This window comes from Sciurus vulgaris (genome assembly GCF_902686455.1).
Source record: "Sciurus vulgaris genome assembly, chromosome: 5".
NCBI classification, from domain to species: Eukaryota; Metazoa; Chordata; class Mammalia; order Rodentia; family Sciuridae; genus Sciurus; species Sciurus vulgaris.
The window spans coordinates 20066508-20210686 of NC_136465.1; the positions used below are offsets into that span (position 1 = coordinate 20066508).

Sequence of the window (144179 nt, forward strand, 5' to 3'; positions counted from 1 at the left end):
AAGTCTATAATCCCAGGAACTCTGAAGGCTGAGGCAAAAAGATCACAAGTTCAAGGACAGCCTCAGCAACTTAGTGAGATTTCCCCACCCCATCTCAAGAGAAAAAAAAAATTTTAAAGGACAGGGGATGTAGCTCAGTAGTAGAGACACCTGGATTCAATCCCCTGTACCACACACAAAAAAGAGGGAGAGAGAAAAAAAGAAAGAATTCCAACACAAGAGTTTATTAGCAGTTTTATATATATATAATGATTGCAATAAATGATAATTGTTGCTTAGGAGTCTGTTGGGCTTATTATGAAAATTCCCGAGTCTGTTTTTAACAAAATATGCCCATAAAAAAAGTTAAAAGTAGGGGTGGAAAGAATAGACCTAAATGTGTTTCACTTATTATTTTTTAGAGAGATATATTACTAAGTGGAATTTCTGTTCAGTCAAATGATTCATTGTATCTAACTTTTTCCTCTTTTTAAAAATACGTAAAGATCACCAATCTCCCTTTTAATGTACTATAATAAAGAAAGGTTTTTTTGATACTATTCGGTCAAACACTTTAGGTCAGTAGTGTGGATAAGAACCATCAAAGGTAGAGGTGATCTGAATGCTCCACATATGTTGTTGCCACCTCTGTTATTTTTGTATGTAACATCGTTGAGAGTCTCTTCCATCCATAACCATGTTATTTTTTCAGATTTGCCAGACATATGAGGGTTAGGAAGACACCCATACTTTTAAAAGTGTGTGTCTTTTTTAGAATTATGGGTTCTTATGAAAATATATGTTTTGGCTCAGATATCAGCTTGATGCAGCATTTATGAGCACTAATGTTTTTTTAGCCAGCACATGTGCCCAAGAAGATCCTGGGAAAATTGTTTAGTATTAAATTAAATGCTTGACCACACTCGATATTCTAATTTTATGCATTTGATATCTCCAACATGTCTAATTCACCATTTCCTCTAAGCAGGAATAAATCCAATTTGGGTTACAAAATATTTAAAACTAATAAATTTTTATTTACTATGATTCTATCACCTACAAATTTGGATGTTAACTTTACCTTAGTGCTACTGTGGGACCCCAAAATGACAGCAAATAATTAAGGTAGTCTTAAACTAAAAGTAGGGAAGGAAAACTAAAAAGCATTGAATTGGTCTAGACCTAGAAGTGGTCAAAATGGAATTAAGAATCAAAAGAAAAATGCATACCTAGCCATCCTCACCTGTAACCCCAGCAACTCAGGAGACTGAGGCAGGAGGACTGCAAGTTCAAGACCAGCCTCAGTACTTAGCAAGACTCTGTCTCAAAAATAAAAAATAACTGGGCCTGTGGTCCCAACAATATGGAAGGTTGAGACAGGAGGATATCAAGTTCAAAACCAGTCTCAGCAATTTAGCCAGACCCTTAGTAACTCAGTGAGACCCTGTCTCTAAATAAAATATAAAAAGGGCAGGGATATGGCTCAGTGACTGCACGCCCAAGTTCAATCCCTAGTACCAAAAACTGTTTTTAAATATCTGCTAAAGCTAGTTACTGAGGAAGCGAAAGCAGGAGCCTTATAAATTCAAGGCCAGCCTAGGCAACGTAACAAGACCATGTTCCAAAAATTCTTAAAAAGTTTAAAACGAGGTGGGGTTGGTGCTAGGGATGTAAGTAGTGGGTAGAGCACTTGCCTGCAACATGCTGGATTCAGTCCCCTGAAGAGGGGGAAAAAAACCCACTTCTGATTCCCATACTCAATGAAACTGAGTATGAGTTCAAAAGTTCTAAGCTCTAGTGAAGACATCAACAGGAAAAAGACAAGTCTCTCCATCCAAGGAGTTTTTATTTCTGCAGGATTCCACATGTCCTAAAGAAGCTGTCTGAACAGGAGGAATGTATTATGGCCCACAAGGGAGGCATTAAGTACTACAGTGGTGAAAAGGCTATGATAACAGAGGAAATTTTTTGAATCCCCAGAACAAAATTAAAATCACTTTCAATCAGCAGGAATTAGGAAATGCTTATAGAGGAAACCTAATGAATTTATTAGAAAATGTCATTAATTGGATAAAGATTGATGAATAAATATTAAATCAACAAGACAGGATGTTGCATATATGTAATCAAGATTGAGGCCAACTTCAGCAATCTAGCAAGACCCTGTCTCAAAATAAAGAGGACTCAGGATGTAGCTCAGTAGTAAAACACCCCTGAGTTCAATTCCTAGTACCACAAAAATAAATAAATAATAAATAGATAATGAAATTCAAGAATGGAATTATGGCCAGTCCTAAAACTGAACACAATGGGTTCCCAACTTGGTGAGTACAAGCCAAAAAGCACAACTAGTTGATAAAAGTGGAGATTTCTTACCTGAAGCAGGTTAGAAGAGCACTGGGCTATTTCCAAAGCAATGCTTTCTCCAAGGAATGGAAATGGGGTATTTATTCATATTGACCTAGGAAAGCACTTCAGAGGCAGCACACTTCTAAGCATTAAGGTTATAGTTTAAAAAGGAAAGATGGCAGAAGCATTTCTCAGTTCATGCTCAGTTCAAATTCATAGAGTGGGCTTTCAAAAAGGTTAAGACGGCAGACAGAACACTTCTGGGCATGCTCAGTTCAAAACAATCTGAGTCAAAGTTTACTTTAGGTCACCCAAAGAATGAATCATAGTGATTTGGTGACCTTGGCTGGTCTTCCACAAATTGTTCCGAAGACTCTTAGCCAAAACAAACAAAAAAGACAACTCTAAAGGTACCAACTTCCCAGATTGACTAAGGATCTCTCCCTCCTTTATATCCCTAGTACCAAGCCTAGAACACAGTAGTAGTTTAAGGTACTCGATGAATATTTGCTGAATTTATGACCCACCTCCACTTTGTGAGGCACTGGAGATTGAACCCAGGGCCTCATATGTGTAAACCATATGCTCTGCCATTGAGCTGCATCCCCTTTCCTGTTGAACTGATCTGGAATGACTGAATTAAACACTGAAGAATGAGCTGAAACTCAAGGAAAATTAGGACAGACAGCAGCTCTTTCCAAAGAAAAAATACACAGCAAGCATGCACCAAACAAGAACAGAATAAAAATGAGAGCAAAGAATAGCCTAACTTGGATAAGGTATAATGTTCATAGAAAAGATTATATTTGAAAGTTTAGTGATTTTGTCCTGGGGGCATAGCTCAGTGGTTGGGTACTTGTCTAACAAGGCCCCCAGCACTGGGGGGAAAGAAAGTTTAATGATTCAATTTGAGACACACCAGCTTCAGTAGAGTGGTGAAAGCTGGTCAAGATCAAGGAGATGTCCTGGGAAAAGGTGATGAGGGAGTAGAACAATCAGGGTGGACTCTTATTTCAGACATCTGGCAAATGGAGGCTGAACACCAATGGGAAGAGAGAGAATTTTGAGTTAAACAAAATACTTTTGTAGGGAAGGGGAGAGATACAATGAAGAAAGGTCAAACAGGAAAGTGGGAAGGAAGATGAGAACTAGGAAAGGATCTCCTAGGACAAAGGAGAGCACAAGACTGAGGCCCAGGACGGAACAGACAGGCTTCACATTGACTTTGCTATTAGATATTTAAGTCATTTAATTTTCTGAGTTTGTTCTCTCATCTGTAAAGTGGATATAAAACTTGTAAAATTAGAATGTGTAAATAATATCACTTTGTTAAATACCTGACATAGACAGTATATCACTGTAAAATAAGTTTTATTAAATTGTATATGTATATATACATACAGACATACACACACATATATATATTCACAGAATATATGTATGATTAGAATTGTATTGGTTTCCTAGGGCTGCTGTAACAAAATGTCACAAACTGAGTAGCTTCATAGTAATTTATTCTTTCACAGTTCAAGAGGTCAGAGGTCTAAAATCAAGGTGTCAGTAGGATTGATTCCTTCTGTAGATTTAGGAGGTGGATCTGTTCTGTGCCTCCCCTAACTTCTGGTAGTTGTTGCCAATCCTTGGCTTTTATTCCTTTGTTTGCAGCAGCATAATTCTAATTTCTACCTCTGTGCCCTGGCATTGTATAGCCCTGTGTGTCTCCTCTTTTTCTAAGGAAATCTGTCATACTGGATTTAGGATCCAACCTACTCCAGCTCAGTTTTGACTAATCACATCTGCAAAGACCCTATTTCTAAATATGGGTCACATTTTTAAGTTTTTAAGTTCTAGATTGAAATGAATTTTGAAAGGACACTATTCAACCTAATATAAGAAAAATATTGCTAATATCCCTATTTTGCTTTTTGTTTCTTTGTTTTTGACTTTTTTGTACCAGGGATCGAACCCAAGGGTACTTTACCATTGGACTATGTCTTCAGTCCTTTTTAACTTTTCATTTTGAGACAGGGTTTCACTAAATTGCTTAGGCTGGCTTTGAACTTGCCATCCTTCTGCCTCAGCCTCCTGAGTCATTGAGATTAGACATGTACCACCATGTCTGGCTTTCATCCCTATTTTTATAATAGCTTCAACAGATTACTTTAAAAAATAGGAACCAAAACTTAGGCCTTAGAAGGGAAAATGAGAGTTGAGAGCTCAGGTCATAGAATTTGAATGCCAGCTATTCCTCTTTCCTACTTGTCAGTTTTCTCATCTGGTGAACAGGTGATTACTGCTTCCGAGCGTTTGGGGGTGGATTATATGATATATGAAACACACTTAGCATGGTACCTGGCCCAGAGGCAGCGTTGGGCTTGCTCGATGCAGGTTGACCTGTGGTGGAAATGTGGAAGTTGAGGATACTGTTCCAAACAGGAGAGTCATCGTTTTCATATGGTTGCAGACTGAACTGTACCATTTGCAGAGCCAGCTGCATTGCTCTGACTTAACACTTTCCTGCCAAGATTTCTTCACACCTGGTTGTTCAATGCTAAGATGAATGATTTACCACCATTGTTGACTCACATTCCACAGAAACACTGGATCACTTGCCATTGTCCCTCAATGTTTGTCTTTCAGTTTGTCCATCAACTCTATAGTCATTTTACTACTACACTTTAAAAAGTAATATTTTTAAACATCATCATCTTTGAATGAATAATTTTAAATATACAAGAAAATGTCTAAAGTTTCATAAGTTTAATATATTATCTCACTAAACCTTTATAACTCTTTCAGTAGAAAACTGAGTATTTTGCTGGTGTAGGGGAACACATGTGGAATCCCAACAACTCAGGAGGCTGAGGCAAGAAGATCCCAAGTTTGAGGTCAGCCTGGGCAACTCAGCAACTCAGCAAGAGACAAAACAAAAAAGGTATGGTGATGTAGCTCAGTGGTTAAGCATCCCTGGGTTCAATTCAAAGGAATGAAGGAAAGAAGGAAGGAAGAGAAAAGAAAACCATGTATTTTACCTCAGTTTTTTAAAGTGAGGAAATGTATATTCTGTTTGGTCACATAACTTAAATAAAACACTGTTCTATCTTTTTTTTTGGTAAGGAGGATGGAACCCAGGGGTGCTTAACCACTGAGCCACATTGCCAGCGATTTTTTGCTTTTTTTTTTTTAATTTTGAGACAGGATATTGCTAAGTTGCTGAGGGTCTTGCTAAGTTATTGAGGCTGGCTTTGAACTTGCAATCTTCCTGCCTCAGGCATACGCCACTGCACCTGGTACAACACTGTTCTATCTCTAGTGGTAGAGATGTGGGATAACTGTATCTTCTATAGCACTTACATATTTTAGCCATATTCTAGGAATTCGTTATTGATAACCTGGTAATGAAATAGAAAAACTGTAAGCAATATTTGCTATTGGTGGTAAGTTATTGCCTTATTTATAAAAAAGACTAGCTACTACACCTTTGAATAGAGTTAAACTTGACCTGACATATAGATTGCTAAAATCTATGTCTCCTATTAGTTTGCTTGAATTAACACTCAACTCTATTAGCTTGTTATTTCAGTGTGCTGTACTAAAAAGGTTAGGGGACTTAAAAATCTGAACAAACTCTTTGCCATTCATAAAGCCCTTTTGGATCATGTGTTCTAACTCTTGTATTCAATTGATTTTATGGAGAATGTACAAATACAGCAAAGTAGTACCCTTTAACACTGTTTCTAGTCCCCAAACAAGCAAAAATTCTCAAGATTTTAAGACAGTGATTTTAAGACTTTCTTTATGCTATTACTTGTTATAAACTGCATGCATAACTAGGAAGACAGGGAATTTTATAAGTCAATTTATAAAATTAAGACAAATTGCATTAATTTCAAAACTTAAGAAGTCTAAGCTTGTGTACCAACTACCTGAATCTAAAGAAGCCAAAAAACAACAAAATTCTTGGCAGTTCATTCCAAGTTACATATGCTTTAGATTTAGTATTTTGGGTCTACTTGTACTTCAGAGTGTATCTACACCATCCTTTTGGTTTACTTTATAATAAGCACAGTAATTTCCATCTATAACAGCTATATATTACATATAAGGAAACACTTAAAATAAAAAGAGGTCTTGGTGCATGTGCACAAAAGACAAGACTAAACTGCTTTTGTTTCTTCTGAAGTTCACTGGGAGATGAACTAGAAAGTACATTTCTAATTTCTGTGACATGATGTTAGCCTGGTATTTCACCACATATAAGTTTATAACAGAGCCCAGATTTTATGAGTTTGTGGCTTGACCAAATTTCCTTTTTAAAAATCTTGAACATTTGCAGATGAAAATAATTCCTGTTACTTTTTAAATTGCACTTTAGAAAATAAAAATATAAACACTTTGCAGATTTCAGAACATTCTAAACCCCAGAACTCTTTAATGATACAAACCCACATAAATTAAGCAATTTGGAGATTTAATATAAATAGTCACCCCTTTGTAGTAGGTTTGTTAAAGATAAAGCATTTCAGCACATGTTCTGCACAAAGCATTTGGGAGTCTTAAGTTTGAGCTTCAGAATTCCTTCTGAAAAGGACAAAAGAGAGACTTCCTGTCATTTCCATTGGTTTCTGCATGTGGGACCAATATGGGCAATGCAAAGTTTAAACAGATGCAAATGGTGAGGGGAGGAGGCAGTGTCATGCCTTGTTTTACATATTTCTCCATACCCAGACTGAATTTAAGTCACTCTCCTCACAGCTTCCAGAGTAGACTTCCCACTGAAGTTACTGCATGCTTGAATGGTCTATTTCACCAATATTTGCTTATGGAAATAAAGGGGAGTGACGGGGGTGGGGGGGCGGGGAGGAGGAGAGGAGTGGAGGAGGGGTTTGAGGCTGAGGGAGCCTCTGACCACAGCACAGCGCACCAGTAACCTTGTCTGATGTGATCATTAACCTTTCTGGAAAATGCAGCTGGCAGTCCTCTGAGGTTTGTCATTAGAATGTGAGGAGAGCCACACAGATATTGCACAGGCTATTTACAGATTGTTTGGTTTACTTTAAGAGCTATTGCTCCACTTGCGTGCAGCAGGAAAATGAGATTTCAACAATTTTTTTGTGTGTTTTTAATTTTTATGATGAGTCTTCACCTTATCCATGGACAAAGACCAGGTAGGACTTTGATACATTTGTATGGAGTAACTTGTTTTTATGCCTGTTTATGTCTCTGGATCTGAGTGCAATTGTGTTTATATTGAAAGTCACTTTGATGTGTTCACAATAATACTTGAGGTGAATGTGTAGGATTTCTGAAGTAATGCTATCCTGTTGGTGATAGGATAGATCTGAATATTTGAAAAAGCAACTGTATTTTAAAGTGGTAAATATTTTACCACTATTTTTCTATATGCAAAGAAAATCTAAATCTAAGCTATTGTAGATAGGTTGTTCTTATAAATAAAAAGAAATGCAAATGTTGGTCTAGTCATTATAGAGGTTAATAAATCTACAATTTTTAAGTAAAATTCAAATTTCAGAGCGGTTTTACCTAAAGAGCTGTTGCTGGCTGAGGAGAGCAATGTTAACCGAGTGAACAACATGTAAAAATCATAATATGGCAAAATGCAGATGAAATCATAAAACTAGTCAATAGTTGCAATTTCTTTTTTTTTTTTTTTTTTTTTGCAGTGCTGGGGATTGAACCCAGGACCTTGTGCTTGCAAGGCAAGCACTCTACCAACTGAGCTATCTCTCCAGCCCAATAGTTGCAATTTCTAATTATATAATTAGGTATGTCACCTAAAAGAAAGCGCAGTTTGTGCTTATAGAGCCAAAAATATGCATGATCAAGATACAATATTAATTTATCTGACATCTTTTCCAAGAGTATCAATTGTGTCGTATTTAACCAACAGAATTCGGTAGACAAAATTATTCCAATGCATTTTTACTTCAAAACCAAATACCTAAGGTTTTAAAGTACTAGTAGGTAAAAAATTTAAGTTTTCTAACATACAAAAACTACAAACTCAAGCTTTAATAGAAAGGTGATCATACTTACACCCAAATATATTTACTTGATATACACTTCTTCAGTTAGAACAGAAACAGTACAATACTCGTTAATTCACTTTTAGTTAATTAGAAGTTTGATCGTGTGAGGTTATTTTAAAAGATGTCCCAGGTTGTCCTTTTACATTAGTAAGAAAAAAATCCAAGTCAGCAACTTAGAAAGCAGCCTGATTCTTTCTTATTACCTACAGCAATTGCTATTCAAACCATTTCTTTTTTTCCAAAATACCAAACACTGTGGGCAATGTTCTTATAAAATATTGTGATTACCTTCCTACATAAAATAAAAGATAGAGCATATAGGAAGAAATCATATATGAAAGGAGGAGGATATTTTAAGATCTTGCTATTAACACTGTTAGGAATCTACTTTGTGTATATGCATCACATTATTTATATCATAATCACCTATAAACAAATAGCAAATAACCTTAGAATAGTTGGACTGAATATATAATTTTACATTCTACAGATTATAGAAGTTGATTTTTAAAAAAGGTTCCTAATGTTTCTTTTTCCTTCCTTTAGCTAATCTGGCCCTGAGAAGAAAACTGCACAGACATAACTGTCTTCAAAGAAGATGTATGCCACTCCATTCCCGAGTCCCCTTCCCCTGAGGTATTTGTGATAGAAAATTGTTTCACTACATTTAGTTAGCAATTTAAAAAAATGCATATTTGTATTTTGTGATTACAACATGATGATGTAAAAGTTTCGGGAATGTGTACTAATGAATGGAAGAGTGAAATAATATGATGTTTGGGAATTACTTTTATAGTTAAAGAAGAAGATAGGCTAGAGTAAAAAAAAAAATCCTGATTCTGTTGAACCTGAGTGATAGTTAATACTGTTCAGTATGATTGAGAATCTTCATAATTTAAAAAATCAGACATCAGGAGAATTTAATTATAAATAATAACTTTCTGGGTTTTGAAAAACACATTTTCCACTTAGAACATTTGAACATATTTACCCAATAACACTATAACAATACAGTATAGCCGCAACACTTCCAAGATTCATATATAAAATGAGCTTAATATTAATGGCAAGGCAGTTTTCCAGCCTCACTAACTGTAGTGGTCTTGATGGTTGCATCTTTAAGAATAAATTCTGAGTGAACTTTGCTCCTCCTTTTTTGTTTTATACTCACTAAAAGGCCAATGATTTTACCACCACCACTTTAGTAATATTACTGGCATCAATTTTCAAACACTGCCCAAGTTTAAGTCACTTCACACTAAAAACTAATTTGACATTCTATTGTAATTATTTTAAGCTCCTTGGATCATTTATCTTCCTAAAGAAAATACCATAGAAATATCCCACAGCTGGTTAACATACATAGGCATTTGCTAAATTAGCTTATTCAACTGGTCTGTAGACTCTACCGTTTATGGCTCTATTCATTCAGTGCAAAGAATAGTTGCTATGTCTATTGTGTAATATGTGCTTTTCAAACCTAGCAGAAGCCTTGTAGTAGTAAATTAAATGAAGTAATAAGCGTTTACCAGAGGACTGAGACAAAAAGCCAAGTTATCTATGCCTTATCTGCAACAAATTACTCTTTACTATCAAAAAATGAAAAGAAGGTTTGGTGGAAGCATCCAGAAAGATACAGTAGGGGGTTGCTGAGAAGCCAATTCAGAGTGATAGAAATATGCTTTAAAAGGATTAATATGTTAAAATACCCTTTGGTGTATGTGTCAGTGTTTCCAACAGAGCTTTTCAGTCTCACCTATACAGGCTTACAAGGAGTGAAGAAGTTCCAGGTTTTCCCAGCACTCCTCCGTAAATAACAAAGAGGAAAGGAGGCATTTCACAATTGCAAGAGAATTCCTGTATATACAGAGAAAGATGCCTTGCAAAATACAAACACAAGTCCTTAGTTAGCCACAGATTATTTTGGCTTTCACCGTACACAACCTACCATAAAAATTGAGCTACAAGTAAACAAGATAAGAGTAGTGAAATTTGAATTGTTAACGGAAATTTTGACTTGCAAACCACAGGGAAATTTAAATACAAGCTATGTAAACCATTTAATAATAACAATCCTTCACAAAAGTTAGCTGATAGTTTTGTAGAACTGCTCAAGTTACACATCCATTTTTAGTGTTTAGGCTAGTCCTAGATCCAGCTACAGTTCTTTGAAGACTGTAAAAGTCACCTGTTCGAATCCAGTGATTATTTTAAGAGTCAGTCAATGTAAGAGAAACATTAAGATAATTTTTCAAGGTCTTGTTCAATCAGTACTAACAAGTACTACCTTCAGATCTGACAACACACTTCTCACTGTCCTAAATACTAACTCACTTTCTATGTCTTGCAACAAAGCCACTCTGGCAAGTAGGTAAAGATACTATGAACCTAAGTAGTAAACTCTAAAGCAAAACCCTTCCTTTATTTTCTCCCTGTTTTCTACATTTTGCAGATAAAATCACATGTGGTTGATTCAGCTAGGGTTACGTCAGACTGTAAAAAGATAAACAATTGACTTTGGAAGTTCTCCAGATTAACCCACTAGAGTGATTTAGACCTTTAGCTCATTTAATCAGAGACCTATTATTTTTACTCTGTTTTGCCTGCTTCTAGAGTCCTAGTGATCCTTAGCATGATTTCCTACCTTGTATAACTGAGTCAATTAAATAGGAGAACTACGCTGCATACAGTGCATTTTCTTGATATTTGTTCTCCATGGAAATTTTTTAGCATTACCTTCAGCTCTGAGTGAGGAGAGCAATAGAAGGGATGTCAAGAAATGCAAGTTCACAGATTAATGAGGGAGTTACAGAATGGGAAATAAAGTAGGAACTTAAAATTCAAGTGTCTTCCCTCTGCCAACTGTAACATCTCAGTACATCAATGCCTTTATTTATAGATATGCACTCTAGATAACCACGTACCCTATTGATACTACTCTCTATTCAGCATTTTTTTTTTTTTTTTTTTTTTTTGTGAGGAGGGTATAAGGGCTTGAACCAGGGGCACTTTACCATTGAGCTATACTCTCAGTTATTTTTATTTTTTATTTTGAGACAGGGTCTCACTAAGTTGCTTAGGGTCTCGCTAAATTGCTGAGGCTACATCAAACTTACAATCCTCCTGCCTCAACCTCCAGTCTCTGGGATTAAAGGTGTGTAGTATAATGCACAGCCTGTTTCACTTTTTAATAACAATTACAATGTATGTTCATGGTATAAAGTGTATTTCTAACAGTATGAAAGAATATAAAGTCACAAGCCCTACGCTATAGTTTATTTTCACTTCCTAGGGGTAATGGCTTTGAAAAGATATGTGGTAAAGTGACTTTTAATACACTATTTTAAATTACTTTTTCTCATACCTTGTTTTCCATTCAAAATGTGTCTCTAGTTCTCTATTTTGTATCTTATTCTTAGCTCCTTGATCAAACCTCTGCTCTGCATTCCAACTCTTTCTGTAGTTGTCCTGTTGTCTTGGCATTTCTCACTCCATTCTATCTGCTGGACTTCCTGAAGCCCAATTCTGCTGCAGCATAGAATTTCCACTTTAGTGGAACACTTCGTCTCCAACATTAGCAGGGTTCTCAGGAACAACTCTTCTACTCATTTTTTCTTTAAAAACCTCTGATATTCAACTAACTACATTTCGAGCTTCAGTCACCTCTTTTCCCTTACTTTTTTGTTTTTTGTTTGGTTTTGTTTGTTTTGCAGTGCTAGGGCAGGGCTCAAACAATCCAAGGCCCCACATATGCTAGGCAAGTACTGTTATACACCAAACTACACCCCCAGCTAGCTTCCTTACCACTTCCTCTTCCAATTCACAACAGGAGACAGCTCCTCTTCATGGAGAAAAGGAAGATTATGAAGCATCTGTGACCCCATAGTGCTCTCTAGTGTCCAGCCCATGATCTTCTCACAGGCAAATTTCTTGAAATAGAGGCTGTTTCCTTTCTTCCCATTTTCAATACACACAGCTTTCCATTTCACCTTGGGAAAATTCCTATAGACTTCCCTCTAAACACAGTTCAGTCCTGATCTGTTACCTCACTATAGATGAACAGTGGAATGGATTTTCCTTGGCTTCCATGACACCATGCTTCCTTTGGTTTTTTCCCTGGAACAAATGACTATTCTTTTTAGGACCCATATAGGGTTCCTCCCTGGAATCATGTTAGCTGCCCTATAGGCACCTGGGGCCCAAGTCTACAGTGTATGTGCAAATCTCTTCTGTGGCTTCTCTGAGAACATTTTTTTTTTTAATATTTTTAAAAATTTGTTTTAGTTGTAGGTGAACACATACCTTTATTTTATTTTTATGTGGTGCTGAGGATCAAACCCAGGGCCTCATGCATGTTAGGCAAGTGCTCTACCGCTAAGCCACAATCCCAGCCCCTGAAACTTTTTTTTACATCTGTTTTCTGTTCTGTTATCATACTCAGGAAGACTTTCCATGATAACTCTTTTTATGAAATGGCAATACCTTGCCTTACCCAAGATACCCCATTCCCTTGGTTTGTTTTCTCCATAATACCCACTGTCATCTGACACATTTAATATATATTTACTTTGTTATTAGGTTTAGTATTTGCTTCTCTTCATTACAAGGTAAGTTTCATGAGAACAGGGACTTCCGTTTGGTCCCAGCTGTGTGCCCATTGACTATATTAAATTCTCCAGAAATATTTGATGAATGAGACTGAGGGTCTAGCTCAGTGGTAGAGCATTTGCCTAGCACGTGTGAAGCCCTGAGTTTGATCCCCAGTACACCCCTGTACTACGCACACAAATATTTAATGAACAAACTAATTTATACATAGAAGTGAACTTTTCAATTCCTCTTGCTCAGGTATTTCTACTATATTCTCGAAACCTGTAGAAAAATTATAAAGCTACCATGTACTAAATGTTCTTTATATTTGAGGCACTGTGCTATGAAACATAAATGTTTCTATCACATTCAATGTAGATCTCTGAGCACAGTGATCTGTTATTCACTGCTAGTTGGCTTCCCAGTGTCATTTCTACCTTGTAATAGTTCTGAATCTATTCCCTTTTTCATCTCTACTAGATACTATCTTAGTGCCTATCTATCCAGTATGACTTTAACATCTTAACTGCTTACTCCAGTCTCTGATTATTTGGTTTTGGAAGATTTTTTGTTTCTGGGTTGTTTTTTTTTTTTTTTCTTTACCATCTGATCTTTCTAAACTAAATCCTCTGTCCTATATTCCCAGTGACTCAGAAGAATGAGGCAAGAGGATTCCAAGTTTAGGTCAATTTGGGCAACTTAGAATGACCCTGTCTCCAAATAAAATGAAAAGGGTTGGGGTATAGCTCAGTGGTAGAGTACCCCTGGGTTCAATCCCCAGTACTTCAAAATAAGTCAATAAAATACACTGTGAATCCAATCTTGTCACATCTCGATGAATATTGTTAACTCCCTCCATAGGCTTTTAGGACAATGAGAACTCACATAATTTGGCAAACATAACTTACAAAATGTACCTCTCCAGCCTCATCTGTCGCCTCTTTCTTTTCTCCTCTCCTTTATCAGAGAGGACAAAAACTAAGACTGTTTATATCATCTGGATTCAAGTTCTGACCACAGCTCATTCTGGTGATCACTGGCAATTCACTTATCTTTTCTGTCTCCCTCTCCTCCCCAATCTGCAGAATAGAACTAGTTATAACAATAACGGGGCTGGGGAGATAGCTCAGTCGGTAGAGTGCTTGCCTTGTAAGCACAAGGCCCTGGGTTCGATCCCCAACACCACAAAAAAACAATAACGTGTGTTAACAATGACAATATGTGGGCACCTAATGAGTGCTAAATAAATAGTACCTAGAGTTCTTATTATTGTTACTCTATAATCAATCCATTCTCCAGCTCTTGCTGTTTGTCAAGCTACACTTCTGCCTACTCTTTTCTTCACTGTCATTCATCCTACAGAAAAAGTTCCTTGATTTTGATACCCTGCCAATTGTATTAAATGCCTTTTTGCTTTCAGAGCATTATTTGCATACTTTGTCAAAGTGCTTGATTCACTACATTATAATGTGTTAACTGTACTCCACCCCTGACTTCCCTACTTCTCCCTCTGTACTTTATAAATTTCTTGAAGGCAGAGGGTGGGTTTTGTTTTTGTATCTGCAGTCCAAAAGAGTACCTAGAACACAGTAGACATTCCATAAAATATTCCCAAAAGGAATAAAATAAGGCCAGGTACAATGGAGCCTACCTGTAGTGCCAGCTATTAGCGAGTCTGAAGCGGGAGGTCAATTTGGGCAACATAGTGACCATGTCTTTAAAAGAGGAATAAAATGAATTTTTTTCTTATTATCTTAGCATTTAAGACTTGCTGTTATCAAACCTGAATACACATTTTCAGTTTTACTTTCTAATATCACCTGCCAAGCCACACTGATTTCCTATCTCTGTTCTGGAGACCCCTTTTTTGTTTGTATTTTGTTTTTGTTTTTCCAACATTTTACCACATGTTGGTAAAATGAATCCCCTCCCTTATTTTATCAAGTCCAGACTCTTCCCCTCCCCCAGGTTCTCTCAAATCCCATTTTCTTCGTGAGGACTACCTGACGTCAATTAAAATAATCTTCATTCTCCCAATGATTAGCTTATGAGATTTGTTGTTGTCCTGAGCTACATCCCTAGCCCTGTATTATTTTTATTTTTGAGTCTGGGTCTCCCCAAGTTGCCCAGACTGGTCTCAAAGTTGCAGTTCTCCTGCCTCAATCTCCTGGGTCCTTGGGATTGCAGGCTCATCTCAAGCCTTGTTTGCTTGTTTGTTGATGTTGTTGTATTTTTGAGACTGGCAGGTTCTTATTAAACTGCTCAAATTGGCCTTAAACTTGCAATCCTCCTGCCTCAGCCTCCCAAGTCACTGGTGTTATAGGATGTATCACCACATCTGGCAAAACACAAAATGCAAAGTATTAACGAACATTGTTCAGATCGCTATTGGAGCAAATAAAGATTATAAAGTGAAATATAATGTAAAATGATAATTTCTTTAATAGCTTAAATTCGGACTTTTAAAGAAACAGGAGCTATATTTATACCTAAAGGTAAGAATATATAAATGTGCTTTCAGCACTGAAAAACAAGTAAATTTTTAGGACTTTCTTGTCTCTTAAAAAATAAGCTTAAAATAAGCATGGGTAAGGTGGTTTACTGGATGATACATATAATTATGATGTGTTTTCTCTTGTCTTCCAGATATAGAACTCTATAGCTGATTTCACTAGGTCTACCAGAAGAGGAGGATGAAGGAGAGATCTCAACCACCCAAAAGAACTTCATTATGGCAATAGGGGGATTGGTCGGACTTAATCATACTAAAAGGAGTTGTACCAGAATGGGATTTTAGTTCACAGGACTGCCTTCTTCCTGGTTATTCATTTGCCTACTTAACAAAAAATCACTCATCTTTTTCTGCAATTATTCCTAATTGATTAAAAAGAAAAACCTCTTTTAATGTCTTAGAACTCTATATAGGTAAAAAAAGGCAAGAATTTAAAACTTTTTTCATATTTCTATAATTCTCCAAAGTATTTGCTTTATATATGTTTGAGTAATTTTTACAATAAATGCTAAATCTAAAATCAATTGCATTGACTGGCTTTGCAGAACAGAAAGAAAATTATTGATTCATTAATTATTTATATTCAGAAACTAAGAAACTATAAGTTGCTACCATATTATATACTTTAGTGTTTATAAAAGTATGATTTTTATTTTATGAATAGTATCCATTTGAAGTCTAAGCATAAAATAATTGTAGTCCATGTTGTTTTAAAAGGAAATGTTTATTTCTCAATTTTTTTTTTTCTCATAATAAGAAGCCCATGTTTATTTCCTTGGGTGTTCTGTTTTACCGCCTTGATCATTTTGTAGAGAGAGTTCTTTAAAAAGCCTGGCATAGTCAACATCAAAATAGCAGTTATGCCACCAGGCGCAGTGGCACATACCTATAATCCCAGCAGTTCAGGAGGCTCAGGCAGGAGAATTGTGAGTTCAAAGCCAGCTGCAGTAATTTAGTGAGACCTGTCTCAAAATAAAAACTAAAAAGGGCTGGAGATGTGACTCAGTGGTTAAGTGTCCCTGGGTTCAATTTCCCCACACCAGGAAAAAAAAAAAAAAAAAATAGTTATGCCAATGATGCCCACAGCAAAATCTGTATCTAAAGTGAGTGTTCATCATTCTGATAAGCTTTGTTTTGATGTTGTTCAACCTGTGATAGTGAAATACACAAATAAAAAATCAGAAAAAAATAGAAATATGATTATCCATAAAGGAAACTATTCTGTCTAGATCTGAATTGATTAGGTGTTCCCAAGAGGTTAAATATGTTATTTATTAATCTGTATTTATTGAAAGACCATTAGCTTCGCATAACAAAGTTTTAAGTTAATTCCAGACAAGGAGTTTACAAAATCAAACTTGGACTAGAAGTTTGACTTTGTAAACATTATAGAGTAAGACAAGTTATTAAATCAGTAACGTTTATTTTGCTAAAATAGAAGTTTGGCATTTATATGTGAAAAATTTGAAGTAGAAGATCTCACAATATTATGGGGTTTATCTCCCTGTCAAAGTTGATTTAAAAATGTCTTTTGGAATAAAAGGTACTTAGACACTGAAATTAAATTTATATACAAAATAACATGTCTCATTAAGTTAGATATTATTGGGGAACTCCTAAATAATTTTTTGGATAAATTATAATTCCTTTCCACAAGTGCATCTGAGTAGAAACATAAGCTATTGTCAATTATATTTATGTTAAAACAAACTCACTTGTATTTTATGCATAAAAAATACTTTATACAATTCGAATACATCTCATTCAATAAAGCCTATATTTTTCAAGTATGAATTCTCATATTCACAGAAGAGTTAAAAAACAGACTTAATAATGTAAAATAAGCAAATGGCTATAGATTTCTGCTCCTAATAATTGTTTAATAAAACACTTGGTGACTTGAGTATCTTCTTGTGTGTGTGTGTGTGTGTGTGTGTGTGTGTGTGTGCTTACTAGTGGTTGAACCTAGGGGTACGCTACCGCTGAGCTACATCACAAACCACTTTAATTAAATTAATTAACTTACTTATTTTCATACTGGAGATTGCTAAATAGCTGCGGCTGGCCTCAAACTTACACTCCTTATGCCTCAGCCTACCAAGACACTAGAATTGCAGATGTGTACCACCATGCCTGGTCCTATTCAGTTATGTATTTGAGTGCTGGGGATCAAACCAACTGAACTACTTCCCCTGCCCTTTTTATTTTCTGTTTTGAGATGGGATCTCATCAAGTGCTTAGGGCCTAAATTGCATCCTGCCTCAGCCTCCCACTGGGGTTATAGACATGTGCCACTACATTCCGTTCCTTTTATTTTTTTGTTAGGAGGAGGACATGGAGATTTAGCCCATTAGATATTTCCCCAAGCTTTTTAAAAAATTTCTTACTTTGAGACAAGTTCTCACTAAGTTGCCGAGGCTGGTCACTGGCCTTGACCTAAGATCCTGTCTCAGTCTCCAGAGTTGCTGGTATGATAGGCATGCACCACCACACCAAACTATATTTTATTTTGAGACAAACTGCCAAAACTGGCCTTGGATTTTTATTTTCCTACCTCAGCATCCCAGGTGGCTAGGATTATAGGCATATATCACCACGCCCTGCTTCTTTATCTTTTCTCCGTATAAGAAATATTTAGTCTTGGAGCTGGGCATGGTGGTGCATGCCTGAAATTCCAGTGGCTCAGGAGGCTGAGGCAGGAGGATCACAAGTTCGAAGTCAGTCTCAGCAACTTAGTGAGACCCTGTCTCTAAATAAAAGGTAAAACAGAACTGAGGCAGCTTCTTTCTTTTTTTCTTTCTTTTCTTTTTGGTGCTGGGGATCAAACCCAGGGCCTTGTGCTTACAAGGCAAGCACTCTACCGACTGAACTATCTCCCCAGCCCTGAAGCAGTTTCTGAAAACCAAAGGCTGAATGTTCTCACTAATATGCAGATGCTAACAATAAGGGGTGGAGGGCAGGGGAGAACAGAAGTTCATGGGATTAGACAAAGGGGAATAAAGGGAAGGGAGGGGAAATGGGAATAGGAAAGAAAGTAGAATGAATTGAACATAACTTTTCTATGTTCATATATCAATACAAGACCAGTGTAACTCCACATCATGTACAATCACAAAAATGGGAAGTTATAATCCATGTATGTATATGTCAAAATACATTCTACTGTCATGTAAAACTAAAAATAACAAAAAATGGGGGGTAGGGGGTAGTGGCTTAGTGGTTAAGAGCTCCTGAGTTTAATCCCCCATACCAAAAAATAAATGAATACTCAGTCTTGAGTATATAATGATAGAAATGTTCTTGATACTTGTCTCTTTCCATTGCTTATTCCTTTTAATTGAGGCATTTCTGACTCCATCTTGCTGTGTACCTAACACTGCAAATCTCTTAATTAAATACTATCATTAAAAAAAAAAAAAGACAGCAAGGGCAAAGATTCAAAGTCTACCAAAACTTAATAACCAATGGCACATCTGCTAAAAGTGGCATATTAGAACAAGTCCTTGACAAAGTTGGGCATGGTGGAGCTCACCTGTAATTCCAGCTACTCAGAAGGCTGAGGTAGGAGCATCTTCAACTTTGAAGCCAGAATTGGCAATTTAGTGAGACCCTCTCAAAATAAACAAAAAAGGATTACATGTGGCTGCCGCCATTTTGAGACAATAGCCAGGCCCCGTAGGACCCCTGGCCGGACTGACTGAGCCTCGTCTCCAGGATCCCTCAGCCCAACCGATCACTCCCTGCCTCTGGGGCCCTCACATCGACTGACTGCTCCCTGCTGCTAGGACCCCCAGACCAACTGACTGCGCACCACAGACGGACTGATTGCAACCGGCCTCCAGGATCCCACAACCACACCAAACACACCGGACCTCCAGGACCCCTGCCTGACCAACTGCATCCCGCCTCCAGGACCTCCAGCTGACCACGTCCATACCCTGAGCTGCAGCTCCCCATGTGCCAACACATTTCGAAGCCAGAGCTGCCATCTTGGATAATCCTGGAAGCCATAGTTCTGATCTTTAGGTGGGGCAAATCCCATCCTGAGACACCTGCTGGAGGCTTGAAGCTCATTGTCAGGTTGTCCATTTAATTTCATTTGTCAAATTAATTGGCATAAAATTTCTTATAATGGGGCTGGTGGCATGGCTCAGCTGAACAGCACCTGCCTGACCTGCTCCGGGCCCTGGGTTCCACTCAATCGTCCATCATGCCCCTTATTATTCTGCCACTATACTGAATTCTATTGGGTAGAGTCAGCTTTGTCCAGGCTTAGACTATTTCTCTGCTCACATCAACCACAAAGACCACCGGATCGTCTTCTGTATTTCTCTGGCGAGTGGCAGATATATTTAGATGATCCTGGACTTACTTAGCCAGCACTAGTGTGTGGTTTTTTGCTTTTGGACCACTAACAGAATCCAGTCCTAGGAGACATGAGTTCCCGTCTAGGGAGGCCCATCTGCAGACTATGGTAGAAGCTGGCGAGACCATGAATGGGGCATATGATACAGGAGGAGGGATCCTGGGGAAGAGCCACCCTGTGCTCCTGGAATTCCTGAATGAGATGCTTGGGGTATGGCTGAATCTGAAATGTCCCAGTGGCTCCTTCATTAAAGATTCAGTCCCTAGCTTGACACAACTGGGAGGTGGAGGATCCTTTAAGAAGTGGGGCCGGCTTGGAGGGAGTAAGGTCATCTGGGGTGTGCCCTGGAAGGGGGGAGACCCTGTCCCTTCTGTCTCTCTCTTTGATTTCTGGCCACTGTGCATGCCCCCAGGTACTCCCTATCACGATCTGCTGCCTCGCTACGCCCCAAAGCAACAAGCCAACTGACTGTGGATGTTAAAACGATGAGCCAAAATAAACCTTTCCTTCTTATAAAAAATAAATAAATAAAAAATAAATAAATAAATAAATAAAAAAGTTCAGGTGTGGTGGCACACACATGTAATCCCAGTGATTTGGGAGGTTGAGGCAGGATCACAAGTTCAAACCCAGTCTCAGCAACTTAGACCCTAAGCAACTTAAGTGAGAGACCCTATCTCAAAATAAAAAATAAAAAGGGGCTGGGGATGTGGCTCAATGTGTAGAACACCATTCATTCAATGCCTAGTACTGCAACAAAGAAAAGTTCGTCATTTCTAATATTTTCAGAACACAAAGAGATTTTAGTGAAGGGGATCATGAGTAATTACGCCACCCTAATTTTAATCCCTAGGGTGAGTCAATGAAGTAGGCCAAATAAAGAGTGGTGGACCAAAGAATATTGTACATACTGTTTGTTCTCCTGTTTCATCCTTAGAGCTTCCCTCCCAAAACTGAAATCTGTGAAATCTTTGTTTCCATGCCCGAATCACTTTTACTCTCCGATTCAGGGATAGTACTAGAATAAACAGACACAAAATTTAAGAGTATGTCCAAATCTTAGTAATCAAAATAACATTTGCAATGGTTTTTATCTTCAAAGTCCCCCAAATGCTTATGTGTTAAAGGCTTAAGTCCCTAGCTTGTGCCATTGGGAGTTAGCTGAAACTCTACAAGATGAGGCCTAGTGGGTAAACTGGTCACTGGAGGTAAGCCATTGAAGGGGATTGTGGGACACCAGTCTCTTCCTCTTCCATTGTTTGTGCCCTGGCCGTGAGGTAAATGGCTTTGTTCCACTATGTCCTCCTGCCACAATGTGCTACCACAAGCGCAGAACAAGGGGGTCAATCAGTTATGGACTATAATCTGCAAAACTGTAAGCCAATATAAACCTTTTCTCTTTGTAAGTTGTTTTAACTCAATTTTTGTAATAACAAGAAGCTAACTACCAAACATTTTAATGCCTTTTTTTTTTTTTTTTTTTTTTGCGGTGCAGGGGATTGAACCCAGGGCCTTGTGCTTGTGAGGCAGCATTCTACCAATTTACCAACTGAGCTATATCCCCAGCCCTTTAATGCCATTTTAACCCTCCTTAAAATGCATGGAAAAAAAATCAAAATTTTAAATAAAACATGGATTCAGATACACCATGTTAGAATTGGGCCCTGTGTTTCCTTCTTTCATCTTTGCTTTCCCCCCAAAAGGACCTTACTTCCCAAACTCCAGGTCTACATCCCATTACCATTCTTGGCTTCCATTAGGTTAGAATGTTCTTAGAAAAAGCACTGGATTCCAGTCCTGGCTGTTTTTTCACATTTAAGTTCTTATCTCACTGTAAAATTATATAATTGTGTTCCAAAATATAGGAGAAGTAGAGATGCTATTAATTGGAGGCTCTTGTTCCTGTCAAGTGCTCTGCAGAAAAGCTACTAACACGTCTGGAAGTTTCCCTTCTGATTATACACTTAAGAATCTGCAAACACTGCCAGGCGCAGTGGCACATGCCTGTAATCCCAGTGACTCAGGAGGCTAAGGTAGGAGGATCATAACTTCAAGGCCAGTCTCAGCATGTTAGCAAAATCCTCAGCAACCTAGTGAGACCCTGTCTCAAAAAAGGACTAGGGATGTACTGCCCAGTATTTACTGGGTTAAGTGCCCAGGGGATTCAATGTCCGGTACCCCTGCCCAAAATAGAATTAGGTGGGGACTGGAGCTGAGGCCTTTATTGGTGACATTATATGCTGGGGAATAAACCCAGGGCCTCACACATGTAGGCAAGTGCTTTACCACTGAGCCACATTCCTAGCCTAGAACTAAAGCTTGTTGCTTCTCCAGCAATGTTATAAATCCATCCTTTGCACATTGCACAAGTTTTTCATACATTTGAAAAATGCTTCTCATGTCTGTAATCCTAGCACTCAGGATGGTAAGGCAGGAGGATTCCAAGTTTGAGACCATCCTCAGCAAATTGGCAAGATCCTAAGTGAGACTCTGTCTCAAAAATTAAAAATAAAAAGGACTTGGAATGTAGCTCAGTGGTAAAGCACCCCTGGGTTCAATCCCCACTACCAAATTAAAAAAAAAAAAAAGCTTCTAGAACTCTAGAACCATGAATGCTTCTCACATGTCCTGAGCACTCACACACCACCTAGCAAGCTTCTACCAGCAAATGCCAGACCTGGACAAATCAAAAGCTTTCTCTTAAAAGCCCTGAGACTGAGAACTCACAGAAGGCTGGAGGTTTGGAAGAGCTTACACATTTGATTTAGCGCCTATGAATAAGCCTCAGTGGTATAAAGGTGGTTACCCAACCTGGAGTGTGCCTCCTACTACTGTACAAAGCTGGTCGCAGACGCCGGTCTCACTGTTCTTTGATCAGGATCGGATCACATCTGCTGGGGGGATGTTGTCTGAAGCAAGGCTGGGCACTAGGATAATAGTCTTTCCCTTCCATTCAGAAGCTCTCAACTTTCCAACTTCAACTTTCCTGCATCCATCTATTCTAGAGGCAGCAACAGGCACTTGTGTTTCAAGTTAGTTGTAAAACACACAAGTACCTGTACTCGTAAACCAGTAAATAGAATAGCAAATAGAAATAAATTTCTGTTGACAAGAAACTCCGTATCAGCCACACGGATGGCATTGTGTGCTTTGGACCCCTTCTGTGTGTGTGTGTGCGCGTGTGCACGCAAGAGCTCCTAAGCACTGAGTTACATTCCCAGCCCTTTTTATTTTTTATTTAGAGACAGGGTCTTACTAAGTTACCTACAGCCTCACTAAGTTGCTGAGGCTGGTTTCGAACCTGCAATGCTCCTGCCTCAGTCTCCCGATCACTGGGATTACAGGTATGTGCCACCATGACCAGCTGATCTCTATGTCTTGAAAGAGGTGCCACAGCCATTGCTCTCCTGCCACAGCATGAAGCCTCTCAACAAAGTTTAGATTAATTCCCTTTTCAACTTTCCTTCTTTCCTCTCCTTTCAAGGAAACTGAAAATCATTGTTCAACATTTTTTTTGGGGGGGTGGGTACCGGGGATTAAAGCCAGGACCACTCCACCACTAAGCCACATCCCCAGCTCTTTCTATTTTTTATTTTGAGACTATGTCTTGCTAAATTGCTGAGGCTGGCTTTGAACTTCCTATCCTTCTTCCTCAGCCTCCCAAATCCTGTGCCACCACACCTGGCTAACCATTTCTTAAAGGGGGGAAAAAAAAGTACTTGAATAAAATAAAACTCTTCCTTCTTTAACCACCCTATTTAAACTAAACATTTCAATCTATTCTAAAAATAACTGAATTGAGTTTAGCCTATCATTCAGGTGTGGTAGTACACACCTATAATCCCAGCGGCTCAGGAAACTCAGGCAGGAGAATTATGGCATCTTGAGCAACTTAGCAAGACCCTGACTCTAAATAAATATCAAAAGGACTGGAGATGTGGCTCAGTGGTGAGTGTCCCTGGGTTCATTCCCCAGTACCAAAACAAACAAACAAAAAAAAACAGCCTTTCTTTTTTAAAAACTACTTTTTTTTTATTAATAAACATTTTTTTATGAACTATTACTACAAAGAACTTCAGCAAGAAGGGAAATAAGTTTATGATCTTTGAGTAAACATTTTAGCATAACAGTTTGTGACCAGATATTGAGAGAGAGAAAGATCAAGCTTATAAACACCATTGCTCTGTATCAACTGGAATACACTAAAAATAGGATAATGGAAATACATGTTCTTAAAGCATTTCCACAGGAAATGCTCATATTTTATGACATTCTAAATCATTTAGCAATTATATATACTACATTAACTAAAACACAGGTATTCCTTATTGCACATTTCAAAGTTGGAAGGATACTTTAGCTTAAGAGGTGATTGTTATATAGAGAGGGAAATGATAGTTTTGAATTTTGTGGCTCAAAAATGCATACTGCCAAGGCAGCCTAGTTCTAAAAACAAACCCTTAAAACTTTTGGATTTTGAAGCCAATAATCCCTTAACACAATGAATAGTACACAGTCCACACTCTAAGTGTCAGAGGTCATGGTTATAGGTTCTGTTTTAAAGCCTGTGAACAGCCCTGGCTACTGCTCTGAGAGGCAGGTGAAGGTTCATCTCTCAAGCCTGAAGGTGTCATGTCTCTTGCAGCAGGTGATGGTGAGTAGTCTTGGGGCCCATGGGTTGGGGGTGGTAATCGGGTAGCAGGAATGAAGTACTCTCTTGGACCAAATGAACCTAAAGGTCTAAATGGTGTGGGTCCTGGTAAAAATTCCTGAGGGTCAAGAGGCAGATCCTGTTTTCCAGGTGAAACACTTGGTGCATATTCTCTTAAGCCTAGTGGTGGATGCACACCAGGACCAAATGGTGGAGGAAGTGGCCAAGGCCCAAAAGGCCCACCAAGCTGAAGTGGCGGTCCATAACAGATGGTGGTAGAGGCCCTCCCACAGGGGAGTCCATGAGAGATACCCCTGGGAAAGGAGAGGTCCCTTTTGTAGCCATATTAACTTTGCCCTCATCTATCATCTTGGCCGGAGAAAAGCTTCTGGAGCTGCTGTTCATGGGAGCTGGACCACATCTCTGGTCAGAGGCAAAGGGTTTCCCAGATGCCTCAGAAGACCATTGAGGACAAGGTAAAGGTCCATCCATTGACCCATATTCACTTCTAGGCAAATCTCTTCGATTAGGAGTAGCAGAGAGAGGTCTCCCAGCTGGCTCTGCTGTCAATGGAGGGGAACATTTCTCTACCACTCACAGGGGACAGGCCAAAAGAGCCATTCTGGCTCAGTGGACCTCTCTGGGGAGGGTTTTGTGTATTTGGTCTTCCCGGCTTTGGTTTTAGAATCACAGGTTCATCTTGCCACATTGCCATCTTTTGGGTCATTTCCAATAATTTGTGTCTCAAATTAGCAGCTTCCCTTTTCTCTTCAGCTATAGCTCTTTCTGCAGCACGAGCTTTGAGCCAGTTATCATGAGCTTTCTTCTCATAAGTAGCAATCTGGTTTTTAAATGAGACTTCTGTTTTCTGTAATTCTTCCTCCATTTCTTCAATTCTCTGCTCATAAGTTTTAACTTCCTCTGTAGCCAAAAGCACCTTTTCATCTGCAGCTCACAGTTGCTGTTCTCTTTCTTGTCTCTCCTACTCTTCTTGACTCAGTTTCTTTTGCAGAGCCATCTCCTTCTGCTGGTACAGTTCATTTAAAATCTCCACTTTCTGCCTCAGAGTTTTGCAGTCATCTTCCAGTCCAGCTTTAGCAGACTGTAGTGAATTGCGGTCATCTTCTAATTTCTTTATTTGGTCTTCTAGGTTACATTTTGTGGACATCGAAGCTCTTAGCTTAAGTTGTAAAAGTAGATCCTCTTCAACTACTGATATTGCAGTTTGTGTCTGAGAGACATCCAACAGCTGCTTAATTTGATTTTTCACCTTCTCACTTCCTACTTCTCCATTGGCTAATTCATCTGACTCACCTCCTCCTTTATTCTGACCCTCAGATTCCAATTCACACTCTGATTCAACTGTGTAATACAATTAGTCAAAGCATTAATATTATCATCTTTGTGAGTAAGAGCTACTTCTAAGTCTTTCTGGGACTTCTCAAATGATTTTATTTGCTCACTGAGCTCAGCATGTGATTTATTCCCATCTTCGATTTACTGTTGCAACTGCTCTTTCTTCTTCTTAAGGGTAGCATTTTCTTCCTGAACCCGATAGCATTCAGACTTCACCTTCTCTTCACTAAGCTTAGCTTCATTAAGAGCAATTTGAACCTCTGAAAATTCTAAAGCATTCATTGAAATACCATCCTTTAACTTCTCTATAGATTTCTTGTTTTCTAATATCAAGTCCTGATTCTTGACATTCTGTTCTCTCTCAGATTCTAACATAACACGAAGACTTTAAGCTCTGTCATCAAGAATCTCATTAGTTTCTTCAAGTAGCTTGATTTTATTCTTATATTTAATTGCTTCATCAGAGAGAATCATATTTTGTTTCTTGGTTTCTTGGACATGTTTCTTTGATTCCTTGTCTGTTCATAATTTGACAATTTTTGCACCAGTTCTTCATTTTCTTTTGTGATATTAACTTTTCACAAATTTGCTGTTCAGTAACTTGATATACTCTATCTTTTACAACAAGGATAGTTCTCCAGAAGAAAATGGCAAATGAAACAATTCCCAAGAAGACAGTGAGAAGTACAGGCTTCCATGGTAATCTACAAAAATCAAGCCCAGGCTGAACATCACTGGGCAATGTAGCAACTAGCTCCTCAAAATTCTCCAATAGCTTCTTCGAGAGATAGGATCCTGGCAGCTCATATTTCTTATGTGCTTGCAATGTTTTCAAGTATAATGAGTCTAAATACTTTAAATGGAGCATATATTTCCGTTTGTAATAGGTCTTATGACATCATATTGTCTAACACCTGGATAGAATCCCTCTGAATAATACTTCTCTCATAGATAGCCGGGTTTTAATGACTAAAAAAATTATGTAAGACAAAAACTTAAATATATGATAAAACTAATTAATTTTATGGCTACAAATAAAACCACGAGGATAATGAATAATACAAATAATGATCTATTTCTCTAAGGTTTTAAATCATATTTCCATTCTACTCTATATAAACAAAGACAAATGACAAGTAATTCCAGACACCTCTAGAAAACTGGCTTAGATAAACTACTCTGAATTTAACTTCCTTCTATAAAACTAAACATCTAATTCTAAATGTCTGCTTAACGGGAGAGTATTAAACACCAGCCTAGGCTCCACTATTCTACACCGCCCTCTACAAGTATCCGAGATAACGAGATAACGCTCACTCTGGCCCCATCTCCCAACAGTCTCCATAGGGATAAGACCTATTGTGTCGTTAGCTGCATCTAGGAAAGTAACAGGGGGCTTGTCACCTCTAAGTGTTCCCTTAAAAATGCAATGAGGAAAGCTTCAAGTACCCTCTCACCCGCCTCGCTGAACAATCCAGTTCGGTCCTGCCTGCCTGGGGCCTGACACTGCATTTCTCCGTCGCCACGTCAGTCAGTGCACCCACTCGGCTCAGAACGCAGCCACCCGCCTGCCGCAGCGGGGGTCCCTCCATATGAGGGCCGCGTAGAGCACCCACTGGGGTCCCAGAAGCTCCGGGTCACCCGAGGAAGCGGAGACAGAAGGCACGGTGGCAGGTACTGAGTCCTTCGTGTACGGACAGCTGAGCGGAGACGATGCTTCCCTGCTGAAGGGCACAGGACTCGACCTCTTCCACCGTTTCCTGAGGCCGGAGGACCCAGCACAGCGGGTGGGTACTGGGAATGAACTTGGCCTCCCCCCCGCCGCTGGCGCTTTCCGCCCCACGCCTGTCTAAAAATTACGTTCAAGTGACAAGGAAAATACAAATTTGGGCATTTTTCTCTATAAGTTTTACAAATGATACCAAAGCAAAAGCACTTAAATCTGCTCACTCCTAAATTTATTTATTTCTGAGAATCTAACCCTGGGCCTCAAACATGCTTAGCAAGTGTTCTCACCCCCAGGCTTTGCTCTGTCTAAATTTAATTTATTCCCTCAGAGAGAAACGGAAAAAGTTATTTTTAGGTGAATTTATAGATAATGCATATAATTATGGATGAACAAAACACAATTTTATGTGTAACATATATGCATATGTATATGTGTATATATGTATTATATATATACACATACATATACATCATTTACCATGTCAAACACTGTTCAAAATGCTTTAATTTATGAAAACTGATTTAGTACTCAACAATTTCAAGAGATGTGCTGTACTATTATTATTGCTCCACTCTTCCTTTATTTTTAAATAAGAAAATAAGCATCAAAAGATAACCTGCAGGGCTGGGGAGATAGCTCAGTCGGTAGAGTGCTTGCCTCTCAAGCACAAGGCCCTGAGTTCGATCCCCAGCACTGCAAAAAACAAAAAAACAAAAAAAAAAAAAAAAAAAAAAAAAAGATAACCTGCAAAAGGTCAAATAAGGTAAAAGAACTTGGATTTGAACTCCTGGAAGCCTGGTTCCAAATCCTAGACTCATCCAAATCCTAGACTTTATCTTTCTCTTCTAATAGTTACACAGATATTGAAAGTGTGCCCTCATATACACACAAATGTTTCACAATACAAATAGTCTGTAGTGTGTCCTTGCTAAAATCATATGGTACTACCAAAGACAAAGATTACAGAAGATCTTAGGAGTAACAAGCATGAAACATTCCTTGACTGAGAAATTAGTTTACACTCTAATAAACTGAGCACAGTTTCTGTAGAGGAGTAAGGATGAAGCCAGATTGCTTCTGAACTCCACATGCTATTTCTAAAACCAATTGGTCCCGAAGACTCAAATAAATAATAACTCTTGGTTAATTAGCATCCATCAGCTAGTCTGGTCCCATCCAGTATAATTATGATGTACCCTACAAAGCATGGTCAGCCCTTCAAGACGCAGTGCCACACTGATGGGGTTCCTATGTTAAGTAATTTTTGTGCCATATACTGTGACAGGGACTCATTTTGCATATTATGATATTTAAATTGAAATAATTCCCTCATCCCACAGAGAAAGAACAGAGGTGAACTGCTGCCACTAGTATTTCAAAAGGTTTAGCAACCAGGACTTTATCAATATCTGTTGATTTTCTAGTTCACACTGGTAACTGCTCACAACCCTCCACTTCTTGGATCTCTTAAAAGTATCAAATACTGTTTCAACTATTTCCAGTCGTCCTTTCAAAGATGTATGACCTCATGTTTAAAATGTTTCCCTGAGCTGGGTGTGCAGGCACACACTCGTGATCCCAGAAACTCAGGAGGCTGAGGCAGGAAGGTCACAAGTTCAAGGCCAGCCTGGGCAACCCGGTGGAGAGATCCAGTCTCAAAACAAACCATCATCAAGGCTGGGGATGAGCTCAGTGGCAAATCGCTCCTGGGTTCAATCTCCAGTACCTTCTCCCCAAGGCGCAAAAAAGAAACCCTCAACTTTGTCTCAGAAGCCCTGCACTGACTCTTGCTCATCTCATCATCCTAGCAAAAGCCATTTCCTACACTGCAAGTTCCAACCAATTCATATTCATTCCTTCCACCTGCCTAAACCATGACCTACTCAGGAGAGGCAGAGGTGAACCCAAATGGCTGGGATGGGCCTAATTCTGCCCAGGGCACAGACACACCCACCCATTGAGATGCAAACTGATCCAAAGAGGGGCGGGTTCCTCGTAGATGTCCCCGGTTCACCTCCTCAACGAGGCGACCTTGCTCCAGGCTACTGAAGCAGCTTCTCTGCTGAGCTCCACTCCCTTACCGTCGGAGAGAAGGCCTGGCGAAGCTTCCAAAAGCAGCCTGCCGCCTTCCTTTGGGCCTCAGATGGCACACAGAAACAAAAACATCGTGGTAAGAATCTGAAAAGGGTGCGCTGGGAACTAAACAGTGGAGGAGGCCAACTGGGCGCGGCTCAGTGAACCACCCAGCTCTGCTAAGGAGCTCTTTACGCTCCCGCCTCCACCACCCCGGGGCACTGGGCACGCGCAGGCTCATGCCCCGCCCACTGTCTACGGAACAGCCAATCACCGCGCGGCCTTTCCGGCGGGACCGCTGGGGGTCTCCATCACTCGCCCCTGCGCTCCGGGATTCCAGCGAGTTTCCAGCCCGAGCTGTTGAGCCGTCTGCGCCAGGTAAATGGGGAGGGTGGCAGGAGGGAGCCGGTCGGCCCCGGGGGAAGCTGTCTGAGGAAGGGCTTCGTGGGCGGCTACTGTCCGCAGGGTCGCCCCTTAGGCGACTGGGCCTCAGTCTCTGGCGAAGGTCTTGTAAAAATCAGACACCCGCGTCCCCGATCAGTGGAGCAACAGCAGGGGCAGTGGGCCTTGGTAATTAAACTTTCAAGAAGATGCGAACCTAATGAGAACTAGTGAAGTGGCCACCTTATCTTCAAAGAATTGCTGTCTGCATTTGGGTTGGGGTCGTGGAGGTAGGGGAGTGGAGTGGTAGCCGCAGTTTGAGAACTCGCCACCCTCCATCACCTGCACCCTCTAGTCATCCTTCAGCCCTCACTTTATACATGAACTGTTGTAGGATCAGTTATGCTTGGGAATATGTAGTATGCCAGTGGTTAAAACAACTGGAATCCACCATAGACTTTATTTATTCATCACTTCAGCAAAGATATAGACCACCAAGAACCTTGTGGTCAAGTGGGGTTGGGACCCACTAGATCATGAACAGCCAAAAAAGCCAGGCATCTAGTGCACACCTGTAATCCCAGTGACTCTGGAGGCCAGGGCAGGAGGATGGCAAATTTGAGGCCAGCCTGGGCAATTTAATGAGATCTTGTCTCAAAGTAAAACAAAGACTATAATGGTAGAGGGCTTCTGGACCCAATTCCCAGTACAACAAAGACAAAGAACTGGGGGGGGGGGGGAGCAAAAAATAATTGTAAAGTCAGTTCACAACTTTGACAAAGAGGCTAGAAGTAGATCTCAGTGGATCTTTTAAGTTTGGGGGTTTCCCTCCCCCCCCCCCCCCCTTAAAGGAGTAGTTCATGAAGTAATGGTCATCACCTGGGAAGTTAAACAGACTTGTTGAATCAGACAGGGTTGTGGCCAAGCAACCTTTCATCAAGATTTGCAGGTGTTTATGATGCAAGCTATCGTTTCAAAACTGCTTTCTTAAATTATAGAAGACCACTGAGTTGTTTTAAGTTGGAAAATAAAAGTATTACATTTGTACCTGGAAAGACCAGGGTAGTGTGGTGGCCAAGGCCTGTAATCCAGCCACTCCAGGGAGGCTGAGGCAGGAGTATGGAAAGTTTGAAGCTGACTGCAATTTAGTGAGACCCTGTCTCAAAATAAAAAGGTTTGGTGATATAGCTCAGTGATTCAATCCCCAGTACAGAAAGAAAGAAGAAGAAACAAAAGATTGATTCTGCTACATACTTAGGAATGGATTGGCGACACCATTGTGTATTCCACAGAGAAACATGGCTAACTTTAATTACAATGGTGGTAGTGTCTACAGAGCTGTTCTAAAAAGGAGGACTGATGAAAGGGTGGCAGAATAATATCTGAAGTATGTATTATATCCTTTGCACTGTAATAGAGTTCCTTTTTTGCACATGCTTTCTTTTTTTTTTTTTTTTTTTTGTGGTGCTGGGGATTGAACCCAGGGCCTTGTGCTTGTAAGGCAAGCACTCTACCAACTGAGCTATCTCCCCAGCCCCTGCACATGCTTTCTTTAAATTATTGTATTCTGACTTTACATGTTTTCCACTTGTTCCCTGCAGTCTATTACTTCTGTGACATTGGGAAAGGTTCTCAAAAAATTTTCGACCCTTTTTTTTGTTCTTTATTTTTTTTTTGGTACTGGGGATTGAAACCCAAGTGTGTTAGAACAATCCCCAGATGAAGTTGGTTTAGGGTAGGTATCAAGAGGAAAGATTTAATCAATTTATGTAGGTACTGGGGATTGAACTCAGGAATGCATTAACATTGAGATTTATCCACCCCCTCCCCCTAGTCCTTTTTCATTTTCAGATAAGATTTCACTAAATTATTGAAGTCTCTCCTCAAATTTGCAATCCTCTTGCCTCAGCCTCCCAAGTTGCTGGGATTAGAGGCATGGGCCACCACGCCCAGCTTTAAAGTTTGTTTTGAGGCAGGGTCAAAACAAACCTGGCAGATTTAATCAGTTCTAAAAGAAAAGGCTTAAGCCTAGTGTGGTAGCGAACATCTGTAATCCCAGTGACTAGGAGGCCAAAGCAGGAGGATTGCAGGTTCGAAGCCAGCCTCGCCAACTTAGTGTGGCTGTAAGCAACCTAGTGAGACCCTGTCTCAAAAAAAAAAAAAAAAAAAGGTAAAAAGGACTGGAGATGTGGTTCAGTGATTAAGCACCTTTGAGTTCAATCCCTAATACTGGGGTTGTGACTCGGTTATTATTTTAAAAAGGGAAAAAAAAAGTGAAGACTTGAGCCTCGAATGTGGCTCGATAGTGGAATCTTGCATAGCTTTTTGGGAAGGGGAGACACAATGGACAAATCTAGAACTTGGGAGGACTTTGCAATTGGATCGAGATTCAAGGATATACTAACAGAAAGCTTCTAGGGCCAAGAACAATGGCCACATGTTACCATTTACATTATATTTTAATAACAAATATGTTGAAATTTTCATTTTACAGGTTAAAGAAAGAAGATTCAAAAAAGATACCTGAATTTCCTGAAGATAGGTAAGTAGGAAAGCCAGGATTCAAACATGTCCTGCCCTGTTTGTTTTGTTTTGGTTGGTTGGTTGTTTCCGTACTAAGGATTGAACCCAGGGCCTTGAGCATTCTAGACAAGTACCCAGCCACATTCTCAGCACGTAGTGTTCTCTTATATTAGTCCTTTCATTTGGAGGCACTGCCTCCTATATAGCCTCTTGCTGTGATAGCTGTTCCAAGACACTGAGACAAACCATGAGTCTGGAAATAATTTATGTGGAGACTTTCTAGTACCACTGCATTTTTTTTTTTTTTTTTAATTCTGCTGGTATGAAAAAGTGTGTGTAGTAAAAACAATTTGCTTGATCACTAAAACAAAGCCAACTTCATAAGTCACATCCATGCCCATGTTATTATTCTTACTGTAATAAGGAAGGGGAGAAGAATAGAAAAAGTTGAGAAAGTGTCTAGTAGTGTGTGGAAGAAGGGGAAAGAATATTGTATTGATGGATCACGCTTGATGGAAGAATTTGGGTTTTTTTGTTTTTTCTTTTTTAGTTTTTGTTATTTTCTTATTTTCATTTATCTTTTTTAATACTTTTGGAGGAATTTTTCTTTTTAGCTTTTGTTATTTTTAAATTTTTATTTATCTTTTTAAATACTTTTTGAGGAATTTATTTGTGATACTTGGAATTGAACCCAGGGGCACTCTGAGCTACATACCAAGTCCTTTTTATTTTTTTTATTTCGAGATAGAGTCTTACTAAGTTGTTCAGACTGTCCTCGAACTTCCAATCCTCCTGCCTCAGCCTCCCTGGAATGATAGGTAAGTGCCACTGCACAGGCCTCTTGTTGTCAAACTTTATGAAGGGAGTTGCAGCCATTCTTATGGTACCCTCCCCACATGCAGTAGTACTCATGGGGACAAGAACAAGAACTTTCTGTTTCTTGCCTATGATATTTGTATTGTACCCGTACAATATTATATGATACAGTCCATACTGAAATTCTCACATTTGTCCCAAAAATGTTTTCTTAGTTGTTTATTTTTTAATTTTAAGGTCTCAAGTGGGATCTTACACTGAATTTGTCTGTTGTTGTTGTTAGTACTGAGGATTGAACCCAGGGGTGCTTCACCATTGAACCACATCCCTATCCCTATTTTATTTTACTTGTACTGAGAATTGAACCCAAAGTCACTTTTCCACATAGCTATATCCCTAGCCCTTTTTATTTTAATTTTATTTTGAGGGTTTGCTAAGTTGCTGAGGCTGGCCTTGAACTTGGAATCTTCATGTTTTAACCTCCTGTGTCCCTGGGATTTCAGCCCTGCACCATTGCACGCATCTGGGCTGATTCTGTAATCTTCTTAAATGTAGCACTTTTTTTGTTTTGTTTTGTTTTCCATGTCATTGGCATTTTTTAAGAATGCATACCAGTTGTTGTATAGAATGCCCTACAATCTGATGTAGACTAATTTTCTCATGATCAGGATGAGGTTAAATATTTTGGGCAAGAATATTATATAGACAAAGGTTACTTTGTCCTGAATTTTTTCTTGTGGCTTTAAATTAGTAGTGTTTGGAGTGAATTTGCAATACGAATACCCTGTATTTTCAAGAATTTCCACCCAATAATTTTTGCATTCATTTATGATTCTGTTCTTTTTAGTTATACATGACAGTAGAATGTATTTTGACATAAATATACATGGAGTATAACTTCTCACTTTTGTGGCTATACATGACGTGGAATTACTCTGATCATATATTCATATATGAAGACAAGAAAGTTTATGCCTGATTCATTCTACTGTTTTCCCATTTCCTTCCCCCATCCTTCCCCACTACTTGGCCTTGACCATTTGGTTGAACCTTCACTCCTTCCTCTCCCCTACTTATTGTGAGTCAGCATCCACATGTCAGAGAGAATATTTGGCCTTAGGTTTTTAGGGATTGGCTTATTCCATGTGAATGTTTTAATACACTGATGATTATAGAATCAGGTTTTTAATTTAAATGTCTTTTTCTCACCCATAGGAAGGATTTCCCCTTGTGAACCCAAGGCTACTTCTTTTGAACAAGAAAAATATTAAACTTGACTTCAGATCATTGAGTTAATATGTTCTAATATGCACTAGGTTGTAGGCTTAGGAGTATTGTTGGTCCTAGACTCTGGGGGTAAGTCACAGAAGGCTAAACAGGTTTATAAGGCTGCCATTGGTGTGCTAAGGCAGTGGAACCAAAAGCTAGTCAGTTTTGAGGTTCTAGGGGAAGATTTCCACTAAACGCTACAGAGCCAGGCCTTCCTAAAAGAGATTACTTTGCCCACCACCTTTGTTCGTCCAAGGCTTAATGGAGTTTACAACAGTCCTGGCAAACCTCCACACAGAGGCTAACTGTCCCATCTGCCTGAAGCACTTGGAAAACCCAGTGACCATCAACTGTGGGCATAACTTCTGTCTCTCCTGCATCAGTGTGTCCTGGAAGGATCTGGAGAATAGTTTCCCCTGCCCTTTTTGTCACTTTCGCTGTCCAGAAAGGAAATTCACGAACAATTACCAGCTGGGTAATTTGACTGAAATTGCTAAGCTACTCCCATTAAGAAGAAGCAAGAGAAAACGACAGGAAGGAAAGTTTATGTGTGAGAAGCATAAACAAGTTCTGACTTTTTTCTGTCAGAAAGATCTAGAGGTTTTATGTCCACAGTGCAGTTTCTCCTCTAATCACAAGCATCACTATATTTGGCCCATAGAGAAGGCCGCCCTCTATCACAGGAAAAAATTGGAGTACTACATTGACCCATGGAAGGAGAGAGTGGAACAAATTGAAAAACTGATTAGTATGCAAAGTAGAAAATCCCTGGAAGTGAAGAAAAAGGTAGAGCATAGGAGAGAAGAAGTCAAGTCTGAATTTGAACAAATTGCATTGTTTCTCCAAAATGAGCATGAGACTGCTCTCAGACAATTACAAGATGAAGGGTTGGATATTTCAGCAAAACTACAGGAAAACCTAACAAAACTTTCAGACCATGCCTCCTCATTAAAATTTCTGTTGAAGGAGATAGAGAGCAAATATGTAAAATCAGAAGTGGAATTATTAGCAGACATTAAAAGTATCTATCACAGATATAAAAACTCAAAATGCCCTGAACCTTTTTCATTCAAATTCAAAGATTATGTTTACCAGCTTCCTCCACAATATTCTGGCTTAAACAGAATTATTAAGCAATTTCAAGTAGATGTAGTTCTAGATCCTGAAACAGCCAATCGCAAACTTATCGTCTCTGAAGACAGAAAAAGTGTGCAATATGGAAATAGGCAAAAACCACCTCATAACCCCAGAAGATTTTACCTCTGCCCAGCTGTTTTAGGCTCAGAGGGATATAATTCTGGCAGACAGTACTGGCAGGTAGAAGTGAAAGACAAGCCTGAATGGATTGTGGGTGTCTGTAAAGAGTCTCTTTGCAGAAGAAGGAAGAATCAGACTAAAACAGTTGTTGTACAGGATGGATTATGGGGAATTGGACAATGTAGTCAGACTAATTATGTTGCATTGGGCTCTAAGAAAATTAATCTTCTCCCAAAAGTAATACCTAGTAAGATTGGTATTTTTTTGGACTCTGAAATGGGTAAGATTTCCTTTTACAATATGGATGATAGAGCTCTTCTCTATACTTTTGATGATTATTTTACAGAAACACTTTGGCCTTATTTCTACACTGGAACTGACTCAAAACCTCTTAAAATCTGTACTGTCACAGATTCTGAATGGTGATGTATTAGAAGATTCATTTTTTTTTGCTTTCAGTTAGTGGATATAACTGAGCCAGTGAATCTTGTTGATAGTTCCCTTTTTAAAAAATTTGTTTTCACAATAAGCTATTATTTCATATAAAAATTTCAGCAAGTTCATAAAGATGTAGTTACATTGCCTGCTTTGTAGGCATACAAACTGTATTTCTTCAATGATTGTCAATAAAAGTGAATTAGAGTTTTCCCTGTATTTGCCTACCTATTTTCCCTATAAGAAAAATTGTCTTTTGTTTCTGCAATACTGGTGTTTGAATCTCGGGCCTCTTGCATGCTGGGCAAGTGCTGTACCACTGAGCTGCATCCCTAACACATTTGAAGAAAGCTGAGTTGCTCAGGCTTGCCTCCAATTTGAAATCCTGTGTCAATTTCCCGTGTAACTGGGATTACAGATGTGTACCACCATACCTGGTGTGTACCCATGTGGTGCATGTTACTGAGGATGGAACCCACTCTAGCACTGAACTTCATACCCACCCTTTTAAATTTTGATTCACGGTCTCACTAAATTTCCCAGGCTGGCTTAAGGTTTGGATCCTCTGGCCTCAGCCTCCTGAGTCTGGAATTACAGGTATGCTCCATCAAGAGCCAGGCCTGGTGTGTGCATGTAGTCCCAGCTGCTCATGAGGCTGAGGCAGGAGGATCACTTGAGCCGAGCCCTGGAGTTGGAGGACAGCCTGAGCAATATGAGACCCTATCTCAATGAAAGTTTTATTTTTGGTTTTGTTGCAATACTGAGGTGGGGGGGGGTATGTTTAGTCTCCATAGTTTGGAAGTTTCCAGAATTCTTTTTATTACTAATGTCATTCCATTATGATGAATGAAGATTATCTGTACTATTTTAATCTCTTAAAATGTACTTCAGACCCTGGTATGGTGGCATATCATTACAACTAAGGAGGCTGAGGTAGGAGGACCTCAAGTTCAAGGTCAACCTGGAAAACTTAATGAAACCCTGGTTCAAAATTTTTAAAAAAGGGTTGGGAATGTAGCTCAGTGGTGAAGTGCCCCTAAATCAACCCCAATATAAAAAGAAAAGAAATAGGAATATTTGGGCTATAGTATAGCTTAGTGATAGAAATTTTGCTAGTGTATGTGATGCCCTGAGTTTGAACCCTAGCTCTACAAAAAGGAGAAAATATTTGGGACTGGGCTGTAGCTTAGTGGTAAAGCACTTGCCTAGGATGTCGTGGGTCTAATCCCCAGCACTGGAAGGAAAACAGAGACATTGAAGAATGTAGAATGGGAAGAATTGCTTGAGTCACCTGTTCCCCAACTCAAGGCATAAAAAGGACTGTGGATGTGACTCTCCTGGGTTCAATCCCAATACCCCCCACAAAAAAAAAAAAAACAGACCTTAGACTTAGAGCTCAGTACCAGGCCCGTCATGGTAAAGCCCAGTGCTGGGCAGAACGCGATGACCTCTAGTCCAGTGCCTCTAGACAGAGCCTTTAGACTCCAGAGCCAGGTAAAAGTGTTGATTTCAGGGGGTCGAACTCATATTCCAGACTGCAGCACTGCTGGTCACATTGTGGATCTGGGTTGTGCCCTTGGGTGTCATTCCTTGAAGCCATGTGCTTCAGGTACATCCCAGCTCAGCTCCAGCCGTGGGAGCAAGGGATGTTTTCCAACATCCACATCAAGCACAGCTTGGAGAAAGGCTGTGTACTGGGAAGACAGATGTGAGTGGAGTATTTTGCCCTTGGTACTCAGTGCTGGGCCAGTGAAACTGAACGCTGCGCAGAACTCATTGGTCCCTTCCCCAGGATAGTTTCCACAAACATTGTCGGGACCAAGCCCAACACCTTGCAGAGACTGCAGTCCCAGTAAAATGTACTTATGTTCCAACCCAACAGCACACCTCTGCTAGCTGCAGTGGTCTCAGGCCATAATAGATGACAGCAGCAGTCAGGTCATAGCATCACGGGGCCTTGGTCCTGTGCCAGCATTGCAGTGACTGCAGTGGCAATGGGTTTACCCACCTCATCCCTTCTCCATCCCAGTCAGCATAATAGTGATTGTCCATGTAGGGGAAGAACAAGGTTGTGGGTGCAAGATATTGCTCTGGACCCCAGGCAATATATGCCAGTGAGGCCCAGGGCTGGTCAGAATTCCATAGTTCCAGACCACAGGCCAGTGACTACAGACAAGGCATCAAGGTCCATCCTGCTCAGGTGCAGGCACATGGACCCCAATGGAGATGGTCTACCCTCTCCAGGCACTCCCCAAATCCATCCTGAATAATACGCTACAGATTCAAGGCAGATTTTACCTTGGGGCACCCTCTAATGCTGAAATGGTGACCATATACCAATTGCAGGATCATGGCAAATCTGGATTTGTGTGTGTGTGTGTGTGTGTACTGGGGATTGAACTCAGAGGCAGTTTATCACTAAACTACATCCCCAGCCCTTTTAAATTTTGTTTTGTTTTGTTTTGTTTTGAGACAGGTTCTCACTAACTAACCTGGAATTTGCAATCCTCCTGCCTTTTCCTTTCAGAATCACTGGAACTACAGGCCAGTGCCAATGTACCCTGCGTAAACCTGGATTTAAAGCACCATCTAGTGCTCAATAGCAGTAATGATCACAGGCTCAGAGAACATTAAATAGCCTGCTTAGAGTTTATGGAAGGACAGACTGAAAGAAAGTCAGACTGTGAAGATTGGAATAAATACCTGGTTCTTCAATGCCCCAATAACCTTGTGTGCCAATGAGGATCTAGAAGTTTCTGGGATCTCATGAAAGTCTAAGGGAGATTAGTAGATTAGAGGAAAGGAACCAGGGGGAGGGAAGAGGAAAGGGAAAGAGGAAATACTGGGGAATGATAGCCAAATTATATTGTTATATTATGTGCATGTACAAATATAAAACATTCCACCATTATGTGCAACTACATATGATGCACCAATGAAAGATGTGGAAAAAAGTTATTTTTTTTAATTTAAATTCTGAGGAGAAAAAATGTCTCTAGGAACTATTACCTCACTGAAGGGACAAAACACCTGAAACTGATGGCAATGGCTATGTGTGGATCTCTTTCACAGAGAATTCAAAATAGTCATTTTAAGGGGAAAAGTGCAAGATTTCTCGAAATCAGTTTAATTAAGGTTTACACATTTCCTTAACGACCCTTTACTCAAGGTGTGGTGGCACAAACCTGTAGTCCCAGCTACTCAGGAGGCTGAGGCAGAAAGATTACTTGAGCTCAGGAGTCCAAGGCTAGCCTGAGTAACAGTGCAAGATCTAATCTTAAAGAAAACACACAAACAATTAAAAAAAAAAAAAAAACCCTGAATTTTCATAAACAAAAAGAAAACAAGGTTGTGTGTATTCCTGGTTCATAGTTCAAAAACTTGCTAGCTTTTCGAACATGGCGTTAGCACACAGGTGCTTAACAAACCACTTTTCTTTTCACATCCTTCTCCAATATCATCATAACCCTTAATCTTCAGTCTCCCAGAGTCCTGAACCACGCTGTATACTGTTGATATGGCCATACATCTGTCCCTCAGTGTTGAATTTTTTTTTTTTTAACTAGGGAACGTTCTTTTTCATAGTGAGAATAAAGAAAATGAATGTCAAAATATGAAAAAGTTACAAGCAATGGTGTGTTAGTTTTTTCATTACTGTGACCAAAGTCTCAACAAGAACAACTCAGAGGCCAGGTGCTGTGGTGTACACCTGTACTCCCATCAGCTTGGGAGGCTGAGGCTGAGGATCACAAGTTCAAAGCTGCCTCAGCAAAAGCGAGGCACTAAGCAACTCAGTGAGACCTGTCTCTAAATAAAAACAAATTAGGGCTGGGGATGTGGCTCAGTGGTCAAGAGTCCCTGAGTTCAATCCCCAGTACCTCCCCCTCCCAAAAAAAAAAAAAAAAAAAAAAAAAAAAACAAGAGAAAGACAAGTTCATTTTGTTTCACTGTTTCACAGGTTTATTGTTCGTGGTGGGTTGACCCCATTGCTCTGGGCCCAAGGTGAGGCAGAACATTATGGCAAAAGGGTGTGGTGGAGGAGCACTGGAAGCAGAAAGGGGAAGGGACTGGAGGAAGGCACCCTTCCAGGCCACACCCCCAGTGATCCACCATCTCCAGCCATGCCCACCTCCCTAGTTACCACTCTGTTAGTCCACTCAATCCTGAAAGGACCCATTAGGCCTCCACTCTCACAATCTAATAATTCCTCCTCCAAACATTCCTGAGTTAACACAGGAAACACAGAGGACATTGTCTCTTTCTCTACCTGCAATAGGTGGTCTGCCATTTGACTCTACCTCTGCTGTGAAACTTTTTAAATTTTAATCAGTGATCCGGTGTCCAAATACATTGATATGCATTCTGTCTGATTTTTAGTTTTCTTGAATCTTTCAGGAACTTGCTGACTGGTATCGCACTACATCTTCTCAGTTTAACAGATTACTCTCTCCTCTCAGCATCCTCAAATATGGGTGATTCCCAGGATTCTTCCCTCCTTTTCAGTTAACTCCAGGAATTTTTTTTAATTTTTTTTTTTTTTTTTTTTTGGGTGTGTGTGTTTGTGTGTGGGTGGGTGTGGGTGTGGGTGTGTTTTAGAGATTGAACCCAGAGGCATTCTACTACTAGGCTACATTCCCAGCCCTTTTTATTTTGTTTATTTTGAGATGGGGTCAAGCTATTGCCCAGGTTGGCCTTAAAATTGCAATCTTTCTGCCTCAGGCTCCTGAGTTACTAGGATGACAGGTGTGCACCTGACATGGAGAATTCCTTATTCCAAGTTTCCCAGGCGGAGCAGGTTCCATAAGACAGTTGCATGCCTCATGACACTGCAGTAAGGTTTTATAGTGTGGGAGGAGATCCAGGCTTCCCTATAGGCTTAAGAGCAAAACCTTGGGCTTGGGATAGCCTGAGAACTCTGATAAGGTATACCCATTGCTTATAGAAAACGCATTCATAGAGAGGCTGAAAACTGTCAGATCCGCAATTCTAAGCAGGTGTCCTGGATCTCATATATCCCAAGTAGGCATCTCATCTAACTCTTCACCCAGCCGACTTTGTGTGCTCTCACTTGATACGAGTCACTGAACCTAGAAGCTTGTAATACAAAGATCCCATCTATAGTTCCTGTCATGAAAGAAGTCCAAGGGCCCGAAAAGGATATGTGGTTTGAGGACTTCCTCCATGTTGTCCATTCAGAATATAAGGTTTTTATTTAAAGAACAGTAGCAATAAAAGAGCCTGAGGGCAACTCATGGTCCAGTCTCAGAAAGCATGAGGGTAAGTTGCTTAAGTCTCTACAATGATGTCTCCAGAGGTGCAGTTTAGAGTGCCTAATCTATTGCAATTTAGATTCTAGATCCTTTGTGGGGGATGTCATTAAAAGTAGACTGATTTGTAAATAACAGCACAAATGGCCTTAAGCCAAAAAAAAAGTCCCTTTTTTGGGGTACTGGGGATTGAACCCAGGGCCTCACGTATGTTAGCACTTTCCCTCTGAGCTATATTCCCAGCCCCTTAAACCAATTTTATATTGCCTCCAGGATGCAATAACGCCAAAAAGATGTTAAGGTCATTTTCACATTGGTATGTTGAGTCTTGACAGTATCAGAGGTGGAGGTGCTATTAACTTACTAATCTTCAGAAATTTAAATAAGAGAACTTCCCCCCCACTGCAATACCAGAGATAGAACCCAGGGTTGTTTCCGCTCCTGAGCTACATCCCCAGCCCTTTTTATTTATTTGGAAAGATGATCTCACTAAGTTCCCTAGTCTGGCCTCAAACTTGCGATCCTCCTGCCTTAGCTTCAAATTCTTGGATTATAGAGGAAAGACTCTGGCACTAAGTGCGGAACAATGACCTGTTCCCTTTGTATAAACTCCTTTGTCAGTACTCCTATGTCCTAAACGTGTGTCTCCAATAAATCTTTTTTTTTTTTTTTTGTGGTACTGGGGATAGAACTAGAGGGTGATTCACCACTGAGCGCCCAGATCTTTTGAGACAGGGTCTCACTAAGCTGATGAGAGTCTTGATAAGTTCCAAAGCTGTCTTGAACTTGCAATACTCCTGCTTCAGTCTCCTAAGTCACTGGGATTGTAGGTGTGCATCAGTGTGCCTGGTTTATAGAGGACTTGCTTAGCATGTGAGTCCCTGGGTTCAATCTCCAGCAACACAAAAAATATTTAAAAATGAAATATTTGAACAGTGATGGCCTTTCACATATTGACTATTCTTGCTTCACATGAGTGAATTCATAATAAGCCCACATGTGAAAAAAGGGATATTCTAATGCCCAGGTGCTCTACAGAACAAGGTTAGATTTTACATTAGTCACACTTATGGAGGAATCTAAATACACTGTTGGTTCTAAACCAGAAATAGGTCTAAACTGATCTAGAATGTTGAGCCACATGATAAACCTGAATCTATACTCTTGCCCCCAAATGCCAAGAGTTATAGAAACTTCATAGATCAAAGCTGGGAGCGGTGGTACACACCTGTAATCCCAGCAACTTGGGAGGCTGAGGTAGGATGGCAACTTGAAGACCAGCCTCAGCAACTTATCAAGACCCTGTCTCAAAAAAAAAAAAAAAAAAAATACTGGGTATGTTGTTCAGTGTCCCTGGGTTCAATTCCCAGTGCCAAGGGGGGAGGGGAATTCATATATCAATTAAATCTCTACCAGCCTTGGCAGAAATGAGTAAATGTAATACAAAGCAGCAGAGATAAAGTGCACTCTTTCCAGACACTGAAGCCAGTTAGCAAGTTCAAGTCCAGTCTCAGCAACTTAGCAAGACCCTATCTCAAAAAATAAGGGCTGGGGTTTAGCTCAGTGGTAAAGTGCCCCTCGGTTCAATCCCCAATACCAAAATAAGTAGAGTACTTGCCTTGCATACACAAGGCCCTGGGTTCAATCCCCAGCACGGCAAAAAAAAAAACAAAAACAAAAAAAATTTAAAGGGGGGCATGGGACGTAGCTCAGTGGAAAAGCCCTTACCTGGCATTCATGAAGCCCTAGGTTCAATCCCAGCATCACTAAAGGACAGATGATGTCACACACAAAGTATGGCAAATTATTCCCAAAATGGAGTAAAGGAGGGTGGCTACCAAAAAAGAAAAAGCAAGGAAAGAAGACTCAATGAGCTTGTTATGGAGATCACAGGGTGGGGCTGCTGTGAAGGTTTCCACACAACCAGGTTTGAACCTCCCACGTGTGCCAAGAGGGAACGCCTGAACTTTCTCATCTTGCCCAGGTGTTGACCAGAGGGAGGGTCCTGAAAGGTTAACAGCCAGACACCAAAGTGGAATCAGGATCTTTATTACAAGTACTCTAGTATCTCCAAGAGCATGAAAGAAAATAAACTCAGAAAATGGCCCTCCAGGTAGTTTACTCTTCTCTAACAAGAGTGATTGTCAGAGACTTTGAGGAACTTTCAATAGAGAAAATAGGCACAAGTGTTTCTCTAAAGTTTTCAGTGAAATTACACAAACATGATCTGCTATTCAAATTATAAAACGAAACCTCTCCCAACTCGTAATCCAGAAAAACTCCAACCCGCTTGACTTGTGCTGACTGCCATTCATTTGTGGACTGCCCAATTTGCCAGCAACCATTGCTGGGACAAACAGATACAAAACCTTTTGTGGTGAAGGATTCTCTACATACGCCTAAGGACCATTCACCTGTGCCCCTCACTTCTACTTGCCAAAAATGTCTCCCACTTCCAAATCGCTCAGAACTCCAGACAACTGCATAAAAAGTGGTTGGCGGAAGAGGTAAATGGCTTGAGTTCTTCATTTCACATTTCACACTCTTCCCATCTGCTGAGATAACAAGGTTAGGGTGGGAGGTTTGAGAATCTAAAGTCAAATCTACCTGAAATGTGCTGATCATTTTTTGCAGACCAAAATAATGTGGAGGCGGGTGATAATTCTCTGTCTTTAATTCATATGAAAAAACTGCTGGGGGTTTTATGTCAGTGTACCTGCTGTTAATGCTTCTAATACCTCTCAGTAAATCCAGGTCTGCTTGCGTACATGTCTCTCTTATTTCACTTAAGAAACTTTTTAGTGCGCCTATGTGGGCTGAAATTTGGCTTTTGTTTTTAACTAACTTTTCTGCCACAATCTTCTCTTGTGTATGTAACCTGACCTGTAATATACCTTGCTCCTTTCCTAAGAAGTGTTTAAGTTCTTCAAATTCATGATATAATTCCCTCTTCCAATTTCCCATCTCCCATCTCAGTTTAATGGATTTTGAAACTTGTACTTCACATCCCATTTCAGCATCTTCAACTTGCTCCCTGAGGAGCTTAATGTAGTTCTTGAGCTTACTCCTGTGACGAGTTGCAGCTTCATCAATGGGCCTCAGGCAGTGATCTTGGTGGTTGGAGGAGACCCTGCACTGGGGACACAACAACTCCAGGTCCTCCTCGCAGAACAAGTCCAGAACTTCACTGTGCTTCTCACACAGGGGTCTCCTCTTACTTCTCGTATCGGGCAGCTGCATGACAATATCAGCCATGTTACATAACTGCAGGTTGCCCTTGAGATTCTTGTCAAGGCAGTGGTGGAGACAGACAGGACAGGGGAAGACATCTTGTAGATCTTTCCAGTGCTGGTAGATGCAAGAACGACACAGGTTGTGCCCGCATTCAGTGGTCACTGCATCTGTCAGGTAGCCTAGGCAAATGGGACAACTGGCTTCTGTTTGAAGCTCTTCCAGGGAGGCTTCAGAGGCCATTGTGCATGAAGGCTCTGCCTGAGGAGACCCTTTCCAGTAGGTCTCCAGGAACTCTGAAGTGAGAAGCCAGCAACCCCTCAGCGTTCTCTGTTGAAGTCAGCCAGAGTCCCCAGAGATTATGGTCCTACACACCTGTCTGTTTTCTCTTCAGCTCCAGAAGCAGCTGCCAAGAGGAAGGGAAGACCCCAGGCACTCCTGATCCCGTTACTGGACCTCCTTCGCACAAGTTCAAGCTTGGATGTTTAATTGTCTTTGTTGGGAAAGAACCACAACTTTGAGAAGTGATGGAAATTAACAACCATGGAGGGAATTTCAGAATGCGGGATATCCAACAGGTCAACCGACAAGGTTTCTTAAACATAAAGAGAAAAAAAGTGTATAATAAAACAATGACTAACATTTAAATCATAGACATTTATCTCCTTTTTTTCGGGTTGAAATATTTATCTTTTAGTAGGTGTAGTGCTGCACACCTGTAATCCTAGTGACTTGATAGGCTGAGGCAAGGAGGATCGCAAGTTCAAGGCAAAATCTATTAATTTAGCAAGGCCATAAGCAAGACCCTGTCTCAAAAGAAAAAAATAAAAGGAATGGGGATTTGGCTCAGTGGTAAAGTACCACTGCGTTTAATTCCCGGTACCAAAATAAAAATGACACACCAGGAATGGTGGCACCCTCTTGTAAGTCCATGCTGTGATAATAGGAGGATCGCCACAAGTTAAAGGCCAACCAAAGCAACTCGAAGCGACCCTGTCTCAAAATAAAATGACTGGGGGTATAGCTCCACAGGACAGCTCTTGACTAGCATACATGAGCACTGGAATTTCATCCCCCATGTTAAAAAGAAAAAAAAAAAAAAGTAGCTCTATACTTCAGATATTCCTGCAGTATTTAAACATAAAATTGTATGTGGTATTGGATTCGCTTCAAAAAATTAAGGGGTAGTGCAGCATGGTAGCACACTCCTATACTGGCAACTTGGGAAGCTGAGGCAGAATTGCCAGTTTGAGACCGGCCTCAGCAACTTAGTGAGACTGTCTCAGAATAAAAAATACAAAGGGCTGAAGGAGTGGCTCAGTGGTAAATCCACAGTACTAAAAATAACCAAAATATTTGAGGGGGTAGGAGTGGGGGTGTAACTCTGGTGCAGCATATATAGAGTGAGCCAGTCCTAGATGCAATCTCCAGCCCTCCCCCAGAAAAAAATTAATGGATAAAAAGACTAGGAACAAAATTTTATGGATGCATGCATTGGACTTATAAAAGCAACTTTTCTAGTTCATGCACACACACATATATATATACCAGGTACTGACCTCAGGCGTGCCTAACTACTGAACCACATTCCCAGACCATTTTGAGACAGGGTCTGCTAAATTGCTTAGGGCCTCAAGCTGACTTTGAACTTGTGGTCTTCCTGCTTCTGCCTCCCAGGTCCCTGGGATTAGTCATGCGCCACTGTGCCCAGCTCTGGTTCATATCCTTAAGATGTTCTCTAATACAATCTGTCCTCAGGCTGACCATTCTTGTCAATGTGTTGCTGCCTCTCCTCCAGCCTGTTCAGCTCCTCTTATTTTTTCAAACCTTGAGCAGCATTTTTCCCTTTTAGTTTGGTGTGAACATAAACACCAATGCAGATAAACCTGCAACATTTCAGTTTTGATCATGGGAATTTAGTGTGGCACATAAATCAAGAATTTAAAAAATTGTTTCCTGTCTTACTTTCTTGACTTAATTTTAGATTTGCTGATTATTCTTAAATATTTTTCAAAAAATTTGATTTAAAGGACTGGAGTCACACCTAATGGTGTATACCTGTAATCCCAGAGCCTTGGGAGGCTGAAGCAGGTTCACAAATTCAAGGCCAGCCTCAACTCAGCAAGGACCTAAGCAATTTAATGATATCCTGTTTCAAAATAAAAAAAATAAGGGCTGGGGATGTAGTTCAGTGGCAGAGCACTTATATGAGGCCCTGGGTTTTACTCCTTACACCACACACACACACAAAAAGTTTATTATAAATAATTCAGGTACAGAAAAGGCCCCAAAGTTGGGCATGGTGGAACACACCTGTAATCCCAGAGATTCTCACCCCTGAGTTCAATTCTGGTACCAAAAAGAAAAAAGAAAAGAAGACCAAGGCTGGGGATGTAGCTCAGTAGTAGAGTTTTTGCCTAGTAGGTGCAAATCTCCAGCACTGCAACAACAAAAGCTAGGCAGATAATTGTAAGATAAAAAGGGAAACACACACACACACACACACACACACACACACACATACACATAAGTATATGTAATATATGAAAAGAGATTAGCTTGTATTAATCTTCAATAAAAATAATGAAATAACCAGATACTGATACAAAAAACCTAAACTGTAGAATTCATTAATAAGAAAAGAGGTCAGGAAAAGGAAGGAGCCAGGCAGTGTCGCATTCCTATGATCCTGGAGCCTCTTGAGGCTGAGACGGGGGGATCACGAGTTCAAAAGCCAGCTTCAGCAACTTAGTGAGGCCCTAAGCAACTTAGCAAGATCCTCTCTCAAGGTAAAATATAAATGAATAAATAAAAATGGCTGGGAATAAGTGACTCAGTGGTTAAGCACTCCTGGGTTCAATCCCTGGTACCAACATAATAATAATAATGATGATGATATGATGGAGGAAGGTCTGGGGCATAGCTCAGTGGTAGAGCACCAAGAGAGAACAGTATGATTCTGGCATGGGGCAGGTGCTTGCTCAGAAGCAATGTGTACTTTCCCATGCCACCTCACATCTAGTCCATGGGACCATACGGAGATCTTGGGGCCACTGTCCACAGGTACAAGTGGACCTTCCATCCCCCTTCAGTTATCACATCCACACTGTCCACTGTGACATTCAGATGTCTTCAAAATGAATCTGATCACCTTCTCAGAGCAGCCTCCCATGCCACCCTGGTTAGGGTGATCACCCCATTTTCCTCCTTCATGGACCGTGGTAAGGTATACTCATAGGATTGCACACTTTCAGCCTGGACCTGCCAGATCCCTTCCCAGGTTAGTCCCAGATGCACTCAGCTGATGCCAACATTTCACTGGGGATCTTGGCTCTGCCAAGCAGGGAGCTGGAGCTATCTTTATGTTCTCAAGGTATAAGGGCTTCAGGGTAGGCACCTCAGTACCCACAGCTTCTCCTATCCTTGCAGATCAGCAGTGTCCTCCTTGGTTCAGTTCAGACCATGCAACAAATCACAACTTCTTCTATCACCTTGGGTCCCCAAACTGGCCCTTTTAGAATTTACAATCCTATGGGACGTTTCCTTTCCTTTATCCCATTAGACATACTCCAGATGTAATCAGTATGGAGGAAATGGCAGCCTCCCATTGGCATTTCCCACCTTCCTCTCTGATAGCTTCTTTACACTGGAGGTAGGTGAGAAGAGCCAAGAAAGGGCCATGGAAGATTTGACTCCCCACTGCTAACTCCATTGAAATGCTTCCAATTTAATCAATGATCTCATTTCTAGGTTCCTGGAATACTCTGGAAAGCCCTGATCTTTTTTTCTCTGGCAGGCAGATGCAGCATTTGCTGACTTATCTTGTTCTGTTCCATCTCAAGCAGGTCTAACTCTTCCTGCCCCTTAAAGGAAGTATTCCATTTGGCATGGAGGTAAACCCCTGTGATCATGGCCTCTTCGGGGCTGAGGCAGGAGGATTCCAAGTTCAAGCACAGCTGTGCAGCTCTCACCTCCTTCACCTCCAGCAGGCCTAGCTCCCTCTGCCCCAGTGCTTTGCAGAAGCAGATCCCTCAGTTCTCTCCAGTGCTGTTGCCAGCTCTCAGCATTTTTGTCACTTCCTCCTGACCCAGACATTCCAGACCTCCAGGAACAGTCCACTCCTCTAACAAAGTCACAGGAAAGTGAGGACAGAATCCTGAATCGTCCTTTAACTCTCATGTCTGCTGCAAACATACATATGTATGTAAGGTCCCCATTCCTCCACATCTGTGACCACCAATCATGCTGGCCATGACCATGTGTCCTCCATGCCCAGCCTAACCATTGAAAGATGCAGATCTTGAAGTCAGAATTAAAGACAGGCAGTTGGTGTATAATAGGTAATCAGGTTGAATCAAGAAAGTGGAGTCTGATCTGAGCCCAGGAAGTTTGAAACCACGATGGGTCGCCTTTGGGTCCCCTTCTTCCACCTGGGAAAAGTCTGTTTTACTATCCTTTAATAAAGCTTCTTACTTTCTATCTACACTTGCCTCTTGCTTCTCTGGTGTCATGCTTCAGCATTTGAGGAAGCAGAACTTGTCAAGGTAACAGATAACCTGCAGCATCAATCTTAGCCAGGTTCCTGAGTCTCCCTTAAATTCTGAGCATCTGTTAATGAGCCCACTGGATAGGTTAAGGAAGAACAAGATCATACAGGGCCCATGGACACAAATCTCCCTTCACTGCCACATCCTGGAGGGTGAGACCACACCGGCTTCAGTCCAGCACTCTTGAGTGTGGACAGGCAATGGATGAGTCCCTCTCCCCAGCCCATATCTGGGGCAAGGTGGGATCTGATTCTATCCACTTTAGCTAGTTTGTGTTTTTAGGCAATGGTCATTAAAGAGCAGGAAATCATAATAACAAACAGCATGTGTCATTTATTTCAGTAATTTGGTGCTGGGGATCAAACCCTGGGCCTTAAGCATTCTAAGCACATGTTCTACCACTGATTTACACCCCCAATCCTACTTTTGTGTGTTACTGACAATGAACCCAGAGATGCTCTACCTTGAGTCACATGGCCCACCCTTTTCATTTTTTATTTTGAGACAGGGCCTGGCTAAATTGCTGAGGTTGTCCTCAAATTTTCAATCCTCCTGCCTCAGTCTCCCAAATTACAGGGATTACAGGCATGTGCCACCACACCCAGCTTCTAGCATGTTTTCAAATAACCAGACTCCATGCACAACTATAATTCCAGTGACTCTGGAGCCTGAGGCAGGAGGGTGGATGGTTTTTTGGTTTTCATTTGTTTTTTTTGCACTGGGGATTGAATTCAGAGGCACTTAAACCACAGAGCCGCATCCCCAGCCCCGCCCTTTATTTTTGGATTTTATTTAGAGACAGGGGCTCCCTGAGTTGCTTAGTGCCTCACTAAATTGCTGAGGCTGATTTGAACTCACAATAGGAGGATGGCAAGTTTGAGATCAGTCCTTATAACTTAGGAAGACCTTGTCTCAAAAAGAAAAAACAGGGCTGGGTTGTGGCTCAGTGGTAGAGCGCTTGCCTAAAATGCATGAGGCACTGGGTTCCAATCTCAGCACCACATATCAATCAATCAATCAATAAACAAAACAAAGGTCCATCAACAACTTAAAAAATTAAAAAAAAAAACAACAGGGAAGAATAGAAGTACTTTGGATTAGACAAAGGGAAGGAAGGGAAGAGAGGGGGAATGGGAATAGGAAAGATAGAATGAGAATTATTATCCCATGTGCATATATGATTACACGACCAGTAAAATTCTACGTCGTGTACAACCAGAAGAATGAGAAGTTATACTCGCTATATGTAAAATAAGTCACAATGCATTCTACAATGTATAAGTAATAAGAATAAATAAAAAATATATCAAAAAAATTTTAAAAAGGACTAGAAATGTAGCTCAGTGGTAAAATACCCCTGGTTTCAATCTCCACTATCAAAAAATAAAAACAGGCCAGATGCAGTGGCCCATGCCTGTAATCCCAGCAGTGCAGCTCAGAAGGCTGAGGAAGGAAGATTGAGAGTTCAAAGGCAGCCTCAGTGACTTAGGAAGACCTTAAGCAACTTAGCAAGATCCTGTCTCTGCATAAAATTTAAAAATGGCTGGGGATGTGGCTCAGTGCTTAAGCCTCCCTGGGTTCTGTAGCCAGTTCCAAAACATAAAAAAATAAAATAACAGGACCCCGAGTTTGATTCCCTTGCCAGTTTTCCCTGGCACAGTGGGCACTCAGGAGCCTCCAGGTCTTCCCTCACCCCAGCCTCACACACCACAGGGGCCCATCTCTCCACTTACCTCCAAAGAGCAGCTCTGGGAGGGTCTTGGAGGCAGGTCTCCCAGAAGGGTCTGTGAAGCCAGGCTTGTCCCACACTGAGTGGCCAGTGGTGGGACCTCGGTCTATATACACCTCTAGCAGGGTGGGTGTTAGGTCTCCACCCACTGAAGACTGGAGGCTCCTCCCCAGGAGGAAGGGCAGGACCAGGCAGCTGGAGAGAGATGTTCAGAGGCCCTGTGGGGTGGGGAGGGAAACCTGTGATTCCATCAGGCTGGGTGGGCCCGCCCTGTGTTGATCTCTTCTGCAATTTTATAAACCTGCGTAAATCCTCTCAAAACTCTTGCATCCCAGCCCGGCTCCGTGCTGCATATCTGTAATCCCAGCTACTTGTGAGACTGAGGTAGGAGTATGGCAGATCAGGGTAGCCTTAACAATTTATTGAGTGAGCCCTGCCTCAAAATAAAGAACACAAAGAGTTGGAGATGTACCTCAGTGGGAGAGTGCTCACCCAGCGTGGGTGAAGCACCATAAAACAAACAATCCAAAAAAGGTGATGGAGCCAGACAAGGAGGATCACAAGTTCAAAGCCAGCCTCAGAAAAAGCAAGGGGCTAAGCAATTCAGTGAGACCCTGTCTCTAAATAAATCACAAAATAGGGCTGAGGATGTGGCTCAGTGACTGAGTGCCCCTGAGTTCAATCCTCGGTACCCCCCCCAAAACAGTAATAGGGTGGTGCAATTGTATTTTCAGGGATGATACTAGGATGAGGTGGGGGAGGGTGGAGGAAACAATTGATCCTATACACCTTTGTACTGCTTGAATTTTTCCCTCCAGTACCAGGTCATGAACCCATGGACTCCAATGTGCTAGGCAAGCACTCTACCACTAAGTTATACCCTCAGTCTTCCTACGGTTACTTTTTTGTGTGTGGTACTTGGGATTGAACCCAAGAGTACTGTGTCACTGAGCCACATACCCAGGCCTTACTGTTTTATTTTGAGACAGGATTTTGCTAAATTGCCCAGGCTAGCCTTGAATTTTCAATCCTCCTGTCTCAGCCTCCCGAGTAGCTTGGATTACAGGCATTGCTGCTATGTCCAGCTCAATTTTTCTAAAAGTTATCTATTTTCTACACTGATAGTGTTTGCAGAAATTAAATAATAAATGGAAAACAAACAATTTAGGTAGTATGAAAACCAAGTTGTTTGTAGTTATTGAAACATAAATCTGAACGTGAACAAAAAGATGCATTGCAAATTGTTTTCAAAAATTACATCTTGAAAAAAGAAAATACATCTAGCAACTTACACATTAAAAATTGCATACTGTTGCTTGGCATCGTGGGAAGATGCCTATAATCCCAGCAACTTGGCATGCTAAAGCAGGAGGATGACAAGGTAAAGATGACCTGGACAATTTAGTGAGACACTATCACAAAACAAAAGGGCTAAGAATGTAACTTAGTGATAGAGCACTCCTGAGTTAATCCCTAGTACCCCAATAATGACAATAATAAATAAATGGTGTGATGGGCTGACAGATCTGGCTCCATGAGAATGTTATAGGCCAGACTCTAAGGGAAATGACTAAACAGACTCCATTTGGCTCTGAGACTCCATGTTATGCAGGAAATAAGCTTCTCCCATGGGATCACCCCGCCTCTGTACCCATCATCAGTTACTTGGTGTGACATGTTTAATGATATACAATGGCAACTCCTATGTAGTAAAAATTGCTCTCTTTTGATTCCTACTGCTCCTAACAATGTACCATGTGAACAGTGATTGTGTAGATGTTAGCAACCATTCTTTAGTTTGTACCTAGGTAAGGGTCATTTTGACCCACTTGCCCCTCTGTCAATGATCTCATGATGTTAATGTGTAATTTTGAATCATAGCAACAGACACTTATGATTAATGTGATTTTTGGTATAAGAATCCCTACAACCCTGTGGTCGGGGCTGTTCTCCCAATAGCCATTTTTTGGGGCATTGTGTGAGACAGTCAGTCGGCCGGCTTAATAAAGACTCTCCAATTTGGACTTCTCAGTGGTGATCAGTCTGTTCTTCAGTTGCGCCCCCTAACGTTGGCATAATGCTAATTCCTAATATTCTATTTTCCCAAATCAAAAGCCTCATCCCCATTTTATTGCTGTTGTTTTGGTACTGTGGCTTTAACCCAGGGGTGCTTTACCATGGAATTACACCACCCTGGGTCTTAGTAAGTGACTTAGGACCTCCCTAAATTGTTGAGGATGGCCTCGGATTTGTAATCCTCCTGTCTCAATCTCCCAAATTGCTGGGATTACACACAAGTGCCACCAGCCTAGCTGGATAGACTCTTCCCCATCCTAAAAGAAAAATTGGGATTAGTTTTACTTTTTTTTGTGGTGCTGGGAATTGAACCCAGAACCCCACACATGGTATAAGCAAGTGTTCTACTATTGAGTCATATAACTCAGTTTTATTCCTTCTTTAAAAAATTCTTTATTTTTTTCCACTTCTGGTAATGGAGATTGAACTCAGGGTACTTAACCATGGAGCCACATCCCCAGTCATTTTATTTTTTGAGAGGGGGGTCTTACTAAATTGCTCAGGGCCTCACTAAATTGCTGAGGCTGCCTTTGAACTCAATATCCTCCCTCGGGATCCCAAACCACTGGGACTACAGGTGTGTGCCACTGCACCCAGCCAGGACTTTTTCTTATTTTGAGACAGAGTTTCACTAAGTTGTACAGACTCTTCTCCAATTTTTGATCCTCCTGCCTCAGTTTCCCAAGTGGCTGGAAACCACCTGCTGACAACACATTGTATTTGTGTATTTATTTACTTAGCAGCACTGGAAATTGAACTCAGGGCCCTTTATCTCTGAGCTATGCCACCAACTCCCTCTGCCCTGCTCCCCACCCCACCCCCTTTTTTTTGTTTGTTTTTCTGTTATTTTTCCTTCCCTCCCACCCCTCTTTTCCCTCTATACAGTCCCTCCTTCCTCCATTCTTGCCCCCCTTTCACCCCCCATTATGTGTCATCATCTGCTTATCAGTGAGATCATTCTTCGGTTTTTTGAGATTGACTTATCTCACTTAGCATGATATTCTCCATTTTTTTTTTTTTTTTTTAAAGAAAGAGAAAAACTCGCTTCCTCTTCCTGTAAGCGGCCTCAGGTGATCTGCGAAAATGGTCCGCTACTCTCTTGACCCAGAAAACCCCACGAAGTCATGCAAATCAAGAGGTTCAAATCTTCACGTTCACTTTAAGACCACCCGTGAAACCGCGCAGGCTATCAAGGGTATGCATATCCGAAAAGCTACCAAGTACCTGAAGGATGTCACTTTAAAGAAGCAATGTGTGCCATTCAGGCGTTACAATGGTGGAGTTGGTAGGTGTGCCCAGGCCAAACAGTGGGGCTGGACACAGGGACGGTGGCCCAAAAAGAGCGTTGAATTTTTGCTGCATATGCTTAAAAATGCAGAGAGTAATGCTGAACTTAAGGGTTTAGATGTAGATTCTCTGGTCATTGAACATATCCAGGTGAACAAAGTACCTAAGATGCGCCGCCTTACTTACAGAGCTCATGGTGGGATTAACCCATACATGAGTTCCCCCTGCCACATGGAGATGATCCTCACTGAAAAGGAACAGACTGTTCCTAAACCAGAAGAGGAGGTTGCACAGAAGAAAAAGATATCCCAGAAGAAACCAAAGAAACAAAAACTTATGGCACGGGAATACATTCAGCATAAAATAAATACAAATAAAAGAAAAAAAAAAGAGAGAAAAACTGTTTAATCTTTGAATATAAAAATAAAACTTTTTATTTTTTAGTTAAACCAGAGTATTGATATCAACCACAAGTAAGAGAGTCAAACCTTTTTATAATTCCTTAATTTCCCATTTTCATATGAAGAACCAAGTTTTATTGTCTGATACTTATGGTTACACAAAGTCGAAAATAAAGACTTTAGATTATGTCTTTTTTTCTTCTTTCCTTGCTTTCAAAAGTTTTATTTTTCTTTCTGCTTTTATTTATTTTTATTAATTTTTTTTTAATTTTTACAGGCTGCATTTTGCTTCATTATACACAAATGGGGTACAACTTTTCCTTTCTATGGTTGTACACAATGTAGACTCACAGCATTCATGCAATCATACATATACACAGGTAATACTGTCTGTTTCATTCTACTATCTTCTGTCCCCCACCCCTCCTACCCCTTTTTCCTCTACAGCATCCAAAGTTCCTTCATTCTTCTCTTTCCCCCATCACCCCCTATCGTTATATATTGTCATGCACTTATCAGAGAAAACATTCGGCCTTTGGCTTTTTGGGCGTGGCCTATTTCACTTAGCATATTTTCCAACTTTATCCATTTACCAGCAAATGCCATAATGTTATTCTTCTTAATGACTGAGTAATATGCCATTGTATATATATATACCACAGTTTCTTTATCCATTCATCAACTGAAGGGCATCTATGTTGGTTCTACAATCTAGCTATTGTGAATTGCCCTGCTCCCCTTTTTAAGACAGGACCTAGCTAAATTGCACAGGCTGCCTTGAAATTAAAATTTTCCTGACTCAGCTTCCAAGAGTATCTTGGATTACTGGTGTACACAACCATGCCTAGTCACTGTATTTATTCATAGAAAGATCCCGGAAAAATCTAAAGGCACAGGTTCAGCAGTGCCACTTACTGGGTGGAAGAGGAAACGTGTTGTGGATAAGATGACTGGTTTTGGGAAAAACACACTGTCATATATACAATAGTTCTGAAACCAGATGTGTAAATTTTTTTGCATGCCACATCCCACGCCACCCAAGTGCCTTCAATTTCGTTCACTCTGACACTATCTACCTGGAGTTAGTGTCAGATACCCAAGTTAATGGACTCAATCCCAGAAGAGGCTCCAATCCAGATGCCAACTGTAAACCCAATCTTGCCTCTGCTTTTGAACTACCAACCATAAATAAATGATTCCTAGGTTGGATAATATGTTAGAACAGCTCACAGTACTGAAGGCATTACTCACATTTACTGGTTTGTTAAGGAGAATACAACGGAGGCAAAACCAGGTGGGAGATTTGCATAAGCCAATATAAGGGAGGGGCAGAGTCTGTGCCTGGAGCTTGCATTCTCAGCATGGGACACCTTCTCAAGGTGTTATCCAATCTACAAGTTCGTCAAATCTCATTATTCAAGAGATTTTGGAACCGGGTGTGGTGGTGCTCACCTGTAATCCCAGCAATTTGGGAAGCTGAAGCAGGAGAATCAAAAGTTCAAAGCCAGGGCTGGGGAGATAGCTCAGCTGGTAGAGTGCTTGCCTCAGCTGGTAGAGTGCTTGTCTCGCAAGCACAAGGCCCTGAGTTCGATCCCCAGTACCGCAAAAAAAAAAAAAAAAAAAAAATTCAAAGCCAGCCTCCGTGATACAGGGTGACTGTCTCTAAATGAAATATAAGACAGGCTGGGAATGTAGCTCAGTGGTTAGGCACCCCTAGGTTAAAGCCCTGGTACCATTTAAAAAAAAGAAGAAAGTTTTAATCTGAGCGACTCCTGAAGTAAGGCAGCTGAGGCAAGAGGATTGCAAGTTCAGAATCATCCTCAGCCATTTAGAGAGATCCTAAGCAACTTATTGAGACCCTGTCTCAAAAAAAAAAAAGGACTAGGGATAAAAAAAAAAAAAAAAAAAAAACTGGAGATGTAGCTCACTGGTAAACTGGCCCTGGGTTCAATCCCCGGTACCAAAATAAAAAAAGTTTGAGAGACCTTATCCACAGCCCCCCAATCCTTCCTGGAAGTTGTTACAAAAAAATTCTAATCTCTTGGTATTTCTGGTGAGCAGTCCTATCCTGAGGTTGTCAAGGTGCAACCCACCTCATTAGCATAAACTGAGCTGTGACCAAAAGGGCTCATTATGAATAACCAGACAGTCTCCTACCAAACAGAAAATGTCCAAGAACTTTACCAATCTCTTTGTTCCAGGAAAGGAAAGACACAAATCTCCCTTTTTTTTTTTTTTTTTGGGTTGTGGTACTGAGGATTGAGTCTATGGTACTCCATCACTGAGTTACATCCCCAACCTTTCATTTACTTATGTATTCATTTATTTATTGGTACCAAGAATTGAACCCTGGGGCACTTAACCACTGAGCCACATCCCCAGCCCTTTTTTTATATTTAGAGACAGGGTCTCACTAAGTTGCTGAGCAGACTTTGAAACCACAATCCTGCCTGAACTTCCTGAATCTCTGGAATTACAGAAGTGTGCCACCATATTGGATGCAGCCTTTTTTGGGTTTTTTTTTGTTTTTTTTTTGACAGTGTCTCACTAAATTGCTCAGGCTATCCTTGAACTGGAGATCCTCCTGTCTCAGTAGCTGGTATAACACGGAGAAGCCACCACATCTAGCAAGATCAAATATTTCTTCGACTACACCAAGGAACTCACAGAGAATCAGATTTATGATTGTTACACAAACTACATGCTGACATTCTCCAAACGCAAAATTCTGACAAATTCTGAGCAGTCAAGTTTGCTACAATAGGGTTTTGAAATTGCCCAGTTAACAGTGAGTGATGATGTTGTTATGGGGCACACTTAAAAACAGATCAATCACCACTGAGAAGTCCAAATTGGAGAGTCTTTATTAAGCTGGCCGCTGACTGTCTCACACAATGCCCCAAAAAATGGCTACTGGGAGAACAGCCCCAACCATGGGGTTGTAGGGGTTCTTATACCAAAAATCACATCAATCATAAGTGTCTATTGCTATGATTCGAAATTACAAACTAATATCATGAGATCATTAACAGGGGAAGTAACCCTTACCTAGGTACAAACTAAAGAATGGTTGCTAACATCCACACAATCACTGTTCACATGGTACATTGTTTAGGAGCAATAGGAAGCAAAAGAGAGCAATTTTTCATCTCATAAGAATTGTCATTCTGTATTGTTAAACATGTCCCACTAAGTAACTGATGATGGGCACAGAGGCAGGGTGTTCCCATGAGAGAAGTTTATTTCCTACATAACATGGAGTCTCAGAGCCAAATGGAGTCTGTTTAATCGTTTCCCTTAGAGTCTGGCCTATAACATTCTCATGGGGCCAGATTTGTCAGTTCACCACAATGTAATTCCAGCAAGCAACTCGGGAGGCTAAAGCAGGAGGATCCTAAGTTTGAGGCCAGTCTTAATAATTTAGCAAGACCCTGTCTCAAATATTTAAAAAAAAAAAAAGCCTGCCAGGTGTGGTACATGCCTGTAACCCCAGCCGCTTGTAGGAGGACTACAAATTCAGAGCCAACTTCAGCAATAAGAGACCCTAATCAATTTAACAAGACCCTGTCTCGACATAAGATATAAAAAAAAAAAAAAAAAAAAAAGGCTGCAGATGTGGCTTAGTGGTTAAGCACCCTGAGTTTGATCCCTAATACCTACTCCCCTAAAAAGAAAGGCCCAGGGATGTAGCTCAGAGATTTTGCCTCCTGGTTTCCATCCCTAAAGAAAAAAAAAGTGTGACTAGACTTGGTGGCCCACACTTATAATCCCAGCGACTCAGGAGCTTGATTACAAACTTGAGGCCAGCCTCAGCAACTAAGCAAACTCAGCAATGTAGTAAGACCCTGTCTTAAAATTAAAAATGGCATTGGTGGTGCACACCTGTAATCTCAGGAACTCAAGAGACTGACACGGGAGGATCACGAACTTCAAGGTCAGCCTCAGCAACCCAGTAAGGCCCTGAGCAACTGAGTGATACCCTGTCTCAAAAAGGAATAAAAACGGCTGGAACTGTAGCTCACTGGTAAAGTATTGAATGGAAGCAGAAAACATAACTTACGGGAGAAGAGTTTTAGTGCAGGAGGAGCAAGTTGGAAAAAGAGGTCTGTGTAAAATATGCAGAGACTGGAATTGTCCTCAGAGGCCTGCCATTTCCTGCACCCATTGCATCTGGAATCTGTCCAGTAGAACAAAGCAAATTCCCCATTTATAAGCCTGAGTGGGTCCTGATGTCACCATATTGGTGAGCCAAAAAATGTGACCTGGATTGAGGAAGACACATCTCTGCAATGACAGGAGGAATTTTAACTCCTGACAGGTGGATACAGAGCATACACTGTCGAACTATACCCACAGCCCTGATTTCCTTTTAAAAGACCAACAACAGTCTATGGTTTTAGCAGCAGGAATAGTGGTTATCTCTGGGGAGGAGAATGGTGATAAAGATGGCGAGTGACCAGGAGAAGGTGAAAGATAGATGATCCTTTATTTTCTGATCTGGATGGTGGATACAAGTGTGTGTTCTCTTTGTGATCATACATCAAGCTATACACAGACTGATTTGTGCTGGGCGTGGTGGTGCATGTCTGTTACCTCAGCAACTGGGAAGCTGAGGCAGGAGGATCACGATTCAAAGGCCAGTCTGGGCAACTTTGTGAGACCCTGCCTCAAGATAAAAAATGAAAAGGGGGTGCTGGGGAGATAACTCAGTCGGTATAGTGCTTGCCTTGTAAGCACAAGGCCCTGGGTTCGATCCCCAGCACAGGGACTGGGTGCTGTGGCACACATCTGTAATCCCAGTGATTGAGGCAGGAGGAGTTCAAAGCCAGCCTCAGCAAAAGTGAGGCACTAAGCGACTCAGTGAGACCCTGTCTCTAAAATACAAAAGAGGGCTTGGGATGTGGCTCAGTGGTTGAGTGCTTGCCTGACATGTGGGAAGCACTGGGTTTGCTTCTCAGCACCACATATAAATAAACGTATAAATACAAATAAAGGCCCATCAACAACAAAAAAATTCTTTAATGAATTGCAGAGAAGAGAATGTGGAGGATATTAGAATAGTGATGAATGAACCATCAGGAAAAGGAAACAGTGGTCCAGGTGAGATGCTGCTGCCCTGATATGGAAGGTGAACATGAGACTGAAGAAATGTGGCCTGGCCCATGTGAATGAAGGTATCAATCCCTGAAGAAGGCAACCATCGAGAAGTAGGAGACTTACAAAAAAATACTGTTCTATGTGCTACAGCATGAGGTATTGGTGACCTGGAAAGATACATTTAGAAGTCACCAAAAAGCAGCTGGACATGCTGGCTTAGAGCTTGAGGAGCTTGGGAGATCTTCACTACAGCTACATACTGAAGAACCTTTGCGGGGTTGGCATTTGAACTCAGCCGTAGAGTGATTTCTTAGCATGCACGATGCCCTGGGATAGATCCCCAGCTCCACTAGAAAAAAATAGTTCTACTAAAAAGGAAGGTAGGCGGTAAGCATGACATTTAAGTAACAATTTATAAAGCTTTAATGATTGGCTTCATAAAAAAATGTACAGGCAATTTAAAAATTTTATTGTATGTCAATAATTCTCAAACATTTAAAATTAGAATTCAAGGAACTTGACAACTGATATTCAGAACATCTATGAAATTACATTACTATCCCATTTCCTGTTTTTTACAGTTGCTGAAAATTAGGGAGAAAAAAAAAAATCTATTCTGGTTTTCAGTTGTAAAGCTCAAAAAGGTTCCAAAAATGAGATTACATTTACAAATTAACCCTAAAAACTAAAAAGAACAATTTACCAGGTTCTTTATCTTTCGTTATCCACTGATAAGATTTTAAGAGGTTCAGAATCTGTTCCGACATAGAAATAAGGCCAAATGGTTCTGGTAAAAGAATCACTGAAACTATACAGGAGAGATCTGTCGTTCACATTATAAAAGGAAACCTCACCCAATTCAAAATCTAAAAAAATGCCAATCTTACTGGGTTTTGGTACTGGCAGAAGCTGGGTTTTCTTAGGACCAAACACAACATAACCACTCTCAATATAACGTCCAATTGCCCAGAAGCCACTCAGGACTGATGGTCGATTCCTCCAGTTCCTAGGAAGATAATCATGACACACACCCAATGTCCACTGAGGTTTGTTTCCCACATCTACCTCCCAGTAATGTCTACCAGAATTAAATATCTTAGAACCCAGGACAGCAGGGCAGAGATAAAATCTCCTTGAGTTATAACAAACACTTTGTTTCGTTCTTCCATATTTCACACTTTTTCTATCCTCAGAGACAATAAGCTGAGGATATGCTGTGTCGAGGTCTAAACTCACGTCTACTTGAAATTGCTGTATAATTCTGTCTAAGCCAGAATACTGTGGAGGAAGACTAAAGCCATACTCCTTTAACCCGAATGAAGAAAGTTCAGGGCATTTTAGGTTTTGATACTTTTGGCGTATACTCTTAACATGCCTCAGTACTGCCAGGTCTGACCGCACACACTTGCCCTCTATTTCCTTCAGTAAGCGTTTTACTGTGGAAACATGATCTGAAAAGGTTATGAGGTTTTTATTAAGTTTTGATAAAATGTCCAACTCTTCATCTTGTATCTGCTTAAGCAGAGCCTCTTGTTCATTCTGTAAAAACAGTCTAATTTGCTCAAATTCAGAATTTATTTCTTCTTTCCTATATTCTACCTTCTTTCTCAGCTCAAGAGACTTCCTGTTTTGCAGAATGATCACTTTTTCAACTCGTTCCACATTAGTCTTCAAGGGCTCGATGCTAGATTCCAGAATTTTTCTGTGGTAGGTAGCAGCTTTCTTAATGGGACAAATGTAATGCCTCTGATGTTCAGCAGAGAAACTGCACTGGGTACATAAAATCTGCAGATCCTTCACACAGAAAAGGGTCAGAAATTGATTGTGTTTCTCACATAGAGCATTTTCTTCTTGCCTCTTCCTCTTGCTCCTTCTGATCTGGAGGAGTTTAGCAATTTCAGTCAAATTACAGAGCTGGGGGTTCCTCCTGAACTTCCTTTCTGGAAACAAAAATCGGCAGACAGGGCAGGGAAAGGCATCATTTAGATCTTTCCAGGACAGGTCGAGGCAGTCAAAACAGAAGTTGTGCCCACAGTTAATGGTCACTGGGTCTTTCAAGTAATCCAGACAGATGGGACAACTGCACTCCCCTTGGAGGTCTGCTAGGGCGGTTACAAACTCCATTGAACTGAGTAAAGGTGGTGCACAAGGTAACACTCCCTTGGTAAACCTGCCTCCCTAGAGCTCAGGTCTAACTGTGAAGTACAAAGCAAAGAGCCCTCCAAGTCTGTGCGCACACACCAGACCTAGGTATCACTGGCCTGGCATGCTAGTGGATGTCACTGAAGTCTTGTTTAGACCTCTGCACCTCAGCTCAGAAGAATTCACAGCTTATGACTCTACCACAGATTAGTCCATTAGCACTTAAGTTTAATGACTTTCTTCAAGAAAGCAGCCACAGACCAATGGACTGATCATTCCTGTATGTGAGAAAAGATTTTTAATGTCAAATGGATTTGAAACTACAATACAATAGTTCATTGAGACTAGAATCATCAATAACTTACCTTTCCAATGTAGAGATCTAAAAGAATGTCACCATAACCAATGATGGGGAGAAATGATGACCTGAAATAAGAAAAACATTACCAACAATAAAAAATCACCTGTATCTATTCATAGGGAAACAATCACAAAAATTCAAATCACAATGATTTGATAAGACAATGATGTTTGACTGCATAAGTGACAATGGTGCTCCAATAAGGAGGGCAGGGAGAAGCAGGGGATTACTTCAGAGGGAGTGTGCCCGCATCATGTGTGCAAGGTCCTGGGTAGAAAATAGATTCTCTAATAGTAACCCCACGGCTCTGATCTCTTCCTCTTATTTATCAGGGTTCAGTATTTTTTCTGATTATTCTATGTTAACTACTAATCCCTCTGTCTAGAAGATACTTTCCTCATGCTTACCTGGGGTTGAGTTTTTTTTTTTTTTTTTTTTTTTTTTGAGAGGGGAGGGCTTTGAACTCAGGGGCACTTTACCTCTAAGCTATATCAGGCTCTTTATTCAATTTTGAGACAGGGTCTTGCTAAGTTGCTGAGGTTGGCCTTGACTTGTGACTTTCCTATCTGAGACTCCACATCACATGGGAGTCTAATCTGTCTGGCTGGGGGTTGAGTTTCTGATGCCATTTGGAGGCAGCTCGAAAGTCACCTTCTCTGGTAAGGTTTACTATTTGTCAGGCATGGTGTTTGGTGTTAAGTGTCTTCCACAGAGTCACTGATTGCCTTAATGAAGAAACCCTCACAATAACTTCAATTAGTAGGGGTGGGCAATCTCCATAGGCCCCAAGTATTCCTGCTGCTGTTTGGTCCCTGGATATGCCAACAATGCAAGACCCTGGGGTACAACACTTAACCCACGCTATTTCTCAAGCTTCTGCTCATAACAGGCATCCTTGGAAAATGAAGTAAAATGTCACTCTCTAACAAAGAACAGGCCCTTAAAAAAAAAATGGATTCCCAATCTCAGGGAATAACTGGCTTCAACAAAATCTTATTCACAGTACTGACTATGGTTTTCATTCCACACCAACTCTGGGATTTGGGAGAAAGGGGAACTGACATAATAATGATGCTCATGCTTCTGGCTGTACTAGGAGTAATAATGTTCTTGACTGTCTTCTGGCAGCATCCATGAAATATTAATAGGCTAACATACTAGCTTGTAGGTAGAACAACCCCCAATTTCTAGTTAGAATTGTTATCAATTATAAGTGTGGAATTTTTAATTTATAAGAATTTGGCAGGTTACTGAAAATCTAACTTCAATTACTGCTGCTATTAGTATGGTACTAAATCATTAGGCCCACTATCCTTTATTGGTACTCACATAACAATGTGCAGTCTTCAAATCCTGTTTCCAAATGCTTCATATGTATTCTGTTCACCCCATTGGTTGGACTTTCCACAACTTGTCAACATATCCAGACAAGAAAAAAGAAATTTGTTTTACATCACATATGATGATATAAAAGGACAGACACAACACAATAAAGAAATAATCTCTCTTTTTCTTTTTAGCACTGGGAATTGGACCCAGGGGGACTGTACCACAGAGTCACATCCCTAGCCCTTTTTTATTTTTATACAGGGTCTTGCTAAGTTGCTGAGGCTGGCTTTGAACTTGCAATTCTGCCACCTCAGCCTCCCAAATAGCTAGAATTTTAGGTGTGCCCCACCATGATCAACTCATGACATCTAAAAAATTAGGATATTTTACAGAATATTACTCAGCTATAAAGAATAATAAGAATCACCGCCCAGTGGAGGGCGCGGGTGGGGAAGGATCGCTGGCTAGATCGCCTCCCGTGCCCACCCCGACAGCCCCGGCCCAGCCATGATCAAGGCGATCCTCATCTTCAACAACCACGGGAAGCCGCAGCTCTCCAACTTATACCAACCCTACAGTGAAGATACACAACAGCAAACCATCAGAGAGACTTTCCATTTGGTATCCAAGAGAGATGAAAATGTTTGTAATTTCCTAGAAGGAGGATTTTGACAATCAGTCTTAAGATGTGTAACTTACTGTGACCTATGGACTTAAATCTAATTAATTGGAGGATCTGACAACAAACTGATTTATAGACATTATGCAACCCTATATTTTGTCTTCTGTGGGGATTCTTCAGAAAGTGAACTTTAGATCATTTTAGATCTAATTCAAGTATTCGTGGAAACCTTAGACAAATGTTTTGAAAATGTCTGTGAACTGGATTTAATTTTCCATGTAGACAAGGTTCACAACATTCTTGCAGAAATGGGGATGGGGGGAATGGTATTGGAGACCAACATGAATGGGATTGTTACACAAATTGATGCACAAAATAAACTGGAGAAATCTGAGGCTGGCTTAGCAGGAGCTCCAGCCCGTGCTGTATCCGCTGTAAAGAATATGAATCTTCCTGAGATCCCAAGAAATATTAACAGTGGTGATATCAGTATAAAAGTGCCAAACCTGCCCTCTTTTAAATAAAATATTAAAAAGGCCACTCCCAGGTAAAATCCAGGGGGAAAAGTCATCTAAGTTTACCATGCAGTTGTTTACCAAAAATAGAGGAGGAGAATCTTAATTTTGCTCTTGAATTTAAGTCAAGGTACTGTATAGAAATTGTGTAAAATCAGTATGGAAGTTCAATGTTGCTTTTCTTGCTCAGTGGTTTTAACAAAATTAAGTAGTTTCAGTGTGATTTTTTTTTTTCCTTTTTTAAATTGCATTCCTATGCCCATCTAAGGCATGCCTGTGTGTATTGGCTATTACAGTATTTTGAAAAGTAAGATATTTCTTTAATTATGTACAACCTAAAATGTTGGTGTTTTGTATGGATCATCAGTGCAGCATTCCTTATTCTTTCTGCTATTTGTCACAATTGTTATTTAAAGAACCAAATGTGTATTGCGTGAAAACATGATGACCTTTTTCTCTTATTTTAAATAAATTCCAAGGTAACTGGAAAAAAAAATAATAATAAAATTATGGCATTTGCAGGTAAATGGATGAAATTGGAGAATATCATGCTAAGTGAGATAAGCCAATCTCAAAAATCCAAAAGACAAATGATCTCACTGATAAGTGGATGATGACACTTAATGGGGGGTAAGAGGGGGGCAAGAATGGAGGAAGGAGGCACTGTACAGAGGGAAAAGAGAGGTGGGGGGGAAGGGAAAAAATAATAGAATGAAACAAACATCATTACCCTATGTAAATGTATGATTATGCAAATGGTATGCTGTTACTCCATGTACCAACAGAAACAACATGTATCCCATTTGTTTAAAATAAAAATAAATTTAAAAAAAATTAAGATATTTTTATGTTGAGAATGTAGCTCAGTGATAGAAGATTTGCCCTGCATATAGGAGGTAGCAGGTTGATCCCAGCACCAAAAAAACATAATATTCTTTCGAAAAGTAAATTTTAAAAATTTTATGCAACCCTGAATTTAGTTCATTTCAAAACATGACTGGTGCTGGACACAGTGGCTATAATCCTAGCAACTTGAAAATAAAATTAAACAAAAAGGGCTGGGATTTAATTCAGTGGCAAAGTGCTTCTGAATTAAATCTCTAGTAACCCACGAAACAAAAATTTTTGAAAATTAAAAAAGCTGGATGCTGTGGCACATGCCTATAATCCTAATGGCTCAGGAGGCTGAGGCAGGAAGATGGCAAATTCAAGGTAAGCCTCAGCAATTTAACGGGGCAGTAAGCAACTCAAGAGAGACCGTCTTAAAATACAAAAAAAGGGCTGGGGATGTGGCTCAGTGGTTAAGTGCCTCTGGGTTCAATCACCAGTACAAAAAAATATAAAATAAATAAAACCCTGGGGGCTACAGATATAGCTCAGTTGGTAAAGTGCTTGCCTTGCATGCACGAGGCCCTGGTTTCAACCCCCAGCACCACAAAAGAAATAAATTAAAATTAAAATTAAAAAAAAAAAATCTTGGACACCATTCTCATTTCTGGCTCCAATATACCCGTCAAATCACAGATCATGGTTTAAGAGTTTACATTTGTTTTTGCCAGTCTTTAAGACACAGGAGAGTGCAGTTCATGATCTATATTCTTCCCTATTTCTCTCAAAACTGTATTATCTACTCTAATTCTTGTAACTGTACACCACGGGCTAGTGGGAGCTCATTAAACATTAGGCTAATAAATTAAACCTGTTGCAAATTCCATGCTCCCGTGATTCAACTTCTATTACTTTAGATGATACTTAACACAGCTGAACCTAAACCTTCTCACCTGTAAACCATCCATTAACTTTCCACCTACAAGATCCTTGTGAGGAGTCAAGGATCCGCCAGGATAGTGCTGGCTAACAGATCCTTCCCAACACTTCAAGTGTCTTTGGCGACCACGTGGTCACTTCCCAAATTGGAATTCCGTGCAATGCTCCCCTCCAGGCCATGCTGGGGATCAAATCCAGGGCCTCCAACACAGAGAATAAGTGTTTCACAAGTGAGCTTCAAGTTCTGTCCTTCCCCACTTTTACAGTTTTGCAACAGGTTCTCGCTAAACCGCTCAGGCTGGCCTTGAATTAAGATCCTCCGGCCTCAGCCTCCAGAGCACCTGGGATTACAGGCGTGCTACACCTAGAATCCTCGATTTCCCAAAAAGGGGCCAAGAGAACCGGAGGAGACCCAGTCGGGGACAAGCCCCAAGGTCTAAGAATCTTGTTAAGCTTCCCGCCAAGTCCTACGGGCCTTTCTCCGGCTCTCCCAGCTTACCTGGAGCAGGCAGAACAGAGGCTCCGGCAGACCTTGTACAGCACACCCGGAACACCGCCGGCTCCGAACAGACTGGGACACGCTCCTCACTGAGCAAGTCCCGCCCCAGAAGCTCGCTTTGTACGCTCAGTGATTGACTGGTCCCTGGAAGTGGGCGGGCAAAGAACTCGCGCATGCCCAGTGAACCTGATTGGAGTGGACAGTATGAAGAGATCCTTAGGAGGGTCAGGTGTACCTCCTTCAGTGGTGGGGACCCCCTAGGTCTCAACTCAGCATCTAAGTCCCATTGTCAGGGAGTGAGTAGGTTTTAGCTTCTCAGCAGGGCTGTGCTTAGCATGCATGAAGCCCTGGATTCAATCCCCAGCTTTCCCCCCAATTATATTGTCAACCTTTTCAGACTCTTATTACTGTATTTTTATTTCTATGACCAACTAGAGGGTCAAAGTAAGACCAGGCCATGCCCATTGCAGGCTCATTTGAAAAGTCTTAACCACTATAGCGTCTTCTTCCCATACAGCAAGGAAGTCGGATCACAGGGTGGAGTAGATGAGGGAGTGGTTAGTTTTGAAAAGCAAAAGGACAATCAGCTCTTTGAAATGCAAGAGGACCGATCATCTCTTAGGAAGTGGGAACAAGGGGCAAAGAATAAAATCTTCCAACCTCCTTGTGCAGAAGATGCAATCAGAGAGGATGATGGGTATCCTAGCCAGAGGATCAGTGGGTGGATCTGTCCTATCCTGTACAATTATGGGTCACCCTAGGAATTTAGGCTTCCCAAGGTCTCCCCAGAGGAAGCGACACTTAAGGTTGACTTTAGGGATCAAACTTGAGGGCAAAATCTTCGAGGCTGCAGTATGAGAACTTAGGGAGTGCCGGGCCTGGTGGAGCATTGTAATTCCAGAGGCTCTGGAAGCTGAGGCAGAAGGATTGCAAGTTCAAAGACAGCCTCAGCAATTTAGTGAGGCCCTAAACACGTCAGCCAGACCTTGTATGGAAATAAAAAATAAAAAAGAGATGCGGGCGTAGCTCAGTGGTCAGGAGTCCCTGGGTTCAAGCCCTGGTACCAAGAAGAAAAAAGAAAAAGAATTTGGGAGTCTTCTTAATTTTTCCCCCTGCACTGGGGATTGAGTGCAGGAGAACTTCACTGTTGACCTGTATCTCCAGCCCTGTTCCTGTTTTGGAGACCATGTCTGGCTAAATAGCCCAGGCCTTTCTCGAACTTGTGATCCTCCTGCCTCAAACTCCTGAGTCGCTGGGATTACAGATGCGTGTCACCACGCTCAACTAGGAGTGTCTTATTTCTTATAAAATTGTACATGAACCGGGAGCAGTGGCTTACGCGTGTCATCCCAGCGGTTCGGGGGGCTGAGGCAGGAGGATTGCAAATTCCAGGCCAAGGTCAGCAATTTAATGAACCCTAAGCAATTTATGGATCCTGTCTCAAAATAAAAAAAAAATTTTAAAAGGGCTGGGGACGTAGCTCAGTGGTGAAGTGCCCCTGGGTTAAATCCCCATTTCAAAAAAAAAGAAAAAAAAGAGAGAGAGAAAGAAAGAGGATGGTATACCTCTACTCCATGTACAGAGAAACAAGATGTATCCCATTTGTTTATGATAAAAATAAAAAAAGGGAGAGAGAGAAAGAAAGAAAGAGGAAGAGAGAGGGAGGGAGGAAGGAAGGAAGGAAGAAAGAAAGGAAAGAAAGAGGAAGGGGAGGGGGGAGGGGGGTAGAAAGGTAGTAGAATGAATCCGACATTTTAACCCTATGTACATATATGACTACACTACCTGTGTGATTCTGCATCATATACAACCAGAAGAATGAGAAGTTACACTCCATATATGTATGATGTGTCAAAATGCATTCTACTGTCATCTATGACTAATTAGAACAATTTTTTAAAAAGAGCATAAAAAAAGAAAAAGAAACAAAATTAAAACATGGAGAGCCACTTATGGACTAATGTAGAGTTCAGCTATAGATTTGGAATGTGGCTCAGTGGTAGAGCACTTGGTTAGCATATGTGAGGTCCTGTGTTCGATCCCTCACACCACACACACACAAGACACACTACAATTTATTGACCTATTTGGCGCCAATTTTAAGCACATACCTTTGTTATAGTAAAGTATAGATATTTTTAATGAACATAATGGATAATTTAAAAGTAAAATATGGCCAGGCATGGTGGAGCATGCCTGTAACCCCAGAGACTCAGGAGGCTGAGACAGAAGGATTGCAATTTCTAGACCAGCCTCAGCAACTTAGTGAGGCTGTAAGCAACTTATTGAGACCCTGTCTCAAAATTTAAAAAATAAAAATAAAAAGAGCTGGGGATGTGGCTCAGTAAAGCGCCCTGGGGTTTAATCTCAGTGCCAAAAAAAATACGTGTACCAGCAAGCTGCTTTTCCACATGGCTATCGCTCGCTTAGGTCCAGCCAAAGGCTCCAGCCTGGAACTCTCACTGGTTCTCAATTGCCTGTGGCACCTGGTATGCTCCTCACTCAGATGCCCTGCTCCCAGTGGCAGCTCCATGATACAGGAGCTACCCTAGAGTCACATCAGAGGGATAACTGGAGACTCAGTTCCTCCTGTCCCTGTAGGCAAAATTGTCTTTCTTCATGAAGATCAGAATACAATCCAATTTCTCAGGCCATTTGGTGTCATTTGGCTTAAAACCTTTATTTATTTATTATTTTTCTGAGTATGGTGCTGAGGATTGAATCCAGGGGCACTCCGCCATTGAGCTATAACCTCAGTCCTTTTTATTTTATTTTGAGACAGTGTCTCATTAAATTGCTAAGGCTAATTTGAACTTTCTATCCTCCTGCCTCAGACTTCCTAGAATTACAGGTGTATGCCCCATACCTGGCCAGACTAAAACTGTAAAGAATTTTCTTTGTCCTATTGGACAGACTCCAGATAGAATCAGCATGTGGTAAGTGGTAGAATTCTGACCCTAGTACTTATCATCCTAACAGCAGCCTCATTACCATTCGCTATTCAGACTTCACCACAATAGGCTGTTCTGGGAAGTCAGTTCTAAATTTTCAGTAGAAGAGAGACATACTATTATTTCTTTTTAAGAATTATACATTTTATTTAAGTAATTAACTTATTTCGTGGTGTCAGAAATTGAGCACAGGATATTGTACATGCTATGCGAGCACTTCACCACTGAGCTACATCCCCAAACCTTTTTATTTTATTTTGAGACAGGGTCTCTCTAAGTTATCCAGTCTGTCTTGGAATTTGCCATCCTCCAGCCTCAGCCTCCTGAGTAGCTGAGTTTACAAAGCCTGGACCACAGTGCCCTGCTACTGGTTTATTTTTAATAATAATAATAACTAAAATAGAGGACTGTTATGTTTATAGAAACCAGTGCATAACGTAATGGGCTCCATTTGGCAGAAATCACTTTGTTTGTTTACAATATGCTAGTATTTACAAATAGCAGTTTATTTCTTTTTTTTTTTTTTTTTATTGTAAACAAATGGGATACATGTTGTTTCTCTGTTTGTACATGTCGTAAAGGCATACCATTTGTGTAATCATAAATTTACATAGAGTAATGTTGTTTGATTCATTCTGTTATTTTTTCCCTTCCCCCCACCCCTCCCACCCCTCTTTACCCTCTATACAGTCCTTCCTTCCTCCATACTTGCCCCCCTCCCTGACCCTAACTCTAACCCTAACACTAACCCTTCCCTCCCCCCCATTATGTGTCATCCTCCACTTATTAGCGATATCATTCGTCCCTTGGCTTTTTGAGATTGGCTTATCTCACTTAGCATGATATTCTCCAATTTCATCCATTTGCCTGCAAGCAGTTTATTTCGTTCTAGGAGTTTTTTTTTTTTCCTGCTGGGACTGAAACACTTTGCTTCATGGACTTGGCAACACCAATGAAGAGAGCAGATTCAGCAACTTGAGCTTCCATCAGATAGGCTCAACCATGAGAGGGTTTATGCAGGAAGCTGCAGAATGGAAACCTGGCAGAATGTTCCATGCAACTCCTGGAGTGTCAACATAAGGCAGTCCCCTTGAGCTCTTTTGAGCTTGTTCGTTTTTAACAAAAATGATTTTTTTTTTTTTTTTTTTTTTTTTTTGAGACAGGATCCCACTGTGTTGTATAGGTTGGCCTCCCGCCACTGAATCACATGCCAGACCTCACTAAGTTGCTGAAGCTGGCTTTGGACTCATGATCCTCCTGCCTCAGCCTCCCAAATGGATGGTATTACAGGCATGCACCACCACACCCAGTTTGGCCTCCAATTTTTAGTCTTTAGTGATACTTCTGCTCAGATCCTCAGATAGCTGGAACTGTAAACCCACACACACCACCACACCCAGCTTTATCTGTTTGTTTATTTTGTAGTACTGAGAATTCAATCCAGGGCCTCCTACATGCCAAGCAAGTGCTCTACCACTAAGTTACAGCCCCAGTCCTTTATATTTTATTTTGTAACACAGTCCAGGCTGAACTTAAGCTTTAAATCTTGTGCCTGAGCCTCTCAAATACCTGGAATTAGAGGAGTGCCCACCTCCCTGTCTTGGTCTGTTTATCGATGGATTAATTTGATGCTAGGATTGAACTCTTGGGTCTCATGCTTGCTAGGCAAGCACTCTACCACTTAGCTACACACAGAGGTAACCTGAACCACTTTGCAATTACCAGGCAAAGTGTCAAACAAAGGAACTGAGAAGCCTTGTACAAATGCTGAGGCACACGGTTGTCATATAAAACACACGTGTACTCTGTCAGGTCTTATCACCGCCCCAATTTATGTATGTTCATGTACCTCCACACCTGGCCTGAATTTATATTTTATAAACATAATCTGTTTTATAATTGGGAGCATAGAATAAATCATGTAGTTTATGGGAGGAAAAGGTGAATTTTTAGCCATTTCTAAATTCTAATTCGCCTGATCGGCAATCTTCAAAAATAAATTGTGAGGTTGGGGTGATAGCACACCTGTAATCCCAGGGACTCAGGAGGCTGTGACAGGAGGATCGAGAGTTCAAACCAGTCTCAACAACTTAGCAAGGCCCTAAGCAACTTAGGAGATGCTGTCTCTAAATAAAATACAAAAAGGGATGGAGTTGTTGCTCAGTTATTAAGCACCTCTGGGTTCAATCCCTGGTACTAAAAAATAAAATAAAATAATTAAATAAATTGTAAGCTGGGCACAGTGGTTCATGCCTGTAATCCCAGCTACTCAGGAGGTTGAGATAGTAGGATCTCAAGTTCAAGGCCAGCCTGGGAAATTTAGGGGGATGCTGTCTCAAAAAAAAATTTTTTTTAAAGGACTGGGGATGTAGTTCAGTGGTAGAGTGTTCCTGGGTTCAATCCCCAGGACTGAAAAATTAATTAATTAGTTAATTAATTAAATTGTGTGCTAGAATTTCAGAGCCTAAGGAATGCTTTCTGAGGCGGGAGGGGAGAAAGAAACTGTTGTTAAGCTGAGATCCAAAATAAATGGGTATAGATGAAAACACTGGCCAGGCACAGTGGTGCACACCTGTAATCCCAGGAACTCAATAGGCTGGGGCAGGAGGATCTCAAGTTGAAGGCCAAACTCTCAGCAATTTACTGAGGCCCTAAGCAATTTAGCAAGACCCTGTCTCAAAATAAAAAATACAAGGCTGGGGAGATAGCTCAGTTGGTAGAGTGCTTACCTTGCAAGCACAAGGCCCTGGGTTCGATCCCCAGCACTACTAAAAAAAATAAAAAATACAAAGCACTAGGGATGTAGCTCAATGGTAAAGCAACCCTGGGTTAAATCCCCAGTACTACCACCCCACTAAAAGAAGTAAGCATTGTGTATTGGACATGAGAATTTGCCAGGGTGAGGCTGCCTTTACAAAAACCTTACAGGAGATTGCTGGGTGTTAAGTGTGGAGGGAGAAGACAAGGTTGTAAGCATTGAGACTGAGCACGGATGGGGGAACCAGACTCTCCGGTGCCTTATGGGACATGATTAAAATTTTGTCTCTTTCCAAGAGCAATAAAAGTTGCTCCAATGTCTTAAGGAACATGACTGAAATTGTAGTTTGAAAAAACATCAACAGGGCTGGGGATGTAGCTCCGTGGTAGCATGCTTGCCTAATATGCGCAAGACCCTGACTTCGATTCCCCATCACGGCTAACAAACAAATAATACAATAGGAGGCTGGCATGGTGGCACGTGCCTGTAATCCCAGCTACTCTGGAGGCTTGAGCAGGGGATTTCCAAGTTGGAGCCAGCCTGGACAATTTAGAAAAACCCATGTAAAATTTTGAAAAAGGGCTTATGATGTGGCTCAGTTGTAAAGCGCCGCTGGATTCCATTTCTAGTTTACTGCCCAGAGAGGACGGTGCCGCAGTCATGGTGGCATCTAGGACTCAGACAGAGCCTGCCTCAGGATGGGGATGGGTGGAAATGGTGTCGGGGTTTTGGGGGGGGAGGTGGTCACTGCTGCACCAACCGGGGACATTCTGCAGTCACTGGAAAGGCTACAGCAGGTGGTGAGGCGCGGGCCAAGGGATGCGCTCATCCTCAGGGCCAAGTGTCCGCTGCTTGTCCCAGCAGTGCTGGAAAATGCACGCTGACATGGGGGCTACGCCACTGGGCTCCACACATGCAAACACCTGGGTAAGGACACAGAAGGGCAAACTGCCTTTTGGATCTTTGGTCTTCTCATCAGCAAAAAGAGGGATGCGGGGCTGGGGAGATAGCTCAGTTGATTGAGTTCTTGCCTTACAAGCACAAGGCCCTGGGTTCAATTCCCCAGCACCATAAAAAAAAGAAAAAGGAAAAAAAAAAAAAAGAAAGAAAGAAAGAAAGAAAAGAAAAAGAGCGATGCAAGAGTTTTGAGAGGATTTATGCAGGTTTTTAAAGTTGCAGAAGAGATCAACACAGGGCGGGCCCACCCAGCCTGATGGAATCACAGGTTTCCCTCCCCATCCCACAGGGCCTCTGAACATCTCTCTCCAGCTGCCTGGTCCTGCCCTTCCTCCTGGGGAGGAGCCTCCAGTCTTCAGTGGGTGGAGACCTAACACCCACCCTGCTAGAGGTGTATATAGACCGAGGTCCCACCACTGGCCACTCAGTGTGGGACAAGCCTGGCTTCACAGACCCGTCTGGGAGACCTGCCTCCAGGACCCTCTCAGAGCTGCTCTTTGGAGGTAAGTGGAGAGATGGGCCCCTGTGGTGTGTGAGGCTGGGGTGAGGGAAGACCTGGAGGCTCCTGAGTGCCCACTGTGCCAGGGAAAACTGGCAAGGGAATCAAACTCGGGGTCCTGTTATTTTATTTTTTTATGTTTTGGAACTGGCTACAGAACCCAGGGAGGCTTAAGCACTGAGCCACATTCCCCAGCCATTTTTAAATTTTATGTAGAGACGGGATCTTGCTAAGTTGCTTAAGGTCTTCCTAAGTCACTGAGGCTGCCTTTGAACTCTCAATCTTCCTTCCTCAGCCTTCTGAGCTGCGCTGCTGGGATTACAGGCATGGGCCACTGCATCTGGCCTGCTTTTATTTTTTGATAGTGAGGATTGAATCCAGGGGCACTTTACCACTAAGATAGATTTCCAGTACTTTTTATTTTCTTTTTGAGACAGAGTCTTGCTAAGTTGTCAAGACTGACATCAAATTTGCCATCTTCCTGCCTCAGGCTCCAGAGTCTCTGGGATTATACTCATGCCTGGGATCCAGTAATTTGGGAACATGCTAGAAGCTGGGTGTTCTGGCACATACCTGTAATTCCCATGACTTTGGAGGCTGAGGTAGGAGGATTCATAGCTAATCTCAGCAATTTAGCCAGGCTCTGTCTCAAAATAAAAAATGAAAAGGGCAGAGCTAAGTGACTCAAGGTAGAGCATCCCTTGGTTCATCTCTAGTACCACAGGGTAAAAGGGATGATTGGGCAGTGTAACTCAGTAGTAGAGCATGTCCTCAGAATGCTTGAGGCCCAGGGTTTGATCCCCACCACTAAATTAATTGAATAAGACACATGCTTATGATTTCCTGCTCCTCAATGAGCATTGCTGAAAACAAACTAGCTAAAGTAGATAGAACCAGATCCCTCCTTGCCCCAAATATGGGCTGGAGAGAGGGACTCATCCATGTCTGTCCACGCTCAGAGTGCTGGTGTGAAGCTGGTGTGGTCTCACCCTCTGGGATTTGGCAATGAGGGAGGTTTGTGTCCAGGTGGTAATGTAGGGAATAAGAGCCAAAGGGCCCTGATATCCCTGGTCCTCAGGCCCGGTATGGTCTTGATCTTCCTTAACCTACCCAGAGGGCTCACTAACAGATGCTCAGAATTTAAGGGAGACTCAGGAACCTGGCTAAGATTTGCATCATTCAACAGCTAGTTAGGCTGGGCAGGGAGGACAGATGGTCATGGCCAGCCTGACTGGTCACAGTTGTGGAGGAATGGGGACCTTACAGACATATGTATGTTTGCAGCAGTCATGAGAGTTAAAGGACAATTCAGGATCCCATCTTCACTTCCCTGTGACCTTGGTAGGTGAATTGACTGTTCCTGGATGTCTAGGGGTACCTGGATCCGGAGGAAGTGACAAAAAAGCTGAGAGCTGGCAACAATTCAGGAGGGAACTGAGGGATCTGCTGTGCAAAGGCACTGGGACAGAGGGAGCTTGGGCTGGTGGGGGATGCAGGAGTTGAGGGAAGGCCTACAGTCAGTGTTCACTAAGGAAGGAGCCGCCATGGAAGACAGCATCAGACTTAGGTCCCGGTGTGTGGAAGGCTGCTTTGCAGGAGGCCCCAGTGGGTGCTGATGGAATTGGCAGCTGAGGCAGGTACAGGATCGGAGGGATGATTTGGTAGCTTTGGAGAAGGTGGTGATGATGACATCAAAGTGTTCCCTGATGGAAAGATCCTGAGTAAGTGTGGGAATAAAATACCACAGAGTTCCTTCTGTTACCAGGCCTGCTGCTGAGAACATGTTCCCTCGTCAGTAAATCCTTTTGAACTAGTTAGGCATGTCATCTCCAGAAGTGGAGGAGCCTCTCCTGCTCTCATCTATAGCTTAGAGTTTCCCAGGACATACCCCATGTGGGTGCTCTGAATTCTTTGTTCTAGTATCAGATATTGAACCAAGGGATACTCTACCACTGAGCCACATCATCAGCCTTTTTTTGTTTTTTTTTTTTTTTTTTTTTTTTTTTTTTTTTTTTTTTTAGTCAGGGTCTCTAAGATGCAGACACTGAGCTGGGCATGGTGGCACATGCCTGTAATCCCAGCAGCTCAGGAGGCTGAGGCAGGATCGTGAGTTCAAAGCCAACCTGAGTAATTTAGCAAGGCCCTAAGCAACTTAGGGAGACCCTGTCTATATAAAATAAGAAAAAGGACTGGGGATATGGCTCTGTGGTTAAGTGCCCTGGGTTCAATTCCCAATATTTAAAAAAAATTGGAGTGTCAGGGGCTGTGGAGCAGGGATTTGGAAGGTTGAGGCAGGAGGATTCCAAGTTGGAGGATGGCCTGTACAATTTAGCAAGAGTTTGTCTCAAAAATAAAATTAAAATGGGATGTAGTTCAGTGGTATAGCAACCCTGGGTTAAAAAATACTCTTTTAATTTTTTTATTTTGAGACAGGGTCTCACAAGGTAGCCTATAGCCTCCCTAGGTTGTCTTCAAATCTGTGATCCTCCTGCCTTAGAGTGTCCACATGATTGAGATGATTCATGTTCCAGGCCCAGTGAAACAGCCCTGTAATCCCAGTGATTTAGGAGACTGAGGCAGGAGGATTGAAAGATCAAAGACTGCTTCAACAACTTAGGTCTAAACAACTTAGTGTAAGGTCTAAGCAACTTAGTGAGACCCTGTCTCAAAATAAAAAGGGCTTGAATGTGGCTCAGTAGTTAAGCACCCCTGGGTTCAGTTCCTAGTACCAAAAAAAAAAAAAAGTGATGTTGGGAATTTTTCACCCTTATGTACTTGATTTTTTAAAATTTTCTTTTTTTGTACTAGGGATTGAACCCACTTACACCCCCCACTACCAGATCTTTTTAATATTTTTCTTTTTTGGTGTCAGGAACTGAACCCAGGGGCACTTATCCATTGAGCCACATCCCCAGACCCTTTTAAAATTTTTTATTTTAAGACAGGACTCGCTAAGTTTTTTAGGGCCTCCCTAAGTTGCAGAGGCTGGCTTTGAACTTGCAATCCTCCTGCTTCAGCCTCCAGAGTAGCTGAGATGATAGGCACGTGCCACTGCCCCCAGCCTATTTATTTTTTAGTACTAGGGATTGATCCAGGGGTGCTTTACCACTGAGCCACATACCCAGTCCTTTTCATTTTTTATTTTGAGACAGGGTCTCACGAGTTTGCCTACATAGCCTCGCTTAAGTTGCTGAGACTGGCTTCAAATCTGTGATCCTCCTGCCTCAGTCTCCCAAATTGTGGGACTATAGGTACATGTCCACCATGTCCAGCTGCACTTTAAGAACTTTCCCGGGTCCTTCAAATGTGTTCTAGCACAGAGAGAGGGGATCTAATCACCACGCTCACATACTTTTGCAATTCTGTGGAGCCCTGCACAGTGACTGCGTGGTTGTTGGATTGCTGGGGTTGGAGAGAAGAGGCAGTGATGGTCTCAAATGGGGCATTAAGTAGGGCCACCAGAGAAATGGTAATCTTTTTAAAATAAAAGAATATCTTCTCAATCCCAGGAACAGCCTGGCACTTTAGAGTCCTGCCATCTTATTGACCAAAAGAATTGCTGAGCTTGGCTTCATAGTCTCTGCCCTTAACAGCCAGTTCCTGAATGAATCCTGACCATCTACAAGTGGCAGTGGAACTCCTGACTCCATGCCTTTGTCAGAGGCCAGTGGCTTCACAGAACATCCTGACTCCCCTTAACTGACAAGGAGACATTCAGAACAGGAAGGACAGTAAGATTTGAGAGTGTATCTGCTTTTCACCTCAGAGAACCCCCAAATCCAGCCTCCTGAAGAAAGCCCACCTCAGTCCAGACCATCAGTCAGCCCAATGGCCGTAGCAGCAGCCCTAACAAGACTTCAGGCGGAAGCCAAGTGCCCCATCTGCCTAGATGACCTGAGAGACCCGGTCACCACCGAATGTGGACACAACTTCTGTCGCTTCTGCATCCAGCAGTCCTGGGCCGATCCGTATAAAGGTTTCCCTTGTCCTCTCTGTCGACATCAGTGCGAAGAAGGGCACTTCAGGAGCAACACCCAGCTGGGGAGGATGATTGAAATTGCCAGGCTGCTCCACATCAGCCTGAGGAAGGAGAAGAAGGAAAAGACGGGCCTGTGTGAGAAGCACAACGAGGTCCTGACTCTTTTTTGTGAGGAGGACCTGGAGCTGTTGTGTGCCCTGTGTGCTCAGCCCCCTGACCACCAGGGCCACTACGTGAGGCCCATCAAGGAGGCTGCCTCTCACCACAGGAAAACACTTCAGAGTTACATGGAGTCCCTGAAGAGGCAAGTGGCAGATGTTCGAAAATTACTAGTCACCCAGGACCAAAAACAGTTAGAACTAAGAGAGAGGGCGGAACACCAGAGACAGAAATTATCCTCCGAATTTGAGTATCTGAACCAATTTGTTGAAAATGAGCAACAAGCAGTTATATCAAAGTTAGCAAAAGAGGAGAGGGACATTGAAAGGAAACTCAACGAAAACAAGAGGGCATTTTCAAACCACATTTCCAAGATCAAGGGTTTAATAACGGAGGTGGCAGAGAAGAGCATGATGTCAGAAGTGAAATTGCTGACAGATATCAAGAGCATCTTCCACAGGTGTGAGAGCCTCAAATCCCCAGCTCTCTTTTCCTTCCGGTTAAGGAAAGAAGGATGCAGTCTTCCTTTGCAGTTTTCAGCTCTAAAGAAAATAAGACAGAAGTTTAGAGAGGAGGTTACTCTGGATCCCGAGACAGCGCATCCTAATCTGCTTGTGTCTGAGGATAAAAAGTGTGTGACTTTCGTTCAGAGAGAGGAACTTGTTCATCTGAATCCAGTGAGATTCATGGCTTATCCAGTGGTTCTGGGTTCAGAGGGATTCAGTTCTGGCCGGCATTACTGGGAAGTCCGAGTGGAAGACAAGCCTGAATGGACTGTGGGGGTTTGTCAAGACTCCATTTCCAGAAAGGGGAAATGGCCACTGTCAAGTCTGAGCAGATGCTGGATGATTCAACTGCACAATGGTGTTTATGTGGCACAGTGCACTGTCCCAGTCACTCTCTGGCTAATGGAAAAACCCACATGGATTGGCATTTATCTGGACTATGAGTTGGGTGAGATTTCCTTTTACAGTGTGAATGACAGGTCCCACATCCATTCTTTCATGGATACATTTTCTGAAGCATTGAAGCCTTATTTCGGTATTGGCTATGACTCAAAACCTCTTACTATCTGTGAAGTAGCAGACTGTGAAGGGTGAGCTTCAACATTGCTTCATCTTCTTCCTGCCTTTTATGGATAAATATTAGTGAATATAGCAATTTTTTGTTTTCTTTTCTATTTTGAGATGAGAGTTTCACAATGTTGCCCAAGCTGGTCTCCAGCTCTCCCTGTCTCCTACCTCAGCCTCCTGAGTAGCCAGGATTACAGCTGCACACCACCATGCCTGGTCAGCATCAGTGATTTTTTTTGTACCAGGGATTGAACCCAGGGGTACTTAACCACTGAGCCACAAATCCAGCCCTTAGTGTGACAAGTCTCACTAAGTTGCTTAGGGCTTCTCTAAATTATTGAGGTTGGCTTTGAATTTTTGATCTTCCCACCTCAGCCTCCTGAACTGCTGGGATTACAGACATGAACCACTGTGCCTGGCTACAATTTTTAAAAATACTTAAAACTAGCAGCTGACTGGTAGTGCTTGCCTAGCATCCATGAAGTCCTGGATTCAATCTGTAGTGTGACTAAGGAAAACACACACACACACATAACTTTCACTGAGTTTTTCTTTGTTTTGTTTTGTGCCAAGATCTCTGTGTTGTGCAGGCTGGTCTTGAATTGGTGGCCTCAAGTGATCCTCCCACCTCAGCCTCCCAAGTAGTTGGAACTACTAGTTTGGCAGGTATTACCACTGCCAGCATTTTTTCTTTTTCATTTTGCTTCAATAGCAACAGATGCTGCGGGAACTGACAGATGTGGTGATGACCTGTGTTTCTAGAATTTTAAGATGTGAGTATAAAATTGTAATTTTGAAACTAAAATAAATTTGGTATAGATTCACGTTTTTGCACACCTGTACACTTATTTATTTCATCGGTACCTTGGAAATTCCAGGTAGCAGAGAAGACATCACTGTGGGTGACAATTTTCCTAGGGTCTTCTGTTCCTCATGGGTTAGGAGCAAGGCAACAATTACTCCAGACCATTTAAAGGCTATTTTAAGAGGAGCATACTTGGAAGGAACCTGTCACCCAGAGCAAAGAGTGGGTTTGTTTTACAGAACAATAAAGATTGGGTTGGTATAGAGTTCTTGCCTAAAGTGTGTGAGATCCTGGATTCCATCCCAGGCAGCACGAAAAATAAAATTAAAAAAAAAGAAGAATAATAAAGATAATGTCTCATTCCAAGGCAAGATTCAGGCAGTCTATTAAGAATTTGAGCCAGGTGCTTGGTGGCTTACACCTGTAATCCCAGTGACTCAGGAGGCTGAGGTTGGAAAATCTCAAGGTTGAGGCCAGCCTCAGCAACTTAGTGAGGCCCCGTTGCAAAATAAAAAAGTACTGGAGCTGTCGCTGAGTGGTAAAGCACCCCTGGGTTCAATCTCTAGTACTATAAAAATAAAAACGTAAAGGATTTTAGTTGCTATTTGTCAGACAAGACATCCTAAATCAAGCTTTTACCTTTAAGATATATAAGAAATAACTGAAGTTCAAGGGCGATGATTTATGTACACACAGCCTTCTGTATCCATGGGTTCTGCATTCACAGATTCAATCATCCCAGATAGGAAATGTTCTTTTCAAAAGTGACATTGAGGTACGTGTGTACTTTGCAGTTAGCCCTACAATGGCTTCAGGCTGTGGTAAGCAGCACTACATGGGGTATCTGTACTGCAGCCTGGAAAAAGAGTGATCCTGCCTCTTAAAAAGACCACACCCATAATCCTAGTGACTCAAGAGATTGAAGCAAGAGGGTCTCAAATTCAAGTCCAGTCTCAGCAACTTGGTCAGACCCTAAGCAAATTAGTGAAAACTTGTCGCAAAATAAAAAGGATTGGGGATGTAGCTCAGTGGTAAAATGTCCCTGGGTTCCATCCCCTGGACCAAAACAAAACACCCCCAGGGTGCAGGGGTGCTTGACTGTAATTCTAGTTTATACTCCCAGCTACCAAACGGCTGAGGCAGGAGGATTTCAAATTCAATGACAGCCTGAGCAATTTAGTCTGGGATGTAGCTCAGTGGTACAGCACCCCTGGGTTCAGTCCCCACCACTGAAAACAAAAAGAAAGTTAATCAGATAAAAGTCAGCGAAATGAAATGTTCAGTCTTTCTTATCAATAATATGAAACATGTGATTTGAAAATAACAAGCGAGATTATCTTTGGTTGCTTTGAGGTTTTGACATCAGACAGTTTTAGGGAATGAGTTATAGAGAAAAAATAGGCTGTGGCACCTGCCTATAGGTAACCCAGGTACTCAGAGGAGGCTGAGGCAGGAGGATTGAAAGTTCAAGGACTGCCTGAGCAATTTACAAACACACTGTCTCAAAAAACAGATAATTAATAGAGCTGAGAAGGACAGTAGAATACAACATTATTACCCTATATACACGTATGATTACACTGCAGGCCTGACTCTGCACCATGTTCAGCCAGAAGAAGGAGAAGTTGTGCTCCATTTGTAAACAAGGTGTCAAGACCATTCTACTGTCATGTATAAGTAATTAGAACAAATTTAACATTTTTTAAAGAAGTCTGGAGACATATTTTGTAATGTGTGTCAGGCCCTCAGTTGAATGCTCACTATTCAGGAGAAAAAAGGGCAATTCCACAATGTTTAGGGGAATGTGAATAAATTGAAGTTGGTTATATTTGGGGGGAAGAAAATTCTGTTCTATTTAAATATTTATTTATTTGAGTGCTGGGTATTGAACACAAGGCTTCATGCATGCTAGGCAAGTGCTCTGAAACAGAGCCATACTGATTTGAATTTCAATTAGTTTTGCTTTTCATTCATTAAATCTTTGTCTAGAAACTTGAGTACTGAATGTAATACCTAGAAAAAAGTTTACAGTATTTTTTTTAATACACTAACTGTAACATGGAATAAGGAAAAGAAAATCAGTCACGAATTGGGAAACCTAAATAAAAATTGTACTTGATAGTAAACAAATATTAATTTCTTTGTGTTGATGAACACACCATGGTTATGTAAAATATTAACATTAAGGGAATCCAGTTGAAAGATACACAGGAGCAATCTATCTTGCAATTTTCTATAAATCTATAATAATAATTTATTAATATTAATTAATAATTATTAATAATTATATCATTATTTTGTAGTACTAGGGATTGAACCCAGGGGTACTTAACCACTGAGCCACATCCCCAGCCCTTTTTTTGTATTTCATTTAGTGACAGGGTCTTGCTAAATTGCTAAGCGCCTCCCTAAGTTGCTGAGGCTGACTTAGAACTCTCCATGATCCTCCTGCCTCAGTCTCCCCAGTGAGTGGGATTACAGGTGTGTGCATGTTCCCCCAACCCTGACATCCCCAGCTCTTTTAATTTTTTATTTTGAGACAGGGTCTTACTAAGTTGCTGAGGCTGCCTTCAAACTTGTGATCCTCCTGCCTCAGCCTCCTGAGTCACTGGGATTACAGACATGCACAACTATGCCCAGCATAATAGTTCCTTAAATGGAAAGTTTCACAGAAATAAGTATAAGGTAAATTCACTGTCTTCAACTAAAAGGTTAATTCTGAGTTAGAAGGATCATAGGGTTTGACTTTCTACATACACAAGTTGGTCTTTTTGTAGGTATGTGTTTTTAATGCATCTTTCTTACAACATTAAGATAAATCCACTGAACAAGTTAGTACATACCTGTAATTCCAGCTACTCAGGAGACTGGGGCAGAAACACCACAATTTAGGAAGACCCTGTCTCAAAATAAAACAATAAGAAAGAACTGGGGACGTAGCTCAGTGGTACAACATCCCTGAGTTCAATTCCTAGTACCACCCCCACACACACACCACACATACAAGTCCATTGCCGGGGGAGCTCAGTTGTAGAGTCGTTAGCATGTTGGAGGTCCTGGTTTCTTTTTTTTTGAGGGTACTGGGGATTGAATTCAGGGGCACTCAACCACTAAGCCACCTCCCCATCCCCCATTTTTTTTGAATTAATTTTTTTTTATATTTACAGACTGCATTTTGATTCATTGCACACAAGTGTGGTACAACTTTTCATTTCTATGGTCATACACAATGTAGATTCATATCATTCATGAAATTATATATATACATAGAGTAATACCATTTCATGCTACTATCTTTCCATCCCCCATCCCCTCCTACCCCATTTTCCTCTAAACCATTCAAAGTTCCTTCATTCTTCTCTTTCCCCCACTCATTATATATTATCCCCCTCATTACATATTATCATATAGTTATCAGAGAAAACATTGGGCCTTTGATTTTTTGGTGTTGGCCTATTTCATCAGCATGATATTTCCCAACTTCATCTATTTACCAGCAAATGCCATAATTTTATTCTTCTTTATGATCAAGTAATATTCCATGGTGTATATATACCACAGTTTCTTTATCCATTCAGCTACTGAAGGGCATCTCAGTTGGTTCCACAATCTAGCCATTGTGAATTGAGCTGATATGAACATTGATGTGGCTGTATCTCTGTAGTATGCTGATTTTCAGTCCTTTGGGTATAGGCTGAGGAGTGGGATAGCTGGGTCAAATGGTGGGTCCATTCCAAGCTTTCTGAGGAATCTTCATACTGCTTTCCAGAGTGGCTGCACCAATTTGCAACTCCACCAGCAATGTATGAGTGTGCCTTTTTCCCCACATCCATGCAGCACTTATTATCTCTTGTATTCTTGATAATAGCCATTCTAATTGGAGTTAGATGAAATCTTAGGGTGATTTTAATTTGCATTTCTCTAATTACTAGGGATGATGAGCCCTTTTTCATATATTTGTTGATCACCGGTACATCTTCTTCTGTGAAGTGTCTGCCCATTTCCTTAGCCCATTCATTGATTGGGTTCTTTGTATTTTGGGTGTAAAGTTTTTTAAGTTCTTTATAAACTTTGGAGACGAGTGCTCTATCTGAAGTGTGTGGAAAAGATTTTCTCCCACTCTGTAGGCTCTCTTGTCACATTATTGATTGTTTTCTGTGCTGAGAAAAAATTTTTTAGTTTGAATCTATCCCATTTATTGATTCTTGCTATTATTTCTTGCACTATGGGGGTCTTGTTAAGGAAGTCTGGTCCTAAACCAACGTGGTGGAGATTTGGACCTACCTTTTCTTCTATTTGGTGGAGGGTCTGAGGTGTAATTCCTAGATCCTTGATCCATTTTGAGTTGAATTTTGTACAGGGTGAGAGATAGGGGATTAATTTCATTTTACTGCATATGGATTTCCAGTTTTCCCAGCACCATGTGTTGAACAGGCTATCTTTTCTCCATTATGAGTTTTTGGCACCTTTGTCTAATATGAGATAACTGTACTTATGTGGGTGTGTCTTCTAACCTGGAGTTTTCCACTCTCCTGCATCAGCCTCCAGAGTCACTGGGATGATAGGGGTACACCACTTTGCCTGGCACATCCTGATTTACACCGAGGTAACTTGGCCTTTTATGGAGAAAACAGAAAAAAAAAAAAAAGAAAGAAAATGAAAAATTACAATTAAATAAATAAAGGGAAAATGAAGAAGTTTGGAGGAAAAAGAGTTCGAACTTGGATACAGTCAGGGAAGTGGAAAATGTCATAGAGTTTGGTCAATATAAAAGAAGTCAGAGCTGGGTGCAGTGGTGTATGCAGGCAATCCCGGTTACTTGGGAGACTGAGGCATGAGGATTGCAAGTTTGAGGCCAGCCTCACCAATTTAGCTGGGCCCTAAGTAACTTAGTGTGACCCTGTCTCAAAATAAAAAATTTTAAAAGAGGGGTGGGTGTAAAGGTTAATGGGGGTCCAACCATAATGAGATGGGCTGATAGAACTGGCTCCATGAGAATGTTATAGGCCAGACTCTAAGGGAAATGACTAAACAGACTCCATTTGGCTCTGAGACTCCATGTTATGCAGGAAATAAGCTTCTCCCATGGGAACACCCCGCCTCTGTGCCCATCATCAGTTACTTGGTGTGACTGTTTAATAATATACAATGGCAACTCCTATGTAGTAAAGAATTGCTCTCTTTTGATTCCTATTGCTCCTAAATAATGTACCATGTGAACAGTGATTGTCTGGATGTTAGCAACCATTCTTTAGTTTGTACCTAGGTAAGGGTCATTTTGACCCACTTGCCCCTCTGTCGATGATCTCATGATGTTAATGTGTAATTTTGAATCATAGCAACAGACACTTATGATTGATGTGATTTTTGGTATAAGAACCCCTACAACCCTGTGGTCGGAGCTGTTCTCCCAATAGCCATTTTTGGGGCATTGTGTGAGACAGTCAGCCGGCTGGCTTAATAAAGACTCTGAAATTTGGACTTCTCAGTGGTGATCAGTCTGTTCTTAAGTTGCGCCCCATAACACATAAAGGTTAAGGGGAGAGCTAATAAAGAGGCGAGCACACAGGATGGCAAAGAGCAAGAAGTGGCTTCCATGGGAAAGCCAGTCCAGCTTATTATCTATTCCAGGGTCTGATCAAGTTACCTAAGTTACATAGTACAGTTAGCTTTGCGCATGTGCAGATTACATAACTTGCTTGCTTCTCAGAGTCCACTACTACCAAAGGTTATTAGAACAAGATAACGTCCTCAAGGACAGGAGTTGCAGAGCATCTCTACACCATTCAAACAGAGTGCCTTTTATCCCGAGGAGTGTGCCTGTCTCAAGGGCTTTTGACTGACCTGAAATCCCTACAGATGGGTAGCAAACCAAGGCACTGATGAGAGGGCATGCAAGTTGTGCCTCACTTTACAGGGCTTATCAGAGCACTTAATAAAATACAAGGTTGGTGTTATTTGAAGTTATACAGTATGACTTACTTCACATCTGCTGGAATAGAAAATATTTTCTGTCGAGTATTTAAGAGGCTGTACGTGTTTTCCTTTGTGCTTGGATTCTTTGTACTTTTTCATGTTCAGTACATCAATGAACAAAGTTGAAGGGGGAAAAAAAAGAGAGGGTTGGGGCTGTGGTTCAGTGTTTAAACATCATGGTTCACTCCCAGCTACCAAAAAAGTGAAAGAAATCAGATCAGCCATTTCTACGAGCTAGCAATTATAGAAGTTAGGATTCTGTCCTTCTACAGAGTAGAAGACAAGAATCCTGTCCTCCTGATGTTTACACTTCAAAAGAATGGCTTTCAGGGTTTTGTTATGGGTTGGTTGTTTTGCTGTACTGGGTGTAACCCAGGGCTTAATGCATGCTAAGCAAAAATTATCACTGAGCTATATCCCCAGCCCTTTTTTCCTTTTTTCTTTTAATTTTGGGACAGAGTCTTTGTACATTGCCTAGACAGGTCTTCAATTTGTCATCCTCCTGCCTCAGCTTTTGGAGTAGGTGGGATTACAGGCATGCACCATCATACCAGCCTGGCTTTCAGGTTTTAAGACTGACACCTGTAGGATGTAGGATTCATTCTGAGGTATCCAGGGATTGGTTCGGGGGGATTGGGGTTTGGTTCCAGGAACCCCCATAGATACTGAAATGCGCGATTGCTTGTGTCCCTTATGAAGAATGAAGTGGACTGGCAAGGTGCAGTGGCATGCGCCTATGATCCTGTGGACTGGGGAGGCTGAGGCAGGATGGCAAATTTGAAGGCAGCCTAGGCAATTTAGTGAGACCCTCTCTCAAAATAAAAAGGGTTAGCATGAAGCTCAGTGGTAAAAGCACCCCTAGGTTCAATTTCAATACTAAAAAAAAAAAAAAAGAAAAAAGCAGGCCAGACCTGATGAGCATGCCTGTAATCCCAACAAGCAGGGAGAATAATGCAAGAGGATCCCAAGTTCAAGGCCAGCCTCAGTAATTTAGGGAGACCCTGTCTCATACACAAATAGAAATAAATAAATAAAATGGTGTAGTGAAAAAATAAAATAATAGTATTTGTATAAAATCTATTTACATCCTTCGTGTACTTTAAATCATCTTTTGATGATTTATAATACCTGATACAGTGTAGATGCTATGTAAATAGTTGTACTGTATTGTAATGGGAGAGTGGCCAGTGCAGACACAACCAGTACAGTACTTTATAGTACAGTGCAGTACAGTACAGTATTTTATAGTACAGTGCAGTACAGTACAGTATTTTATAGTACAGTGCAGTACAGTACAGTATTTTATAGTACTTGTCTGCAATAGCATAACTTTTTTTCCAAATATTTTTATGTGTGGTTGTTTAAACCTGTGAATTCAGAACCACAGATGCTGAGGAGTGACTGTATGTGCGTATATACATATACATAATATTTATATTGTGGTGAGTTGACAGAACTGGCTCCAGGAGAATGTTATAGGCCAGACTCTAAGGGAAATGACTAAACAGACTCCATTTGGCTCTGAGTCTCCATGTTATGTAGGAAATAAGCTTCTCCCATGAGAATACCCCACTTCTGTACCCATCATCAGTTACTTAGCATGACATGTTTAGCAATACAAAATGACAATTCTTATGAGATGAAAAATTGCTCTCTTTTGCTTCCTATTGCTCCTAAACAATGTACCATGTGAACAGTGATTGTGTGGATGTTAGCAACCATCCTTTAGTTTGTACCTAGGTAAGGGTCATTTTGACCCACTTCCCCCTCTGTCGATGATCTCATGATGTTAGTTTGTAATTTCAAATCATAGCAACAGACACTTATGATTGATGTGATTTTTGGTATAAGAACCCCTACAACCCTGTGGTCGGGGCTGTTCTCCCAATAGCCATTTTTGGGGGGCACTGTGTGAGACAGTCAGCTGGCCGACTTAATAAAGACTCTAATGTGGACTTCTCAGTGGTGATCAGTCTGTTCTTAAGTTGCGCCCCATAACAATATATACACACACAGATATATACAGTCCTCCTTCCCTTTGTCTATTTTAAAACTATTCATATCATTTGAAGATATCATATAATAATATCTATTATTTGTTACTGGGGATTGAGCCCAGGATTGTTTTACCACTGAACTAAATCCCCATCCCAGTGAACAAGTGTTTATACATGTGTTTATACTATGGATGAGAAAAACAAAATTCAAGGGGCTACATGTAACTTGTCAAGGATACACGAGCTAATAAATAGCAGAGCACAACTGAAATATTTAGAATCAGAAAAAAATTACTAGTAATGTCTGAGTGAGATATAGGTTTGAGAATTGTCAGAGCATTGACAGTAATGTGTCTGGGTTGTATAAGAACATACAGGGAATATGTGCATTGTGAACAAGACAACCAGAATATACTCTCTACAATTCTCTGATAGTAGATGCTTATCATCCGTCTTTACTTTAGCTCTTGTTTTTCTTTTTCTTTTTTTTTTATTTATTTTTATTGTAAACAAATGGGATACATATTGTTTCTGTTTGTACATGGAGTAACAGCATACCATTTGCATATTCATAAATTTACATAGAGTAATGATAAATTTACATAGAGTAATGATTGTTTTTCAAAAGATATTAAAATGTATTGCTTTGCCTCGTGGGGTGGTGCATGCCTATAATCCCAGCAACTCGGGAGGCTGAGGCAGGAGGATCCACAGGCTCAAAGCCAGCCTCAGCAATTTAGTGAGGTCCTAAAGCGACTAGGTGACACCCAGTCTCTAAATAAAATATAAAAAAGGGCTGGATCCAGGGGCGCTTTACCACTGAGCCACGTCTCAGGCATTTTTATTTTAAATTTTGAGACAGGGTCTTTTTGCATTTTTAGGACCTTGCTGAATTGCTGAGGCTGGCCTCAAACTTGCAATCCTTCCGCTTCAGCCTCTCTAGTTGCTGAGCTCACAAGTGTGTGCCACCACGTCCAGCCTCCTACGCCCAGCCTCCTAGTTTTTAATAGTTTAGAGAAATGAAAACATTCACTTTCATTTTTTTTCATGGTACCTCCGGTATTGAACCCAGGGGCACTAACCACTGAGAAACATCCCCAGTTCTTTTTTATATTATATTTAGAGTCAGGGTTTCCCTGAATTGCTTTGGGCCTCGCTAAATTGCTGAGGCCAATCCCCAAAAAACCAAAGGCCAAATGATTTCTCTGATAAGTGGATGATGATACATAACAGGGTGGGGGGAGGCAAGAATGGAGGAAAGATGGATCATATAAAGGAAAATGAGGGGTGGGGAGGGAGTTGGGGGAGATAATAGAATGAGACAAACATCATTACCCTGCGTACATGTATGATTACACAAACGGTGTGACTCTACTTCATGTACAAGCAGAGACACGAAAGTTGTACCCCATTTATGAATAATGAATCTAAATTTAAAAAATAAAAATTAAAAAAAATTACCGAGGCTGATTTTGAACTCTGGATCCCTGAGTGATTGGGATTAAAGGCATGAGTCACCATGCTGGGCTCACTTTCACTCTTAGGACAGGAAAACTTGCTGCCCTGTTTAGCATTAAAACCCCTTAAGGGAAAAATTCCTGTAGCTCTGATCATTCTCTTTATCCATGTGTGGGGCTGAAAATAAAGTATATTAGTCAATAGGTGGGAGGTAAAAAAATTGAGATAGGATTACCTATCTTCAGAGATGCAAATTAACTACCAAAATCCATTCTTTGATATCATGCCCTCAGTTAATTACCTTTAAGAATTATAATTAAGTTGGGCATGGTGGCACAGGACTGTAATCCCAGCGACTCCAGAGGCTGAGGCAGGAGGACTGAGTTCCAAGCCAGCCTCTGCAATTTAGCGGGGCTCTTAAAGCTATCCTGCGTTCAAAACCCAGGATCTTGGAGGTGTGGCTTGGTGGGAGAGCACCTGCCTAGCATGCAAGACCCTGGGTTCTATTCCTAGTCCCCAGGGGTTGCTGGGAGGAAGAAAGAAAAAAAGGCAATTACTGAATTTGTCTTACTTGGTTATTAGCAGGAAGACTCCAAAACTCTTAGGTCAAGACCAAGGACACTTACACTGGGTGGTGGCAAGGATTTGATCCCCAGCACCAAAAAGAGAAAGTCAAGGACATTTAAGTATTTAACAAGGGAAAACCGCTCCCGTGCCCCTCCCACTCCCGGGGGGGAATCTCTCCAGGTCCCCCTGGGTGGAGTCCTCCCAGCTGCTCCTTCCACATAAATGGGCGTTTCAGATCCAGTGTGCAACTTTTTATGGGCTGGACAACAGACCGTCAAGAGCCTCCTATTCCAGGTAAGCAGTGAGCTGGGACAATGTGCGTGCTGGAGGCTGGGACATAGTAAGACCTGTGCCCCCTGCTGAGACTCACCTTTCCAGGGAACCAGATGGCTCAAGCTGTTTATTTTGCGGTGCTGGAAACTGAATCCAGGCCCTCATGCAGGGTAGGCAAGTGCTCTACCTCTGAGCCGCATGCCCAGTCCTAGACTGGGCCACTTAAAATACCGTGTGTTTGGGCTGGTGAGATAGCTCAGTTGGTAGAGTGCTTGCCTTGTAAGCACAAGGCCCTGGGTTCAATCCCCAGCACCACCTTTGTTAAGGTTCAAGTCACCTAGATAGATGTTTGCCACAGATAAGTAAACCTACATTCCGTTTTGTTGTGTGAACGCAGAAAAAGGAGGTGAGTGACACCTATCTGGAAGTAGCCCCCAGAGGTGCTGGTCTGAAGGCGAGTGTAGAATCCTCTTTCAGGCTGTAGCAGCGAGGGATGGTTTGGTGTTGAGAGGTGGGGGAATGGCAGGATTGGAACCATTTGGGACCCTGGTGTTGTACGGATCGCAGCCACTGCAGCCGGGGTTACCGTTCTTGTGACTTGCCAGAAAGAATCTGAGCAAAATAGAACAGAAAGCACAAGTTTAATAGAACGAAAGGAGAGGGTTACACACACCATAGAGACCACATGAAGAGAGGTCTGTGCGGTGCTCACAAGGCTGGAGTTTTTAAGGAAATGGAGTCCTTTGTAATGGCCTTGATTTCCCTGTCTCCCCTACATTGGTTTATTACCCTCGGGTAGCCCCCAACTTACTATGTGAGGGCCTGGATATTGTGTTTGACAGGGTGTTGTGACACAGGTCGTTGCAATAGATACTTGTTGGCATTACCCGAAAACCTCCGTGCCCCTTGAGGGGTTGTAGTTAGCTGGAGCTGGGAGTCTTGATGTTCCAGATTGTACTTTTCTGATACTTCTAATGAAGGTCCCCAGGATTCTAAGTAAAAATTCCCCCAAGGGATTATAGTTCTCTGCAGCCTGGAGAAGGTTAGGCATTCCAGATCTTATTTCCCTGTTTAGATAAGGTTCCCCACGGTTGCAGTTTTATGGCTTCTGGATTCTTCTTGGTGCATATGCCTAATGTCTGCCTTCATTGTCCTTTCTCTCTACCCACCTGTTCATGGCTAATTAACCTACCTAACAGTATCCCTGATGCTTGGACTTTTTTTAGGAATTTTTTTTTTTTAACCACTAATTGAACCCAGGGGCACTTAACCACTGAGTCACATTCCCAGCCCTATCTATTTATCTATCTATGTATCTATCAATCAATCAATCATCTATTGGGGGGATACCAGGGATTGAATTTAGGGGCACTTGAGCCATATCCTTAACCTGTTTTGTATTTTTTTTAGAGCAGGGTCTCACTGAGTTGCTTAGTACCTCACTTTTGCTGAGGCTGGCTTTGAACTTTCGATCCTTCCAGCCTGGGCATCTCGAGTCCCTGGGATCACAGTCATCTATCACCACACCTGGCAAATTTAATTACATTTTACAAAGGGAAGATGTCTGATACCAGAAACTAGAAATTGCATTATTAGCCAGACGTCATGGCACTACGTGCTTAATCCCCGTGACTCTAGAGACTGAGGCCGGAGGAACACAACGTCGCGGCCAGCCTCAGCAACTTAGTGAGGCCCTAAGTAGTTTGGCAAGACCCCGTCTCAAAATAAAAAAGACTGCGAATGTGGCTCAATGGTCGGGTGCCTTGTTCAATCCCCAGTATCCCTCCCTCTGGAAAAAAATATTGGATTATAAGACCCCAGGGAAGTGTGAGATCTGAAGGAAGAGGAGGTAAGAAAGGTAGTCTTCCTGGGGTCGGAGGGCTATACTGCACTCTGCTCTGTTAATGTCACTGTGTTTGATTAGGAAGTACTTCCCCAGGCCCCTCTGTAGATGTTAGATAATAGACAATCAGGCGTGCATGGTGGTGCACGTCTGTAATTCCAGCAGCTCAGGAGACTGAGGCACGATGATCGTAAATTCAAGGCCAGACTCAGCAAATTAGTGAGGCCCTAAGCAACTTATTGAGACCTTGTCTCAACATAAAAAAGGGCTGAGAATGTAGCTAGTGCTAACAGTGCCCCTAGGTTAATCCTCAGTACAAAACAAACAAACAAACAAAGGCAACCTTGTATCACCTTTTTGTTTTTCCTTCTGTGCTGGGGATCAAACCAAGGACCATGGACATACCAAGCAAGCACTCTGCCAGGAGCTGCATCCCCAGCCCTGCCTGCTGTTTCCATACCACAGTATTGTGGTGCATCTTTCTATATCAGTACATTCATTACTATCTTTTCTTTAAATTTTGCTTGCTATTGTGTTGTGTAGAATGTGTGTTAAGTGCATAGACTGGAGTTTATTCGGCCAATGCTCACAAGACATTTCTAATTTTTCCTTTTTTATTTTTGGTACTGGGAATTGAACTCAGGGGTGATCTACCACTGAGCTACATTCTCATCCTTCTGTTTTGCGACAGGGTCTCTCTAAGTTCCTGAGACTTGCCTCAAACTTGCAGTTCTGCCTTGGCCTCCAGAGTTGCTGGGATTAAAGTGTGCCACCTTGCCCAGAATACTGAAAGTATTTTTCAAGGATTTATTTATATTTAATTTGTGTGTTTTTATCTATTTGTTTTTTAACAGTTTATTTATGGTACCAGGAAATAAACCCAGTGTGCTCATATACACAGTCACATCCCAGCCTTTTTTATTTTATACATTTTTTTTTTTTTTTTTTTTTTTTTTGCGGTGCTGGGGATTTGAACCCAGGTCTTGTGCTTGGGAGGCAAGCACTCTACCAACTGAGCTATATCCCCAGTCCGCCTTTTTTTATTTTGAGACAGGGTCTTGCTAAAGTTGCTTAGGGTCTTGCTTAATTGCTGAGGCTGGCTTTAAACTTGTGATCCTCCTGCCTCATCTTTCCAAACGGCTGGGATTGCAGGCATGCTCCACTGTGCCTGGCTAATTTGTATGTTTTAATGGGGCGGGGGGGGGGGTGCCAGGGATTGAACTCAGGGGCATTCAATCACAAAGCCACATCCCCAACCCTATTTTTTTGTATTTAGAGACAGGGTCTCATTAAGTTGCTTAGTGCCTGGCCTTGCTGAGGCTGGCTTTGAACTCGCCATCCTCCTATCTCAGCCTCCCAAGCCACTGGGATCACAGGCACATGCCACCATGCCCTTCAGTTTGTATGTGGTATTTGCCTTCTGGGTTTCACTTCACAAATAAATAAGTCTTCTGTGAATACATTCAAACATAGAGAAGCAAAGATGAAAAACATAAACTATAGTAGATGTGAATTTTGAGCCACCAGAAAAACTTATTTAAGATCCAAAATTGCTGGATGCCATAATGTGTACCCGTAATTCCAGCGGCTGGAAAAGCTGAGGCTGGAGGCTGGAGAGTTCAAAGACAGCCTTGGCAATTTAGCAAAGCCCTAAGCAACTCAGTGAGTGAGATGCTGTCTCTAAATAAAACAAAAAAGGACAGGAGTTGTGTTTTAATGGTTAAGTGTCCCTGGGTTCAATCACCAGTACCTAAAAAAAAAAAAAAAAAAAAATCCCAACCATTAGGGTCTTTTGTGAATTATTTATAGAGTAGGGATTGAACCCACGGGCACTTAACTACCACTGAACTACATCCTCAGCTCTTTATTTATTTTTGTTTTTAATTGAGACAGGGACTTGCTAAGAACTGAGGGTCTCACTGAATTGCTGAGGCTGGCCTTGTACTTATGATCCTCCTCCCTCAGCCTCCCAAGTAGCTGAGATTGAAGGCATGTACCACCATGCCTGGTTTGTAAATTCTGTATTTTTGGGAGACAAAAGTTTCTGGACTGGGCTTGTAATTCAGTGGTGGAGCACTTACCGAGCATGTGTGAGGCACTGGGTTTGATCCTCAGCACCATGAAACAATAAATAATTAAAATGAAGGTATCTACAACTAAAAAAAAGGTTTGTCTAGAGAAATTATTATCCTTACTTACCTGATTCCCGGAGTGTGGGCTACTGTGGGAATATAGCTCTATGATAGAACACCTGCTTAGAAAGTGGGAGCAGGAGGCCCCAGGTTCAATTCCCAGCACGCCCCTACATCCCCCCCCAAAAAAAAATAAACAAACCCACAAGTTTGGGCTATAAAGTAAAGTTCTCCAAGTTACAGAGCTAGGTACCCAAGGCTGCATTCTAGCTCAGTGTGGTCTGTCTGGGGCCTGTGTCCTTCCCACAGCTCCAGCTGGGGTAACTGGTGAGTAGAGGTGCCATGGAGTCTGGTGCCACATGGGGGTGAAGCCAGGGTATAATAATAGGCATGGGGATGCAGGACTGGGGACTTGTGAGCACCACCTGTTCTGCCAGAACATGGTAGTGGGTGAACCAACCTAAGGAAACTGGTGGCTGTTATTGTTGTTTTCCTTAAGAGAAATTTCTTCTCCTGTACAGCAACTCTGAGCTGCCAAAGGTTGTAAGTGCGGCTGTGATCGACTGTAGGCCGTTGGAAGAGACTCCTGTTGCAGCTGTAATTAAAGGGTCTGCTAGGACTTCAAGGGCTGGGAGCACCAGGGGCCTGAAGTGAGACCCTCTGGCTGGAGAGAACCCCCAAAGCCAAACTCCTGAAGAAAGCCCGCCTCAGGCCAGACCATCAGTCAGCCCAATGGCCGTAGCAGCAGCCCTAACAAGACTTCAGGCGGAAGCCAAGTGCCCCCTGCCTGGATGACCTGAGAGACCCGGTCACCATCGAATGTGGGCACAACTTCTGTCGCTTCTGCATCCAGCAGTCCTGGGCAGACCTGCAAGACAGGTTCCCTTGTCCTACCTGTCGTCATCAGTGCGAAGAAGGGCACTTCAGGAGCAACACCCAGCTGGGGAGGATGATTGAAATTGCCGGCTGCTCCACATCAGCCTGAGGAAGAGGAAGAGGCCTGACAAGACCAACCTGTGTGAGAAGCACGATGAGGTCCTGACCCTTTTTGTGAGGAGGACCTGGAGCTGTTGTGTGCCCTGTGCGCTCGGCCCCCTGACCACTACGGCCACCACATGAGGCCCGTTGAGGAGGCCGCCTCTCACCACAGGGAAACGCTGCAGAGTTACATGGAGCCCCTGAAGAGGCGAGTGGCAGACGTTCAAAAATTAATAAGCATTCAAAGCAAAATACCCCTAGAGCTGAGAGAAGGTGGAACACCAGAAACAGAAATTATCCTCCGAATTTGAACTTCTGAACCAATTTTTAGAGCGTGAACAACAGGCAGCTCTGTCAAGGTTAGCTGAAGAAGAGAAGGACATTCAGCAAAAACTCAGTGAAAACATAACAGCGTTTTCAAACTACGCTTGTACGCTCAAAAGTTTACTAAGCAGGTTGGAAGAGCACCATGTATTGTCTGAGGTGGAACTGCTGTCCCAAATTAAGCATTTCTACCAGAAGTCTGACAGTGAGATCAGCCCACCAATCTTTTCAATTCATTTAAGAGGGAAGCCTGCAATTTTCCTCCCAGTATTCTGCCCTGCAGAAAATAATAAAAGAATTCAAAGTAGATATAGTTCTAGACCCCAAACAGCTCACCCTAACTTGATTGTTTCTGAGGATAAAAAATGTGTCCGATACACAAAGAGAAAACAAAATGTCCCTGATATTGCCAAAAGGTTCACAGCCAACCCAGTTGTCCTAGGTCTTCCAGATTTCCGTTCTGGGAGGCATTTCTTGGAAGTGGGAGACAAGTCTGAGTGGGCTGTTGGCGTCTGCAGAGCCTCTCTGTCCACCAAGGCAAGGCGACCATCAGCCCAGCAGGATGCTGGAAGATTCGGCAGCTGAATGATGGCTACGAGGCTCCAGGAGCTGATCAGCCCCTCTGCGGTCAGACTTGAGAGCCAGAGGCATTGGCATTTTCCTGGACTGTGAGCTGGGGGAGATCTCCTTCTACAACATGCCTGAGAAATCCCACATCTGCACGTTCACAGACACTTTAGTGGACCTCTGCGCCCTTATTTCTTCATAGGACCTGGTTCAAAACCCCTCAGAATCTGTAGGGAACAGATGAATGAAAAAAAAAAAAAAAAAAAAAACCCAATAGGCTGAATTATTTTAACAGGGTTCCTTAAATCCAATTTTAAATTTTGGGGTATTGGGGTGGTGCTAGAGATTGAACCCAAGGTCTGCCCCTGAACCACATCCCCTGCCCAAGGCCCTTTTGTACATGAATTGTGTTTATGATGAACTTCTCACAATTATATTTCACTTTCCTTTGTTTCCATTGACATTTTTTCCCCCGGGGGTCTAGGCAATGCTAGGCAAGTGGTCTAGCTTGTCATAGAGCTACATCCCTGTCCCGTATTTTTATCTAAATGTTTGTTGGAAACCCCAGAACTGTAAGAAATAACTATAAGAGTGAGCCTTCTTGTCTTGTTTCTGATGCTAATGGGAACAGGTATGGAGTTACCTTAATAACTTTTTCTAATATAGTTTTAGTCTTTAAATTCCAAAGTGAAGGCAGTTATATGGTATGTGCAAAGAAAGCACTATACCTTTTTATCTCCCTAGTGGTGCTGGGGATTGAATCCAAGGGTGCTTTACAACTGAGCCACATGCCCAGCCCTTTTCATTTGATAGGGTGTCACTAAGTCGCTAAGGGCATAGCAAAGTGCTATGATCCTCCTGCCTCAACCTCACGTCACTGGGATTACAGGAATGCACCACCATGCATGACTTTTAATCAACTGAAAGTTTTACATGAATTATCAAACCCCTTATATTAAGATATTTATTCCCATTCCCCATTTTTTTTATAATCATTACAGCCTTTTTTTTTTTGGTGGTGGTGATGGGATTGAATCCAGGGATAGTCTACCAAAGTTGCTAAGGCTGACTTTGAACTTGGGATCTTCCTGCCTCAGTCTACAAGCCACTGGGATTACAGATGTGTGCCACACACAAAAAAGGATCCCAGCCCTTTTTATGAGACACAGGGTCTGCCTAAATTGTCGAGGTTGGCCTTAAACTTGTGATCTCCTTTCTCAGTTTCCTGAATAGCTGAGATTACTTCCCATTGTATTTCAGGTTCCTAGGGCTGGGGTTGTGGCTCAGTGGTAGAGCACTTGCCTAGCACATGAGGCACTGGGTTCAATATTCAGCACCACATAAAAATAATGATATTGTGATTGTGTCCACCTACAACTAAAGAAAAAATTTAAAAAAATGGTTCTTAAGTTGGGGGGAGGCAGGGAAAGGAAAAGAGTTATCACTGGGTACTAAGTTAGAGTTAGGAGCCAGAAGTTCTGGTGTGCTACTGCAGAACAGGATGGTTTTAGATAATAAGGTGCAGTGTATTTCAAAAAGCTAGAAAGGAATTTGAGTTTTCACCATAAAGAAATGATATATGAGGAAATGGATATGTTTAATTTGATTTAAATCTTACACAGTGTATAGGTATGTAACTGAAGCACCACATACCCTGTTGATAGTACAATTTTTATGCTTTTTATGTATCAGTTAAATAAATTTGATGTTAAAAAAGGAAAAGAAACCTCCAGTTATTGTTGGTATGTAAAAAAGCTGTTGGTCATTATGTTTTAGTTTGCTAACTTTGCTTTTCAGTAATTTTTTCAGTTAATTCTTTTTTTGGTAAGACCAGGGATTGAACCTGGGTGCTTAATCACTAAGCCATATCCCCATTCCCTTTTTTTTTAATATTAAAATCTTCTATTTTTACAGACACATTTGATTCATTGTACACAAATGGGGTAACAACTTTTCATTTCTATGGTTGTACACAATGTAGATTCATACCACTCATGTAATCATACATATGCATAGGGTAATACTGTCTGTTTCATTCTACTTTATGTCCCCCACCCCATTTTCCTCTATACTATCCAAAGTTCATTCTTCTCTCCCTGCCACCCCACCTGCACCTGCTCTCTTAAAAGTTTCTTATTGGTGCATTATAATTATACATAATAGAATCCATTGTGACATTCATATATACATAATTGGTCAATTTCATTGAGATATCCCTATTCCCTTTCCTTGTTCTCTAGCTTCCACATGAGAGGAAACATGATCATTTGCATCTGTTATTTCACTTAACATGATGTTCTCAAGTTACATCTTCCTGCAAGGGGCATCATTTTTTCTTTGTGGCTGAATAAAACCACATTGTGTGTAGACCACATTTTTTTTCCACTCCTCTGTTGAGACCTAGGCTGGTTCCATGACTTGACTCTCATAGGCTCACGCTCTCGAGGCTGTTGAGGGCCTTGGGGAGACTAACCATTTTCATGGTTCCCACAATGCTCTGCCCGCCTGGCCCAGCCTCAGAGCTCCTGCTGGTCTCCAATCCCCAGTCCTCGGCTGAGCCAGCAGCCTTCACACAGGATTCTCCCATCCCTGCCTGTGGCTGGGTCCTTTTGGGTGACCAGCAGGATAGAGCAACAGGTGCTACTGATCTTGCCTCCTACACTTGTTGCTGATCCAGATGGCCCCTGGCTTCCTCTGCAGTCACTGTCCTCTTGAATGCACTTCCCTTCTTTACTTAAGGATAGTGCGTGAGGCATTTTGGGTGACGGGGGTGGGGGCAGGGGGACCATGTTCATTTTCATAACAGCTCATTTTTCTGCAAAGTCTGCATTTTTCTTCTTGGAAGGGTCTCTTCATTCTTCATCTGTACTTACCAACTCGTGACAAGATGCTAGTGTGACTATGATTCCTTTCACAGATTGCTATTCCCAGTAACGTGAAGCTAAGACATTGGTTTCAGTGGTCTCTGTCCATAGATGGCCAGTTTCATTGCCCTGGGCCCACGGTGAGGCAGAACCTCATGGCAGAAGAGTGTGGTGAAGGAAAGCAGCTCAGAATATGGCCATAGGGAAGGAAGGTCTTAGATAATTTTTTTTTTTGTGGGGGGGGATTGAACTCAGGGGCACTCGGGGCCACTGAGTCACATCCCTAGCCCTATTTTGTATTTTATTTGGAAACATGGTCTCATTGAGTTGCTTAGCACCTTGCTTTTGCCAAGACTGGCTTTGAACTTGAGATCCTCCTGCCTCAGCCTTCTGTGTCACTGGGATTACAGGTATGCACCACCGCATCTGGCTAGTTTTTTGGTACTGGGTGGGGAATGAGAGAATAAGGGGGGAACTTTAGAATATGTAGAAGGAAATGAGAGGGAGGGGGGCATATGAAAAATGGAATGAGACAGACATCATGACCCTATGTACATGTGTGATTACACAAATGGTATGAATCTACATTGTGTACAACCATAAAAATGAAATGATGCACCCCATTTGTGTATAATTAATCAAAATGCAGACTGTAAAAAATTAAAAGCTAAATACAAAAGTAAAAATATATGTTAGTTATAGATGGACACAATACCTTTACTATTTTTAAAAAAAGTTTTTAGTGTCAATGGACCTTTATTGTATGTATTTATATGTGGTGCTGAGAATTGAACCCAGTGCTTCACACATGCTAGGCAAGTGCTCTTCCACTGAGCCACAACTTCAGTCCCTTTTTTATTTTATTTATTTTTGTGGTGCTGGGGATTGAACCCACGGCCTTGTGCATGCAAGACAAGCACTCTACCTACTGAGCTATATCCCAGCCCTCATTTTTATTGTATTTTGAGACAGGTTCTCACCAAGTTGTTTAGGGACTCATTAAGTTGCTGAGGCTGGCTTTGAACTTGTGATCCTCCTGCCTCAGCATCCTGAGTTGCTGGGAGGACAGGTGTGTGCCACTCTACCTGGCTGCTTCAGTTAATTCTTAAGACATTTTCCAGATATACTCCCATCCATGAATATAATATTAATCTGTACCTTCATTCAATTCAGTTGAATTGATAAGCACTTTAAGATAACAGTAAATAACAGTGATTACAAAAATTTGTCTTATCCCTTTTCTATGGAAAGTATCATTTCTACAGTGCTAGAGATCAAAACTGGGGCCTTGTGCATGCATGGTAGGCAAGCACTGTTGCATTGAGTTCGGTATTTTTTATTTTGAGACAGGGTCTTGCTAAATTGCCCAAGATGGGCTTGAACTTGTGATCTTCCTGCCTCAGTTTCCCAAGAAGCTGGGAACAGGTATGTGCCACCACACCTGGCTTTGTTACCTGGATATTTTATTATTTCTACGGTACTAGAAATTGAACCCAGGGGTGCTCTACCACTGAGCTACGTCCCCAGCACACACCATCTCCCACCACCCCCGGACACATACCTTTTTTCCTCATTTTGAGGTAGGATCTAGCCACGTTTTTTAGACTGGTCCCAATCCTCCTGCCTCACTGAGGCTCCCAAGTCGCTAGGATGACAGGCAGGCACCAATGTGCTGGCTGATATTTTATTTTTTGTGTGTGTCATAAAATTGCACATCTAAAAATGAACTTAAAAATGGTTCTTCAGTTTAGGGCTTCATAAACAGAAAGTGAAAGTCCTACGCTAGATTTTATAGATAGGCTCTAAGTTTGTGAAAGTCGTTTTCTACCACAGTTTCAGCTGCAAAAATCACTGAGGTTGGTAACATTAAGCAAGCAGATAATTGAGTGTTTGTTCAAGACACGGTTCCAGGTTGAGGGATACAGTTATGAGCCCAAGACGGAGTTTTCTTCCTGCCTTTTATGGATAAATATTAGTGAATATAGCAATTTTTTGTTTTCTTTTCTATTTTGAGATGAGAGTTTCACAATGTTGCCCAAGCTGGTCTCCAGCTCTCCCTGTCTCCTACCTCAGCCTCCTGAGTAGCCAGGATTACAGCTGCACACCACCATGCCTGGTCAGCATCAGTGATTTTTTTTGTACCAGGGATTGAACCCAGGGGTACTTAACCACTGAGCCACAAATCCAGCCCTTAGTGTGACAAGTCTCACTAAGTTGCTTAGGGCTTCTCTAAATTATTGAGGTTGGCTTTGAATTTTTGATCTTCCCACCTCAGCCTCCTGAACTGCTGGGATTACAGACATGAACCACTGTGCCTGGCTACAATTTTTAAAAATACTTAAAACTAGCAGCTGACTGGTAGTGCTTGCCTAGCATCCATGAAGTCCTGGATTCAATCTGTAGTGGACTAAGGAAAACACACACACACATAACTTTCACTGAGTTTTTCTTTGTTTTGTTTTGTGCCAAGATCTCTGTGTTGTGCAGGCTGGTCTTGAATTGGTGGCCTCAAGTGATCCTCCCACCTCAGCCTCCCAAGTAGTTGGAACTACTAGTTTGGCAGGTATTACCACTGCCAGCATTTTTTCTTTTTCATTTTGCTTCAATAGCAACAGATGCTGCGGGAACTGACAGATGTGGTGGACCTGTGTTTCTAGAATTTTAAGATGTGAGTATAAAATTGTAATTTTGAAACTAAAATAAATTTGGTATAGATTCACGTTTTTGCACACCTGTACACTTATTTATTTCATCGGTACCTTGGAAATTCCAGGTAGCAGAGAAGACATCACTGTGGGTGACAATTTTCCTAGGGTCTTCTGTTCCTCATGGGTTAGGAGCAAGGCAACAATTACTCCAGACCATTTAAAGGCTATTTTAAGAGGAGCATACTTGGAAGGAACCTGTCACCCAGAGCAAAGAGTGGGTTTGTTTTACAGAACAATAAAGATTGGGTTGGTATAGAGTTCTTGCCTAAAGTGTGTGAGATCCTGGATTCCATCCCAGGCAGCACGAAAAATAAAATTAAAAAAAAAAGAATAATAAAGATAATGTCTCATTCCAAGGCAAGATTCAGGCAGTCTATTAAGAATTTGAGCCAGGTGCTTGGTGGCTTACACCTGTAATCCCAGTGACTCAGGAGGCTGAGGTTGGAAAATCTCAAGGTTGAGGCCAGCCTCAGCAACTTAGTGAGGCCCCGTTGCAAAATAAAAAGTACTGGAGCTGTCGCTGAGTGGTAAAGCACCCCTGGGTTCAATCTCTAGTACTATAAAAATAAAAACGTAAAGGATTTTAGTTGCTATTTGTCAGACAAGACATCCTAAATCAAGCTTTTACCTTTAAGATATATAAGAAATAACTGAAGTTCAAGGGCGATGATTTATGTACACACAGCCTTCTGTATCCATGGTTCTGCATTCACAGATTCAATCATCCCAGATAGGAAATGTTCTTTTCAAAAGTGACATTGAGGTACGTGTGTACTTTGCAGTTAGCCCTACAATGGCTTCAGGCTGTGGTAAGCAGCACTACATGGGGTATCTGTACTGCAGCCTGGAAAAAGAGTGATCCTGCCTCTTTAAAAAGACCACACCCATAATCCTAGTGACTCAAGAGATTGAAGCAAGAGGGTCTCAAATTCAAGTCCAGTCTCAGCAACTTGGTCAGACCCTAAGCAAATTAGTGAAAACTTGTCGCAAAATAAAAAGGATTGGGGATGTAGCTCAGTGGTAAAATGTCCCTGGGTTCCATCCCCTGGACCAAAACAAAACACCCCCAGGGTGCAGGGGTGCTTGACTGTAATTCTAGTTTATACTCCCAGCTACCAAACGGCTGAGGCAGGAGGATTTCAAATTCAATGACAGCCTGAGCAATTTAGTCTGGGATGTAGCTCAGTGGTACAGCACCCCTGGGTTCAGTCCCCACCACTGAAAACAAAAAGAAAGTTAATCAGATAAAAGTCAGCGAAATGAAATGTTCAGTCTTTCTTATCAATAATATGAAACATGTGATTTGAAAATAACAAGCGAGATTATCTTTGGTTGCTTTGAGGTTTTGACATCAGACAGTTTTAGGGAATGAGTTATAGAGAAAAAATAGGCTGTGGCACCTGCCTATAGGTAACCCAGGTACTCAGAGGAGGCTGAGGCAGGAGGATTGAAAGTTCAAGGACTGCCTGAGCAATTTACAAACACACTGTCTCAAAAAACAGATAATTAATAGAGCTGAGAAGGACAGTAGAATACAACATTATACCCTATATACACGTATGATTACACTGCAGGCCTGACTCTGCACCATGTTCAGCCAGAAGAAGGAGAAGTTGTGCTCCATTTGTAAACAAGGTGTCAAGACCATTCTACTGTCATGTATAAGTAATTAGAACAAATTTACATTTTTAAAGAAGTCTGGAGACATATTTTGTAATGTGTGTCAGGCCCTCAGTTGAATGCTCACTATTCAGGAGAAAAAAGGGCAATTCCACAATGTTTAGGGGAATGTGAATAAATTGAAGTTGGTTATATTGGGGGGAAGAAAATTCTGTTCTATTTAAATATTTATTTATTTGAGTGCTGGGTATTGAACACAAGGCTTCATGCATGCTAGGCAAGTGCTCTGAAACAGAGCCATACTGATTTGAATTTCAATTAGTTTTGCTTTTCATTCATTAAATCTTTGTCTAGAAACTTGAGTACTGAATGTAATACCTAGAAAAAATTTACAGTATTTTTTTTAATACACTAACTGTAACATGGAATAAGGAAAAGAAAATCAGTCACGAATTGGGAAACCTAAATAAAAATTGTACTTGATAGTAAACAAATATTAATTTCTTTGTGTTGATGAACCACCATGGTTATGTAAAATATTAACATTAAGGGAATCCAGTTGAAAGATACACAGGAGCAATCTATCTTGCAATTTTCTATAAATCTATAATAATATTTATTAATATTAATTAATAATTATTAATATTATATCATTATTTTGTAGTACTAGGGATTGAACCCAGGGGTACTTAACCACTGAGCCACATCCCCAGCCCTTTTTTTGTATTTCATTTAGTGACAGGGTCTTGCTAAATTGCTAAGCGCCTCCCTAAGTTGCTGAGGCTGACTTAGAACTCTCCATGATCCTCCTGCCTCAGTCTCCCCAGTGAGTGGGATTACAGGTGTGTGCATGTTCCCCCAACCCTGACATCCCCAGCTCTTTTAATTTTTTATTTTGAGACAGGGTCTTACTAAGTTGCTGAGGCTGCCTTCAAACTTGTGATCCTCCTGCCTCAGCCTCCTGAGTCACTGGGATTACAGACATGCACAACTATGCCCAGCATAATAGTTCCTTAAATGGAAAGTTTCACAGAAATAAGTATAAGGTAAATTCACTGTCTTCAACTAAAAGGTTAATTCTGAGTTAGAAGGATCATAGGGTTTGACTTTCTACATACACAAGTTGGTCTTTTTGTAGGTATGTGTTTTTAATGCATCTTTCTTACAACATTAAGATAAATCCACTGAACAAGTTAGTACATACCTGTAATTCCAGCTACTCAGGAGACTGGGGCAGAAACACCACAATTTAGGAAGACCCTGTCTCAAAATAAAACAATAAGAAAGAACTGGGGACGTAGCTCAGTGGTACAACATCCCTGAGTTCAATTCCTAGTACCACCCCCACACACACACCACACATACAAGTCCATTGCCGGGGGAGCTCAGTTGTAGAGTCGTTAGCATGTTGGAGGTCCTGGTTTCTTTTTTTTTGAGGGTACTGGGGATTGAATTCAGGGGCACTCAACCACTAAGCCACCTCCCCATCCCCCATTTTTTTGAATTAATTTTTTTTTATATTTACAGACTGCATTTTGATTCATTGCACACAAGTGTGGTACAACTTTTCATTTCTATGGTCATACACAATGTAGATTCATATCATTCATGAAATTATATATATACATAGAGTAATACCATTTCATGCTACTATCTTTCCATCCCCCATCCCCTCCTACCCCATTTTCCTCTAAACCATTCAAAGTTCCTTCATTCTTCTCTTTCCCCCACTCATTATATTTATCCCCCTCATTACATATTATATATAGTTATCAGAGAAAACATTGGGCCTTTGATTTTTTGGTGTTGGCCTATTTCATCAGCATGATATTTCCCAACTTCATCTATTTACCAGCAAATGCCATAATTTTATTCTTCTTTATGATCAAGTAATTCCATGGTGTATATATACCACAGTTTCTTTATCCATTCAGCTACTGAAGGGCATCTCAGTTGGTTCCACAATCTAGCCATTGTGAATTGAGCTGATATGAACATTGATGTGGCTGTATCTCTGTAGTATGCTGATTTTCAGTCCTTTGGGTATAGGCTGAGGAGTGGGATAGCTGGGTCAAATGGTGGGTCCATTCCAAGCTTTCTGAGGAATCTTCATACTGCTTTCCAGAGTGGCTGCACCAATTTGCAACTCCACCAGCAATGTATGAGTGTGCCTTTTTCCCCACATCCATGCAGCACTTATTATCTCTTGTATTCTTGATAATAGCCATTCTAATTGGAGTTAGATGAAATCTTAGGGTGATTTTAATTTGCATTTCTCTAATTACTAGGGATGATGAGCCCTTTTTCATATATTTGTTGATCACCGGTACATCTTCTTCTGTGAAGTGTCTGCCCATTTCCTTAGCCCATTCATTGATTGGGTTCTTTGTATTTTGGGTGTAAAGTTTTTTAAGTTCTTTATAAACTTTGGAGACGAGTGCTCTATCTGAAGTGTGTGGAAAAGATTTTCTCCCACTCTGTAGGCTCTCTTGTCACATTATTGATTGTTTTCTGTGCTGAGAAAAAATTTTTAGTTTGAATCTATCCCATTTATTGATTCTTGCTATTATTTCTTGCACTATGGGGTCTTGTTAAGGAAGTCTGGTCCTAAACCAACGTGGTGGAGATTTGGACCTACCTTTTCTTCTATTTGGTGGAGGGTCTGAGGTGTAATTCCTAGATCCTTGATCCATTTTGAGTTGAATTTTGTACAGGGTGAGAGATAGGGGATTAATTTCATTTTACTGCATATGGATTTCCAGTTTTCCCAGCACCATGTGTTGAACAGGCTATCTTTTCTCCATTATGAGTTTTTGGCACCTTTGTCTAATATGAGATAACTGTACTTATGTGGGTGTGTCTTCTAACCTGGAGTTTTCCACTCTCCTGCATCAGCCTCCAGAGTCACTGGGATGATAGGGGTACACCACTTTGCCTGGCACATCCTGATTTACACCGAGGTAACTTGGCCTTTTATGGAGAAAACAGAAAAAAAAAAAGAAAGAAATGAAAAATTACAATTAAATAAATAAAGGGAAAATGAAGAAGTTTGGAGGAAAAAGAGTTCGAACTTGGATACAGTCAGGGAAGTGGAAAATGTCATAGAGTTTGGTCAATATAAAAGAAGTCAGAGCTGGGTGCAGTGGTGTATGCAGGCAATCCCGGTTACTTGGGAGACTGAGGCATGAGGATTGCAAGTTTGAGGCCAGCCTCACCAATTTAGCTGGGCCCTAAGTAACTTAGTGTGACCCTGTCTCAAAATAAAAAATTTTAAAAGAGGGGTGGGTGTAAAGGTTAATGGGGGTCCAACCATAATGAGATGGGCTGATAGAACTGGCTCCATGAGAATGTTATAGGCCAGACTCTAAGGGAAATGACTAAACAGACTCCATTTGGCTCTGAGACTCCATGTTATGCAGGAAATAAGCTTCTCCCATGGGAACACCCCGCCTCTGTGCCCATCATCAGTTACTTGGTGTGACTGTTTAATAATATACAATGGCAACTCCTATGTAGTAAAGAATTGCTCTCTTTTGATTCCTATTGCTCCTAAATAATGTACCATGTGAACAGTGATTGTCTGGATGTTAGCAACCATTCTTTAGTTTGTACCTAGGTAAGGGTCATTTTGACCCACTTGCCCCTCTGTCGATGATCTCATGATGTTAATGTGTAATTTTGAATCATAGCAACAGACACTTATGATTGATGTGATTTTTGGTATAAGAACCCCTACAACCCTGTGGTCGGAGCTGTTCTCCCAATAGCCATTTTTGGGGCATTGTGTGAGACAGTCAGCCGGCTGGCTTAATAAAGACTCTGAAATTTGGACTTCTCAGTGGTGATCAGTCTGTTCTTAAGTTGCGCCCCATAACACATAAAGGTTAAGGGGAGAGCTAATAAAGAGGCGAGCACACAGGATGGCAAAGAGCAAGAAGTGGCTTCCATGGGAAAGCCAGTCCAGCTTATTATCTATTCCAGGGTCTGATCAAGTTACCTAAGTTACATAGTACAGTTAGCTTTGCGCATGTGCAGATTACATAACTTGCTTGCTTCTCAGAGTCCACTACTACCAAAGGTTATTAGAACAAGATAACGTCCTCAAGGACAGGAGTTGCAGAGCATCTCTACACCATTCAAACAGAGTGCCTTTTATCCCGAGGAGTGTGCCTGTCTCAAGGGCTTTTGACTGACCTGAAATCCCTACAGATGGGTAGCAAACCAAGGCACTGATGAGAGGGCATGCAAGTTGTGCCTCACTTTACAGGGCTTATCAGAGCACTTAATAAAATACAAGGTTGGTGTTATTTGAAGTTATACAGTATGACTTACTTCACATCTGCTGGAATAGAAAATATTTTCTGTCGAGTATTTAAGAGGCTGTACGTGTTTTCCTTTGTGCTTGGATTCTTTGTACTTTTTCATGTTCAGTACATCAATGAACAAAGTTGAAGGGGGAAAAAAAAGAGAGGGTTGGGGCTGTGGTTCAGTGTTTAAACATCATGGTTCACTCCCAGCTACCAAAAAAGTGAAAGAAATCAGATCAGCCATTTCTACGAGCTAGCAATTATAGAAGTTAGGATTCTGTCCTTCTACAGAGTAGAAGACAAGAATCCTGTCCTCCTGATGTTTACACTTCAAAAGAATGGCTTTCAGGGTTTTGTTATGGGTTGGTTGTTTTGCTGTACTGGGTGTAACCCAGGGCTTAATGCATGCTAAGCAAAAATTATCACTGAGCTATATCCCCAGCCCTTTTTTTTCCTTTTTTCTTTTAATTTTGGGACAGAGTCTTTGTACATTGCCTAGACAGGTCTTCAATTTGTCATCCTCCTGCCTCAGCTTTTGGAGTAGGTGGGATTACAGGCATGCACCATCATACCAGCCTGGCTTTCAGGTTTTAAGACTGACACCTGTAGGATGTAGGATTCATTCTGAGGTATCCAGGGATTGGTTCGGGGGGATTGGGGTTTTGGTTCCAGGAACCCCCATAGATACTGAAATGCGCGATTGCTTGTGTCCCTTATGAAGAATGAAGTGGACTGGCAAGGTGCAGTGGCATGCGCCTATGATCCTGTGGACTGGGGGAGGCTGAGGCAGGATGGCAAATTTGAAGGCAGCCTAGGCAATTTAGTGAGACCCTCTCTCAAAATAAAAGGGTTAGCTATGAAGCTCAGTGGTTAAAAGCACCCCTAGGTTCAATTTCAATACTAAAAAAAAAAAAAAGAAAAAAGCAGGCCAGGACCTGATGAGCATGCCTGTAATCCCAACAAGCAGGGAGAATAATGCAAGAGGATCCCAAGTTCAAGGCCAGCCTCAGTAATTTAGGGAGACCCTGTCTCATACACAAATAGAAATAAATAAATAAAATGGTGTAGTGAAAAAATAAAATAATAGTATTTGTATAAAATCTATTTACATCCTTCGTGTACTTTAAATCATCTTTTGATGATTTATAATACCTGATACAGTGTAGATGCTATGTAAATAGTTGTACTGTATTGTAATGGGAGAGTGGCCAGTGCAGACACAACCAGTACAGTACTTTATAGTACAGTACCGTAAAGTACAGTACTTTATAGTACAGTGCAGTACAGTACAGTATTGTACAGTACAGTGCAGTACAGTACAGTATTTGATAGTACTTGTCTGCAATAGCATAACTTTTTTTCCAAATATTTTTATGTGTGGTTGTTTAAACCTGTGAATTCAGAACCCAGATGCTGAGGAGTGGACTGTATGTGCGTTAATACATATACATAATATTTATATTGTGGTGAGTTGACAGAACGGCTCCAGGAGATGTTATAGGCCAGACTCTAAGGGAAATGACTAAACAGACTCCATTTGGCTCTGAGTCTCCATGTTATGTAGGAAATAAGCTTCTCCATGAGAATACCCCACTTCTGTACCATCATCAGTACTTAGCATGACATGTTAGCAATACAAAATGACAATTCTTATGAGATGAAAAATTGCTCTCTTTGCTTCTATTGCTCCTAAACAATGTACCATGTGAACAGTGATTGTGTGGATGTTAGCAACCATCCTTTAGTTTGTACCTAGGTAAGGGTCATTTTGACCCACTTCCCCCTCTGTCGATGATCTCATGATGTTAGTTTGTAATTTCCAATCATAGCAACAGACACTTATGATTGATGTGATTTTTGGTATAAGAAACCCCTACAACCCTGTGGTCGGGGCTGTTCTCCCAATAGCCATTTTTGGGGGGCACTGTGTGAGGACAGTCAGCTGGCCGACTTAATAAAGACTCTAATGTGGACTTCTCAGTGGTGATCAGTCTGTTCTTAAGTTGCGCCCCATACAATATATACACACACAGATATATACAGTCCTCCTTCCCTTTGTCTATTTTAAAACTATTCATATCAGTTGAAGATATCATATAATAATATCTATTATTTGTTACTGGGGATTGAGCCCAGGATTGTTTACCACTGAACTAAATCCCCATCCCAGTGAACAAGTGTTTATACATGTGTTTATACTATGGATGAGAAAAACAAAATTCAAGGGGCTACATGTAACTTGTCAAGGATACACGAGCTAATAAATAGCAGAGCACAACTGAAATATTTAGAATCAGAAAAAAAATTACTAGTAATGTCTGAGTGAGATATAGGTTTGAGAATTGTCAGAGCATTGACAGTAATGTGTCTGGGTTGTATAAGAACATACAGGGAATATGTGCATTGTGAACAAGACAACCAGAATATACTCTCTACAATTCTCTGATAGTAGATGCTTATCATCCGTCTTTACTTTAGCTCTTGTTTTTTCTTTTTCTTTTTTTTTTATTTATTTTTATTGTAAACAAATGGGATACATATTGTTTCTGTTTGTACATGGAGTAACAGCATACCATTTGCATATTCATAAATTTACATAGAGTAATGATAAATTTACAATAGAGTAATGATTGTTTTTCAAAAGATATTAAAATGTATGCTTTGCCTCGTGGGGTGGTGCATGCCTATAATCCCAGCAACTCGGGAGGCTGAGGCAGGAGGATCCACAGGCTCAAAGCCAGCCTCAGCAATTTAGTGAGGTCCTAAAGCGACTAGGTGACACCCAGTCTCTAAATAAAATATAAAAAAGGGCTGGATCCAGGGGCGCTTTACCACTGAGCCACGTCTCAGGCATTTTTATTTTAAATTTGAGACAGGGTCTTTTTGCATTTTTAGGACCTTGCTGAATTGCTGAGGCTGGCCTCAAACTTGCACTCCTTCCGCTTCAGCCTCTCTAGTTGCTGAGCTCACAAGTGTGTGCCACCACGTCCAGCCTCCTACGCCCAGCCTCCTAGTTTTTAATAGTTTAGAGAAATGAAAAACATTCACTTTCATTTTTTTCATGGTACCTCCGGTATTGAACCCAGGGCACTAACCACTGAGAAACATCCCCAGTTCTTTTTATATTATATTTAGAGTCAGGGTTTCCCTGAATTGCTTTGGGCCTCGCTAAATTGCTGAGGCCAATCCCCAAAAAAACCAAAGGCCAAATGATTCTCTGATAAGTGGATGATGATACATAACAGGGTGGGGGGAGGCAAGAATGGAGGAAAGATGGATCATATAAAGGAAAATGAGGGTGGGGAGGGGAGTTGGGGAGATAATAGAATGAGACAAACATCATTACCCTGCGTACATGTATGATTACACAAACGGTGTGACTCCTACTTCATGTACAAGCAGAGACACGAAAGTTGTACCCCATTTATGAATAATGAATCTAAATTTAAAAAATAAAAATTAAAAAAAATTACCGAGGCTGATTTTGAACTCTGGATCCCTGAGTGATTGGGATTAAAGGCATGAGTCACCATGCTGGGCTCACTTTCACTCTTAGGACAGGAAAACTTGCTGCCCTGTTTAGCATTAAAACCCCTTAAGGGAAAAATTCCTGTAGCTCTGATCATTCTCTTTATCCATGTGTGGGGGCTGAAAATAAAGTATATTAGTCAATAGGTGGGAGGTAAAAAAATTGAGATAGGATTACCTATCTTCAGAGATGCAAATTAACTACCAAAATCCATTCTTTGATATCATGCCCTCAGTTAATTACCTTTAAGAATTATAATTAAGTTGGGCATGGTGGCACAGGACTGTAATCCCAGCGACTCCAGAGGCTGAGGCAGGAGGACTGAGTTCCAAGCCAGCCTCTGCAATTTAGCGGGGCTCTTAAAGCTATCCTGCGTTCAAAAACCCAGGATCTTGGAGGTGTGGCTTGGTGGGAGAGCACCTGCCTAGCATGCAAGACCCTGGGTTCTATTCCTAGTCCCCAGGGGTTGCTGGGAGGAAGAAAGAAAAAAAGGCAATTACTGAATTGTCTTACTTGGTTATTAGCAGGAAGACTCCAAAACTCTTAGGTCAAGACCAAGGACACTTACACTGGGTGGTGGCAAGGATTTGATCCCCAGCACCAAAAAGAGAAAAGTCAAGGACATTTAAGTATTTAACAAGGGAAAACCGCTCCCGTGCCCCTCCCACTCCCGGGGGGGAATCTCTCCAGGTCCCCCTGGGTGGAGTCCTCCCAGCTGCTCCTTCCACATAAATGGGCGTTTCAGATCCAGTGTGCAACTTTTTATGGGCTGGACAACAGACCGTCAAGAGCCTCCTATTCCAGGTAAGCAGTGAGCTGGGACAATGTGCGTGCTGGAGGCTGGGACATAGTAAGACCTGTGGCCCCCTGCTGAGACTCACCTTTCCAGGGAACCAGATGGCTCAAGCTGTTTATTTTGCGGTGCTGGAAACTGAATCCAGGCCCTCATGCAGGGTAGGCAAGTGCTCTACCTCTGAGCCGCATGCCCAGTCCTAGACTGGGCCACTTAAAATACCGTGTGTTTGGGCTGGTGAGATAGCTCAGTTGGTAGAGTGCTTGCCTTGTAAGCACAAGGCCCTGGGTTCAATCCCCAGCACCACCTTTGTTAAGGTTCAAGTCACCTAGATAGATGTTTGCCACAGATAAGTAAACCTACATTCCGTTTTGTTGTGTGAACGCAGAAAAGGAGGTGAGTGACACCTATCTGGAAGTAGCCCCCAGAGGTGCTGGTCTGAAGGCGAGTGTAGAATCCTCTTTCAGGCTGTAGCAGCGAGGGATGGTTTGTGTTGAGAGGTGGGGGAATGGCAGGATTGGAACCATTTGGGACCCTGGTGTTGTTACGGATCGCAGCCACTGCAGCCGTCGGGTACCGGTTCTTGTGACTTTGCCAGAAAGAATCTGAGCAAAATAGAACAGAAAGCACAAGTTTAATAGAACGAAAGGAGAGGGTTACACACACCATAGAGACCACATGAAGAGAGGTCTGTGCGGTGCTCACAAGGCTGGAGTTTTTAAGGAAATGGAGTCCTTTGTAATGGCCTTGATTTCCCTGTCTCCCCTACATTGGTTTATTACCCTCGGGTAGCCCCCAGCAACTTACTATGTGAGGGCCTGGATATTGTGTTTGACAGGGTGTTGTGACACAGGTCGTTGCAATAGATACTTGTTGGCATTACCCGAAAACCTCCGTGCCCCTTGAGGGGTTGTAGTTAGCTGGAGCTGGGAGTCTTGATGTTCCAGATTGTACTTTTCTGATACTTCTAATGAAGGTCCCCAGGATTCTAAGTAAAAATTCCCCCAAGGGATTATAGTTCTCTGCAGCCAGGAGAAGGTTAGGCATTCCAGATCTTATTCCTGTTTAGATAAGGTTCCCCACGGTTGCAGTTTTATGGCTTCTGGATTCTTCTTGGTGCATATGCCTAATGTCTGCCTTCATTGTCCTTTCTCTCTACCCACCTGTTCATGGCTAATTAACCTACCTAACAGTATCCCTGATGCTTGGACTTTTTTAGGAATTTTTTTTTTTTTTAACCACTAATTGAACCCAGGGGCACTTAACCACTGAGTCACATTCCCAGCCCTATCTATTTATCTATCTATGTATCTATCAATCAATCAATCATCTATTGGGGGGATACCAGGGATTGAATTTAGGGGCACTTGAGCCATATCCTTAACCTGTTTTGTATTTTTTTTAGAGCAGGGTCTCACTGAGTTGCTTAGTACCTCACTTTTGCTGAGGCTGGCTTTGAACTTTCGATCCTTCCAGCCTGGGCATCTCGAGTCCCTGGGATCACAGTCATCTATCACCACACCTGGCAAATTAATTACATTTTACAAAGGGAAGATGTCTGATACCAGAAACTAGAAATTGCATTATTAGCCAGACGTCATGGCACTACGTGCTTAATCCCCGTGACTCTAGAGACTGAGGCCGGAGGAACACAAGGTCGCGGCCAGCCTCAGCAACTTAGTGAGGCCCTAAGTAGTTTGGCAAGACCCCGTCTCAAAATAAAAAAGACTGCGAATGTGGCTCAATGGTCGGGTGCCTTGTTCAATCCCCAGTATCCCTCCCTCTGGAAAAAAATATTGGATTATAAGACCCCAGGGAAGTGTGAGATCTGAAGGAAGAGGAGGTAAGAAAGGTAGTCTTCCTGGGGTCGGAGGGCTATACTGCACTCTGCTCTGTTAATGTCACTGTGTTTGATTAGGAAGTACTTCCCCAGGCCCCTCTGTAGATGTTAGATAATAGACAATCAGGCGTGCATGGTGGTGCATGTCTGTAATTCCAGCAGCTCAGGAGACTGAGGCACGATGATCGTAAATTCAAGGCCAGACTCAGCAAATTAGTGAGGCCCTAAGCAACTTATTGAGACCTTGTCTCAACATAAAAAAGGGCTGAGAATGTAGCCAGTGCTAACAGTGCCCCTAGGTTAGATCCTCAGTACAAAACAAACAAACAAACAAACAAAGGCAAACTTTGTATCACCTTTTTGTTTTCCCTTCTGTGCTGGGGATCAAACCAAGGACCATGGACATACCAAGCAAGCACTCTGCCAGGAGCTGCATCCCCAGCCCTGCCTGCTGTTTCCATACCACAGTATTGTGGTGCATCTTTCTATATCAGTACATTCATTACTATCTTTTCTTTAAATTTTGCTTGCTATTGTGTTGTGTAGAATGTGTGTTAAGTGCATAGACTGGAGTTTATTCGGCCAATGCTCACAAGACATTTCTAATTTTTCCTTTTTTATTTTTGGTACTGGGAATTGAACTCAGGGGTGATCTACCACTGAGCTACATTCTCATCCTTATGTTTTGCGACAGGGTCTCTCTAAGTTCCTGAGACTTGCCTCAAACTTGCAGTTCTGCCTTGGCCTCCAGAGTTGCTGGGATTAAAGTGTGCCACCTTGCCCAGAATACTGAAAGTATTTTTCAAGGATTTATTTATATTTAATTTGTGTGTTTTTATCTATTTATTTTTTAACAGTTTATTTATTTATGGTACCAGGAAATAAACCCAGTGTGCTCATATACACAGTCACATCCCAGCCTTTTTTATTTTATACATTTTTTTTTTTTTTTTTTTTTTTTTGCGGTGCTGGGGATTTGAACCCAGGTCTTGTGCTTGGGAGGCAAGCACTCTACCAACTGAGCTATATCCCCAGTCCGCCTTTTTTTATTTTGAGACAGGGTCTTGCTAAAGTTGCTTAGGGTCTTGCTTAATTGCTGAGGCTGGCTTTAAACTTGTGATCCTCCTGCCTCATCTTTCCAAACGGCTGGGATTGCAGGCATGCTCCACTGTGCCTGGCTAATTTGTATGTTTTAATGGGGCGGGGGGGGGAGGTGCCAGGGATTGAACTCAGGGGCATTCAATCACAAAGCCACATCCCCAACCCTATTTTTTTGTATTTAGAGACAGGGTCTCATTAAGTTGCTTAGTGCCTGGCCTTGCTGAGGCTGGCTTTGAACTCGCCATCCTCCTATCTCAGCCTCCCAAGCCACTGGGATCACAGGCACATGCCACTATGCCCTTCAGTTTGTATGTGGTATTTGCCTTCTGGGTTTCACTTCACAAATAAATAAGTCTTCTGTGAATACATTCAAACATAGAGAAGCAAAGATGAAAAACATAAACTATAGTAGATGTGAATTTTGAGCCACCAGAAAAACTTATTTAAGATCCAAAATTGCTGGATGCCATAATGTGTACCCGTAATTCCAGCGGCTGGAAAAGCTGAGGCTGGAGGCTGGAGAGTTCAAAGACAGCCTTGGCAATTTAGCAAAGCCCTAAGCAACTCAGTGAGTGAGATGCTGTCTCTAAATAAAACAAAAAAGGACAGGAGTTGTGTTTTAATGGTTAAGTGTCCCTGGGTTCAATCACCAGTACCTAAAAAAAAAAAAAAAAAAAAAAAAAATCCCAACCATTAGGGTCTTTTGTGAATTATTTATAGAGTAGGGATTGAACCCACGGGCACTTAACTACCACTGAACTACATCCTCAGCTCTTTATTTATTTTTGTTTTTAATTGAGACAGGGACTTGCTAAGAACTGAGGGTCTCACTGAATTGCTGAGGCTGGCCTTGTACTTATGATCCTCCTCCCTCAGCCTCCCAAGTAGCTGAGATTGAAGGCATGTACCACCATGCCTGGTTTGTAAATTCTGTATTTTTGGGAGACAAAAGTTTCTGGACTGGGCTTGTAATTCAGTGGTGGAGCACTTACCGAGCATGTGTGAGGCACTGGGTTTGATCCTCAGCACCATGAAACAATAAATAATTAAAATGAAGGTATCTACAACTAAAAAAAAGGTTTGTCTAGAGAAATTATTATCCTTACTTACCTGATTCCCGGAGTGTGGGCTACTGTGGGAATATAGCTCTATGATAGAACACCTGCTTAGAAAGTGGGAGCAGGAGGCCCCAGGTTCAATTCCCAGCACCCCCCTACATCCCCCCCCCCCAAAAAAAATAAACAAACCCACAAGTTTGGGCTATAAAGTAAAGTTCTCCAAGTTACAGAGCTAGGTACCCAAGGCTGCATTCTAGCTCAGTGTGGTCTGTCTGGGGCCTGTGTCCTTCCCACAGCTCCAGCTGGGGTAACTGGTGAGTAGAGGTGCCATGGAGTCTGGTGCCACATGGGGGTGAAGCCAGGGTATAATAATAGGCATGGGGATGCAGGACTGGGGACTTGTGAGCACCACCTGTTCTGCCAGAACATGGTAGTGGGTGAACCAACCTAAGGAAACTGGTGGCTGTTATTGTTGTTTTCCTTAAGAGAAATTTCTTCTCCTGTACAGCAACTCTGAGCTGCCAAAGGTTGTAAGTGCGGCTGTGATCGACTGTAGGCCGTTGGAAGAGACTCCTGTTGCAGCTGTAATTAAAGGGTCTGCTAGGACTTCAAGGGCTGGGAGCACCAGGGGCCTGAAGTGAGACCCTCTGGCTGGAGAGAACCCCCAAAGCCAAACTCCTGAAGAAAGCCCGCCTCAGGCCAGACCATCAGTCAGCCCAATGGCCGTAGCAGCAGCCCTAACAAGACTTCAGGCGGAAGCCAAGTGCCCCATCTGCCTGGATGACCTGAGAGACCCGGTCACCATCGAATGTGGGCACAACTTCTGTCGCTTCTGCATCCAGCAGTCCTGGGCAGACCTGCAAGACAGGTTCCCTTGTCCTACCTGTCGTCATCAGTGCGAAGAAGGGCACTTCAGGAGCAACACCCAGCTGGGGAGGATGATTGAAATTGCCCGGCTGCTCCACATCAGCCTGAGGAAGAGGAAGAGGCCTGACAAGACCAACCTGTGTGAGAAGCACGATGAAGTCCTGACCCTTTTTTGTGAGGAGGACCTGGAGCTGTTGTGTGCCCTGTGCGCTCGGCCCCCTGACCACTACGGCCACCACATGAGGCCCGTTGAGGAGGCCGCCTCTCACCACAGGGAAACGCTGCAGAGTTACATGGAGCCCCTGAAGAGGCGAGTGGCAGACGTTCAAAAATTAATAAGCATTCAAAGCAAAATACCCCTAGAGCTGAGAGAGAAGGTGGAACACCAGAAACAGAAATTATCCTCCGAATTTGAACTTCTGAACCAATTTTTAGAGCGTGAACAACAGGCAGCTCTGTCAAGGTTAGCTGAAGAAGAGAAGGACATTCAGCAAAAACTCAGTGAAAACATAACAGCGTTTTCAAACTACGCTTGTACGCTCAAAAGTTTACTAAGCAGGTTGGAAGAGCACCATGTATTGTCTGAGGTGGAACTGCTGTCCCAAATTAAGCATTTCTACCAGAAGTCTGACAGTGAGATCAGCCCACCAATCTTTTCAATTCATTTAAAGAGGGAAGCCTGCAATTTTCCTCCCCAGTATTCTGCCCTGCAGAAAATAATAAAAGAATTCAAAGTAGATATAGTTCTAGACCCCGAAACAGCTCACCCTAACTTGATTGTTTCTGAGGATAAAAAATGTGTCCGATACACAAAGAGAAAACAAAATGTCCCTGATATTGCCAAAAGGTTCACAGCCAACCCAGTTGTCCTAGGTCTTCCAGATTTCCGTTCTGGGAGGCATTTCTGGGAAGTGGAAGTGGGAGACAAGTCTGAGTGGGCTGTTGGCGTCTGCAGAGCCTCTCTGTCCACCAAGGCAAGGCGACCATCAGCCCAGCAGGGATGCTGGAAGATTCGGCAGCTGAATGATGGCTACGAGGCTCCAGGAGCTGATCCAGCCCCTCTGCGGTCAGACTTGAGAGCCAGAGGCATTGGCATTTTCCTGGACTGTGAGCTGGGGGAGATCTCCTTCTACAACATGCCTGAGAAATCCCATATCTGCACGTTCACAGACACGTTTAGTGGACCTCTGCGCCCTTATTTCTTCATAGGACCTGGTTCAAAACCCCTCAGAATCTGTACGGGAACAGATAGTGAATGAAAAAAAAAAAAAAAAAAAACAAAAAAACCCAATAGGCTGAATTATTTTAACAGGGATTCCTTAAATCCAAATTTTAAATTTTGGGGTATTTGGGGTGGTGCTAGAGATTGAACCCAAGGTCTGCCCCTGAACCACATCCCCTGCCCAAGGCCCTTTTTGTACATGAATTGTGTTTATGATGAACTTCTCACAATTATATTTCACTTTCCTTTTGTTTTCCATTGACATTTTTTCCCCCGGGGGGTCTAACGCATGCTAGGCAAGTGGTCTAGCTTGTCATAGAGCTACATCCCTGTCCCGTATTTTTATCTAAATGTTTGTTGGAAACCCCAGAACTGTAAGAAATAACTATAAGAGTGAGCCTTCTTGTCTTGTTTCTGATGCTAATGGGAACAGGTATGGAGTTACCTTAATAACTTTTTCTAATATAGTTTTAGTCTTTAAATTCCAAAGTGAAGGCAGTTATATGGTATGTGCAAAGAAAGCACTATACCTTTTTATCTCCCCTAGTGGTGCTGGGGATTGAATCCAAGGGTGCTTTACAACTGAGCCACATGCCCAGCCCTTTTCATTTGATAGGGTGTCACTAAGTCGCTAAGGGCATAGCAAAGATGCTATGATCCTCCTGCCTCAACCTCTCACGTCACTGGGATTACAGGAATGCACCACCATGCATGACTTTTAATCAACTGAAAGTTTTACATGAATTATCAAACCCCTTATATTAAGATATTTATTCCCATTCCCCATTTTTTTGTTATAATCATTACAGCCTTTTTTTGTTTTTGGTGGTGGTGATGGGATTGAATCCAGGGATAGTCTACCAAAGTTGCTAAGGCTGACTTTGAACTTGGGATCTTCCTGCCTCAGTCTACAAGCCACTGGGATTACAGATGTGTGCCACACACAAAAAAGGATCCCAGCCCTTTTTATGAGACACAGGGTCTGCCTAAATTGTCGAGGTTGGCCTTAAACTTGTGATCTCCTTTCTCAGTTTCCTGAATAGCTGAGATTACTTCCCATTGTATTTCAGGTTCCTAGGGCTGGGGTTGTGGCTCAGTGGTAGAGCACTTGCCTAGCACATGAGGCACTGGGTTCAATATTCAGCACCACATAAAAATAATGATATTGTGATTGTGTCCACCTACAACTAAAGAAAAAATTTAAAAAAATGGTTCTTAAGTTGGGGGGAGGCAGGGAAAGGAAAAGAGTTATCACTGGGTACTAAGTTAGAGTTAGGAGCCAGAAGTTCTGGTGTGCTACTGCAGAACAGGATGGTTTTAGATAATAAGGTGCAGTGTATTTCAAAAAGCTAGAAAGGAATTTGAGTTTTCACCATAAAGAAATGATATATGAGGAAATGGATATGTTTAATTTGATTTAAATCTTACACAGTGTATAGGTATGTAACTGAAGCACCACATACCCTGTTGATAGTACAATTTTTATGCTTTTTATGTATCAGTTAAATAAATTTGATGTTAAAAAAGGAAAAGAAACCTCCAGTTATGTTGGTATGTAAAAAAGCTGTTGGTCATTATGTTTTAGTTTGCTAACTTTGCTTTTCAGTAATTTTTTCAGTTAATTTTTTTTATTGGTAAGACCAGGGATTGAACCTGGGTGCTTAATCACTAAGCCATATCCCCATTCCCTTTTTTTTTAATATTAAAATCTTCTATTTTTACAGACACATTTGATTCATTGTACACAAATGGGGTAACAACTTTTCATTTCTATGGTTGTACACAATGTAGATTCATACCACTCATGTAATCATACATATGCATAGGGTAATACTGTCTGTTTCATTCTACTTTATGTCCCCCACCCCATTTTCCTCTATACTATCCAAAGTTCATTCTTCTCTCCCTGCCACCCCACCTGCACCTGCTCTCTTAAAAGTTTCTTATTGGTGCATTATAATTATACATAATAGAATCCATTGTGACATTCATATATACATAAGGTAATTGGTCAATTTCATTGAGATATCCCTATTCCCTTTCCTTGTTCTCTAGCTTCCACATGAGAGGAAACATGATCATTTGCATCTGTTATTTCACTTAACATGATGTTCTCAAGTTACATCTTCCTGCAAGGGGCATCATTTTGTTCTTTGTGGCTGAATAAAACCACATTGTGTGTAGACCACATTTTTTTTATCCACTCCTCTGTTGAGACCTAGGCTGGTTCCATGACTTGACTCTCATAGGCTCACGCTCTCGAGGCTGTTGAGGGCCTTGGGGAGACTAACCATTTTCATGGTTCCCACAATGCTCTGCCCGCCTGGCCCAGCCTCAGAGCTCCTGCTGGTCTCCAATCCCCAGTCCTCGGCTGAGCCAGCAGCCTTCACACAGGATTCTCCCATCCCTGCCTGTGGCTGGGTCCTTTTGGGTGACCAGCAGGATAGAGCAACAGGTGCTACTGATCTTGCCTCCTACACTTGTTGCTGATCCAGATGGCCCCTGGCTTCCTCTGCAGTCACTGTCCTCTTGAATGCACTTCCCTTCTTTACTTAAGGATAGTGCGTGAGGCATTTTGGGTGACGGGGGGTGGGGGCAGGGGGACCATGTTCATTTTCATAACAGCTCATTTTTCTGCAAAGTCTGCATTTTTCTTCTTGGAAGGGTCTCTTCATTCTTCATCTGTACTTACCAACTCGTGACAAGATGCTAGTGTGACTATGATTCCTTTCACAGATTGCTATTCCCAGTAACGTGAAGCTAAGACATTGGTTTCAGTGGTCTCTGTCCATAGATGGCCAGTTTCATTGCCCTGGGCCCACGGTGAGGCAGAACCTCATGGCAGAAGAGTGTGGTGAAGGAAAGCAGCTCAGAATATGGCCATAGGGAAGGAAGGTCTTAGATAATTTTTTTTTTTGTGGGGGGGGGATTGAACTCAGGGGCACTCGGGGCCACTGAGTCACATCCCTAGCCCTATTTTGTATTTTATTTGGAAACATGGTCTCATTGAGTTGCTTAGCACCTTGCTTTTGCCAAGACTGGCTTTGAACTTGAGATCCTCCTGCCTCAGCCTTCTGTGTCACTGGGATTACAGGTATGCACCACCGCATCTGGCTAGTTTTTTGGTACTGGGTGGGGAATGAGAGAATAAGGGGGAACTTTAGAATATGTAGAAGGAAATGAGAGGGAGGGGGGCATATGAAAAATGGAATGAGACAGACATCATGACCCTATGTACATGTGTGATTACACAAATGGTATGAATCTACATTGTGTACAACCATAAAAATGAAATGATGCACCCCATTTGTGTATAATTAATCAAAATGCAGACTGTAAAAAATTAAAAGCTAAATAAAAAAGTAAAAAATATATGTTAGTTATAGATGGACACAATACCTTTACTATTTTTAAAAAAAGTTTTTAGTGTCAATGGACCTTTATTGTATGTATTTATATGTGGTGCTGAGAATTGAACCCAGTGCTTCACACATGCTAGGCAAGTGCTCTTCCACTGAGCCACAACTTCAGTCCCTTTTTTATTTTATTTATTTTTTGTGGTGCTGGGGATTGAACCCACGGCCTTGTGCATGCAAGACAAGCACTCTACCTACTGAGCTATATCCCAGCCCTCATTTTTGTATTTTTGAGACAGGTTCTCACCAAGTTGTTTAGGGACTCATTAAGTTGCTGAGGCTGGCTTTGAACTTGTGATCCTCCTGCCTCAGCATCCTGAGTTGCTGGGAGGACAGGTGTGTGCCACTCTACCTGGCTGCTTCAGTTAATTCTTAAGACATTTTCCAGATATACTCCCATCCATGAATATAATATTAATCTGTACCTTCATTCAATTCAGTTGAATTGATAAGCACTTTAAGATAACAGTAAATAACAGTGATTACAAAAATTTGTCTTATCCCTTTTCTATGGAAAGTATCATTTCTACAGTGCTAGAGATCAAAACTGGGGCCTTGTGCATGCATGGTAGGCAAGCACTGTTGCATTGAGTTCGGTATTTTTTATTTTGAGACAGGGTCTTGCTAAATTGCCCAAGATGGGCTTGAACTTGTGATCTTCCTGCCTCAGTTTCCCAAGAAGCTGGGAACAGGTATGTGCCACCACACCTGGCTTTGTTACCTGGATATTTTATTATTTCTACGGTACTAGAAATTGAACCCAGGGGTGCTCTACCACTGAGCTACGTCCCCAGCACACACCATCTCCCACCACCCCCCGGACACATACCTTTTTTCCTCATTTTGAGGTAGGATCTAGCCACGTTTTTTAGACTGGTCCCAATCCTCCTGCCTCACTGAGGCTCCCAAGTCGCTAGGATGACAGGCAGGCACCAATGTGCTGGCTGATATTTTATTTTTTGTGTGTGTCATAAAATTGCACATCTAAAAATGAACTTAAAAATGGTTCTTCAGTTTAGGGCTTCATAAACAGAAAGTGAAAGTCCTACGCTAGATTTTATAGATAGGCTCTAAGTTTGTGAAAGTCGTTTTCTACCACAGTTTCAGCTGCAAAAATCACTGAGGTTGGTAACATTAAGCAAGCAGATAATTGAGTGTTTGTTCAAGACACGGTTCCAGGTTTGAGGGATACAGTTATGAGCCCAAGACGGAGTTCACATTGTAGTCCAGGGACAGACAAAGTACCTCACACAGTATGGTAGGTGGTAAGTAAAATGGAAAACAGAAAGCAAGGGAGATGGACAGGGTCCATGTAGGGAAGGACACTTTTTTTTTTATATATTTTTTAGATGTTGATAGACCTTATTTTATTCATTTATTTATATGTGGTGCTGAGAATCGAACCCAGTGCCTCACACATGCTAGGCAAGCGCTCTACCACTGAGCCACAACCCCAGCCCAGGAAGGACACTTTTAAATGGTGATTGGAGCCAGGCTCCCTGAGAAAGTGGCATTGGAACAAAGACTTGAAAGAGATAAAAGATACAGGGGAGTTGACTGGTCCAGGTCCAGGGAATAAGTGAAAAGGTCCTGAGGTGTGAAGGTGCGTGGCAATCCACAAAGTAACAAAAGCAGAGAAAGCAGAGGGGAAGTAGAAAGGGGAGAGGGGGTATGAGGTAGAGCAGACTTCCCAGGGCTCTGACTGTCATTGTCAGGGCTTTGGCTTTTACTGAGACAGGGAATTCTTAGAGTAATGGCAATGTATGGTTTAGAAGCATCTCTCCAGGCTGGGTATGGTGGCACCTGTGTATAATCCTCGCGACTCTGAAGGTTAAGGCAGGAGGACTGCAAATCCTTGAGGTCAGTTTTAGCAGTTGAGTGACGACCTCAGCAGTTCAATAAGATCCCGTCTCAAATTAAAAAAAAAAAAAGGAATGGAGGATTGAAGATGTAGCTCAACGGTAAGCAGCCCCCCACACCCAACCCCAAGAATCTGGGTGCTGATAAAACAAAAGTTTGTATGTTGAGGGGTGGCTGGGAGAGTGGCTAGAATCAGAAGAAAAAAAAACTTCAATAAACTTAATCTAGCTGGAATTGGTGGCCCACACCTGTAATCCCAGTGACTCAGGAGGCCAAGACAGGAGGATTGTAAATTCAAAGCCAGCCTCAGGAAAAGTAAGGTGTTTAAACAACTCAGTAAGACTCTGTTTCTAAGTAAAATATAAAATAGGGCTGGGGACATGGCTCAGTGGTCAAGTGCCCCTGAGTTCAATCCCTGCTACCAAAAAAAACCCTTAATTCAGCCAAGGCATGGTGGTGCACACCTATACTCTCAGCAACTGGAGAGGCTGTGGTAGGAGGATCGCAAGTTTGAAGCCAGCCTCACCAACTTAGCAAGAACTTGTCTCAAAAAATAAAAAGGGCTTGGGATGTAGCTACATGGTAAAGTGCCCTTGGGTTCAATCCCTAATATTAGAAAAAAAAATTCAAGATCCAGAGTTGAATGTGCAGCTCAGTGGTATAGTGCTTAGTGCTGGCCTGTACAAGGACCTAGGTTCTAGCCCCAGGATCTCACACACACACACACACACACAATTTCAAGAACCTACAAGATCAGGGTTTTGTTTTCATGATTTGTAAAAGCATCTCTGAACACACTGTGAGATCAGGAAAATATCTCGGATACCACTGTTAAAAGGACAGGCCTTTCTTGCTTTTTCTGTAAAAAGCGTGGGGAAGGAGGCCATCTGATCTTCTGAATTGCTCCACAGCGTAGTTTCCCCCTAAGCCATACGGACATGAGCGCTCCATATGGTTTGAACCCACCAAGACCGAAAGTTGGTTTGTCTATTGTCTTCACTTCCATCTCCCTCCACTCTCCACCCTCCTGCACCAATAAAATGCGGATAGAAGATAGGAACCTTTTCTGTCTCACTGACCCTGGCTTACCAGCACCTCACTCAGGCACAGTCAGCCCTCAGCTAAACGTTAACACTGCACGTGGAACTGAGGTATCGTTACTAAGGGTTAATAGAGACATTTTTGGTTGTGACAGCTAGGGGATGCTATGGGAACCCCAGCAACCAGGATGCTGTCAAACATTCTGCAAGGCACAGGACAGCCTCCCAAAACAAAGAACGATCTGACCCAAACGCCAGTAGTGCTGTGGCTGAGACGGCCTGCCTTCCAGGAAATCGGCGAAAAGACAAAAGCACTGATTTGGCCAAGACTTTGGGATTTATATACTGGTGGAGGCTCCTGGGGATTGATTTTAGGAATGCTTTACTACTAAGCTCCATCCCCAGTCCTTTTTTTTTTTAAAGGTAGGTTGATGAATTGACCCGAAAGTATGAAAGTACAAATCCCTGAGCTCTGATTTGGGTGTGTTCCAACCCACCATAAAGCTGTTTGGAAATGTCTCTCCATTGGTCTGGATTTAGGTAACAAACCTCTGTCAGGAGCTGTAAGTGCATCAGAAGTCAGCATGAAGATCGATGCCAGCCACACCCCCTCAATCAAGGCACCCAGGGAAGAGTTAATAACCTGGATGGGCTGGTGGGATCATTTTTCCTAGGTAAGGCATACATTTTCACAAGATGTTCTATGCCATAGGGAACGGAGACCCAAGGAGGATCTGAATTCCCCAGACAAAAGTGTTGTAAGGCTGAGGCTCCCTTGACAAATACAAGACAGGGCACCACCCCCTCTAGGTTGCTCAACACCAGAAGGCTTGTGTGGAGGGTGGTGCTGGCCATCTGCACTTCCAGACAGAACTTGGTGCACCAGCATTTGCAGCAGTTACAGGTAAGGGGATCTCCTCCTTCACTAGAATGTTCTGGATGGATGGTCCTAGTGATGGACTTGGCTGTATTTGTTGCTGTTGCTTTTTCTACTGGACATGCTGGTTGGTTCTTTTTTTTTTTTTTTTTTTGGTTCTGGGGATGGAAACCTGGGGCACTCAACCACTGAGCCACATCCCCAGTCCTTTTTTGTATTTAGAGACAGGGTCTGAGTTGCCTAGTGGCTCACTTTTGCTGAGGCCGGCTTTGAACTTGCAATTTCCCTGTCTCAGCTTCCCAGGCTGCTGGGATTACAGGCATGTGCCATTGTACCTGGCAACATGCTGGTTCTTTGTTTGTTATTTCCACAATCCCAGAGTTCTGGGACTCGACCCCAGGCCTCCAGCATGAGAGTCAGGAACTCTACGAGATGAGCTAAATGGCCTGCTACATGCTGGTTCTTGAACCACATCTTTTCTGTTCATTAAGTCACAGCATTAAAGCCAGTTCCTTACGGCATCCCAATTTGATAATCTAGTCTTTTTGAAAACCTTTCTCAATACTCTGAGTTATTCTGGACTAGTTTGTGTGGTGCTAGGAACATACTATAGCCTTGCTGACACTGAAGCCTTTAGCAGGGTGATGCTCCATCAGCTGCATGCTCCAGACCTCCTGAGTTTATCTCCCCAGTCCTTTTTAATATATATATATATACATATATATATATATATATATATTTGAGACAGTCTCATCAAGCTGCAGACTGGCCTTGAACTTGTAAGCCCCTGCCTCAGCTTCTCCATTGCTGGGATTACAGGTGAGTGTCACTGTGCCCAGCTCAGGTCAGATTTTGGTTTAAGTGCTTGAAAGAAGCAAAAGAGCCTGTGGTGTCTCTCACATGACATCACATCCCATGTGGCTTTAGGAAGTCTTTTGTGTGAACTTTATCACCAGTGCTGGGGGAATAATAATTTAGGCTTCAGTATCTGAAGAGCAAATAAAAGAATTCCAACAAATTAGGACACATTTTCAACAAATATATACCCACCTGTAGTCCCAGCTCTCAGGAGGCTAAAGTAGGAGGATCTCAAGTTCAAGGTCAGACTGGGCAACTTAGCAAGAACATGTATCAGAACAAAATAAAGAAGGGCTGGGGATGTACCTCAGTGGTACAGCGCTTACCTAGCATGCATGAGGCCCAGGTTCAATCCCTAGGGCTGCCAAAATAATAATAATAATAATAATAATAAATTAATAGTTAATGTTATTACTATCACCATCCTGGGAGAATATGAAGCAGAGGACTTGAATACACATCACAGAAGATTTATATAAAAGTCTAAATAATCTGGCAAAAGTTATAAGTTTCATTAGTATTCAAAGAAATACAATTTAAAACAATGACATTCCATCAGATGGGCAGGGATTACAGATTGATAACAACCACAACTGATTAGGGTAGGGAAAACCAGCAGTCCAAACAGGTACAAATCCTTAGTATTAGAATTTCAAATCATTGTTTTTCTTTATATATTTTCAATGTTTCCATTAAAAAATAACAAATTTTTAACTTTACAATATGTCATATGCTACTGTCATTTGGATCACACATGTACACCTAAGTCTATCTTTATATTTACATATACACATATATACTCATAATTAAATGTTCTTATATCTGCCCTGGTTTAGGGCCATATCTTTTTGCTACCACCTTTCCTCTATATCAAACTACTATCAGGTCCTCCTAAAAGTGACATCATTTCCTTAACAAATCTTTTAGTGGATCCCATTATCAATACGATAAAGTGCAAGCTCCTCAGCATACAGTCAAGGCCTCCAAAATCTGGAGAACTGTTTTCAAGTTCTATACAATGCATTCTACACAATGTGCTTGTGGTATTTTGTGGCTATCTGTTTTGTTTCTCTACTGATTAATTTGCCAGGAACTCCTAAAATCTACCACTTCAGTGTATCCTCCAACTTGGTGCTTCTATAGTGTCTTTTTTTCAATCCTTTTACCAGGGATTGAATCTAGGAGTATTCTGCCACTGAGCTACATCCCCAGCCTTTTTATTTTGAAATAGGGTGTCACAAAGTTGCTGAGGCTGGCCTCCAACTTGTGATCCTCCTGCCTTAGACCCCTAGTAGCTGGGATTACAGGCCTGTGATTCTGCACCCCTATATCCAGGGCTTACTGTCATTATTGCATTTAGTACAGAGCCTGGAAATCATCTCTCTCCCTAGAATGTAAGCTGTAAGCCAGAACGAGTTCAGTGACTAGAATCCCTAACATTTAAATAGTTTTGTTCATTTTTTTATTCTGCTAGTACTGAGACTTTCATTTATTGTTTGAAATGTTCATTATTTGGTTTAGAAAAATGTTGGTGATTATACAGATATCACATCAAACCCCTGACTTTATTATACCTTTCCCTGTAAACCAATGTTCATCAAGTAAATCTCAGAAATGGAATATATCTAAATTTTATTTTAAAATAAATACTATTTCCTTAAAATCACTCATGGGAGCTGGGCATAGTGACATGCATCTGTAATCCAAGCAATTTAGGAGACTGACATAGAAGGATTACAAGCTCAAAGCTCGCCTGGCTGACAGTAAGACTCTGCCCCAAAATAAAAAATAAAAAAGGCTGGGAATGTGTTCAGTGGGGAACACCATCCCCCCCGCATCCTCCACCCCTGTACTGAGGACTGATCCCAGGGTGCTTTACCACTGAGCTGCATCCCCAGTCCTTTCCTTTTATTTTGAGAAAGGATCTCACTAAATTGCTCAGTCTGGCCTTCACCTTGAGATCCTCCTGCCTCAGTCGTCTGAGTCTCTGGGATTACCAGTGTGTGTGACCATGCCTGGTTCAAAACCACTGGTGTTTTAAGGAAAACAACTGAATGCAATGGCTGTAGGCTCTTCCAGAATGTAGGAACAATTTTCCAGAGAAGGCAATAGCTTCGAGACCTACTATAAAGAAAGGAAAGGAAGAAGGGAGGGAACTTACAATCTAAAAAAAAATTTTTTTTTTTGGTACTGGGGATTGAATCCAGGGGTGCTTTAACCATTGAGCCACATCCCCATTCCTTTTTATATTTCATTTTGAGACAGGGTCTCAAACTTTGCTAAGTTGCTGAGAGTGACTTTGAACTTGCGATCCTCCTGCCTCAGCGTCCTGAGCTGCTGGGATTACAGGCATGCACCACCACACAAGGCTGGGAATTTATAATCTAAATTTTAAAAATACAATTTGGCTTCGGTTTATGAATGTCACTATTTTGAGGATTCAACTGTATTTACTTGCAGGTGACACATAATCATGCTTATCTTAGTAGAAAAATTTTAGATGCCCCAGCAATGGCTGTATCTAAAGGAAACAAGTACCTGCTCTCCATCAGTAACAGCAGATCAAATGAACACATTCCTTGTCTATCTGGTACATCCAACACATTCCTATAAAGCTCTGTACAGCTTTCAAGTTAGAGTATTCGTCTACTGCTACACATAATCACTGCTTAATCACAAATATCTCTTCCCCTCAAATTGAGCCTTTAATGACCAAAAAAAAAAAAAAAATCTAAGGCAGCTTGAAGAGGGGCTGAGAGCAAACTGATAAATTAAAGGGTATACTAGGAAGAATAGAAAAATAATACCATTTACTCATAAAAATACTTCATTTTTATCTCAACAACTAGGTATGTTTAGTATATGTATATATATTTTATTTCCATCACAATTTTTACATATAATCCAAGTCTAAATAAACTGCCTTTTTTCTATTTAGATAGACTTAAAACCATAATAGAAGGTTTCATTCCTATAGTGAAATTATTGATCCAATGAAAGGATAATTAATTTAGAAATGGTGGTAGCTTCTGGAAGAAGAGGAAAAAAAAATGGAAAGACATAAACTCTTTAAATTTTTCAGCTTTTGCCAATGGAAGGGAAGGTACTGCCAAGGTAATAGGTATTGCTGGTCGGGCTCACAGTGGTCCAGGTAATTTTCCTATCTTGTTCTGAAAGAACAGACCCATGTAGATTTTATACTGTTGATCACCTAGTGAGGCCTTGGTGCTACAGGAGGAAATTCTCTATGAAAGCTGCAAGGGGCCGGGTACAGCCCAGTGGTAGAGAGCTTGCCTGAGGGGTGAAAAAGGCTGCACAAACTCAGTTGTTATTCAGTATCACATAAGCGTATAAAACACGTGATAAGGCTCTGTAGGGAAAGAACATTAGACCCAAGAAATAATGACTTCTCTCATCAGCTTAAGATTTGGAAGAACGTGTGGGGTGTGGTGCACACCTGTAATACCAGTGCCTTAAGAGGCTAAGGCAGCAGGATTCCAAGTCTGAGGTCAGCCTCCGTAACTTCATGAGACCCTATCTCAAAATTAAAAAAAAAAAAAAAGAAAGAAAGAAAGAAAATTGGGGACATAGCTCAGTGGTGAAATACGTTCAATCAACCCCTCTTTGAAACAAACCATTATGTCAGTTTTTCTTTACAAATAGCCATGTTACTACATGCCTTTTTTTGGGGGGGTGGGGGTGGGGGGGTTGGCTATGGACTGAACCAGGGGCTTGTGTGTGCTAAGCACATGTCCTACTGCTGAGCGATATCCCCAGCTGTTATAGGGATCTAATATCATGTAGAAAAACTATGGACCATGGAATGATGAAGCTATACCTTTGATCCTAGGAAAAACCAAGAAGTTAAATTATTTAAAAATGTACAAAACAGACATTCTTCTCAAGTTAACCAGGCTTCTACAAAGTACCTTTCAAATGATCCCATCTACTAAACAGCCACACAAGTGAGAACCAAGTTCAAGTTTCCAACACGCACTAAGCAGTGTTATTCAGCAGGGGCTGTGGATCCCCATGGCAGCGTGCAGGCCATCAGTCAGTCTGAGGTTGCTCTGGACTCTTCAGCGATGGACAAGCCTGTGAGCCTCTCATGTTCTACTTGGCTGAGAGGCTAGGTCTGAGCAAGTGAGTGCCAACAGCCTTTTACTCAAGAGGGCATTGTGTCGCTTCAGGTATACTATTATGTCTCCTTGCTTTTCAACAATTTCTTCTAGGCTTGAAATAGTCCTGCAAAAAAATCAAGAAATAAAGGGGTTACATGTATTCACCAATAGGCATTTATTTGTAAATGAGTCCTTACTAATTTTCAGTACAGTCTATTAGACGAGGCATGTTTTCTAAGATATTATAAGCCAGAGCAATACTTGGAAGTGAGATTCTTTCATGAGCAATTCTTTTTTGGGATACTGGGAATTGAACCCAGATGCCCTCTACCACTGAGTCCTCAACCCCACAAATTAAAATGGCATACAAGCTGGGTGCAGTGGCACACTCTTGTAATTCCAGGGACTCGGAGGCTCAGGCAGGAGAACTGCGAGTTGAAACTCAGCCTCAGCAACTTAGGGAGGCCCTAGGCAACTCAGTGAGACCCTGTCTCTAATAAAAATATAAAGAAGGGCTGGCAATGTGTCTTGGTGGTTAAGCACCCCTGGTACCAATAAAATAAAATACAATGGCACAGAAGAGTATTAAAAAAAAAAGAAAAAGAGCTGGGGATGCAGTTCAGTGGTCGAATGCTTTCCTTGCATGCCTGAGGCCCCGAGTTCAAAACAGTACTTCAAGGGGAAAAAAAATCCAACCCCTTCCCACACCACTCCTCTAGCCCATTTTGGTCTCACTGCTCAGAGATAACAGTTATAAAGTAATCAGAATTTCCTTTCATTAATTCTAGACATTAATACTAGGAATAATGATGGTGATAATAATTATAATAATGAAACAATGTGCCAGACTACTAAAAATTGCCTGCTCAAGATATTAAATATTTTAAAAAAATATCTTTATTTCCTTTATTTAGTTTTTTTTATGTGGTGCTGGGGATCAAACCCAGAGCCTCACACATGCTAGGAATTAGTGTACCACTGAGCCATAACCTCAGCCCCAAGAAATTAAATATTAATGGATGTGTTCTGCTCATATTTTCCCATGTGTTAAAATGAAAACATTTCTAGGGATGGTAAGTGAAATATTCAAGGTGAAAACTACTATGCATAAAATGATCCCATGTGAACAAACAAAAAAAATTGTGCTTATAAATAATATGGGCACGGGTATAAGTGATTTATTTTTTGTGGTGCTGGGGACTGAATTCAGGGTCTTGAACATGCTAGGCAAACACTCCATCACTGAGCTATATTCTCAGACTCTGAATCTCAATTCTGACTTAGCACTCACTGACTGTGTGACCTTAGTAAGTTACCTGAAGTCTCTGGTCTTAGACATTAACACAAAAACAAACATTTAATACTTAATCATTTCTCTACTCCCTTCCTTTTTTGGGGGGGAGGGGAATGTGGCTTCAACCCAGAGCCTCATGCATGCTAAACAAGCACTCGACCACTGAGCTACACCCCCAGTCCTTTTAATTTGTATTAGGGAGACAGGGTCTTGCTAAGTTGCCCAGGTTAGCCTCAAACTTGCAATCCTCTTGCCTCAGCCTCCTGAGGGCCTGGGATTATAGGCATGCATCATTGTTACAGCTGACCCTTTATATAATTTTTTTTAAAAGATGACTTTTTTTGTAACTTTATTTATTTTTATGTGGTGCTGAGGAATGAACCCAGTGCCTCATGCATGTTAGGCGAGTGTTCTACCACTGAGTCACAACCTCAGTCCCCCTTTATACAATTTTTATTCTGAGAGAGGATTTCACTAAGTGGCCCAGGATGGGCTCAAATTTGCCATCCTCCTGTCTCAGCCTCCAGAATGCCTGGGATGACAAGACTGCCCTACCATGCCCAGCTATTTCTTTCATTATCTAATTTTTTTTCTTTTTGTGCTGTTAGGGGTTGAACCCAGGGTCTCACACAGGTTAGACAAACGCTCCTCCATTGAGCTCTATCCTCAGACTACCTCGCCTTTCAAAAAAAGCAGTATATCAACATTAGTACTGAGTCAGTTTCTCAAGCCCCTAAAGAACTCAACTGCACCAGATGTGGTGGTGCACACCTGTAATCCCAGCAACTAGGGAGGCTGAGGCAGGAGGATCACAAGTTCAAAGCCAGCCTCAGCAAAAGCATGGCACTAAACAACTCAGTGAGATCCTGTCTCTAAATAAAACCCAAAATAGGACTGGGGATGTGGCTTAGTGATTTGAATGCCCCTGAATTCAATCTCTGGTACCCCACCCCCACCCTGACTTCCCCAAAACGAACACACTTGCATTTTGCTTTCTTTATTTAAATTTAGGGTGGGGTTGCAAATTAGTGCAGCCACTCTGGAAAGCAGTGTGGAGATTCCTCAGAAAGCTTGGAATGGAACCACCATTTGACCCAGCTATCCCACTCCTTGGCCTATACCCAAAGGACTTAAAATCAGCATACTAGAGATATGGTCACATCAATGTTCATAGCTGCTCAATTCACAATAGCCAGATTGTGGAACCAACCTAGATGTCCTTCAATTGATGAATGGATAAAGAAACTGTGGTATATACACACAATGGAATATCACTCAGCTATAAAGAATAATAAAATTATGGCATTTGCAGGCAAATGGATGAAATTGGAGAATATCATGCTAAGTGAGATAAGCCAATCTCAAAAAACCAAAGGATGAATGATCTCCCTGATAAGTGGATGATGACACACAACGGGGGATGGGAGGGGGGTAAGAATGGAGGAAGGAGGGACTGTATAGAGGGAAAAGAGGGGTGGGAGGAGTGGGGGGGGGAAGGAAAAAATAACAGAATGAATCAAACACCATTACCCTATGTAAATGTATGATTATACAAATGGTATGCCGTTACTCCACGTACAAATAGAAACAACATGTATCCCATTTGTTTACAATATTTGATTGAGGATTGAACTCAGGGGTGTTCTATAATTGAGCTATATTCTAAGTCCTTTTTGTTTTATTTTGAGCAGGGTCTCACTAGTTTGCTGAGGCTGGCCCCAAACTTGGTGATCTTCCTGCCTCAACCAGTCAAGTCACTGAGATTACAGGTACGCACCACTGTGCTTCAGCCACGCTTGCTTTATTTAACTAATTTATTTATTGCAGTACTGGGGATAAAGGCAGGGGAGCTCTACCATTGAACTTTACATCTCCAGTCCTTTTTGTTTGAGCTCAAATAAATAAATAAATAAGAGAAAGGAAGAAAAGAAAAGAAAGCCAGTGGCTAACTACACCCACTGAAAAGGAAGGGTAAATATCAGGATCCAGGGACTGAGGGTCAGTTCACACTAGATTTGGCAAAGCAGACACCACACTGGCACATGTACCGCTTGCTCCGTGGGGGCAGGAATGGGAAGATGATTAAGGAGAACATCCAGGAAAGAGATGTTTGTCGCAGTGGAGATAGTGAGCAGCAGCTGCACTTGCAATGTTCTGGATACAAACCCTACAGAGTTTGCTGATGCATTACCTGGGTGAGGGTGCTGTGAAGGAAACAGGAGCCAAAAATGGGGCTCTTTCTGGCCTGAGCAGTCTGGTGAAAGGCAGTGCCACTTATGAAGAAGGGGCAGTGGGGGACTGGGTGGGGGTGCGGCTCTGTGTGGGAGTATCAAGTTTGAGATGCCTATTTCATTTCTTTTCTATGTATTGATAGTGGGGATTGAACACAAGGGTCTCTCCCCCTGAGTTACACCTCCAGCCTCCTTTTTTTTTTTTTTTTGAGACGGGGTCTCAGTAGATTGCTCAGGCTGGCCTCGAGCTTGCCATCCTCGGGCTTCAGCCTCCTGCGAGGTGCTGGGATAATAAGAGTGCACTACCACAACCAGTTTGTTTCTATAGTTTTTTTAATCACCACGTTAGCCCCAAGTTCCCCAATGGCTGTGTGTGATATTTTAAACCATGGAGGTCACCTAAGGAAAGAGACCATGACAGAACAAGAGAGAGAAGGTCCTTTGGTATGCTGGCACTGGAAGTCCAGTCAGAGAAGAGCCATTAAAAGTGAAAACCAGGAGGAGGTTGTAGCATTAGAGAAGTCTACCAAAAAAAAAAAAAAAAAAAAAAAAAAAAAAAGGCATTTCAGTTAAGGAAGGAGTAACCCACAGCATCAAAAGCTTAGCGTGGGAGCTGGGCATGGTGATCCAGGCCTGTAGACCCAGCAGCTTGGGAGACCCAGTCAGGAGAATCCAAGTTCAAGGCTGGCCTCAGCAATTTAGCAAGGTTCTAAGCAACTTAGCAAGACCCTATCTCAAAATAAAATATAAAAAAAAAGCTGGAGACATGCTCAGTGAATAAGTACCCCTGAGTTAAATTCCTGGTACAAAAAAAAACCCAAAACAAAACAAAACAAAACAAAACCAACAACAATGAAAACCCAGTGGGGTGGGGGTGCTGGTTAAGGTTGTAGCTCAGTGGTAGAGAGTGTTTGCCTACCATATGTGAAGCACTGGGTTCAATTTTCAGCACCTCATATAAATAAATTAATGAAATAAAAGTCCATCAACAACTAAAACAATGAACAAAACAAAACAAAACTTTAAGTGGGCCAGGCATGGTATCACACACTTGTGATCCCAGCTACTCAGGGGGCTAAGGCAAGAGGATCAAGATCTGCCTAGATAATTTAGCAAAACCCTATCTCAAAATAAATAAATTAATTAATTAAAAATAGGAAAAGAAAAATTAATTAAAAAGGAAAAGAAAAGAAAGAACTCTGAGATTGAATACATGAATTAATTAAAAAGGAAAAGAAAAGAAAGAACTCTGAGGTTGAATACATGGTTAATTTCACTTTTGCATCAAACATATATAGTAAATTTACATACGTTGATTTAGACTTGGTTTTACCACAACTGAAAACAAATCAAACATAATTATAAAGGTACAAATGCCTAGTCAAGCACTGAAAGTTTCTAGGGAAAGCAACTTTTAATTCTTTCTCTAAGTTTTAATTTCTCATCTAAACTTTACTTACCTGAATCCAGTTTCCGAGGTAATATTGCTGTGGTAAGCATAGATTTTTTCTTCTTCAAGTACATCAGGTTGTGGTTTGGCTCTATTAAATTGTCTAATTTTCACTAAAAGAATAAAACCATTATTAGTCAAAAATTCCTATTTTAATTTATTCAAATTGTATGAATTGGCTGTTTTTCCTAATAAGTTAATATGCTTCATATATAATAAGTAAAATTGCTTCATAAAGTGAATAAGCTGGCTTACTCATCAATGTACTCAGACATTTCAAAGTCTACCAATCTGATATTAAGCACCAGGGATAGATTATCACTGGCACCGATAATAACAACAACAGATGTTTACTGTGTACTCACAATGCATGAAACACAGTTTAAGTGTTTTACATGGATGACCTCATTTTTTTCAGACAACTACTCAGTGAAGTGGCTGATGTTTTACTCCTATTTCATACAAAGGAGTAAAGTGAAGTCCTTTAGCCAGGTTTCTAATCTAGGAGTCCTGAGACATTTGGGCTGTGTCCACTTTTTGGTCATTATGAAATAATGTTGTTTTGGATATTTAGGTATATTCTTTGTGTGGACATACAATTCTAGTTCTCTTGGATATATACCTAGGAGTTCAATGCTGAGCCACAAGGTAATCAATGTTTAATCCTTCCTTTGAGGAACTAACTGCCAGATTCCACATGTGATTCTGAAGTTCATTCTCAGCTGAGAATTGGGTGGAAGAAGTTCAAATGAAGTGTTAAAGTGCGATTTACAGTTTCCAGAAAGGACCAGTAAGGAAGTAAGCAAAATCTTGCAAAGGTACAAAGTATGGAAATATATAGAAGGCCCTATATTTTATTAATTTAAATTGATTTAAAATTTGGCTAAGAAAATCAGAAATGAGAAACGCTTTGACCTCAAATGGAACTGGGCACAGAACACAAAGAACTGCACCTGTCAGGCTGGAGAAGACGGAGACGAAGCCCGGAGGCCCCACCTATGACAAGTCCACAGAACATTCAACAAAGGAGAAAAGCATAGGAGGGCAGTCAGAGAACCTCCAGGAAAGTTAAATTCTCAACAAAATAACACACTGCAAGGAGGAGTGATCAACTGTACAGGGTCACCTGAAGATGCAATAGATGAGGGCTGCTGGTAAATCTGATGACAGCTGTTTTTATTTATACCTCCCTAAAATGGTGTCTTCCACATAATTTCTTTTTTTTATTTTTTTTTTGCGGTGCTGGGGATTGAACCCAGGGCCTTGTGCATGCAAGGCAAGTACTCTACCAACTGAGCCATATCCCCAGCCCCATAATTTCTATTAAAAAAAAAAAAAAAAAAAAAAAAAAAAAAGAAAAAGAAAAAAAAAAAAAAAAAAACAGGCTGGGGATATATAGCTCAGTTGGTAGAGTGGTTGCCTCATGTGCACAAAGTCCTGGGTTCAATCCACAGTACTATATACACACACAAAATAAAACCTGGAACACGTTCATGTTTTAGACACTGAAGTTTCTTGAATTGGGGACCAGGGATAACACTTACATAGTTTTAAAGTAAAAGTTCAGAATCGGAACAAAATCGGTACCCATAGTCTGATGATACAGAAATAGTCATTTTGCTAGGTGCAGTGGCCCACACCTGTAATCCCAGAGACTTGGGAGGCTGAGGCAGGAAGATCACAGTTCAAGGTCAGCCTCAGCAACTCAGTGAGACCCTGTCTCAACATATATTGAAAGAAAAAAAAAAAATGGGATGTATTCAGTGGTAGGGCACTCCTGGGTTTGAACCCCAGTGCCTAAATAAATAAATAAAATTAAAATGTCCACCTTTCAGAGTCATCTTGGCAGTTTGAAAAATTAGATTACCAAGAGTGGTGACTAACTTTGTAATCCCAGTGACTTGGGAGGCCGAGGGAGGAGAATTGTAAATTCAAGACCATCCTTAGCAACTTAATGAGACCCTGTCTCAAAATAAAAAGGGCTGGTGATATAGCTCAGTGGTAGGATGACTGCTCAGCATGTGCAAGGCCCTGGGTTAAATTCCCAGTATCACCACCAAAAAAAAAAAAAAGTTAAATTGGATGCATTCAGCAACTTCCAAACCACGGGTCAGCTAAAACACCAAGGCAAACCACTCGAATATGAATCCTCCAGTTGTTCTTTCTGTCATAAGCCAGAGAAAGAATGAACATTAGAACATCAGAATACTAAAGACAGGTGGACTTGCGCGCTATTCACACGTTCTTTCATTCTGTATTGGAGCTCTGACTTCAGGGTTGCTTTAGACCGAGAATCGTGGCATGCATTGATTCTTCTTGATTATGTTTATATGAATGGAGAGTTAATCAAATTTAGTATTGCAAAAAAATGCTTTAAACTTTATTTTTCTAGTTTTTCCCTACAGAGGCATTAATTAATTCAAATTAATGCTCAGTGAGAAGAGTCCCTTTTGCCATGTACAAACAGAGAAACAACATGTATCCCATTTGTTTACAATTAAAAAAAGAAAAAAAGAAACGTGAAAAAAATAAAATAAAATAAAATAAAATGTCCTTTGCTGTCTGCTTGGCATTATCATCTGAGACCAGAAGAGTCCAGGGAAGAAATGGGACAGGACTTCCTGACTTAAGAGAATATTCCCAGATTTTTGCAAAATAGCCAAGAGGGGAGAAGAAGACAACCAAAATGAAAGAATAATAAGGGACCAGTTAAATGTTACCTTTATACAATGGGCCACTAAGCAACCTTCAAATAATGATTTTGTATGATTACAAATTTCATCAGTTGTTCAGAATCCTCAGAATCCAAGTTTAATGTGGAAATAATAAATAATAAATCAGCAAAAAAAAAAAAAAAAAAAAAGAGTCCCTTTTGGTTTTTGGAGATTAACTACCTACAATGCAAATAAATTAGTCAAGTTTAGAACAGAATTAATACATCAATGAATGTCCTGAAGAGTTTCTACCAACACCACCACAACAGAGCTATCTTTAAAATTCTTTTAGTATAAAGAAACAAGAAAAATGCATTTATCAGAGAACCAACCTCAAATTTTGTGACCGTGCCAAACAAAGCAACATCTGTCTCTAGCAGCTACTCCCTCCCTAAATTTCCTCCAGTGAGAACCTATAGTGAATTTAAAGGCACACTGTAATATAAAAAGAAAGCCTGTGGGGCTGGGAGTGTAGCTCAGTGGTGAGCACTTGCCCACCTGGGCTCCATCCCCAGCACTATAACAATAAATGGATTCATGAACATGCTTATCAACTCCTATGCTCAAATCTAAGTCCCATTACAACACTGAACAGACATGATATACCACAGAATGGAACTGATCTCAGTCGACAGGATAATTTAATGTTCACTCACGACACATCATTTTACTGATGTACTGAACCACTAACGTCTTGAAATATTAATCCTACTTGAAAATGAAAGTCTCATTCTATTCTATAAAGTTAACTGGGTGGTATGCATGCTTTCTTTTCCCTTTGCAGTATTGGGGAACTGAACCCAGGGGCACTCTACCACTGAGCTACATCCCTAGCCATCACCTCCCACCCCTATCTCCTTTCTCTTTTGAGACAAGGTCTCACTGAATTATGAGGCTGGCCTCAAACTTGTGATCCTTCTGCCTCAGCCTCCTGAGTTGCTGGGATTACAAGCATGTGCCACTGTGCCCAGCCAATATACACCTTGTTTTAAGAGTAAGGTGCAAATGTAATCCTATACCCAACTGGACCAACCGCTAACTACTAAATACAGAAAAACATACACTGATTTAAAATGTAACATTTAGCAAGGACTTCGACTCTTCACTTTTGCTTGCAGATGTAAGTTGGATAGCTAAAGCAGGATTAAAAACGTGGCATCTCTGCCTCCATTTTACATCAGCCTCCTTTATTTTGAGTCTGCAGATTCCAGGAACAACACATCTGATATATATAGATATATATAGATATATCTATATATATATTTTTTTTTTTTTTGGGTACTGGGGATTGAATCTAGGGGCGCTTTACCACTGAGCTATATCCCCAGTCCTTTTATTTTTCATTTTGAGACAGGATCTCATTAAATTGGCCTCAAACTCATGATTATCCTGTCTCAGCCCCCAGTTAATGGGATTACAGGTGTGCACACCACGCCCCTTTCAGCTCAATAAACATGATTAGGGGAAGCTACCTCCAGGCAACAGCAACTTTCTTATGCAGACAGGACCTAGCCTGACCCATCCTGAGATAAAGCTGGGCCAGACCACAACTGTCCAAGGTCACTTCAGAAGCTGCGGCAAAGCCTTCAGCTATGCAAACCCTCGCCATTGCCATCATTTCCCGTTCTATAAGCCTCAAGGTCACTGTCAGCTCCTCAGAGACAGGGCTAAGGACATAGGTCCCCTTGTCTTCTCGGTGTAACTATATTGATTAAAGTTCCTTTCATGCTTTTCACCATTTCCTTTTCTCTTTGGGTTTCCAAGCAAGTGGAGGGACCTGATTTGCTGGATCCCCAGAGTCAGGTCTCTGGCCTTGGACCCTATAACAACATCATTCACGTTTACAAACTAATCTCTCTCTCCGTATTACAAACACCCTTCTGTTGGCCCTCAAGGACACATACACAAAATCAGTAAAATAAAACTTGAGTGAAGGACCAGATGACTGCTTGACAACCAGAGAAATGATTTCTTTCAAATGCATACATTCATTGTAACAAAACAACCATTAGCTCAATGCCACAGGGTTAGCTGCTATTGTGGACAGACTATACTGCCTAAAGGAGGACTGAAATCTAAATTTCTCCAACCCTGAATTTTTTTGTTGAAGTGTCCTTGTAGCCCAGTGCACATGCTTGAAATCCTAAACCCAGTTATTTGGGAGGTTAAGGCAGGGGGATTGCAACTTGGAGGCTGAATGGAAATGCAACAAGACCCTTTCTTGAAATAAACAAAAAGGGCTGGGAATGTAGCTCAGTGAGAGTGCGCTACTGGGTTCAATCCCTAGTACCACTAAATAAACAAGTAAAATACAGAATATATCTTCATACTATTTTTCATTTAACATCTTAAGTCTATTCAATTTTACCATAGAGAGAAAGACAATTTTAAACTCAGAAAGAAGTGGGCTCCTAAATGGCTTACCCCAAAATAAGTTAGGGCTAAATGCAGTTTTGCCTCTATAATTTTGTCATATATTTAACCTCTCCCCCACCCTAATCTCAGAGGAAACAGGATTACCTTTCTTCCCCATCCTAGGCAGAGTTACCCGTCCTTGAGCACACACCCATCACAGGAACTAATTCAGACTTTAGGGATGGCACCAAAAGATCTCAGAAATGACTATCTCCCAAATCGATAAGTGAACATGTGGAATGCAGCCTTTGAATCCCTCTTTAAAAACCCTATGCTCCTGCTGATGGGCAGAATCACTCTGGGACAGGAGTCCCCTGTGTTTCTCCTTTGCTACAAAAGCAGTAAAACTTTTTTCCTTTTTCTCAAAACTGTACCCTCGTTAATTAGACTGACACTGGGGACAAGGACTGAACTTTCAGCCTCCTGAGTTACTGAGATTACAGGCATGCGCCATTGTACCCAACTACTGTCTTTATTTTTAAATGTCAAAGTTATATTTTAGTTGACTTTAATGGAAGCTCAAAGTTTGTCAGACTTTTTTCTTGTTTTGTGTTTGTAATGTACAAAGCTGCTCCCCTGCCCTTTCTGGCGCAGCCATTTTCCCCGCCTCACAACTACTGTCAGTCTGTGAACATCCTAGCTAGCTATTGGTTCAGCACAGTCAGCTTGCAAGTATCCTTCTCCGATATGGGTCCCCTGTTAGCCCGGCGGGATTCAGCTGCTTTAGGGTAGCCACCCCGCCGTCTTTTCTCATGCTTTCTCTCCCCCTGACTCACTTTCTTTCTCCTCCTCGCTGTCCACTCTCTCTAGTGCATGCCCTTTCTTTTCCTTTATCTTTCCTCTCATTTTCTCTTACCCTGCAGGGAGACACTCTGTTTGCTTAATAAACTCCCTTATGTGATTTCCCATGTCCCGCGTGGTTTTCGTGGGATTCCTTACAGTTTTTAAATGAAAAGACTTCACTTTAGTTGACAAAAACTTATCGAAGACACAAACTTAAAAAAGTGACTCCCTAGTAGGGATTGCAGTTGTATCTTCCTGTTGGTTCCCAAGGAGAGGACTGTGGATATGACCAGCAATGAAAGAGAGAGACGCTAAACAGGTTCTCAGCTACATAGGAAAACGTCCTTGTCACTATAACGATGGTCTATGCTTCACGCTAGGAGGAAAAAACAATTAAAGGTCTTACAAAGTAGCCTAGAGGTAATTCTCACCTGCATAAATGAGAAGACAGGTCAGGGAACAGAGCAGTTCCAGGGCCAGGATGGCCAGAATGAGGTCAAGGTACAACCTGCTGGGCTCAGGGAAAGAGTGCTGCATGCACAGTATGAGGAGGAGCATCGTGTTGCCTGAAGAGAAACATAAACAGCATGAACTGAGAACTGTGTAGCTGCTCTTCATCCTTACATAACTGGTATTTGGTTCTTAGCACAGAGCTCTGAAAACCCTTGTAATTTCCTGAGTGACAAGAGCAACAGAAACACCTTTGGTTACAATTGTTTTTTGTACATTCCTAAAAACGCTTATTCCTAAATGACAAAATTGTCTATTATAACAAGCCCTTTCCATTGTACCTAGCTTTACACCAGTGATCACTGAGAGGGGCCCCTAGATAGCCAAGGATGGGGTTGGTCACAAGAAACAGCGGTGATTACAAGAGTGTTGGAATTTACAGCCCCACCCACCAACCTCAGGGAAGTACAGGAGGCTGGAAATTTAAACTCTTAAAAATTCTTGAACAATGAGATCTGATGGGCTTTTAGGTTACCCTGAGGCTAGTACACCCCGACTCAAAGTGGGCAGAAGCTGTGGATTTGGGACTCTTCCAGACCTCATCCTCTGATTGTTTATCTGTGTCCTTGATATGTCCTTTATAAAAACACCTGTACTCATAAACACATTTTAGGCATACTAGGTGACCAGAACTGCTCACTCCTAGGAGTGCTCTAGTGACGCTGATGTAGGAAATCTAAGACACGCTGCCTTGGGTAAGTCACCTAAGTCTCTGTTCCTCAATGTCTCACTTGAAAAATGGAGCAGCAGTATCTTCCTTACAGTCCAGTTGTGAGTAGTAAATGAAAAATACTCAGAATGATGCCTGGTTCTGAGTATTCAGTAATATTGTAACAGTGGCCACCCCATCCTTTGAATACAGCCTTTTTTGCTCTGCTGCTGCAACTTATTTTTAAAACAGAAATGTTTCTTTCTCTTCCTCTTTTCCCTTGTTAAATCTTACCCACCCCTAATCTCAGGGGAAACAGGATTTCCTTTCTTACCCAACATAGGCACATTTATCTGTCCTTGAGCACACACCTACCACAGGAACTAAGTAATTCAGACTTTGGGGATGGCAACAGAGAATTTCCGAAATGATTATCTCTCAAATTAGCAAGTGAATTACAACAGGTGAATGTAGCCTTTGAATCACCTCTCAAAAAACCCTCTTTCCCCTGATGGGTTGAATCACAACCTCTGGGACAAGAGTCCCCTGTGTTTCTCCTTTGCTAGTAAAGCAATAAGATTTTTTTCCTTTTCCTCAAAACCATGTCCTAGTTATTAGATTGGCATCAGGGACAAGAACCAAGCTTTTGGCAACAATATTACCTATTTTAACAAAACCACCCATTCAACTATCTACTTTCTTTCTTTAAAAAAAAAAAAAAAAAAAATTCTAGCCAGGCATGGTAGCACATGCCTGTAATCCCAGCATTTTGAGAGGCTGAGGCAAGAGGATCTCAAGTTCTAGGACAGCCTCCGCAATTTAGCAAAGCCCTAAGCAATTTCGCGAGACCCTATCTCAAAATAAGAAGCAAAAGGGCTGGTGTAGCTCAGTGGTAAAGCGCCCTTGGGTTCCACCCCCAGTACCTAAAAACAAAAGAAAACTTCTCTTTAATTAATTAATCAATCAATTATTGTGGCGCTGAGAATTGAACTCAAGGCGTCAAGCATTCTAGCAAGGGCTCTATCGCTAAGCTACATCCCCAGCCCTATTTTTTTTTTTTCCTTTTGGTACCAGGGATTGAACCAAAGGGTGCTTGACCACTGAACAACATCCCCAGTCCTTTTGGTATTTTATTTAAAGACAGGGCCTCACTAAGTTGCTGAGGCTGGCTTGGAAGTTGTGATCCTCCTGCCTCAGCCTCCTGAGTTGCTAGAATTAAAGGTGTGCACCACTGTGCCTGGCTCCTGTTAATTAATTAATTAATTAATTTATTTATTTATTTTTTTTTAAGACAAAAAAAGACAAACACTTCTCAAAAAAATTAAAGTCGCAGGTCAGGAGAACTAGAACACCACGAGAGAAATCTCTACAGGGTCATAGTTCAAAGGCAATTGCACATGAAGGGGGTTGGGCTCTCCACTAAGCTGGGGGAAATTCTGGAGCACCCACAGGAGCCCCCAGGCAGCCCCCTTTGGATGGTTTCCATGGTGTTGGACCCATCCCGCTGGTGCCAGTAGCAGAAGTGGCAGATCCTGGGTTGGCCGGGTCAC

At 41.5% G+C, this 144179-nt stretch overlaps 8 protein-coding genes and 4 pseudogenes across 13 annotated transcripts in view; 7 read left to right on the top strand and 5 right to left on the bottom strand.

Moving 5' to 3' along the window:
- The first annotated feature begins 7245 nt into the window (after window positions 1-7245).
- APELA (apelin receptor early endogenous ligand) lies at window positions 7246-16583 on the top strand. The gene is made up of 3 exons (XM_079140114.1): window positions 7246-7496; window positions 8925-9014; window positions 15615-16583. Exons 1-2 carry the CDS (start codon window positions 7421-7423, stop codon window positions 9011-9013), a joined length of 165 nt encoding a protein of 54 aa, XP_078996240.1. The 5' UTR covers window positions 7246-7420; the 3' UTR covers window position 9014; window positions 15615-16583.
- Window positions 16584-24375: 7792 nt separating this feature from the next.
- Window positions 24376-27445, bottom strand: LOC306662160 (transport and Golgi organization protein 1 homolog; annotated as a pseudogene). Its single transcript has 2 exons — window positions 27311-27445; window positions 24376-26706 (listed from the first exon to the last, which is right to left on the bottom strand). The product of its transcript is annotated as a transport and Golgi organization protein 1 homolog (transcript).
- A 5903-nt stretch (window positions 27446-33348) lies between these two features.
- On the top strand, window positions 33349-36494 carry LOC306661187 (tripartite motif-containing protein 60-like). The gene is made up of 2 exons (XM_079140019.1): window positions 33349-33377; window positions 34591-36494. The coding sequence occupies exon 2, from the start codon at window positions 34906-34908 to the stop codon at window positions 36325-36327; it is 1422 nt and encodes a 473-aa protein (XP_078996145.1). The 5' UTR covers window positions 33349-33377; window positions 34591-34905; the 3' UTR covers window positions 36328-36494.
- A 7227-nt stretch (window positions 36495-43721) lies between these two features.
- LOC306662161 (tripartite motif-containing protein 75-like) lies at window positions 43722-45077 on the bottom strand (the record flags this gene model as incomplete). Its single annotated transcript, XM_079141725.1, has 1 exon — window positions 43722-45077. The coding sequence occupies one exon, from the start codon at window positions 45075-45077 to the stop codon at window positions 43722-43724; it is 1356 nt and encodes a 451-aa protein (XP_078997851.1).
- Window positions 45078-54236: 9159 nt separating this feature from the next.
- On the top strand, window positions 54237-54835 carry LOC306661245 (large ribosomal subunit protein uL22-like; annotated as a pseudogene). Its single transcript has one exon. The product of its transcript is annotated as a large ribosomal subunit protein uL22-like (transcript).
- A 5847-nt stretch (window positions 54836-60682) lies between these two features.
- LOC306661244 (tripartite motif-containing protein 60-like) lies at window positions 60683-62095 on the bottom strand (the record flags this gene model as incomplete). Its single annotated transcript, XM_079140088.1, has 1 exon — window positions 60683-62095. The coding sequence occupies one exon, from the start codon at window positions 62093-62095 to the stop codon at window positions 60683-60685; it is 1413 nt and encodes a 470-aa protein (XP_078996214.1).
- A 2215-nt stretch (window positions 62096-64310) lies between these two features.
- LOC306661302 (AP-3 complex subunit sigma-1-like) lies at window positions 64311-65359 on the top strand (annotated as a pseudogene). The gene is made up of 2 exons: window positions 64311-64493; window positions 64537-65359. The product of its transcript is annotated as an AP-3 complex subunit sigma-1-like (transcript).
- A 12840-nt stretch (window positions 65360-78199) lies between these two features.
- LOC306662162 (tripartite motif-containing protein 75-like) lies at window positions 78200-79609 on the top strand (the record flags this gene model as incomplete). The annotated part of the gene is made up of 1 exon (XM_079141726.1): window positions 78200-79609. The coding sequence occupies one exon, from the start codon at window positions 78200-78202 to the stop codon at window positions 79607-79609; it is 1410 nt and encodes a 469-aa protein (XP_078997852.1).
- A 15550-nt stretch (window positions 79610-95159) lies between these two features.
- LOC306662163 (tripartite motif-containing protein 75-like) lies at window positions 95160-96704 on the top strand (annotated as a pseudogene). The gene has a single exon. The product of its transcript is annotated as a tripartite motif-containing protein 75-like (transcript).
- Window positions 96705-116835: 20131 nt separating this feature from the next.
- Window positions 116836-118448, top strand: TRIM75 (tripartite motif containing 75; the record flags this gene model as incomplete). Its single annotated transcript, XM_079142516.1, has 1 exon — window positions 116836-118448. Exon 1 carries the CDS (start codon window positions 117042-117044, stop codon window positions 118446-118448), a length of 1407 nt encoding a protein of 468 aa, XP_078998642.1. The 5' UTR covers window positions 116836-117041.
- A 9422-nt stretch (window positions 118449-127870) lies between these two features.
- The window catches only part of TMEM192 (transmembrane protein 192), a 34805-nt gene continuing 18496 nt past the window's right edge, over window positions 127871-144179 (bottom strand). Inside the window, exons 4-6 of one of the 2 annotated variants that reach the window (XM_079143382.1) lie at window positions 141902-142036; window positions 135569-135671; window positions 127871-130707 (exon numbers count right to left, since the gene is read on the bottom strand). In XM_079143382.1, coding sequence (XP_078999508.1) covers window positions 130569-130707; window positions 135569-135671; window positions 141902-142036 — 377 coding nt within the window. In that variant the 3' untranslated portion in view covers window positions 127871-130568. Of the gene's footprint in view, window positions 130708-134426; window positions 134632-135568; window positions 135672-141901; window positions 142037-144179 lie in introns of those variants that run through there. The other variant, XM_079143383.1, reaches the window with a different exon arrangement.
- Window positions 143923-144179, bottom strand: part of LOC306663012 (merlin-like) — a 2098-nt gene continuing 1841 nt past the window's right edge. Inside the window, 1 exon segment of the mRNA XM_079143358.1 lies at window positions 143923-144179. This exon segment is cut by the window's right edge and continues 1168 nt beyond it. The gene's annotated coding sequence lies outside the window, so the exon portion shown is untranslated.

Bases quoted from the DNA above. Each gene is read 5' to 3' on its own strand.
- APELA (XM_079140114.1), top strand. From the start codon at position 7,421: ATGAGATTTCAACAATTTTTTTGTGTGTTTTTAATTTTTATGATGAGT. The intron at 7,497-8,924 runs GTAGGACTTTGA...TCCTTCCTTTAG, and splicing joins TATCCATGGACAAAGACCAG to CTAATCTGGCCCTGAGAAGA.
- LOC306661187 (XM_079140019.1), top strand. From the start codon at position 34,906: ATGGAGTTTACAACAGTCCTGGCAAACCTCCACACAGAGGCTAACTGT.